At 33.5% G+C, this 138,112-nt stretch overlaps 1 protein-coding gene across 2 annotated transcripts; it reads left to right on the forward strand.

The window, feature by feature from the left end:
* Window positions 1–61,512: 61,512 nt before the first annotated feature.
* On the forward strand, window positions 61,513–121,520 carry LOC149796912 (protocadherin-11 X-linked-like). Of its 2 annotated transcripts, none has more exons than XM_089961561.1 (5): window positions 61,513–61,752; window positions 101,225–104,186; window positions 109,425–109,613; window positions 113,006–113,075; window positions 116,015–121,520. In XM_089961561.1, exons 2-5 carry the CDS (start codon window positions 101,430–101,432, stop codon window positions 116,572–116,574), a joined length of 3,576 nt encoding a protein of 1,191 aa, XP_089817687.1. In that variant the 5' UTR covers window positions 61,513–61,752; window positions 101,225–101,429; the 3' UTR covers window positions 116,575–121,520. The 2 variants fall into 2 exon arrangements, with proteins under 2 accessions (XP_089817687.1, XP_089817686.1); XM_089961560.1 differs by lacking the exon at window positions 113,006–113,075 and adding an exon at window positions 113,874–114,039.
* The last annotated feature ends 16,592 nt before the right edge of the window (window positions 121,521–138,112 follow it).

Here is a 138,112-nt window from a genome sequence, read left to right on the forward strand (position 1 = left end):
TATACCCAGCTTAATGTCATCTATACCCAGCTAAATATCATCTATACCCAGCTAAATGTCATCTTTTCCCAACTAAATGTCATCTATACCCAACTAAATCTCATCTATACCTAGCTTAATGTCATCTATACCAAGCTAAATGTTATCTATATCCAGCTAAATATCATCTATACCAAGCTAAATGTTATTTATACCCAGGCAAATGTCATCTTTACCCAACTAAATATTATCTATACCAAACAAAATGTTATCTATATCCAGCTAAATGTCATCTATACCCAACTAAATGTTATCTATATCCAGCTAAATGTTATCTATATCCAGCTAAATATCATCTATACCCAACTAAATGTTATCTATATCCAGCTAAATATCATCTATACCCAACTAAATGTTATCTATACCCAACTAAATGTTATCTATACCCAACTAAATGTCATCTATACCCAACTAAATATAATCTATACCAAGCTAAATGTCATCTATACCCAACTAAATGTTATCTATATCCAGCTAAATGTCATCTATACCCAATTAAATATCATCTATACCAAGCTAAATGTCATCTATACCCAACTAAATGGTATCTATACCCATCTTAATGTTATCTATATCCAGTTAAATATCATCTATACCCAATTAAATGTTATCTATATCCAGCTAGATGTCATCTATACCCAACTAAATGTTGTTAATAAGCAATATAGGTTTATCTTATTTTTCAGCAATATCATAATCCAAACAAGTAATGCTTATTAAATTGAATTAATTTAATTTAAATCTCAAGACTTTTGGAATAGGTATTTATGTAAACAAAAGGCCTACAACCTATTAATAAGTTGCAAGTAAGTGAACAAAATTAAAGCCATATGTTTGTCCCAAAGGCTGAATGATTTTCTCCTCTGAAACACTGTGTTGATGTATATTTCTAAATTAGATGGAGAAGATATTTAAATTGCTGTGGGAGTTATTCTTTGTTACAGCAGAAAAGTGGCCTGTGGCAAAATGTGGTATTTCAATGAATAATTGAACACATTAGCCCCAAAGACAGTACCACCGAAAATATGAAAATTAAATTAGCATATCCAACATCTGGTACGACCCTAATGTAACATTCATTTTTTGTCAATTTCCTCTTACCTTATATACTAACTTTAAATTCAAGTCCAACTGCAAAAAACATAGCTTCTGATCTGTGGGTGCCTAATGCACTGGCAGATCAGGGTCTTGCAAGTAACAAACTGCATAGAATCATATCTGTCCATGCATTATGCAATGCCAGATCTGGGTCTATTCAGTTTGCAAATGGATCTGATTTATAAGCAAGTATGTATGGTACTTTTGTAGTTGATTGATTGTTTCCAATACAATCAGTCACATGTAGGTTTTGTGTTCCCTCGTTTACACCTGTGAATTGTTTAATGTGTTTATAAAGCAGGCAATTGTGTTACCTAGGAGGAAGCTGCACATGACTGACATATAATGACAGTATCCTATTACTGTTCCTAAAATTTTCTAGATTACAAAGACAGCATCTATATCATTTTTTATGTGCTACGTTTGCTCAAAAACAAAAACAAGAAAAATCCTAAAATTCAGCAGCAAACATCACAAACATTTTTATCAGCAACCACTTTCATTACCCCAACCTCCCATTCAGATTACACACCTATAAGCTATGTAGTTGGGGAAAGGACCCTAAGTCTAAAAGTGCTGTGTATAGACCATTTATATTGTAGCTTTAAAATACATTTTTTTCTTAATCAGTTGAAGAGTTGTTGTGCAAATATTATTTAGACACATACACATATCCATGCAGGCACGATGATGTCATCTCAACCTGTTCTTCAAAAGACATGAGGATAAGAATATAAAACAACAAAGCCAAAAAGGAAGCAAATAGCAGCAACTAATTATGCATAGTACATAATGAGACATACATTTTTAGACCATCGGGCTGTTCTTAAAGTGGATAGTGCAAGAATTACTTATTTGTTTCTATGGAGAACAAATATAAACTTCAATTCTTTTTAGGATTCACTATCAAAGTAAACACAATATATGTTTATAGTTGTGATTTTGTGTAAGCAATACCTTTAGCAGCATTTACTAAAATCCCTACATGTTTTGGGCAGTAATCTGTGATTTTATTATAAAAATTTGTCTAGAATAGTTCCATTGGTTAGTAATTTAACATGTTGCTTGTGCAAAAGACAATCAAAATAACTTTTTGTAACTTTCAGTTGTTATAAGTAGAGCCAAAGTGCAAACAACAAAGATCTACATCTGCTGCAACATAATGTGCTTGCAGATCAGGGTCTGTATTGTTTGTTCTACTGAATACTGCTAACAAACTGCACAGACCCGGATCTACCAGAACACTATGCAATGACAGATCTGGGTCTGTGAGGTTTGCTGTTGACCTCATCCTATAAGCAAGTACATATGGTACTTTGCAAGATAGCTTTGAGTACATACATAACTAATCCCAACAACTGAATTCATTTATTTTCAGGAAACCACAGTATATCATTGCTAGAACATGGGACTCCAAATGGTCATGGGTTCAATACCTGCTTAGGCCAGTCTTAGTCAGCTGTCTATGTGTTTTTGGGGAGAGAGACTTGGCTCCTATTTCCACAACATAATAGAGCCATTAATATATTTAAAATACCAATAAAAAACCCAAAAGTCATTTATTTTCATGGGTAATCATCCTATGAGATAAAAGCTTTCTGAAGTGAACTCAAACACCTTTATCATCATGAACTGCCAGAGAAAATATCGTGTTTTTTGAGGGAACGCAATGTGTGTGTGTGTGTGTGTGTGTGCGTGTGTGTGTGTGTGTGTGTGTGTGTGTGTGTGTGTGTGTGTGTGTGTGTGTGTGTGTGTGTGTGTTTGTATGTGTGTGTGTGTGTGTGTGTGTGTGTTTGTGTGTGTGTGTGTGTGTGTATTGACCATGACTTATTAGCATTGTATATTTTTTACCTTTATATTTTATTTTACATACATGAATATTTGACATATGTTTGGCACTATATTACTTTGCAATACCCGTATTTGGAAGGGTCCATTTACTTAAAGTGTTTTGTATAATTCTTTATATTTGCATTTGTAGAAATTAACCTTTAATTGGCACCATATAGCCATTGTTGTGATTATATTCTGTTAAATACTAATACATACACACAATTCATGGGTATCAGTATACATAGATATGAAAAGTAAACGTTTTGTGGGTACCTAAATTTATTGACTGAAATTATTGTCCTATTCTCTTTATATATTGATCACTGTGTGTCAAGTCATGAATCAGCAAAGTTATTATAATATAGATAATGGTAAAATGACAGTATATGTTCTTGTTCATTGATTTTAAGTATTATTTCTAATGTCATTGATTACCAGTATTATCGCTAAATTTTGTCATTGATTACCAGTATTATTGCCAATGTCAATGATTACCAGTCAATGATTGCCAGAATTATTGCTTAAGTCATTTATTGCTAGTGTTATTGCTAAGGTCATTTATTGATATTATTATTGCCAATTCCATTGATTTCTAGCATTATTGCTAATTCCATTGATTTCTAGTAGTATTGCTAATTCCACAGAATTCTAGTATTATTGCTAATTACATGAATTTCTAGTGTTATTTCTAATTCCTTTGATTTTTAGCATTATTGCTAATTCCATTGATTTCTAATATTTTGCTAATTCCATTGATTTCTAGCATTATTGCTAATTCCATTGATTTCTAGTATTTTTGCTAATTCCATTGATTTCTAGCATTATTTCTAATTCCATTCATTTCTGGTATTATTGCTAATTCCATAGAATTCTAGGATTATAGCTAATTCCATTTATTTCCATCATTATTGCTCATTCCATAGAATTCTAGTATTATTCCTAATTCCATTCATTTCTAGTATTATTGTGACTTCTTCAAGGTTTATTGCTAATTCAATTGACGTCTAGTATTATTGCCAATTCCATGAAATTCTAGCATTATTGCTCATTCCATAGAATTCTAGTATTGTTGCTAATTCCATTGAGTTCTATTATTATTACTAATTCCCTTAGATTTCTAGTACTATAGCTAATTCTGTGGAATTCAAGTATTATTGCTAATTCCATAGAATTCTAGTATTATTGCTAATTCCATTGATGTCTAGTATTATTGCTAATTCCATAGAATTCTCGTATTATTGTTAATTCCATTGATGTCTAGTATTATTGCTAATTCCATAGAATTCTGGTATTATTGCTAATTCCATAGAATTTGGGTATTATTGCTAATGCCTTAGAATTCTAGCATTATTGATACATCCATTGATTTCTAGTATTATTGCTAATTCCATATAATTCTAGTATTTTTGCTAATTCCATATAATTCTAGTATTTTTTGCTAATATCAATTAAAGATTATAGAGATTCTGATGGTCAAAGACCTTGACAAAGGAGAGATCACATAGCAGAATGTTATTTGGACTGAATTTCATTTATACTTCATCCTTTTGGGTGCCCCATGTGGCTGAGTGGTCTAAGGTGCTCTGTGACAGATCTCTCACATATGTCACCTCTGCCGATGTGAGTTCAGGACCCCTCTTAACCAATGTGGGTATATGAGAAAGCTTGCCAGTAGCATCATTTGGGTTGCTGGTTCATTCCTGGGTTCTTCATCCACCAAATACACTGGCCACCATGTATAAATAAATAGTCTATCATGTGCTGAAAAATGGCATTAAACCCCACAAAACCAAACCAGACTTAATTTTTGCAGGATGTTTGTTTCTTAGAGTGCCAGAGAAAGGCATTGACGGTGATATTGCTTTTTTGCCTGACAAATACTTTGCCTAGTCTTCAGTGATTGTTTTCCTTAACAAGACTTGACTGGTTATTTGGAGTTGTAGGGTATTTAAGGGCCTGGACTGGAGTAGGAAAACCCTGAAAAGAATAGACAGTGAGATCAGATTACTAGATCCACAGACGGTTTTTGTTTTATCACAGACAATGTTTACTCAGCCATGTAACAGTCAATTATCTCTATTAAATTGTACTATCATGAACTGTCTCTATCCATTTTCTGTGTATTAGCATGTCTTAAGTTCTTTTCTTTTTGGTCTCAAGCAAAACATTTACTTAGTCATTCTTAACAACAGATTTAAAAATAAATGGAGAAAATATGGGGCCTAAGACAAAATTTTATACTGTTTCTTATGCATGCATATGTTTGTTACATTGTTGTTTCAACTACAGTCCAGATTAGGTAATATAAAAATCAGTGAATGTGTGTGTGTGTGTGTGAGATTATGATTTTTAATGTAGCTTTAACAATTTTGCAGTCATATTGCTACGATGTCTGCAGTGTGGCAGTTTATAGTGATGTCTAGCACTGAGGCATGATATGCTGCAGACATGTGAATGTGGAAAATGATTTTGCATTATTCAGACTTTGTGAAAAACATGTTTTGTATTTTTGTGAGACAGAAGTCCAAATACAATAAAGTCAAATGTTATCTCTTGAAAACATAAGGTATAGCAAATTTTAATAAATATCAATGAATATATCTCTAGCCAAGAAACTGCAATATAAAAATTAAATTGATGCTTATTAAATGCTGTAAGACTTCCAACTAGATATAATGATTTATTGCTCTTAACATGTACAACAGGAACAAAACTAATGCTAATACTGTATCTGGTACCTATGGAAGTTATTTGAACTTTTAATAGTGTAAAAGGATAAAGGCCAAACTCTTTTGTGATAACAAATTTGCATTTTTCCATTTGTAGTTTGCTTTCTTATCATTTCACTTCTGTCCTTCCACAAAGAATGAAAAACTTAAACTGAGAGCTCTATTTGTTTGCTTATTGCAAAAATAAAACGTTTATAGACAGTAGAGGCATTATTAGAGATGATTTCTTACCTTATTTAAGAGGTATCCTAGACTGCCTGCATATATTCACTTATAAGTCAAATCCCACTGCAGACAATCAAAACCAGATAAATCATTACATAATGTGCCAGCAGAGCTGAGTCAGTGCAGTTTGCTAGGAATAATCAAACAAACAACATTGACCCTGATCTCCTGGCACATAATGCACTGGCAGATCAGGGTCTATGTTGTTTGCAGTTTGACTCGACTTATAAGTGAGTATATTAGGTAGTTATTGAATACAGCTGTTCTCTTTTAGCCAGAATGAGCAATGGGGCAGTTGTTAATAGTTGTGGACTTAAGACCATTTTTCAGCACATGATAGGATACACATAACAGCCAGTATATCTGACAGAAGAAGAACCTAGGAAAACCTCATTAAAAATCAACCACCCATAGAAAGCTACTGCCAAGCTTTCTCACATACCCAAATTGGATGAGCCCAAGACTTGAACCCATGTGGACAGATGTGACATGCCAGTGATCTGCAAAGGCAGGCACCTTAGACCACTATGTCACATTGGGTCATGGCAGTTGTATACAGATATTCTTGGCAGCCACTGCATTTCTTTTATATTATCCAGGGGACCTTTTACTTAATTAGTAACTAACTAGTAGACCTGAAATCTTTTTCATTTTGACAAGCAGAGAAATTAAGGAGGCTAGATATTTGGATGTTGTGGCCATCTTTGTGTCACATGGAAATAATGTGTGGCCAAACTAAAGCTCACACTCATGTCCTTCATGAACCCAGAATAGTGCTCTACCATCTGAGCTGACTGAAAGGATGCAATAACCATAACACATTCTTCCTGCCATACATGGACACATCCCCACATCTCTATCAACCACAATTACCCTTTTTTAAACTTGGAGTGAAGATGATCACACCTAAAAGGTCTTTGAGGGATTGATCCCACTGCTGCCACCAAATGCCACAGGAGTTGGCTGTCCAGACTGGGGCGTGAATTTATTTTTCACCCATACTGATATTGAGACTGGTGCTTTTCCATCTGAGCTATCTGAACTGTTACTTTATCAGTTCCTGTGACAGTATTGAAAACTTTGATTAAACAAATGTCACTTCACTGAATTTTATGATCTTACAGGCCAGTATTGTCCCTCAACCACCTACACACCCCACCCAATCCCCACCCTGCCACCATTCCACTGCATGATACAAGATTTTTACAGTTGTCCAGACAACCAGACAAAACTCATATTTTCTGATAAGTCTGGATAATTTAAGTTTTACTGTTGTAAACATCTCTCATAATGTGGAATTTTGAGGTCAATTTCGGATTTGAAACATACAGTGACCTTTGAATTTTTAGCAATAATTTATTCTCTAGAAGAAACAAATTGAATATGACATTCTAATATTACTGGAAATGATAACCATCAGGAAATTAAGTAATCAGTAAATTAAGTTGATTCTGATCAAAGTTTTAACTCAGCTGATCATAAAAACCAATTGAGCTAAACAAAAAAGCAGTTGTGCATTATCAGTGGTCCAAAATATTCTCATCTCATAGCTCAAAGCTTGTTATAAATATGCCCCCTTTACCACTTGTAGGATGGTAATGAAACTTGACACATATTGTTATGTACATTTGATTTAATATATATTTATTTCAATTTAATTGTTTGTTAGTCAGCTTTATTTTTTTTTATTTTTCATTACATGCTATTGTAATGTAAATTTATTCACTAGAGATGATAACTTTTCCAGAAAATAGTTTGACCATGGCTGTTCATTTAGTAAACACCATGTGTTGACCTAGATTCTGACCTTTATTCAAAATTAATAACGACCACATAAATAAGTTATATTTTTATTTTAAAATGATTGGTTATTGACGAGGTCATGATGGGACTACTGATTTAAGATGCAAACAATTTTTTATTTTATTTCTTGGAGTAAAATGATTGGTTTTCATCAGGGCCATACTGGGTGTATGTGATCATTAACAAGTAAATAATTTTGACAAGGTTCTGAAACAATACAATATAACCTTTGTTTTGGAGAGATATTCTTAGTAGTTGGGCTTTTTCTTTACACTAGAAGGTGTATGTTGTGCTGTTTGGAGTTACTTCAGATTACTTGGATTCAAAAGGATCAATTCTTTTTTCCTGGAAAATACATGTGCTCACATGAAAATATCAAACAAGGACAGCTTTTATAAAAATTTATTCAGATTTCCAAAACCAGAGTGATATTTCTTGTTTCTACAAGGAACTGAAGACTTCAAAACTACAGATTACAGCATACATCATCGTCTTTCATCTTGGATTCTTTGTCAGTACTCGAACTTGAAATCAGTAGAACATTTTGTTGTTAGGACTTCTTAAATTCTATTCATGGATTATTTTTGGATTATATTCTATAAAATCGTAAGTTCATATTTTTTAATTTTTGCAGAATTTTGCCAGGGAAATAAATTATTATATTTTTTAAAGCTTGTTGTTTTCACTCTTTCTTGTGTCACTGTTTATTTGAGCTTAACTCATAACATAAGAAGTCAGTTGTAGGTTTGGCTGTGTTTAAATAAAAGTGGTGCCAGGTCCTTCAAAATTCATTATAGCCATGCTGTAATGGATGGAGCTTCAACAGCATTTTGCTGCTTCTTAGGATTTGGCTTGTGTATAGATAATAATCTTGTTGGAGAAATTCTGTCTGCATTTTTATCTTGTCAAGTGGGCTTATGGGCATAGTGCCTGTTGTCCACCTGTCAACATTTGTGTCTTACCACTCCAGAGGCCATGTTTCTGATCTAAATTTGATTAAACTTGGAATTTTGGTTTATATCATCAAGATCTCAAATGAGTTCTGTAATGAGCAATATTGATGCATATTAATGAGATGATCTTGCATCTGATTTGTTGAACTTTTTACATCTCTGTAGACTATATTTCAGATCGGATTTTCAGCAAACTTGATGTATATGCTTGAATCATCAAGATCTAAGATGAGTTTGATAATGAGTGAGATTTATGTATATTAATGAGATGATCTTGCATCTAATTTGCTGAGCTCTGGAACCCATATTTCTGATCTAATTTTTATCAGATTTAGAATATGACTGATCAAACTCAAATTGCTGGCATGTCAGCATCACCCAGTGCTTCTGGTTTTTCCCAAATCAATGTTGCTGATGGATCGGTGTTTCTTTATTTCTTTCTTTCTTTCTTTCTCTCTCTCTCTCTCTTTTTAGCCTCTTCAGGTCATCAACCTCTTGGTTGCAAACTGTGCTCTCTATTCCACTGTGCAATCAGATATGGAGCTATTCCTTGTAAATAAAAATATGGTATCCAACCTAAATACATGTCAGTTTTTTTCTTCTCATGGGATCAAGCAATATTCACACTCTTCTGATTTAGATATCCTCTGTTGAAAGTCAGCAGAAGTAGCTATGAACATTTCACACCTAATACACTCTCACAACATTATTAATCATGAATTTTTGTCTTTCTTGCTGCTGTCACATTTTTACTGAGGCCATGACATAATTAGACCTCTTTAAATAAACCATCACACCCCACCGTGGCAATAAATTACCAGCTGAGCTATTCTAGCCAGTACCCTCCTCACTTTTCAGTTGAACAGAATTCACAACTTAATTACACATGAATCAATGGGTTTCACTCTTTGTCCTAACTGTTACTTTGCTAATTAGTGATTTACTGACATACATTTCCAGGCATAGAAAAATCAATCCTCAGCATAAATGATACAAATCATTTAAGACAGATAACTTACACTCTGATTCACACAATTTGTATCAGAAGAAATGCACAAAATCTTACATTACTCGATTTCTATTACAAAACAAATGAATCCAAGCTCATTCATATAAAATGTTGTATGACATTCTTAAAATACATGAATAACATGTTTGATTATTTTTGAACTCAAGTAAAAATTGAAGTATGAATTTAAAATGCATGAATTCAACAAATAATTGCAAACTTACATCATTAAATACATGTATGTAACTGAGACTAACCTTGTGCTGTCCTGGGCCCTCACTTATCGTGAGAGAATTCCTGCTGTCACTTATATTGCTCCAGGTCTCTAAAAATTCTAGACCCCAGTCTATTTAGTGAGAGAAATTACTTATTAATTTCCATGGAGTCCCTCAGACTATCCCCATCAGCAGGAAAACTTGGACTACCTAATATCACGAGGGAAATTGTTTTAAAACCCCGAATTTCATCTTGGAACACACACAGCCTTGTTTAGCTTAGCCAGTCAGGATTACTACTTTTACCACCAAATTTCTCAGTCCCACTGAAGTTAGAATAATCCACTCTAGTCTGCTTTTATTAATAACTATCCTGGAAAATATAATTTTATTTATGACACCTGTTTCAAATGCCCCATGACTTCTCTGGTTCATCTCAACTTGTGTCATTTTACCACTAGTGACCTAATTGTGTTAACATTGCACTCTTATCTGGCCTAACCATTAGCCAAGCAAGTCCTATTTAAAATTCAATTCATGCTTCAAGCATAACAGATTCTGTTCCCTGCAGTCAACAAATTATGGCAAGTCTAGCCCATATGTCAAACTTATTGTTTACATGTCATGCAGACTGCAACAGAATCTACAGCAAAATTAACTCTAAAAAATTTTGCATAATTTTGTACTTGATGGCTTTTATTGACATCAATATAAGAGGGAGTACTGTATCATGTACTTCATTAAAAGGTAGTCTTACTATAAAGCAGTGTACTCTCTGGCTCCATTAACAGCATTATAAGAGAGAGTACTGTATCATGTACTTCATTGAAAGGTGTTCTTACTATAAAGTAGTATACTATCTGGCTCCATTAACAGCATTATAAGAGAGACTACTCTATCATGTACTTCATTGAAAGGTGGTCTTACTATAAAGTAGTATACTATCTGGCTCCATTAACAGCATTATAAGAGAGAGCACCATATCATGTACTTCATTGAAAGGTGTTCTTACTATAAAGCAGTATATTATCTGGCTTCATTAACAGCATTATAAGAGGGAGAACCATATCATGTACTTCATTGAAAGGTGTTCTTACTATAAAGAAGTATACTATCTGGCTCCATTAACAGCATTATAAGAGAGAGTACTGTATCATGTACTTCATTAAAAGGTGTTCTTACTATATGTCCTTAAACTCTATGGCTACCATTAGCAGCATTATAAGAGGGAGTACTGTATCATGTACTTCATTATAAGGTGGTCTTACTATATGTCTTTAAACTCTATGGCTACCATTAGCTGCATTATAAGAGGGAGTACCCTATCATGTACTTCATTATAAGGTGGTCTTACTATATGTCTTTAAACTCTATGGCTACCATTAGCAGCATTATAAGAGGGAGTACCCTATCATGTACTTCATTAAAAGGTGTTCTTACTATATGTCCTTAAACTCTATGGCTCCCATTAGCAGCATTATAAGAGGGAGTACTGTATCATGTACTTCATTATAAGGTGGTCTTACTATATGTCTTTAAACTCTATGGCTACCATTAGCTGCATTATAAGAGGGAGTACCATATCATGTACTTCATTAAAAGGTGTTCTTACTATATGTCTTTAAACTCTATGGCTACCATTAGCAGCATTATAAGAGGGAGTACCATATAATGTACTTCATTAAAAGGCATTCTTACTATATGTCTTTAAACTCTATGGCTCCCATTAGCAGCATTATAAGAGGGAGTACTGTATCATGTACTTCATTATAAGGTGGTCTTACTATATGTCTTTAAACTCTATGGCTACCATTAGCAGCATTATAAGAGGGAGTACCCTATCATGTACTTCATTAAAAGGTGTTCTTACTATATGTCCTTAAACTCTATGGCTCCCATTAGCAGCATTATAAGAGGGAGTACTGTATAATGTACTTCATTATAAGGTGTTCTTACTATATGTCTTTAAACTCTATGGCTACCATTAGCTGCATTATAAGAGGGAGTACCATATCATGTACTTCATTAAAAGGTGTTCTTACTATATGTCTTTAAACTCTATGGCTACCATTAGCAGCATTATAAGAGGGAGTACCATATCATGTACTTCATTAAAAGGTGTTCTTACTATATGTCTTTAAACTCTATGGCTCCCATTAGCAGCATTATAAGAGGGAGTACTGTATCATGTACTTCATTATAAGGTGGTCTTACTATATGTCTTTAAACTCTATGGCTACCATTAGCTGCATTATAAGAGGGAGTACCATATCATGTACTTCATTAAAAGGTGTTCTTACTATATGTCTTTAAACTCTATGGCTACCATTAGCAGCATTATAAGAGGGAGTACCATATCATGTACTTCATTAAAAGGTGTTCTTACTATATGTCTTTAAACTCTATGGCTACCATTAGCAGCATTATAAGAGGGAGTACCCTATCATGTACTTCATTAAAAGGTGTTCTTACTATATGTCCTTAAACTCTATGGCTCCCATTAGCAGCATTATAAGAGGGAGTACTGTATCATGTACTTCATTATAAGGTGGTCTTACTATATGTCTTTAAACTCTATGGCTACCATTAGCTGCATTATAAGAGGGAGTACCATATCATGTACTTCATTATAAGGTGGTCTTACTATATGTCTTTAAACTCTATGGCTACCATTAACAGCATTATAATGAGGGATTGCAATATCTGTGTCTCATATGAATTGGATAATAAGCAAAATATTAGTGAGATGATCATGCATCTCATCAGCTGAGCTTTTTACCACTTTTTTACAAACTGTATTTCTGATCCAATTTTGATTACCTTGTTAACTAAAATAGAAGTTTAATCCATTAGAAATAAGCTTGACTACACAATTTCAACTGACTGATTGTTACCTTACAGTTTTGATACAGAATATACATGGCAACCTTTAATGAACCTGTCTCTGTGGATTTGGTACATATAATTGTGATGGAGAGCACTGACATCAGTGCTACTTGAGTGCTTAGATTCAATATTTTCTTCACTAACCAATGTTAACAATACTTTTCTCTCATCAGGGAAATTCCCATCATTTTTCAAAACTGCCATTTTAAAGCCTCTGTTGTAGAAACTGATGCCTTGACTCTAACGATTTAAAGAACTACGGCCCTGTTTCCAACCTTCCATTCATGTAAAAAATCTTACAGAAGTTGTTCTATCCCAACTTGCATCGCATCTGAATTCAAATAGTCTTTCTACCAATGTACTGTCTGCATATCACCCTCAGCATAGTAGAGTAACTCCCCTTTAATGACCTTCACTTTGCTTTGCCTTGACTTGTCAGTGGCATTTGACACTACAGACCAGGATATATTGCATCACTGTCACCAGCATGTATCTAGTATTCATGATACAGTCTTCCTATGGTTCATGTCTGACTTAGTCTACAGGATGCAAATTGTGTCCTAAATGAAAAACATTCCAGCCCAGTTGATCTGGTCAAACTTTTCATCCAATGTCAATAAAACTTGGAAAATAGTTTTATGTCATCAAGAACTTGGTTGAATTCAATTATGAGCTAGAAAATATGCATATTCATTATGCCTTTAATTTGTCAAAGAATGTTTTTTTGCAAACTATAGTAAAATAGGTGAAGTAGATAATGTAGGTATGGGAAATAGTTTCCATGGGATTATGCTCATAAAAGTAATACATAATCCAGCTTAGTGATATGGTCTACTCTAAGGTGATGTAACACAGTTCCATCGTTTACTTTTATCAAATCTTTGCTGCATTTTTAGATGTACTGGTCATAAATCAGAAAACTTATTGGATGGCAAGTTCACCATTGTTTTTTTTTGTCGTCACTATTTCTCCTAAACTATTTGGAGGATTGTCATGAAACTTTACACACATGTTCTTACTGAGGTCTACAATTCATTAACTTAGAATTGTGAATGAATTCTGCATGGGTAGGTTAGTGAATTTGTATGTGAGCATATCAAAATTTAACTAGAATTATTTAATTCATTTCATGCACAAATGATTTCAAGACCATTTATATCATGATAATGAACAACAACACTCAATCAATACATACTGAAAAAGTGGTATCTTATACATGTAATCTGCTATATTTGGCCTGGAGTTATGGAAGAGTCCAGTTTCAGTTACAGAGCAGTTATTGAAGCTGATGCATTCCACAGGTAAACAAACATCATCTGTATCTAATTTTCTTTAAATTATTTTGAAGTTTTTACTCAATATGTGTTTGTGATCAGATTTGTCTGGTGAGTACATGATGTTCTTTTTTACCTTTTTAACCTGTGGCATGTGATAGCTCCCATAAAAGCTCACCCCCTTAACAAAAAAGAACTCTTTCATAACCCAAGACCAATATGGCAGATTACATAAGGGCAGACACTCATTTTCAGCATCTGTTGAAATAGTGGTGTTACTCCATATGTTGATATAAATGATGTTCATTCATTTGTAGAACAAATTTGGTTGTTTTAGTTGTATTTCGAGATGGTCATATGAAAATCCTATGAGGTATAGACATGGATATCATTTATGATGCATTGCTGAAGTAAATAAAAATGGTCCTAAATGAAAATGGTGCTGATCAGACATTCAGTATGGCCACCATGACAACCATCTTAAAAATCTTTGTCACAGCATATCTACATGGGTTTATGATGTCTAGTTGGTCCTTACTTAAAATGGTGCTGATCAGACATTCAGTATGGCCACTATGACAACCATCTTAAAAATATCTTTGTCACAGCATGGGTGTATGATGTCTAATTGGTCCTAAATGAAAATGGTGCTGATCAGACATTCAGTATGGCTGTCATGGCAGCCTTCATCAAAATCTTGCTACATCTCCTGAACGTAAAGTCATATTGACAATGGGTTTTACCTGGAGTCTTCTAGTGATATTTAGTTTTGTCTGAATGAAAATCTGAGGCTTTTTGAAAATCTTGATATTGTTACTTCTCTTGAATGGACAATCATCTCAACATGGAGTTTGTAATGAAAGACTTCTTGTGTAGTTGGTGTTAATGAACATGGTACGGACCTGACATTGAATATGGCCATCTTGAAAATCTGTTTATAGCTGCACCTCCCAAAAAAACATTATTATCTTTGGGTTTCCACCAGACTTCGTATAGTGTATAGTCTGATATGATCCACATAGTGGCAATCTAAAAATTCTTTTTGCTCAAGAATATCAGAGATGGTGTTGGCACTCAGCAGTTATAAAAAAGAAATCATCTGATCTTGGATTCCTGGAAATTCTTTTCTGCTAGTAGAACATCAGGTATTCTTGCTTATTGTTTTATACCATTTATATCCTGTAACAATGGGGTGGGGGTGGAGATTTAATGGTCTGTTGCAACATTGCATATAGATTTTTAATGGCTTATGATAGGCATCCATAGTGCATGGGGAAAATATTTGTAACAACACTTTGATAGCTTTTGCATTTTACTAAGAAAGAGACTCATTTAGAAGTAGAACAGCTAGCAGTAATAACAAAATCTAGAAAGAAGCGTTGCACTTTGCTTATAGCTCTATTTCATCAATGATTGCTCATTGGAAAAAATTGTTGTAGTACTAATATTGTTTTTGTGATTTTTGTAGCATATATTGTGTGAAATTGATGGTTTTATTTTCTATGGAATTAAGTCTGAAATATTATTATTATTATTATTATTATTATTATTATTATTATTATTATTATTATTATTTATATCATGCCAATTGAAGGATTAGTTCTATAAAAGTAAAGATAAAATAAAGTTAAACAAAATTTAGAAGTAAATGAAATCAACATTTTTGCAAGATCACTTTTGTCTGAATTTATTTCTGCATAATAATTAAATATTTACATTGACTTACAGGGAATACCAAAGGCTTTGCAGATGTGAGCCTCGTAATTGTTGATTGCACTCTGGTTTTTCATTGAGACAACCATTCTTATGATAATAAACCTGACCTTGTTTAAGATTTATTTATGAATTGAAATCATGATTTCACCCATGTTGTTATGATAAAACTCAGTCAGTAAAGCTATAAAATGATTTAGCAAAAGTTAACATTGTAGTTGAGTAACAAATAATTAGTTTAACCTCACTTTGACTCTGTGTATTTTATGATAATTTTTGCTAGAATACATGGGTGATTTGAATAAATAGATATATAAAGATTTGAATTTAACTCAGAGTTGTTATTGCCATTGCTGATATCAATGTTGGTTAATTCATTCTTTATTTCAGATGTTTGTTTGGTCATGATCCAATACTTTTATTCAGTCTTTATCTTGCTTCCAAGCGCCATACTGAATTCTATCACCTCACTTCCAAGCACCATACTGAATTTTATCATTTCACTTTCATGAACCATACTGAATTCTATCAGCTAACTTCTAAAGTCTATACTGAATTCTATCAATTCATTTTCATGATAAATGTATACTCCATTATGCTTGTAAGGTAATGGAGAAACCTTATTTAGAAGTTTACTGTCTCTCTTTATCTTTGGTAAGTATTGTAAGTGATGACGCAAAATTAATTTGTCTTCATGTGACATGAGTGTGTGTGTGTGTGTGTGTGTGTGTGTGTGTGTGTGTGTGTGTGTGTGTGTGTGTGTGTGTGTGTGTGTGTGTGTGTGTGTGTGTGTGTGTGTGTGTGTGTGTGTGTGTGTGTGTGTGTGTGTGTGTGTGTGTGTGTGTGTGTGTATCTGATGGTGCATTAAGTGACAGCAGTTCTGGGTCTGTGCTGTTTGCAGTTGGACTCAACTTATTAGCAAGTACGTATGGTATTCACATTTTCTTATCTGAGAAAAATGTTTCAGACTGTGTCCTTGACCTTCAGTCTTTTGAACCACCCAGATCTGGATATCTTGTACTTCCTAATTAATGACTATGTATGAGTGAATCAAGTGAAAATAACCCTTAAAAATAAACAAGAGGTAATGAAAACCTTCAGAAAACAACAAATTAATGAGGGTTTAATACAAAATACTTTATGAGTAATATACAGATGATGAATAATAAGCTTACTTTATATGCTCACAAAAAGTCAAGTCAAACTGAAACTAAACAGTCCCAGATTTTACTGTATATACTCACCAAAAGTCAAGTCAAACTGAAACTAAACAGTCCCAGATTTTACTGTATATACTCACAAAAAGTCAAGTCAAACTGAAACTAAACAGTCCCAGATTTTACTGTATATACTCACCAAAAGTCAAGTCAAACTGAAACTACACAGTCCCAGATTTTACTGTAAATACTCACAAAAAGCCTAGTCAAACTGAAACTGCAGTCTCAGATTTTACTTTATATGCTCACAAAAAGTGTAGCCAAACTGAAACTAAACAGTCCCAGATTTTAGTGTATATACTCACCAAAAGTCTAGTCAAACTGAAACTACACAGTCCCAGATTTTACTGTAAATATTCACAAAAGTCTAATCAAACCAAAACTACACAGTCCCATATTTTACTTTATTTACTCACCAAAAGTCTAGTCAAACTGAAACTACACAGTCCCAGGTTTTACTGTAAATACTCACAAAAGTCTAATCAAACTGAAACTAAACAGTCCCAGATTTTACTGTAAATACTCACCAAAAGTCTAGTCAAACTGAGTACTGAAGTCTCAGATTTTACTATATATACTCACTAAAAGTCTAGTCAAACTGAAATGGCACAGTCCCAGATTTTACTTTATATACTCACCAAAAGTCAAGTCAGACTGAAACTACACAGTCCCAGATTTTACTGTATATACTCACCAAAAGTCTAGTCAAACTGAAACTGCATGGTCCCAGATTTTACTTTATATACTCACCAAAAGTCTAGTCAAACTGAAACTACACAGTCCCAGATTTTAGTGTATATACTCACCAAAAGTCTAGTCAGACTGAAACTGCACAGTCCCAGATTTTACTGTAAATACTCACCAAAAGTCTAGTCAAACTGAAACTACACAATCCCAGATTTTACTGTATATACTCACCAAAAGTCTAGTCAAACTGAAACTGCACGGTCCCAGATTTTACTATAAATGCTCACCAAAAGTCTAGTCAAACTGAAACTACAGTCCCAGATTTTACTGTAAATACTCACAAAAGTCTAGTCAAACTGAAACTGCACAGTCCCAGATTTTACCGTATATACTCACCAAAAGTCTAGTCAAACTGAAACTGCATGGTCCCAGATTTTACTATAAATACTCACCAAAAGTCTAGTCAAACTGAAACTGCACAGTCACAGATTTACTGTATATACTCACCAAAAGTCTAGTCAAATTGAAACTGCCAAGTTCCAGATTTTACTGTATTATTCTCACTTAAAATCTGAGTAAAACTGAAAACTGCACAGTCCCAGATTTGACTGTAAATACTTGCTTAAAAGTCAAGTAAAACTGAAAACAGCACAGTCCCATATCTGCTGTTGCATTATGTGCCAGCAGATCTTAATCTCTGCAGTTTGTTAGGAGTAATCAGAACAATCAGCATAGATCTTGAATTCTAGTACATCATGCAGTCGCTATTGTTTGCAGTTGGAATCAACTTAGCAGGTATACATTACTAATGATTGTGTCTTCTGTTTTTAGCATCTGATTTATGAAGTTAAAATTAAATTTCTTTGTCACCATTTAGGGAAGCCCATCAAGGATATGCAAAAAGAAGTCTCCATGAGGATATTCTTGTGCAATTGCATATGTAAATAATTAGTCTTACTTGATATCTGTCATATATTTTGATTATATCTTTCATTATTTGTACCCAGTACTAGCATTTATGTTTTTTTTTATCTTGTGACAGTTTACCATACCATACCTTACTTTACCTTGCAACAGTTTTCTGGTTTCAGGTCACTAAATTTGTATTAGTCTTTAAGGAAGGAAGAAAAAAAAATGAAGTGTAGACTGAAAGTTGTTTTTTTAATTTTTCAAGGTTTTCTTAAGATATTGATAAAATTAAGGGTATTATATGAATGAGTGTCACAGTATAATATGGTATTTAAAATCTAAACTGTGATGCACCATTACCTTTTGGGGAACCCATATGTTCAGTACGGTTTTACTGTCACTGCGACATAGATTTATCTTAAGACTTGGGTAAATAATTAGTAAAATAGTATTGCATTCTGGTCTTTTAACAGGTCCTTAAGATTTGGGTAAATAATTAGTATGATAATATTGTATTCAAGCCTTGTAACATGGTCTTAAACTAGGCATGACATGCCATTGATTCATTGTACATTTTGTACTGATGATCTTGTACATCGGACGTTTTCAAGAATGGTTATCTGACAGGATGATACCCATGATGTTTAAACAAGTACAGAGGACAACTTCATCAGGCACTTAAAATTGCTGTTTTATTACCATTTGTTAAATTTCTTGCTTGTTGTTTATGTTTGGCCTGTTAAAAATCATCAGCCAGGTTCTTGAACTAATGACCAGACTTGTTAAGTAGCGTACATTTAAGGCTAGAAAAACATCTATTGATTTGGGCACACAAGGTCAAGGCCATAGGGATTGAAAGACGAACTGTTTCCACACATAACTTGATTTATATTAGAGACACCTTCACAAAAATTAGTGAATTGCTTGGATTTAGGTAATAAAGACATCAATTGATTTGGATGTCAAAAGTCAATGTCACTGACTCTTACGAAGAAAAATGTTTTCCACATGATATTATGAGTTGTTTTCACCTGATCTAACCAAACATTTGGACTGGCTTGTGTTTGAGAGAAGAAAGACACCTATTCGTTTGGGATAAAATAGGTCAAAGGAAAATGTCACAAGTACTGAAAGAAAGAAAAACAATTTCCACATAACTAATTAAGTCCTGTATGATCTGTTTTGACTAAATTTGCAGATGGCTTGTATTTGAAACAAGGAAAACAGGTATTGATTTTGGTATAAAGGTTCAAAGGTCAAGGTCAAGGTCAAAAAGACTCCAAGAAGGAAAACAGTTTTGTACAAAATAAGTCAAGTCCAGTGCCTCAAACCATGATCAAACTTTGGTAACTAGAAAGACACCTATTGATGTTGGAATCAATGAGCCATGGTTCAGGATCACCAAGACTGATAGAAGAAAAATGGTTTCATCAAAATAACTTCAGTTCTTTCTTTTTTATCTTGATCAGTGAGATAACTTGTTTCATTTAGAATTTTACTAGGCAGTATTACTTGGTGACAGCTGCATGATACATGAAGTAAAAGTACACTATGCAGTTTAGTACCAGAGTATCATACCAATGATTACACGTTTTTACATTAAGAAATATAATAATACTTTTTAACACATCATGGGTGTCTATGCATGATGTACCATTTATGGTGCTCTTGTTTTCCAAGGTCATATGTGTGAAAAGGTGACAAATGTTCTTTAGATTCACTTTTCCATTTCTTAATACCATCTGTACTTACTTAAAAGTCAAGTCCAACTGTAAACAAGAAAGATCTTGATCTTCCATAGCATGATCTACCTGCAGATCAGGGTCTGTGTTTTTTGTTCTACTGATTACTCTTAACAAACTGCACAGACCCAGATCTGCAGGTATATTATGTATTGACAGATTTAGGTCTGTGCAGTTTGCAGTGGGACTCATCTTATAAATGAGTATATGCAGTAAGTTGTGTGGAATATACATTGTCATGAATCAAATCATTGTTGCTGCATTTACAGGCTTACTTATTATACGTGCAACTTATAGAAATACAAAGTATGGTCTCTTTGGGCCCAAATATCTCTGGAAAAAATGCTTAGCTCAAGTACTATAGTACTCTTTGAGAAATGGAATTCAGGGTGTGAGAAAGAGAAATGAAACTTGGGGACTGAGACAGAGAAATGAAACTCGGGGACTGAGACAGAGAAATGAAACTCAGGGACTGAGACAGAGAAATGGAACTCTGGGAATTAGACAGAGAAATGGAACTCTGGAAATGAGACAGAGAAATGGAACTCTGGAAATGAGACAGAGAAATGGAACTCTGGGACTGAGACAGAGAAATGAAACTCGGGGACTGAGACAGAGAAATGGAACTCTGGGAATGAGACAGAGAAATGGAAATCGGGGAGTGAGACTGGAAAATGGAACTCAGGGAGTGAGACAGTAACAGTAAGTTTGATCCAGATTCTGTGAGATTTTTCTTTGCAATGCGAGTCATCATAGTTATGAATAGGAGTAAATTTAAGATTTTTGTTTTGTGAAAATAAATTGAGCTGAAATTAAAATGATTTTGATAATATCCATTGTTGTGATTGAATCCAAGAGTGAATATCAAGCTCTTTTGTTTGTGACATATGACTTTATAAACTTGTGAGGTATGCAGGTCTTTAAAATGGTTGTTAAATTCAAATAAGTGATTTATGCAAGTCACTTATGCAGTTGACATCATTTGTGTATTTGGTTAAATGAAGTTGATATTTGAAATTTAAACACAATTTCTATCACTTTTATTTCAGAAGTTTTTCTTTATTCATCAATGATATTCTGTTCTACTTGCCGATGGTTAGATGATTTGTTCAAATTTCAGGAATCATTAATAATTATAATATAAAAACAGAAACATAAGGCACCTTTATTTTCATCTTGATTTATTTTTCAACACTGGAAAGAAGCCCAGAAGAAAATGGTAGCAATATATTGCAGTAATTATATTAGTTTTTATTTCTATAAAGTTGATTTATTTTACACAATTTAAAGTATTACTTTGGTAGTGGTATTTATCATAACCAGTAAAAATAGAAAACTTGTTCTTATTTGTGAAATTATTCTTTAAATTTGTCTTATTTGCTGACAACAATATTTTCTTTGTCCAAGAGGGACAAGATTGTTATAAATAACAAATAGGGGATAAAGTAATAAAATGGCAAATTGTGGGGTTTTTCTTCTTCTTTCTAAAGTGGCCAGTTTAAACATTTTACAAGGACTTTCTCTGGGTCACAAACTTTTTGCATTAAATTCAATTCAGTGACCACTTCAAACAGACTGACCACTTGAATGCCAAAGGTCATTTCTTAACACTGAAATATGGATTATTCTGCTCTTTGTATGATGACCATTTTACTCATTCTATATATAACAGGTGAAGAATATTGCAGCTCTGAAACAAATTACAGAACTTTGTTTTTAAAAATAGGGAGGGTTGCCACTTTAGGACTTATTACAATTCATGTCATCATGGGGCAGTAATGTATTCAGATTTATGGCAGACTTTAGTAACTCAGTGATTCATGTTTTGCAAATGGTAGAGAAAGGGTTGAATTTTATGTATTGACAAGTTCAGCAAAGGTCGTCATTTTGTGAGTAATAAAAATTCTGCATAAAGGGGTCTGAATATCTAAATCCCTGAGACGTGAGGCAACATACAAATTTTTACCTAAACTTCTCAAATTGAACCACAGAATTGTATGAAATAGAGTGCATCAGGCATTTAATAGACTTTGGATATTTAGATGAAGAGGGTACACATCAATTTACTTGCTTCATCTCAAATAGTCTGAATAATTTTTTTTAATTTGAGAAATATTTTGTATTAATGATCAAATATTTAAATAAACAAGGTAGTTGTTGTTTTTCTGAAGCTTTCATTATGTAGATTTTTGAACCAGATGTTCCTATGCTTTAGAATGAGGTATTGAAGAAAGAAGCACAGGTGAAACCAATGAAACTCGCATTATCTTTGAAAAGAATTTCATGCACACCAGTATTCTGAGTTTTTCATGTTCTGGCACATCTGTCAATCAAATGAGCTGTATATGTTTAATAATTTTTTAATGTGACAAAGATCAGGATACAGAGGGTACTATAAGCCTCTCGTCATCATATGTACCCAAGGCTCGGATCATTTTTTTACTAAAGTGCACTTTTGTACCAGCTTTCAAAATTTTGGGTAACAGTGAGTGCCAAAATGTATTACCAGTATTCATATTGTAAGTCATGCTGTGGCACTGAGTATCCAAATTGCGGTCTACAGCAGGACTGTCTCAAACCAGGTCTGATAACATGCCTGTCAACCCACCCATCCCTATTCAGACAGTTTATCTGAGGCAAAATATTATAAACTTTTTTATTGCTGAAAAGTAAAAGTGTGCTCATAAAATTTTAAATATCTGCATAGAAAAAAAAACATTAATTAAAACAATTAAAGTAAAAAGATTCCAATTGTCTTAATATTGGTTGAGCAGTCAAAAATGCAGTATCAAATTCAGCACAAAAATGCAGTTGCAGTATTAAATTCAGCACAAAAATGCAGTTGCAGTATTAAATTCAGCACAAAAATGTAGTATTAAATTCATCACAAAAATGCAGTATTAAATTCAGCACAAAAATGCAGTATTAAAATACATAACAAAAATGCAGTATTAAATTCAGCACAAAAATGCAGTATTAAATTCAGCACAAAAATTCAGTATTAAATACATAACAAAAATGCAGTATTAAATACATAACAAAAATGCAGTATTAAATTCAGCACAAAAATGCAGTATTAAGCACAAAAATGCAGTATTAAATTCAGCACAAAAATGCAGTATTAAATACATAACAAAAATGCAGTATTAAATACATAACAAAAATGCAGTATTAAATACATAACAAAAATGCAGTATTAAATTCAGCACATAGTATTATCTTGACTAGCCTTCTGTGGCCATGTTTTGTACATCTCTGGAATGAAGGAATTGAAAGATATAAAGGTAATGTTGGATTTTTTCATTAAACATCATTAAAGCTTTCATTGGGCCAGACACAGTATAGCTTGTAAATTCATTAGTTTAAAAGCAGGTCAGGAGGAAGTATACTCAGTTGTGTTTTTAAAACAAAATTTTATATAGATCCCATGTGTACAAGAGATACAAGAAACAATAAGAGCTGCTGTGATTGCATTAGGTCAGATTTAACTTAAATAAGAAGAAAAAATAAGTACCATATTTTCTGCATGTTTTCTGACATCATTTTGTTTGACAATAATGTTTTCATTCCTTGTCATTTTAGGACAAGGCTTTACTAAAAAACAATTCTCAAACTTATGTTTTCAGAGATAGTCTAAGAAGAACTGATGTCTCATTTTTAAGTAAAAGTCTTGGTTTGTTTGCCAGTACTTCAGCACAGATGAACTTCACTTTAGTCAGTCCACAATAATTATTTAAATATAATCATAAACTTACCAATAACTTTAAAAATTTTTAATCATGTGTCATTTTTTTTTCTTTACTTATTTGATACTTGGCCATAGTTGATGCTCCAGGAGTAAAACTTATAGTTCCACTTATTCACATGAAAACTTATATATATATATATATATATATATATATATATATATATATATATATATATATATATATATATATATATATATATATAAAGTAAAATTTTACATTTCAAATAATATAAATCCACTGAGATTTAACTGATAGCTTTTCATTTTTGCCTTATATGATTTCATATGACAGTAATCCATTGATAAAAATACAAAATATTGAATAAATCACATACTAATAATAATTTTTAAAAATTAGGAAGAATGATTGTGAAATTTCTAATTTTTTAATACACTTTCTATGGAAAGCAAGTCATGTACATATCAATCAGAATTTATAAACTTTAACTTGTTTGAAAATTTATTTCTAGACATTTATTGGAAGCTCTGAAAATCTGTTGTTTTTGAACAGTTAAGCTGTTTGCCCAGTCTGTGACTGAGGGCAATATCTTGATTTACCCAGTGTATGACTGAGGGCAATACCTTGGTTTACCCAGTCTGTGATTGAGGGCAATAGCTTGGTTTGCCCAGTCTGTGATTGAGGGCAATAGTTTGGTTTACCAGTGTGTGACGGAGGGCAATAGCTTGGTTTACCCAGTCTGTGACTGAGGACAACAGCTTGGTTTAGCAATGTGTGACTGAGGGCAATAGCTTGGTTTACCCAGTCTGTGACTGAGGACAATAGTATGTGATACCCAATGTATAACTGAGGGCAATAGTTTGGTTTGCCCAGTGTGTGACTGATTTCAATAGTTTTTTCGTTTCCATTTGTGAATAATTGACCTACAACTTAAGCCAGGCATGTCAAAATCATATTTCATTAGATCTTTTTCAAATGACCTGTTTAAAATTCAGCTGATTTTTTCATTCAAAAGTTTTATAAGGCCAGGAAAATTGCATTTTATGTGACTTCTTGAGCACCATTAAAAAAGGTCTTAACAATTAGTTATGAGGATAACATTTGACACCATGCTGAAACAAGAACCATTACATTCCCATAGAGAACATTACACATGCTTTAGTGTTCCCTTTGGTCATAAAATTTAGTAGAGGCATTGGAACCTAATTTGAGAAAGCCTTATTTTAGTGCTTTGAGCTGCTTCTGTTTGGACAGCAGGGCATTCATCTCACTTTGGTTGTGTGCACAAGTAGAAAATAAACCACTTTCAAATAGTTGACCTCTTGGGGGACGTATTGTGATGGGTCATACAAATTTCTAACATTCGGGCTCAACATAAAAGTGTTATAGACTGGTGTTGCTGTCATATCATTTGCTATAAACACTCACATTACCTGTCCAACTGCAAATGCACACACCTAGATCTATCCCATAATGCACTGACTGATCTTGGCATATGCTATTTGTTAGGAGTGATCAATAGGACAAGCAAAATAGATCCTGATCTGCTAGTGTATTATGTGATGGTGGATCAGGTTCTTTGTTGATACGGTTGGACTTAACCTGTATGCAAGTATATATATGGTACATATTGATGGTCATGGTGTAATGTGGGCCTTGTCTATGTTTGGTTGTAATGAAACATATTTGACTAGTGTTGTGCAGTTCAAATTCAAATTAAACCAGATGAATTTGCAGTTCATTAACAATATGTGAACAACATTACCCAACTTTCTTAAAGAACTTTTAAATTATAATACATATGGCCTATATTGTAAATATTTTAGATAAACTTTCTAACAAACTTTGCTGCAATTTTAAAGCATTAATTTTTTTATTATTTTTAAGTAATCTGTCTTCAATGGGCTCTTCAGAATATAAATTATTAAGCAAAAACATATCTTCCTTTTACCCTTAGATTCAAAATGCGAGAGCTGTATATATTTTCAAAAATTCTTACTTCATGACCAGCATTGTTTAAAATAATGATTCTTCTTTTAAAATCATATTTTTATTGTTATCAAAGCTTTGTGTTGAAAACACCATTGCTTAATGCTATTTTTTTACTTGGCAAAATTAAAATTCTTGAAAGCGATTGGCTAAAATATAATTTATAACAGATTTTTGTTATTTCTTGATAACGTTATCAAACAGTTGTTGTTGTTGTGGGGTTTAATGCCATTTTTCAGCACACGATAGACTATGCATGGTAGCCAGTATTAATGGTGGAGGAAGAACCCGGCAAGAACCACCGACCCACGAGAAGCTACTGGCAAGCTTTCTCACATACCCACATTGGCTGAATCCTAGACTCGAACCCACGCAGACAGAGGTGAGATGGCAGTGATCCATAATGGAAAGCACTTTAGACCACTCGGCCACTCGGGGCCCCTTATCAAACAGTTATTCTGCATAAAATCATTGCATTTAGATGATAAAGAATTATTGCTTAGGAACACTGACAGTGTTAAAGATTTTGTTTAAATTAATTATATTTTAGCCCCATGTTAAAGTCCTGTATATACAGTCAATTCTCCTTGCAACAACCAGCTTCACTGCATGCAATTTTGTTTTGAGTTTGTCATTGCATTGATTTAGGTGATTGTTTGCCAGGCTGTGCACAACACATTCACTGACACAAAAAAGATCACTGAGTTGATCTGCTTTTTTCCACTGTATATAAAGATGCTAGTGATTTCATGATGAGTGTATTCTGAATGATCATCCTGGCAATAATTCTTTTTCTTCTGGGTTTGAAAACTGGTTCATGTTGTTTTCACTGGGGTTCTGACATGGTTTTAAACTTAGAAGCAGTCTCATGTCACTTGTTTTACACAAACATTCTTAATAATTTATCCTGGCAAATTTACTCAAATCACCAACTTAAAGAGAGTTAACTTTAACTGTTTTATTTAAAAAACATTTATTTAAACAACAGACTAATGAAACAAATGCATAACCTTATTTAAACAATTATATTAACCCACCTGACTCTCACACCCATCCCTCTAATTATTAATGTGAGTATCCCTTATGTGTTGCTCATAAATAGCTGTCAGGGAGTTACAGGTACAGCTGCTACCTTGATCTGATACCTGGTCTCCTTAAAAAAAGGATCAGCATATTTCATACCTTGAGACAGTGTCAATGTAATGGTAATTTTTTATAGGTAATTTGCATGCCACAAAAAATTCATTTGCAATCAGAACTCAGATATTCCACTGTAATGGTCAAATTCAAATGAGTTCATTCCATCAGATGTTTCATTGCTTGGTGAATATTCTGTTATAATGAATGTCATTGTAGCAAGGGTTGACTGCACCTTTATTCTGAATGCAAGTGCTGTGGAAAGACGTTTTTTTTTTCGGTGCAAGTTTTTCATGATAAATATCTTTGCTGTCCTGTTACAGTCTGTGATAGAAAGTACTTGTCTCAAATGTTTTTACTGCTCTGGTGACCTAGTGGCTAGAGTGTCTGCCTCGGATGCAGGAGGTTGTGGGGGTCGATCCCTGGCTGAGTCATACCAAAAACTGATAAAAATGGTACTAAAGGTTGCCTCACTTGGCACTCAGCATTTAGAGGTTAGTGTTAGGACTGGTTGGCCTGGTGTCGGGATAATGTGACTGGGTGGGACATCATGCTACATGTCTGCATCATGATGCCCCAGTGCTAGACATCACTATAAACTGCCACACTGCAGACATCATAGTGATATGACTGAATTTGTTTTTAAAGCTATGTTAAAAATTGAAATTAAACACACACACAAACACACACACACACACACACACACACACACACACACATGTTTAAAATCGAAATGAAATTAATGTCAAAGAAAGCTTCACAGTTGATGGATGTTCTGTAATTGTTTGATGAGAAAATATGCATCAAAGAGCAGTCTGAAAAGTAGAGCCAGAAAGAAATTTTTTTATAAAATTCAATCACTTCACTACAATTATTTCTGTATCATGATTTCATCTGCAAGATACTTAAGTTTGATAATGTATAAAAGCTTTAACAGGTCAATAATAAAAGCAAATTTTTCCTTGCAAAGGAATAAATTGTCCAGGTAACTGATCTAAAGGAATTTAGATTGCAAAATATTCTTATGAACAATATATTATCCACAGGTGAATGCTCATGATTGACACTGTTTGTTTAGGTTTGAACGGCAGACCTTTTACCACATCTGTCACAGTTAATGCTTAACTTAATTCAGGATGTCTTTGCAGCGTTACTTACTTTTCCATGCAGAAAATTGGCTAACTTGTATCTGAAAACTTAAGCAGGGAAGTTGAAATCACTTTTTTAAAGTGTGGAAGACAGTTTGAATCTACCATAATCACTTATTTGAACTAGTGAAGTGGCAAGATTCTGTTGTGCTTTGATAAGGAATTCCATTTGTGGTAATGCCTGGAGGTTTTCTTTGGTTTAATTGTGTCACTGCTACCATCAGTTACAAAATGGAAAATTAAACAAACTAATGTACCTTAAAGACAACCCATGGGGCAGAACTAAAACCAGCCTCATTAGGATTGTATGAGGGAGTAAAACTAACATCAAACCTAATCTCTTCTTTTTCACTAGGCTTTGGTTTGGTCCTTGGGGGCCTAATTGACTCATTTATCCAGAGTTGTGTCATTGACTTTTGGGGAAGCTGACTTTAAATTTCATTCACTGCTACCCTACCATACCATGATGGATCAATCTTTGTTTGGAGGACAATTATTTTGCAGGTAATTAAAACAGAGGGCAGCATTTTTCACCCCATCAAACTGACCAGAAATTGTGAAAAGCTGCTAGTATGTGTGTTATTTTGGAATACTTTTTATCTGTATACTGATGAAACAAAATGAAATTTGGGGGGGGGGGTGGTTGAACCCTGTTTCTACTATTGGAAGAGATCAAATTGAGCATAACTGCTATATTGAAATTTTGAAATTCAATAAATCTTAGGTTCAGACATCCCTTAATTGGCTCAACGCTTGATGTTAAAAGGTGCAAATTATCACCTGAAAGGCACCTGTGTATTTTACAAATATTTCATTTTCTCTTAACATCAATTGAGGTGGAAGAATTTTATTTCAGGTGTCCTAGGATAATATAAAAACCAAGTCAATGGGGGTGTCGTGGTGACTGTAGACAAGAGAAAGGTGATCATTAAATGCCGATTTGTTATCCAGGAGTTTGGCTTTGTCTCCCTCTGCTTTTGAAACCATGATGGATCAATCTTTGTTTGGATGACAGGAGGTTGACAAGTTTTTTGCAGGTAATTAAAACAGAGGGCAGCATTTTATCACTCCGTCAAACTGACCAGAAATTGTGAATAGCTGCTAGTATGTGTGATATTTTGGAATACTTTTTATCTGTCGTGTCAAGTTAAGTTTAGCCTTGTCTAAAGGTCATCAGAAATTATGGGTACTAAAAAGAATATAAATCAGAACAGTTTACAACAGAAATGGAAAAGTTGCAATTCATTATAATTTTTTGATGGATTGAATTTGTTGTAAGAAGATTAGTCTTTCATAAATCTGCATCAAATTAAATAGTAAACTTATCATTTATGTCATTCTGAAGGCCCGCAAGAGAGGGAGGCATTGCCTTGTGCTGTCTCTCCATCCATCCATTTTATAATCTTGTAAGCAGAATAGCCTTTTTTCAAAAACTATTTCACCAAGTCGACCAGTTGGGAAATTTAGAGACAATGATTGATTTGAATAGGTGCCAGTGGCTGTGCCTTAAATTTTCTAATCCTTTTAGAATTTTTTAAAACATTTTAGACTTGAATGTTTTCTTAGAAAAACCATATGAGCTCATTTGAGCAAAAATCACTGAGGTAAATAAATCAAATTTTTAATTGTATACATGTATATGTACTGACATGTAGATGACCTGATTTGATTTTCATTCCATTCTAGAAATTTTTTAATTTAAAAAAAAAAATTGAACTTTTTGGATTTCAGACAAATCGTGTAAGCAAGATAAGCAAAAATCATTAGAGGTTCACAAATGAATTCTAGCAGGATTATTGTCATTAATATGTAGATGACCTAATTATGATTATTGTCATTAATATTTAGATGACCTAATTAGGATTATTGTCATTAATATTTAGATGACCTAATTAGGATTATTGTCATTAATCTGTAGATGACCTGATTAGGATTATTGTCATTAATATGTAGAAGACCTAATTAGGATTATTGTCATTAATATTTAGATGAACTAATTAGATTTTACAGAACATTTTAGCAATTTCTTCATTTTTTGTACAAATGGTTAAAATTATTTGACTGGCCCTTATTTATCATGAACATTGTAAACATAGTTCAGCAAAAGGCACTTGAGGTAGACAAGTGATATTTGATAAACATAATTGTATTAATCTGTATATATATGTTCATTAGATTTTAAACCACTACTGAATTGTTTTGTACACATTGTTTTGTACACATTGTTTCAACTGTTGTCTTCACTTTTTCTGATAGAAACATTACAAGTGCAATTTATCAGAAAACACTCTAGGTAATCAACTCAGATTTGGCATGCATATTTGTATGCACTCATAGATGACTTGATTATCTTTTCAGACAATCATAGACATTTTAAAATAAGTTCTACATTGTTCAGTTTTGTCAACTTGGATTTTTTGGTCTGGAATGTTTTACAAACACAAATCTAGTTTTAGGTGGGCTTTTTTAACCAAGATTTTGAGTTCCTGACATCTCTTTTGGACAAATGTCAAACTTATCCTAGGTTTCATAATAATGTGTGCCATCAAAAATCAACCAAACAACCTAATGTTTGGAAAGCTGAAGCTTCCAATTTACTTTGTAATCCAATGGAACTATCTTCATCTTATGAGAAAAGATTAAAATCTGGCCCCAGTTTCATTAAATTTCTGAAGCATTTTCTTCCAATTAAGATTTTGCATTTTCTTCCTTATATGTCTGACAATGCAGTGATTTTCATGAGAGATAGATATAATGCAAGGAATGAAAAATAACCCATTAGTTTAAGAACTGTACACCTAGGTGTCATTTTATTCTTTGATAAACAAGTTAAAGAATTCATTGAATTTGAAATATTTCAAGTTTTTTTCTCCAAGATAAAACAAGACTAATTTCAGGAAAGTGTTGAATAGTATCACTGCATTGTAATATGTAATGCCTGCTTAATAATCAGTGTTAACTCACCATTCGAAGCCAACCAATAAGAAAAATATATATATAAATCTCAATTTGTGGAAGAAAATGGGAAATAATTAGTGAGACCTGGGCCTGGGCTTTATATATCAATAGGAAACAATTAGTGAAACCAGGGCCTGGGCTTTATATATCAATGGGAAATAATTATTGAAAATAGGGCCTGGGCTTTATATATCAATAGGAAACAATTAGTGAAACCAGGGCCTGGGCTTTATATATCAGTGGCAAATAATTAGTGAAAATAGGGCCTGGGCTTTACATATCAATAGGAAACAATTAGTGAAACCAGGGCCTGGGCTTTATATATCAATGGGAAATAATTAGTGAAAATAGGGCCTGGGCTTTATATATCAATAGGAAACAATTAGTGAAACCAGGGCCTGGGCTTTATTATATCAATGGGAAATAATTAGTGAAACCAGGGCCTGGGCTTTATGTATCAATAGGAAACAATTAGTGAAACCAGGGCCTGGACATTATATATCAGTCAAAGATATATAGTGAAACTAGGGCCTGGGGCTTACATATCAGGGCTTAGATATATATATATATATCGCAACCACCTTGCTAGATTTTTCCTTTCCTTCTGTTCACAGAGACATTAATTGTCATGGCAGCAGAATTTGATTGCTTGAAAACATGTCTGCTTTCATAGACAACAAATTTTCAAGCCCGGGATTATCCTATACAATAACTACAGCCTTCTTGATGGACACTTAAACCCATCTCAAGAAGCCATGGGCAGAAAGGGTGAAATGGATACCTCATAAGGCAGGTTGTTTCATAATAGAGGTTTATTGTTATAGTATTTTGAGTAGAATGGACTTTTGGGGGAAATAAAAAAAACAGCTTTTCAAGCTTAAAGGTGGTGACCTTTAATATAGCTTTTAATGTGATAATATGGCTTGGGTAAACACAATACAATAAAGCTGCTTAAAACAATGTTGATTGATCATACTGGCTTTGTTTTGTTTGGTGTGTTTTGATTTGTTGATAATTTGCCCAAAATGCAGTCAAGTGATAGAACATGGACACTTGGAACAGTTATCAATGACCACTGGTAGGCGTGATCCACTATGTAAATGTATACATGGAAAGGGGTAGAATGAAGGGTTGATTACGCTCTGAGGGCATGAAAAGCCAGATAAAGGTAGATACTGTGATTAAAAAACAAAATGATGGCCTTGACAAACCTTTTAAAAGTAGAAAAAACCAATTGTTCCGGACTTGAAAATTGGAAAATTGTACTTGATGACTTCAAAAATAAATAGTCTGTGGCATCAGGCTGTGGGATTTAATCAGCCTTGACCATGTGTGCCACCCAGTTTAGCTCATCTGCACTGCATTATTACCTTGCCTACATTATTACCATGCATACATTATTACTATGCCTACATTATTACCATGCCTACATTATTAGCATGCCTACATTATTACTATGCCTACATTTTTACCATGCCTACATTATTACTATGCCTACATTATTACCATGCCTACATTATTAGCATGCCTACATTATTACCATGCCTACATTATTGCTATGCCTACATTTTTACCATGCCTACATTATTACTATGCCTACATTTTTACCATGCCTACATTATTACCATGCCTACATTATCACCATGCCTACATTATTTCCTTGCCTACATTATTACCATGCCTACATTATTAATATGTCTACATTATTACCATGCCTACATTATTACTATGCCTACATTATTACCATGCCTACATTATTACCATGCCTACATTATTACCATACCTACATTTTTACCATGCCTACATTATTACCATGCCTACATTATTACTATGCCTACATTATTACCATGCCTACATTATTACTATGCCTACATTATTACCATGCCTACATTATTACCATGCCTACATTTTTACCACGCCTACATTATTACTATGCCTACATTATTACCATGCCTACATTATTACTATGCCTACATTTTTACCATGCCTACATTATTACTATGCCTACATTATTACCATGCCTACATTATTAGCATGCCTACATTATTACCATGCCTACATTATTGCTATGCCTACATTTTTACCATGCCTACATTATTACTATGCCTACATTTTTACCATGCCTACATTATTACCATGCCTACATTATCACCATGCCTACATTATTACCTTGCCTACATTATTACCATGCCTACATTATTAATATGTCTACATTATTACCATGCCTACATTATTACTATGCCTACATTATTACCATGCCTACATTATTACCATGCCTACATTATTACTATACCTACATTTTTACCATGCCTACATTATTACCATGCCTACATTATTACTATGCCTACATTATTACCATGCCTACATTATTACTATGCCTACATTATTACCATGCCTACATTATTACCAATTGCCTACATTATTACCTTGCCTACATTATTACCATGCCTACATTACCTACAGTATTACCATAACTACAGTATTACCATACTAAATATAATAATCTTTTTGCTTAACTGGTCACACATTTGTTAGGCATGAGCTAAAATATTAACCAATGTTTTTAATTTCTGTCCAATTTTTTGCTTTAAGGCAATTTCAGTGATAGAGAATCAACTTACTTGCTTTCACTTTGGTCAGAAATCCTCAGAAACATAAGTCCTTAATGGCCAAAACTTGCTTGGTTAAATTAAAATTAAACATAACTTAAGTACAGATAAATTTTTATTTTATACAAATATTTAATTTGATCAACATCTTTAGCTTTAATTAATATAGCAATGCAGTGAACACAAAGTCACTTCATAATTAAATAAATAATTTGGAGATCCTCGGCTGCTTTCATATCATTTCATGCATTTTAGATTGTTAAATTTTTTTACATAAATATTTCTAAAACTTCTGAACTTGTTTACAATTTCTGTATTGATAAAGTTTAAATGTCTTATAAATAAATAGGTAAAAATTTTGATTGAGATCTTCAATGCATGTCTTTTATGTATAAAGATTAACATGTGGTGAGATGCATATCTCTTTATTTAAGAGATTTTACAGAGCTCAAAATATTGGATAACCCAAATGTAGGTCACTTTTACCTAGATTTCCTGTATCAGTGACTTTTCATAAGGTATGAGCATCAATGGTTGGGCCATGTGAAAAGAGAAAGGAATCTTGTATAATTTTTGTCTTTTTAAGCTAAATAAATGCCCTCATAATTGATACAGAGCAAACCATGACCAGCTTCTTGTATCTCAATTGATTTTACCAATTTTTTTAAATCCCACTTTAGTAGAAAATCAACATATCAATCACTTTCTGTGTGTCTGCATACCCATCCACACTGCCCATTAAGGTCGGTGTTGTATCTCAATTGATTTTATCTTGTAGCTCAATTGATTTTAGCAATTTTTTAAAATCCCACTTTAGTAGAAAATCAACACATCAATCACTTTCTGCATGTCTGCATGCCCATCCACACTGCCCATTAAGGTTTGTTGTTTGCTTTTTAATTAAATGGAAGGCAGTATTGACAAAAAGGAATGCACATTTTTTTCTTTCAACTGCTGATTTGCTAAACATGATGCATACATGCATACGGTAGATACATACATACATACATACATACATACATACATACATACATACATACATACATACATACAACATACATACATACATACATACATACATACATACATACATACATACATACACAGTACATACATACATACATACATACATACATACATACATACATACATACATACATACATACATACATAGTACATACAGACATACATACATACATACTCCTTTTGATGTTGGCTAGACAGGTTTTGCAACATGATATTTTTTCTTGTGACAATGACATACAGTAGTTATATATATTAACAGTTAAATTCACTGTTACATGTTCAGAGGTTTGTACTAAGCCAATATCTCTGGATAAACCCATATTATTAGTAATGCAGTAAAATGCTGATTTTCCAGACCCATTGGGGGAAATGACGATTTGTCCATACAACTTGTCACATGGATATTTCATTTTAATCAATTTGGAAACTGAATTTTTCTTCTGAAATGATGGAAACTCATACAAGTGATAAATCTAAATAAATGACATTCTGCTTTATAATATTTTAGAGAAAATATCTTCATCTATTTGGTCATGGCATTATTCTGGCATTGGAACAGATTTTGTGTAATTTAATATTGAATTAGGGAACTTTAATTTCACATTTATTTCGGGTCAGAAAAATTGTCCCTTAAATAAACAATGTGGACTGATGTCTTCTTCACATAATTACAAAATCATAAAAGCCAGTCCTTAAACCGGACTTTCTGATTGCACGTGGTCTTTCTTTTCCTCATTGCTAAATTTGTATTTGTTCAGTCTCCAGTGAACAATCTGTCTTGGTGAGTGTTTGTAGATTCACTATGTAAACAATGTTATTGAGAAGCTGTCCATTTTTTGGAGATGATTATCTGCCTTATTGATGATACTTTTAGAGATGTACATGTTCCTGATGGTCATTTAACCAGACCATATTGTGACCAACCGTGGATTTGTTGACTTTGGCCAGGTTCAGACAGATGACAGATTGGACAGGTAGTTGATGCTGAGTGTGACACCTGAGCCACCAGGGTTGGCAGGTGAATCACAGGTAAACTGTCAACAGGTAGGACAAGAGTGGTGCAGTGTTACAGGTATCAGACAGTCAAATGAAAGAGTAATACTAGCAGATTAAACCTTATCACATTGTAGTTTCATTTTATTCACAAAAAGATGGCATGATAGTATTAAATGCTTACAAAGATTTGTAGTGACATGAAGCCAGAAGTACTTTAATTTCTTAACATACAGATAGGGATATAGTTTAATTTATAGTGATTACTGTATCATCTTTCCTGCTTGTAGTTTATGGCTAATCAAAATATTTGCTTATAAAATGAATTTGGACATGGTGCCTTGGTTAACTTATTATGTACTGGCAGATCAGGTTCTACGGTATTTGATCTACTAATTAGTCCTTGCAGACTGCCAGCATATTATGCAACAGTGAATCCTGTCTATGCAGTTTGCACTTGGATCCAGTTTATATTCAACTGCTCTGTTGGGCTAAGTGGTTAGAGTGTCCACCTCAGATGCAGGTCATGGGTTCAAACCCTGGCCAAGTCATACCAAAGACTTTTAAAATGATACTAGCAGCTAGTGGAACTCAGCATTAAGAGGTTAGTTATATTGGAGTATAATATACTATGACTGGATTTACAAAGGTTTGTCCAGCTATTTCTAGCAGATTGTGAGAAAGCTTGCCAGTAGCTTCTCGTGGGTCGGTGGTTCTTTCCAGGGTTTCCCGGGTTCTTCCTCCACCATTAATACTGGCCGCCATGTATAGCCTATTGTGTGCTGAAAAATGGTGTTAAACCCCACAACAACAACAACAACATTTCTAGCAGATTGCATAAAGATAAACTGAACCAAGCTATTTGATTTATGAAATGGCTTTATCCAATATGGTTAATCAATATTAGAGTTTAATTACTAATTACTTCAAATGTGACTGAAATAACACCCAGCTTTTGTCCAAATTTTTTAAATTCCTGGTGCATAAACATTTGGACAATCTTGGGACTGAATGACTGATGCTACGACTAGCCGAATGGGAACACTGTTATTAGCATTATTGGGTTGATACAATTAGCATTATAATGATACTACAATTAGCATTATACTATACAACAGTTAGCATTATATTAATAATGTAACTGGCATTATATTGATGATAGAGTTAGCATCATGTAAATACTGTAATGTGCATTATATTGATACTGTTAGCATCATAATGCTGATACAGTTAGCATTATAATGATGCTACAATTAGCATTATACTGATGGTACAGTTAGCATCATAGTATAAATACTGTAATGGGTATTATATTGATGATACAGTTAGCATCATATAAATACTGTAATGGGCATTACATTGATGATACAGTTAGCATCATACTGACAGTACTGTTAGCATTATACTGATGATAGAGTTAGTGTCATACTGATGGTACAGGTAGCATTATATTCATGATAGATTTAGCATCATACTGATGATACAGTTAGGATTTTAATGATGATACTATTAGCATTATACTGATGATACTGTTAGCATTATCCTGATGATACTGTTAGCATTATACTGATGATACAGTTAGCATCGTACTGATGATATTATTGGCATCATACTGATGATACAGTTAGCATTATACTGATGATATAGTTAGCATCATACTGATGATAATGTTAGCATCATACTGATGATACTGTTAGCATTATACTGATGATACAGTTAGCATCATACTGATGATACAGTTAGCATCATCCTGATGATACAGTTAGCATCATCCTGATGATACAGTTAGCATTATACTGATGATACTGTTAGCATTATACTGATGATACAGTTAGCATCATCCTGATGATACAGTTAGCATCATCCTGATGATACAGTTAGTATTATACTGATGATACAGTTAGCATTATACTGATGATACAGTTAGCATTATAATGATGATACTATTAGCATTATCCTGATGATACTGTTAGCATTATACTGATGATACAGTTAGCATCATGCTGATGATATTATTGGCATCATACTGATGATACAGTTAGCATTATACTGATGATACAGTTAGCATCATACTGATGATACAGTTAGCATCATACTGATGATACAGTTAGCATTATCCTGATGATACAGTTAGCATTATACTGAGGATACAGTTAGCATCATACTGATGATACATTTAGCATTATACTAATGATACAGTTAGCATCATGCTGATGATACAGTTAGCATTATACTGATGATACAGTTAGCATCATACTGATGATACAGTTAGCATTATACTGATGATGCTATTAGCATCATACTGATGATGCTATTAGCATTATACTGATGATACTATTAGCATTATCCTGATGATACAGTTAGCATTATACTGATGATACAGTTAGCATTATAATGATGATACTGTTAGCATTATAATGATAATAGAATAAGCAGTTAGAATGACTGATGCCACATTTAGCATTACACTAATGCTGTGGTTACTGATGCTACAGTTAGCATTACACTAATGCTATGGTACAATTAGCATATAAGCATATACTGCTGTGGTTATTGATGCTACAGTTAGCACTATTTTGCTGTTATAATTATAATATGGTGACCATTGCACCCATGCTGTGATTGCATGATATTTTAGAATCATTATTCTTTTCAAATTTGGTTCCTTAAAGTATTTATTCCTTTTTTCTAGCATTTGTTGCAAGTTAGATGTATATGTTCACAGCACATTGTTTACATAGCTGACTGACATGTATACATGCCTTGTAGATACTATCTCTGCTTTTATAATAGAGGTATTAAAACTAGTTCATTTAGTCATGGTTTGCATAATAATCTCTTGTGTATGGCTTTTCAGCTATTTTAACATAAACAACAATTATTTTGATGTGAACTGTGGCAAACTACCTTGTTGAGGGGTACTTAAAACAGCACATCAGCACTGAGGTTCAAACTTGCACCCCACCAGTATCCAGTCAGATGCTGTACCAACTAGGCCATGCTGTCTGATACAGTATGTGTAGTCCAGTCAGGTTTTAGCATTAATCTGATATTCCTACATTTACTTCTCTCATAACTCATTAGATTTAAAGAAATGCTGGGGACTCAAAAATCATGCCTACAAAAACAGCAGTGGTCTTGTCTCTATAGCAGGAGTCATATGCTTGGAAGTAACAATTTTGCTTAAGAGAGAAGTGTATTCACTGTAAAGAAAATTTCTTAATTTGAACAATTTAAGAAAAATTGTAAATGTAAGTTTTGGATGCTACTTTTTAGGATTCAAGTAATGATGAGTGCAATAAGCAAATCAGATGAAAATTTAGAATTAATCTCCTTGCATGTGAACATACATTTGGGAGGGGGTGAGATTCAGTGTTTTTGGCCACAATGTGGGTTAGTACATTTGGGAGGGGACAATATTCAGTGTATTTGGCCTCAGTATGGGTTAGTACATTTGATGCAAATGAAGCAACATCATAAGTCATGTACTCATATGATCTGTTAGAAAATGACTGGAACTTCAAATCTGAAAGAGAGGAAATAAAGTATCTGATTTCTTTAAAGAATTTAATACATATTTGAACAAAAGAATATTTGGTATTCTTAGTGTTGGTTATACATCATATACATCATCTTTGCACACAAACACACACACACATACACACACACACACACACACACACACACACACACACACACACACACACACACTAACACACACACAATTATAATATATTTTCAGTCTTTAAAATCCATTGTACAGTGTAATACAGCCTTAACTAGGTGCAGTCATTTCTGCTGTAATATGTTCACTACAGGGTTTGAAGTAGATGCAAATTGTGTTATTAATGGTCATCTTTGCACTCATTTGAGACTGGATGGTACTGTTGTTAGTGTTCATCTTTGCACTCAGTAGAGACTGGATGGGACAGTTGTTATTGTTCATATGTGTGTTCATCAGAGACTGGGTGGGACAGTTGTTAGTGTTCATCTTTGCACTCATTAGAGACTGGATGGGACAATTGTTGAAACTGTCCCAAGGATCTTTCTTTAGCTTCATTACAGCAAGGGAGTGTGTCAAACACAATGACTACACTAGACTAGTTAGAATGTCACAATTTTGGTTTTCCTGACAGAAGAGTCATTTATCCATATCAATATATGCAGTATGTGCTTAGAAAAGATGTATCCCCTTGCTACTGAAATTCACAAAATCAAACTTATGAACCATGGTTTCTGAAATTTTGTTTTGCTGGGCTTTGCTCACAGATTGCTCATCCTTCTTAGAATCACAGCTGCATTTTGACATTTGGCCTTAAAATGAATCACACTTCAACACTGTACCAGCTACTGAAATAATCATGTCTGTCAGTTTATGTACTGAATAAAATCCAATTTGAAAGAAACATAGCTGCTGAGAGTAATCTTTAATAAAGATGGCTTAAATATTTTCAGTCATGTCAAAGAAGAGCAATAATTTATAATTGTTAAAAATGCATCTCTTTAAGTTACTTCAAATGAATTCCACATCACATGATTTACCTGCCATATGTACTCGCTTATAAGTTGAGTCAAACTGCAAACAACAACAATCCTGATTTGCCATAGCATAATGTGCCTGCAGATCATGGTCTGTGTTGCTTGTTCTACTGATTACTCCTAATAAACTGGAAAGACCCAGATTAGTGGGTGCATTATGCGATGGCAGATCTAGGTCTGTGCAGTTTGCAGTTGGACTTGGCTTATAAGTGAGTATATAGGGTATACAGATTTGTGTAATGAACTCTGAGCTGCACTATTGCCAAAAGGACTAGTATCACAAAAATCACCGAATTTATCGTCAGTCAGTTATGTAATTTGTGCAATGGTGGTTGTTTATTATGACTGACTTTATCTTTCAATTGCTTCTATGACAATGACCTAATTAAATTGGCCATTGGTAATAGTTTTTTTATGAGCATTAGGTGGAACTATTATTGTTTATTATTATTTGTTATGGTCATATATTATTGTTAACAAAAGTCTTGCTCTCTTAATTTTTTGTTATTGATAAGATGTACTGGAAATCATGTTTTTTTAAAAGCATGACTGTGTTTTGGGGGGTTGTGTGTCAAAAATCACATTTTTCATGTGTCGCGTAGTGTTCTGGCAGGTATGGTGAGTTCTTCATAAATATTAGCAAGAAATAGAAGTATAGTACATGTTGCACATTTCAAGGAGAAATGACCTTGTGCAGCTGTTTTGACTGAGATAACATTGTACAACACATTTATTTCTTGTCTGATAATCTCATTGCTCACCTTTCAACAGTTATTGACTTAATTGACATTGCCCTTACATTCTATTAATTAGATGACTATTTGTTACCAATATGGTTATCTTGTAGGGCCTTTATCTTAAAATGAAGGGTTTTATTGACAACTTTGATAATTAATTTACCCCTTAGAATTAGTGCCTGACAAAGCCAATCAATAGCAAGATTTATAGAGGTCTCAAAGTCACCTGTTTTCATACACAGAATGACCCTAGATTGTCATGCCACTTTTCCTGCTTTAAGTGTCTGGTGAATAAAAGTATTTTGTTGCACCAAGAGTTTTACCCTCTCATATTTTAGCTCAATTATCAATAATTGAACCATATTATTACCATATTTTGTTAGCATGGACAAGGAATTCACATGAAATAACAGTGATTCTAAGAGGAATAAATTGGTGGATAGTTTTAATCAGTTGAAAAAGTACTCACCTATAAATTAACTACCTAAAACATTAGTCTGTCATTAGTCATACAAGGAGTGCTAGATGATAAAATTGCTGTGATAAATCTTCCCTCACTATAAGAACTTTCAATATGGTATGGTTCCTATTATAAGGCAGGTGTATCATGGATTCCATTTGTTTAACTGTGCTAAAATTTTATAGATCATACACTTCATTATAAGACACTCTCACTATAAGGCATTGTACTCCATTATAAGCACCAATGGACAACATCAGAATGAAGGAATACTGTATCATGTATTTCATTACAAGGTGGTTGAACTTAAAAGGCATTATACTCTATGGCTGCCATGGGCTGTGCTATAATGAGTGAGTACTGTAAATGTACTTCATTATAAGGTGGTCTTACTCTAAGGTGGTATACTCTGTGGCAGCCATGTACAACATTATAATGAAGAGCTACTTTATAATGTAATCCCAGATAAGGTGGTTTCACTTAATATATGATATAATATGGCCTCCAATGACAGCATTATAATGAGAGAGTATTGTACAGTTATCTCATTATAAATCGATATACTGTATGTATGTATGTATGTATGTATGTACGTATGTATGTATGTATGTATGTATGTATGTATGTATGTATGTATGTATGTATGTATGTATGTATGTATGTATGTATGTATGTATGTATGTATACTGAATGATTCCCATGGAAAGCATTATAATCAGGCAGTATTTTACTATTATCATAATACATATCAATGTCCCACATTGTAGAAGACATCAAGAGTGGATACCATAGTTATTTTAATAGATGTACCAAGGGCAAATATTGAACACTTGTATACCTTAGGGGTGAGAGTGAGCAGCAAAAGTAAAATGGTACAGCCATTTGTGATAGATTCCATCTCTTGTTTTTCTTTGCCAGGTTCATCCCTCTACTTTTTCTTAAGGTCTTTAAAGCATAGGAATGTGCAAAAATTGGCCAGATTTTTGTACTACGAATGATAACAAGTTACGGTTCAGGCAGATGACCATGGTGTATGTAATGTTGCCAGCAATTTCATACAGTAGGAGTCAATAAAGACTTTGCAAAGACTGATCCAAACTCCTGGCTCCACTTTCATAAGAGGCCCTGGGTGGCCAAGTGGTCTAAAGCACTCTCCTTTATAAATCACTGCTATGTCATCTCTCTGTGTGTGGGTCCAAATCTCAGGCTCAGCCAATGTGGGTATATGAGAAAGCCAGTGGGTATATGAGAAAGCCAGTGGGTTGGTGTTCCTTACCAGGGTTTTACACGATTCTTCCTCTACCACTTATATTGGCCTCCATGTGTAGCCTAATATGTGCTGAAAAATGGTGTTAAACCCATGACAGCAACAACAACCACTTGCAGAAAACAAATAAACCTTAAACTGAGCGTGTACCTATTTCTGATCTTTTTCCTCCAAGAAATTGTTGTACAGTCATATTCAAAGGAAATTTCTTAAAGCACTCACCATCTGTAATTAGCTTCTGCTAGAGATGGTTTACAGCAGCATTCTTTTTTGATGCTGGTTATAATCTACTTTGCTAGAACACTAGGTTATTTAATTCTTACTCATGTTCATTACAATTTGGTTTATTTGAATACAGTTCGATTACATTCTTATTGATTTTTGTTACAGTTTGGTTTGCTTGAACACTAGTTTTCTGAATTATCATTGATTTTTTTACAAATTTGTTTACTAGCACACATTTTGTATTCTTACTGATTTTCTTTACAGCTTGGTTTACTAGTATACAGGTTTATTGCCTTTTGTTTTCAATGTTCATTGCAGTTGGAGATGAAACTTCTATACAGAGGCCTACAAAATTACATGGTTTATGGAAGTGGGGTCACAGAGCTCTGATTATTGTACATCTGGCACCCTCAGAACCCTGACTTTCTGTCAGATATTGGGGTAATGTAAATGAACCCAATCCCATTACAGGTCACAATGGTGGATGGCTTTGCTCGGATGTATAATATTTATTCCTAGATGAGACCTAGAATATATAGACAGTAGTAATATGTCATATCATTAGAATCAACAATCTTGCAATATCAGTGAGAAATCTGTTTGCTCTCTTTCTCACTGGAGCCAAGGAAATTGTGCTGTAAGAGTAAAGTAAACACCATGAAGAGTGTCATGGTTGTTTGTATTTTTGTGTCGGCTGAATAGGGAGAGGATATGAACAGAGACAAATATTTGCTATGGAAAGAATATATTAAGGCTTCCATTAATCATTCAAGAGTTTCTAAGTCGCGTGCATATTGCCACACCAACAAAGTTGAAGACTTTGCTTCAAACTCCATTTGCATATGATGTGCTAGTTTGTTGAACACACCATGACCTGCCATTTTCTTGCCAGAATGATTATATTAACACTCTTTGGTCTGCTTTAGTCTGCTTTTAGATAGTCTGCTTTTTTTTCAAATTAATTCCTACTGCACAGCTTCAAATGACATAATCATTACATTATGATGTCAACAATATGACATGTCATTTTAACATTGTTGTGTTGTGGCACTATGAACTCCGCCAGTTGGAGCATGCTAGGCTTTTCCAAGGAAATCGTTGGATGTGTCACAGAGGCAGTCCTTTTGAATTTTGTTCCCTGATAATGTATGTCACATGATGGGATCAGGTGACAAAATACAATATCACTGTGTTTATGAAAACTAAAGTATTGATGTTTTTAAAAAAAGATTCAATATAAATTGAATTTGTGAATATATTTCTTAGAGTTAATATATTTAACAGACCTGTTATTAAGTCCATATATGTTAAGAGAAGCACATTGTAGGTTACTAATTTATGTTGCAAGAATTTTGAGCTGTTTTGTTTGTCTGTTTTCAATCCACCTTATAAATCTGAGGATTTTTTTAAAGTTTAACATAAAAGGCTGAAATTTGTTCAGTTGGGAAATGCTGCTCAGAGAAATGTTGGATATTAAATGATACAGTTCTGTCTTATTATCTCTCCTGGTCAAGGGCCAGATGAACTTATGTGATGGACTTTTATGTGATGGACTTTTGTGTGATGGACTTTTATGTGATGGACTTTTGTGTGATGGACTTTTATGTGATAGACTTTTATGTGATGAACTTTTGTGATGGACTTTTATGTGATGGACTTTTGTGTGATGGACTTTTGTGTGATGGACTTTTATGTGATGGACTTTTATGTGATGAACTTTTGTGATGGACTTTTATGTGATGGACTTTTGTGTGATGGACTTTTGTGTGATGGACTTTTATGTGATGGACTTTTGTCTGCAATACATTAACATTTGTTTATTATCACTACATCTCCAGAACTACTTGGAGGATAAGCTTGGTATGTCATCAGGTGTAGCTAGTACTCCTCAAACAACCAGTACTTATGATTACCCAAATGGTCATCTTTAAAATCTTGTGGCTTCTCTGGAATAGTTGATTGTATAAACATGGGGTTTTCAGTCAAAAGGCTTTGTCTGATGTCTAATTGGTATACAGTTGTGCCAATGTGACCACCAACATCACTGCCATGGTGGTCATTTTGAAAATCGTTATCAACAGCTTCCCTCAGTTGATTACTTAGCAGCATGAGGTTTTCACTGAAAGACTTGTTATGATGTCTAGTTGGTCCTAGATGAAATTGACATCATTATGGTTGCCATGGTGGCCATCTTCAAATCTTCTGAACACATGATCATGCCAACATGAGGCTTTAACTTACAGATTTCTTATGATATGTAGTTGATAAACATGATAGTGATGAGATTTGCTGCCATGGAGACCATCTTGAAAATATTGTTATTGTTGCTTCTCTTGACTACAATGTGTAGTTGGTTTTAACCCACAACAATGGTGTCAATTAACCCACAACAATGATGTCAAGTAAACCACAACAATGGTGTCAATTAAACCACAACAATTGTGCCATTTGAACTTCCAACAGTACCAGCATGGGAGAAATTGGTAACTCTTTTTATGACTTTTCCTGAAAAGATAGTCATATAGATATGGGATTTTCACTAAAAGACTTCTTATAATATATAGTTGGTCCTAAATAAAAATGGTACTAATGAGGTTGCCAATGTGATGGCCATGGCATCCATCTTAAATATATTGAAGGTATAGTTCTATCAGCTGCTGGTTTTCCCTAAAACACTTCTCATTATATGCAGCTGGTCCTAAATGAATTTGATGCCAGACACTGTGAACCAAAATGTGAAAAGTCTCATTATGGATTATATATACCTGTACTTCTGGAATGGATGACTATACTGACATTTCTTTTTAAATAAAAAAGACTCTCCTTTTATGTAATTGTTCCTTTTTTAAATTAATGCCAATCTGGTCTCCAAAATGGCTGCATTGACAGCATCCTAACAATCTTTTTATTGCTATTTTTTCAAATTAAATGGTCATATCAACACATGACTCACAAAAACACTATAGCAATATGTAACGAATGAAAATGGTAATGGTCTCATTGCCATCATTACTCATTTGTGGTCATTTTAAAAATCTTGTTACAGATCTATCCCTTTACCTCATAGAGCATAGTGACAAAGTGCAGCGCGCTATAAATAGAACACCTGTTACCTAGTCGACCGCATACGTATAGGCCTGCCTGTGAACTGTTAAGCAATGTAGTGTATGTTACGTTTAACAGCAATTTTATCCATTTTACATTTTTGTACACATCTATTATATGTAGAAAAATTTAAGAGTAAAGTCCAATTGTTATTGCTGTGTAATTATTTTTCATGGAAGAATTTTTTATGTGCTTTAAAATCTTGAGAGAACTCATTCACCGTCATGTCAGTGAGGCCATGTGACCAACCATAGCTGCCATTTCCCATACTCGAAATTTACAAGTTTTTCATCTGCGTCTACATCACTAAGTCATCTGAATTTGATAATTTATAAAAACTAATTGCTGCCTACATCAATATCAGAGCCTTTACCTAAGTTATTGAATCTTTCATAGTTGTGATTCTAATCGTGAAAACGTCGTAAGTACTGAATGAAATCTGCGACTGCCATTTTGAAGAGTGGAGATTATGACCAAGTAACTTTAAATAGCAGATATCGACCAGTCCATAAACAGTGACCACGTGATCTGACGTAATTGTCATTTGCAGAAATGAATGTAGTATCTAATAGGGGGGTTTTCCCCAAAGGTGGCACTATGTAAACCAGCTCAAAATGGCTGATGTTTACAGCAGGCATCAAAAGGCGGTTCCATGCAAATGGAGTAGAGGCATCAAAAGGCGCTTCCATGTGAATGGAGTAGAGGTGTCCAAAGGCGCTTGCATGAGGTAAAGGGCTATTCCACATGCTTGAATAATTGCAATGGAGTTTTCACTCAACACTTGTTTCAATATGTAAGTTTTTCTGAATAAGAAGGGTGCAGTTATGACAACCAACTTATCCACACTTTTATGAACAAGCTTGAAAACAAGAATCTGTTGGCCATTTCATCAAGTCAAAGCCATTGCTTGCATTTTTTTTCTTCATTAAGCTTATAAAGATTTACAAATGAATTTTGTACAGCATTTAACAGTAATCCAATAAACATTTTGGAAGTCCACACTCTGACATTGATTATTAAGTCAGAGGTTTTGAGTCAGGATTACAGTGTCTTTAAAGTACAATAACACAAACAAGTATGAATGGATTTATATCAAATTCTGTTGTTGGATAACTACATATGAAGAATATCTTGAGTAATGTCAGCTTAATAGCTTTTGCATTTTTTCTACAAAATATAAAATATTAATAACTCTAGATTTAACTGAATTTGGAATGTTGGTTTGATCCATGATGTCAGATTCAAGGTCAAAGGTCATGGCAGAAGTTTGTACTGCACTGAACATGTAGCTTGTGAACATGTTAAATTGAACAAGTAAGAAAATATTTTTCTTTTGAAATTTGGTATGTTGGAGTTTCTCAAGAATGTAATAAAAGGTTTCAATGCTCACTAGTTTAAAGTACAAAAGAAACAGACTTACTGGTTACTATAAATTGTTTTGGGTCAGTATAGTATATTTTTGGAAAATGGAATTGCAATACAGCTAAACTTAGACAACACAACAACAATTTACAGGAGAGCAGGCTTAAATAACATATATGTAGAGTGTTGATGCATACCATGTCTCAGAAATTGCTTATTGTTATCAAATAATTTTGGAAGTGAAATACTGATGCCCAGCCTGACTCGCATTGAGGCACTGACATTGAGTTTTTACTTCAGAATGTTTTGCAATACATAACTGGTTCTGAATAAAATTGGTTCACATCTGACCACCAATGCAATTGCATGATTTTTGAAGGAGCTTGAAAAGCAGACCCATTGACATTGGGCTCATTAAATGGGCCATTACTTGCATTTTTGTACTTCATTGAGCACATCAACACAGTGACTTTTAGATATATAACAAAAAAAGTGACCAGACTTTGTATGGTGCTTGGTATCATTCTTTTTTAGTCATGCCAATATTTAGCATTCTGATCTTGATTTCAAGGTCACAAGTACTGACCCATGTTTTTAGCTGTGCTGATCCAGGTGAGCATGACAACACAAAGTCTGAACATATTTTTTTTATCAGCCCCAGTTTTTGGATACATCTAAAGAATGCGATAAATAATGCCAGATCTGCCAGTAGCTTCAAGTGTCTGCTTAAAAATGTAAATTATAGATTTGACCAAACTTAGCATGTGGGTATATTTTGACATTGTCTGAGACATGTTCACTAATCTTCTATCCATGATATCAGGTTCAAGTTAAAAGACCATGAAAAAATTATTTTTATTATATGCTTATATTTTTCTCCATTAATCTTACATTGTCAGAATCTTGCAGTATTTTTCATAGTGCATGGCTTCATCATCTGCATGACATGTGTGTCTATAAATAGTATAGTGTATTAGGAACTGCTTTGTAAACAAACCATGTACACTCATGCCAGGCTTTCTGGTATTGAAAATGTATGGGATTTTAACAGTTTTCTCACACTGAAAAGATTCACCCACCCAAAAATTTCACCAATCAAACTATCCTTTTCTTTGTGTTTTTTTATAATAGAGGTCTGTGATCCTCAACTAATGTAAATTTGATGCATTTTCAAATATTCATTCAGAAGTTATTTTATGGATAATTAGTGACATAAAGACAAGGAGTCAGAGAGAATCCTACAGAATCTATGTCTATAAAGTTTTGAAACAGGTGAGAGTACTTTTCCCACATACATACATACATACATACATACATACATATATATATATATATATATATATATATATATATATATATATATATATATATATATATATATATATATATATATATATATATATATATATATATATATATATATATATATATATATATATATATATATATATATATATATATATATATATATATATATATATTCATCAAGAGTAGCACAAGAAAATGTAAACCTACCTATAAAGTTTTCAGTTACTCTTGAATAGACCATCATCAATGTAAAAATATAATTTTTTCAAAACATTCCATAAGCATTTATCCTTAAAGTGTATTATTAAACATGCTTTTTGCATTCATTGATAATACCCTAGACAGTTTTTTGGACAAAATTGTATTCAACTGGCAGTCCTCAATCACTTGCCACATGTATTTAGTTATAAGTCAATCCAAACTGGAAATGGCACAGATCCTGGTCTACTGTTTCATAATGATAAGGCAGATCAGAGTCTATGCAGTTTGTTAGCAGTAATTAGTTGAACAATTAAAATATACCCTGATCTGCTAATGCATTATTTGATAGCAGATCCTTGTCAATGTTGTTTGTGTGTGTGTGATTCGGATTTTTAACACTTTAACAATTTTTCAGTCATATCGCTATGATGTTTGCCATATGGCAGTTTATAGTGATGCCTAGCACATCGGCATAATGCCACAGACATGTAGCATGATGCTTCACCCAGTCACATTATTCTGACACCAGGCTGACCAGTCCAAATACTAACCTCATAATTCTGAGTGTCAAGTGAAGCAACTGTTAGTACCAGTTTTGCAAGTTTTTGGTCTGAATCAGCCAGGGTTTGAACCCATAATCTGCTGCATCTGAGGTAAATGCTCTAACCACTAGGTCACTGGAGTGGTCTCAATATTGTTTGTAGCTGGACTCAATTTATAAGTGAGTACATGGTAGTTGGTATCAACTAACAGGTTTACTGCGTAAAGTAATTTGTAGGATTAATCCATACTTAATTTTTTGTTTGTTTTGCTACATTAAAATCAGAAGAGAAGAATTAATATAATAACATATTCAGATACCATATTTACTTGCTTATAAGATGTGTCCAAGTGCACAATGCACAATGCACTCGCAGATCTGGGTCTGTGCAGTTTGTTAGGAGTAATCATTAGAGCAAACATCATAGACCCTGATCTGCAGGCTTGTTATGGCAGATCAGGACCTATGTTGTTTGCAGTTGGGCTTGACTTTTAGGCAAGTATATACAGTAGCTATAATTGGTGTAGAAAGGGCAGCTCCATAGTTTCTCACCAGTGATATGCTACCTCAGAAGTATGGATCATAAATTAAAGATAATCAGGATTAAAGAGAAACTTGAAAATTCACATTAAATTTGCAGAAAACTCTGTTATTGCTAGTTTTCTGAATCATAACATTACTGGGCAGGAGCCATGATAACTCATTTGGTAGAGCATCAGACTTGCAATCCAAGGGTTGTAGGTTTGATACCTCTCCAGACCAGCCTGGTTCGGCTTTCTTTGTATGTCAGTGAGAAAGGCATTTAGCTTCCATTTCCTCGCCATGATATAGTCATTAAATATGTTAAAATTACTATTAAAAACCAATCATCAAGGAACTTTACTGGCCAAGAAAAAGAATTTAATAAAGATGTGATTATTTATGTATATATATTTATAACAGATTTATATAACGACCCTTATGACAACACTGTGGAATATTTCGCCTTAATTTCAAGACAAAGTGTTATATTTCAACCAGGTCATTGAAAGTTTTGTGGATGAAATCAAATGATGTTTTTCTCCCACATTGCTATAGTCATCTTCAGAATGTTTCAATAGGAAGGCTCTTTACATTGGTTCCTTGCACAATACCCGATTATTGAATGTCTTTTAAATTCCAAAATCCCTCTTTTTAAATTCCAAACAATGTCAAACAGTGGTTAGCCCTAGACATTTTGTTTATTCTGGATTTTTAGGCAAAAAAGAGAATCCCACTTTCTTGCAATGAGTTTTTTTCTTTTCATTTCAGCTCAACATCTTACAGTTGTTTGCTATCTTTTGAAGTCCTTTGACTTTCACTGAGGGGGACAAAATTCCTCCAGCAGATACCTTTAGTACTGTCATTTTGTTGAAAGGGCTGTATCTGAGATGTTCAAAACCATCACACACTACAGAGCTGTTAAAACTCTTTGGGGCATATGTAAACATTTCTGTTCCATCACAGGCACCTGCAGGGTTACTGCTATGCATTCACCTGATAAGAATTAAGGCAGAAAATGACATACCTTGATTCTCACCTGCAGTACTCATATCTGAACTTATTAGCTCAAGAACTGTCTGAAACAATTGTGTTGATGTCACTATTGATTGATACAGATAATTGTTTATAATTAAATTTCTGTTCCATTTACCATTGCTGCCAGTTATATCAATTGGTTTTATTTCCTAGAGGTGAAGTTACTGTTTCTGGTTAAAACTTTTCACGCTTGGTTAATTACAGAAAAAGATTTGAAGGAAAATTGTAAGAAATCATGCAAGTAGATATGAGTGCTATCCATTCAGATAAATCAATGACCTAACAGTGAGCAATTTAGCAAGATCTTAAAGGTGATGGATATTATTTGCATAGAGGACCAGATGAAAACCTCCTTTCTGGTTTTCTTTGTCTGGCTTCTGTAATGATTTGCTATGTATTGTACTAAATAATATAATTTTAGAACTAAGAACTCAAAGAAGGCAAACAAAAATAAAGTTTCCTAATACAAATTCATAACTTTAAATATCTGTTCAATATTCATCAAAAAAATTAATATTCCATGCATCAAAGAAAAGAACATGCAGAGGACTCTGTAAAACATTCCTTGACTTAATGAAATGTTGTTGTTGCATACAAGATATATTTATGTCAGTACACATCCAAAGCTGCACTCATTTGACCATGGTTTTGCTTTTTCATATTAGAAGCATAATTTAATCCAGACACTTTCAAGTAAAATTCCTTCTTCCATTAACCTTGCATCTGTTACACAATTGACATATGATTAACTTTTGAGGTTGTTTAAAATCATAATTACTTTTCTCTGCAGTGATGAAGCAATGATAGAATAACATATTTACCTCTAATAAGGGATATATTACCTTTGTGCCTAGATATGGACATCTCTCTTAAAACTGAAACTTAATGCTTTAAGGTCACTGTTACTTATGGAAAAAAAATGGTTTCATCATAATATCTTGTGGATAGTCAGCGGTTGAAAATTCACTTTCCGAATTTCAAAGATTTCTGTCACTTAAGAGATTTTTCTAATTATTCAGTTCACATAATTAAATTGGGCAGGTACTGATTTGGGTCTGACCAGAGTCATATTTGTAAATCACAAGGGTGTTCTTTTAAGAATATTTCCAACTTTCTTTGTTGAAAGTCCATAATTTCTTCAACAAGTTTATTTTCTATTTCTTTTCATCCAATTCCTATAAGCTTGTTTTCCTCTGATCAAAGACTTCAATACTAATAAATGCTTACAAGAGGAAAAACAGACTGGTCTCAGTTTGTAATTACTTACAGGCAGTGTTAGAAGGTTCTAGAAAGGAACCATTCACATGATCAATTAATGTCATTAACTTCATCAACTTTTATATTTCTATCAAGACTGGTTGAATTTATTCTGAGCATTCAAAAATATATGAACAGGTATTACCCAACTTTTGTCATTTTGGCTTATCAAATTTCATGTTAATGTGATTTCATGTGGATAGTTTTTTAATTATTTAGTGAAGACTAATAAATAATGAAATTATATGTCTAAAACAAAAGAATAGGAATTGTAAATGGCTAAAATGAATGGTGTGTGTGTGTGTGTGTGTGTGTGTTTGCTTGCATATGTGATTTGGATTTTTAACATAACTTTAAAATTTTGTTAGTCATGTCATTATGATGTCTGCAGTGGGACAGTTTTTATTGTGATGTCTAGCACCTGGGCATCACGTCGCAGATATGTAGCAACCTGTTCCACCCAGTCACATTATCCTGACACCAGGCCGACCAGTCCTAACACCAACCTCTAAATGCTGAGTGCTTAGTGAGGCAGCTGTTAGTACCATTTATTAAAATTAATTAAATTACATATCTCTGAATGAAAATTAAAGGCAGTGAAGCCAAAACTTTTGAGTTACTCAATTTTGAGTTATGCAATCACTCCTGGGAATGCAACTATCATGTAAGTCAGGGGTTAACTGTACTTGTCTGATTGGGCATATGAAATGAAAGACATATTTCAAAGCCTGCCTCTACTTTTTATTGTTTTAGCGAGTACACTTTGGCCTATCTCAGAGTTAACTCCTTTTAGCAATAGAAACAAATTTCATTATTATTGGCCCCAGAGCTCATAATAGGAGCTATGTGTTTTGTTTCGCTAATCAATTTATGTCATGTGTGAAAATATTCATGACTGGAACCTGGGGTTTTCCTAAGTCTAGATTGATGCTATATGACTTGAGCTGTCTGAGATGATGCATCTGATCTGTCCCTACAACAGTCCTGTGCTTTTCAAAGATATCATTGTATCTTCAATTCGGTCACCATGCAGACTTGCCTTATAGGGCTGAACGTCAAACTCTTTTTGAGTGTCAAAGGCCTTTATGGCATGATTCCAAGACTGCCACCAAATGCCACAGGGGTAAATATCTGCATCTTGACCAAGTCTCAAATCCAGGACATACATAACTCTTTATGGGCACCGCACTACTTGAGCTATCCCAACTGATGCACTGACCCTAACATTCCTGTGGATACTGAGATTTGATCAATGGTATCAGTTAAGATTGATTAAATGTAAACAAGTAAAAGGGTTTTATAATTAGCAGTGTCCTGCCAAACACTTGATGACATTGGAACAACTGCCTCAGGTGTGGCCAGGTAAATCAAGGTAAAATGCAGGTAAATCAGATAAGATGATAGGTTCTGGTACTCTGTAATTTTGGTCATCATGCAAGGGATATCACCAGCCATCTATGGGAGCATCCTGCATTGTACCCATTTTTTGACCTAACCCTGGAATTCACACATGAAAGAACAGACCATCAGTATCTAGTTACAGACAGTGTTCTTGTGTTGGACAATTTGCCAGATTAGTTTTGATTCATTGGAGTTTGCTACTCCTCACTGTGTAACCCAAGAAATAACACCTTGATAAGTAGACCATTTTTTTCCATGATTTAATGTTGTTTTATACAAGGTGTAAGGCACTGAAATAGCAAGAGAAGGACTCACAGTACTAATTCAGGTCCCATAGTAAACCTATGCAAACACCATGATATTAAAAATTCAATAACTTTAAATTTCCTAGTGCAAATGATCAAACCTGTATTAATCAGTATAGATGAAATCTGGGTGACAGCTTCCATGTAGAGAAAGAATATGAGCCATGGCATTTTCTGGACCTGCATGTTTTTGAAACATGTGCTTTCAATTCTGCACCAAAGTCAGGTCCTAATTTCAGTAATGAGTGTTCCAAATTCAAGACTTATAAAGGACTGAAATTCCATCACTGAAACAATGTCTATATTTTTTTCAGTTACAACTTGGAAAAGCTCTCAAAAGATTCTTTTTACTAGATTCTATCTTTCATTATCACCCATCCCTGGCCAGCCAAACTCATTTATACTCTATTTAAGGATGACCCATTTCCAGACTGGTTCAAATTTTTCCATATAGTTACTAATGTATGTCCAGAAAGAGACAGTCAAGTCTGAAAATTCTTCCTATGTATTGTTTTTTTTTTTATACCTTTAAAGACATATTCAATCTGAAAGAGTTTGATGTTGGATATTTGCATAAAAAAATGGAGGCTCATTTTCAGAGCATGAAAGTCTCAGTAACTGTGAACCCTAGAATATGATCCTACAGCAGAACACAAACTGTACAACAAGTACTGTTTGGTATGATATAAATTTGCTTATAAGTTTAGAAGATCTGCAGAAAACATAGACCCTGATCTGCCACAGCAAAATTAGCCAGCAGATCAGGGTCTATCTTGTTTAGTCTATTGATTAACTCTAACAAGCTGCACAGACCCATATCTGCTGGTGCATTACGTGACAGCAGATCTGGGTCTGTGCAGCTTACAACTGGACTCGACTTATAAGTGAGTATATACTGTATGTTTCTGAATTCAAATTCTACTTTTAGTAATGATGCTGATATGCCTCTGATGCAATAATAAGCATAGAGCATTTCAAATGACACATGATGCAATAATTAGCATATAGCATTTCAAATGACACATGATGCAATAATAAGCATACAGCATTTCAAATGACATGTGATGCAATAATAAGCATACAGCATTTCAAATGACACAGACTGCTCCAGTGGCCTAGTGGTTAGAGCATCTGCCTCGGAAGCAAAAGGTCGTGGGTTCGATCCCCGGGCCAAGTAATACCAAAGACTTACAAAAATGGTACTAACAGCGGCCTCGCTTGGCGCTCAGCATTAAGAGGTTAGTGTTAGGGTTGGTCGGCCTGGTGTCAGGATAATGTGACTGGTTTTGACATCATGCTAAATGTAAGCGGCATGATGCCCCAGTGCTAGACATCACTATAAACTGTCACACTGCAGACATCGTAGCAATATGACTGAAATTATTTTAAAGCTATGTTAAAAATTCCAAATCACACACACACACAAACACTCAAATGACACATGAGACTATTGGTTATGGAGTTAAGAAGTTGGTGGCAGAGTGGAGTAAGGTGCTCACCTTTACTGATCACTCTCAAACTGTATAGTCCCAGACCTACTGGTACATTATGTGATGGCAGATCAGGGTCTATGTTGTTCTACTGATTTCTCCTAACAAACTGCACAGACCCAGATCTACCAGCGCATTCTGTGCAGTTGGTCTCAACTTATAAGTGAGTATATACTGTACTTAGTAGTATATTAGAAAAAGATCTATATGATTTCTACGACATTTTTTTGTTGCTTTTTTCTTGACTTCACCAGTTAGTTTTTTAATGAAATTTGTTACTGTATTAAATGTTGCTAAAAGATAATATCCAACATCTTTCAATACATTATGAATTATAAAGGTGATGTGTTTCATTATTCTCTGATTCTTCCAAGACATGGAAATGTTTCTTCCAAACACATATTGTTGAGTAACTTTCAGAAAAATGATTGTCTTTCATTAAGAAAGAAAAACAATGGACCTGACATCAGGTACCCTCAGGGATACTCTCACCAATAGTCTATTTGGATTTTCTTTAATCATGTTACAGGCATTGTTGTTTACTCATGTTACAGGCATTGTTGGGGGGCACTTTTCTTTTTATTTCCTTAAATGAATATGAAAACATTTTGATTTCTTGCAATTCTCAAGACTGTATCAACAGGCAAGATCACATGCCTGGAGCAATAACAATCGTAATGCATCTTGATAATCCATTAGAAGTCTTTGATCAAATGGTCCATCAGACATCAGCTTTAAGACAGTGATACACCTGTATAATTTTACCTGGATCCTTTTATATATATGCTTCACATCCTTTTAACACTTTAACGAATTCTGTTTAGAATGGCATTCCGAGAAATCAAAGCAAAATTATGAGCTTTGTTGAAAATGTAACATTTAAATGTCAGTTCTTTGTTGCTTTAATAGGTTATGGTTCCAAAAGCAGAAAGTTAAACTATTTTACATAATTTTGATTTATCGCAAAGTTAAACTATCAATTTTTTGCAGTTGTTTAATTTCATAAAATAATCTGATGCTACTGTAACTTCAGACTGAGTCTGAAAAATTTTATAGGTTAGTTTAAATGCTTTGAGACAGAATTCAGACTGGTTTTTACACATTTAGATATCTTTATTGAGATGAAGATGAAGTTTTTATAAACCAGTCCACTTCATACTAGCAAACATTGAGCAAAGTTTAAGATGATGGAGTTTCTGGTTCATCAAACTTCATGTTCACCAAAGCAAACATCACAAACCATGGATGATAATCTGCAATGGCAGCTTGTGCTGAGATTTCCTCATTTTTCGATGTTATTTAAATCCATATTGTCTGCTTAACTGTTTTTAATGATTGTAGATTGTACTTTATGATAATAGTGTTTTGTTAACAGGATGCTTAAATGACTTACTTTAGGTGCATGATTTTAAGCTGTAAATAGATGTTGACACAACATTTTAGTTCATAACTTTGTAGAAACAGAATTATTAACATGTCAAGAGTTGAAGGTCAGTCTTGTTTACAGTTAGATTAGTTTTTTCCATCAGAAATCTTCACATTCTTTTATAAATATAGGTCAAGTGAAAATATGTGTAAATAGGGATTTTATAAACAAATAATTCATCCTGTTTTAAGATCAGTAAGTGTGAATCCTTAATAGATATCTTAAGATATAATTTGAGAGGAATTATTTATTTAAATTATTCATTGGAATTATTAAGTGCTCATTGACTTTAGATCAGAGGTGGCCAAACTTTCAAGTGCAAGTGCTGCATACACAAATTTACACCTTGTTACGGGCCACATAGTTCATTAAGTAAAATAATTAATATTTGAAATAGCAAAAACAAAAGGTTTTTATAAATAACATTATAATTAGTTTTCAATTTTTAATATGTTGTTAATATTTGAAACTTAAACTTAAACTTCAAAAGAAGCACATTTATTTGATAAACAGAGTAACATAAACAGAGTCAGTGCGAATGATGATTTGTTCCTAGGCCACATGAAAACCCTTGGCAGGCTGTTTGAAAGCCCTTGGTGGGCTGCATGCGGCCCGTGGGCCATAGTTTGCCCACCCATGCTTTGGATGAACATATTATTTTGGAATTATTGTGAATTTATTCAAAGACATTGTGGATTGCATTATTATGGTACATCAGAATATTCAATATGATTGGAATCATTTAGAACATTCTTTACTTTTGGACTTGTTGTTTTGGGTTTAATGTCATTTTTCAGCACACAATATACTTGACATTGTGGTCAGTATATCTGGTAAAGGAAGAACCCAGAAAAATCCTGGGAAGAGCTGCCGACCCATAGAATTTAAGACTGGAACTTCAATTTCTTCCACTGACCTCTATGCAGAAGATACTATACTGTCTGAGATTGCTAAAACCAAAATGGTACTTGAAAATAACTTACAAGATGCTCTCAACAGACTTCAAGTATGGTGCAAGGAAAACAGTATGATCATAAATACAGAAAAAATGATAGCCCTACTAGTTACAACACAACAAAAACGAGCAAGGCTAGATTATAGTGACAAACTCCAGGTTCTGTTTGACAATGTGAGCCTCAATATGACCTCTCATGATAAAATTCTTGGTTTATTCATAGATAACAATCTTACTTGGTCTATTCACATTAAACATGTTTCCCAAAAAGTTACTTCTTATCTTTGAACTGGGGAAAATAAAAACATACATTCCTCTTCAGTATAGGGTCATCTTTTATAAAAGTTATATTCAGCCATATCTGGACAATTGTAATGTAATTTGGGGTAATACCTCTAATTCAAGCATAACAATACTTTTAAGACTCCAAAAGAGGGCTTGCCATTTAATTCTAGATCAATGTATTGACAGTTTCCAGGATGCAATGAATAATATAAAGATTTTAAGAATACATGAAAGAATATTTCTTAGAAAGGCCAAATTGATGAATAAAGTGTCCAGAAAAGCCATTCCTGTCTATCTAAGCAATATCTTTCACCAAAGAGATGCTGATGGTACTCCAAATTTAAGGTCCATAAGAAGAAAAAATTACATTATACCAAGGCCAAACAAGGAATTGTTTAAAAAAGGTTTTCAACATGCTGGTCCACTGGTATGGAACAACATTCCCAGGGACATAAGGCTGCAGGCTTCTAGCATTTCATCTTTTTACAATAAATGTCTTAAATGGATGAAATCTTTAGTAAATTGAACAGTTCTAGCACAAAACAATACTGCCCACTTTTCTGTAACTTTGCATCATTTTCATAGCTGAATTTTTCAATCCAGGATGATATTTTGTGTTTTATATATGTTTGTGTTTTCACTGATGCCTGTGCATGTGTTCCAGTCTTGATACTTTGAATTTTAAAATTATTTAATTATTTAGTGTCAAGCCAGACTCTTCACATCATGTATATACTGTATATATTGTACATAACAGATAGAAGGCCTCAAGGTAGATTAGTTCTGTAACTAATTGAGTTAACTTTTCTAAATAGAGTCTTTATTATTATTATCATTATTATTATTATTATTATAGAAAGCTACTTGCAAGCCTTATCGCATACCAGGCTTGCTGAGTCTAAGACTTGAACTCATGTTGATAGAGTTAGGGTTGAGATGTTGGTGATCTGTAACTTGGGTGAGCATCTTAGACCACTCGTGCTCCACCCCCCACTTCCCCAAGGTACTTTTTTGGACTTGTTATTGGACATTTAGGATTATTTGGCATTTAATTCAAAATACTGTAAGTGTCTCTTAAAATTATGTTTTGTAACTTAGAGAAATGAATTGTTTTTATTAAATATGTTTTTTTTCTTCTTTCTTTTTGTTACTCTAAGGTTCTAGAGTCGTAGCAACTTCAGCATGCTTAAACAAAAATAGATCCTCAATAATACAATTTAGCAATCTGCTACACATTACGGCAAGTATACTTTTGATCAACTGGTAAGTGACTGTACATGGAAGATAAACTTTGATTGGCTCATTAAAACAACATGAAAGGTCATGTTGGGTCACAGTGGTGAGAAAAATTACTCATACACATAGCGATTGGGTTAAGCGGGTTTATGCACTTTCATGAGAAATGAGGAAATCACGCATGTGGCCACAATCATATGAGATTATCATCCATGACCTGTGAATTGATACAAACCAAAGGCCTATAATTGTTTTATTACACGATTCAGGGCAAAACTTTGAAGTGAAAATTGTTTCAGACTTATTAAAATGCAATTTCAGCTGCATGCTGCAGCAAGAGTTTGATCAATACATCACATAAAGTCTTCAGTGAAAATACTGCAGTATGCAGTATGAGGAATTATCACAATTAACATGGTCCTCAGTTGTAATGGATAGGACTGGGCATGTTGACTCAAATGGTAAAGCATCCATCTACAGTTAGGGAGGTCCCAGGTTTGAGCCTCTGTCCAGCTGTGCATTTTTCCACATATGCATCTCCAGCCAGCAATGATGGACCTTGAGACACAGGAAGTGTCTCAAAATACAGGGAGAAAGTGTAAGGGGTAGGACTGGGCCTGTTGGCTTTGATGGCTCAAATGATAGAGCACCCTCTAGACCAAGGGACGTCCTGGGTTCAAGCCCTGGTCTGGCCATGCATTTCTCCCTGTTACACAATTTTAAACTCCTTACAGGAACCTAGAGACTGGAAATCCAACTCATTCTATGTCTCATCAGCATAAGGCTGTATACCATATATGGTTACCTCCAATAGTAAAGTTATTCTGCAGAAACCAAATTGTTAATGGAAGACAGAATGAACAATGCGGCCAATACAGGAGTCAACCAGCTTGATTTAGCATGCCCAAATTATTATTTGTGGGGCAAAAGTTATTCTGTAATTCATTATTTGTGAGGCCAAAGTTACTTATAAAAAAATTCACAATCTTTGAAGGCTTAAATTTTGTTTTGGGACAATATTATGTAAATACCTGCTTGATGTGTATTGGAACTCATTTCAGGTGTCATTTATTATTACAGTATCTAAATATTTGACCCTGCTTATTGGAAGTAATTGACTGGATATTAATTGGACTCAGACTGTTCTATTTCTTTGACTACCACAGCCTTCTTATAAAGTATATTTCTGTTATTGCATTATCGCTTTATACACTGTTGTTGTTATGCTTATTTAATAATGATGATAACATAATTCACAATGAATGATGATAATGATGTTGACAAAATTCTCAATTGATAATGATGATAAAACATAACAGCTGTAACCATTATATTCAGAGGGTGGAGTTTATTCTGGATTTTTAAAAAATAAGGTTGACGGAAGTTCACAAAAGTCATCTTTATTTTGATATATGATACATCTGACAGAATTTTTAAATTCTGTACTATTTTGCATATTTTTTTTAATAATTTTGTTTCAACAAAATATAAATTCTTGTCATAGTTGTTTTATTTATCAGTGTTGAAAAGGCTTCACTGATTTTCATTGAACTGGCTGACATAGTTTGATATCGATCTAATTTTCCTCTTTGTTACTGACTTGAATCATTTCCTAGTTTATTAAACCCCATAATGTATATTGGTCTTCTACCTACAGACATTGTACAGAGCTATTTACCTGTATACCATCCTTAGCACACTTTCAGTTTATCTACCCAACATTGAGTTTGTGGTCACATGACTGTGCACCCAGTCATGCATGACCAAGAAGTGTGGAGCCAACAGTAGGAGGAGTCTTGGTGATTAAAGTGTTGGAGTGAAACCCAATACAGTGGCCAATGGGGTAGGATCTCTATCTCACACCTACACTCACACTGAAAAGCCAGTTTAGAGTTCCCTTCTGATTGTCTCATCACCCCACAGGCTTCTTGGGCTAGCTACTTCACTGACTAATATAACTGAGTGGTCTCTTTTCAAGGCATCTTGTACAATAATTCTCTCATAGTTCAATGCTTACATACTGTGGGGAAGGTTTAGGATGCTGAATACTGTGTTTTAAATTTAGTATTTTCCAATTTATCCAGACAACTGGGAGAGGACATCTTATTCATTCTGGAGTCAATATGTTACAGTTTAATTAGTGGACTGTGCAGTTTCAGAGGAGATTTATTTATTGAGGAAGCTTCAGTCTTAAAGGTATTGTATCTGATTTATTAGTGTCATTTCTTTTTAAATATGTGGCACTTTATACAAATGTGAACTAACATTTATGAAATTTCCAATTTATTTCATTTTAACTTTTGGAAATATTTTTTCTGGCTGGCAAATAATTACATGTAACCCTAAAAATGAAGAGTCCTACAAATTTTTTATAATGTTTGTCACTGTACCTAAAATGTGATTTTAAATCCCCCATAGTATTCCACCTCCACTGTTATAATTACAGTTCAGCATTCATATATTAATGAAATATGCTTTTTATAGTCACCGTTATGGGTCATGATGTTAGAATGTATGTTGTTGATATCTGTAGTTATAGCAGATGAATGATATAACCAATTATTATGTCTGTCAGTTTCATATCACAATGCCAACAATATTAATGACAGTTTTCAGAGTTTTTCAGTTTTATATAACAATGTGAACAATACATATTTGTGAGTTTTCAAAATTTTCCAGTTTTATATTGAATTTTATTATGCTTATTATGTTTATTACAAATATCAACCACCATTAATACTGGCTGCCATGTATAGCCTCTCTTGTGCTGAAAAATGGCATTACACCCAGCTATAACAACAACAACAACAAATATCAAATTTGTGGATATTATTTACAATGGTTTGTTCATGTTATTGCAGAGTATGCCAGTATTTATATTTTTGTTGTTGAACTAAAGATATTATTGCTTAAATAATATAACATACTCACTACTCATAAGCTGAGTCAAACAGCAAACTGCACAGACCCAGATTTGCTAAGGTACAACGTGCTGGCAGATCTGAGTCAATGCAGTTTATTAGACCAGTGTCTGAGTCAATGCAGTTTATTCGACCAGGGTCTATGTTGTTTGCAGTTGAACTTGACTTATGAGAGAGTATTATGTACAGTAAATAGTCAGAAAGTTATATTCAGATAGAATTTCAAAGAAACAATGAAGGACTCCTTGCTATTATTAGTTGCAGTTACATAATGTCGTGTTTGTTTTTCAATGTTTTTATCTTCTTCACTATATGATAAAATGGAATCATAATTTATTGTATATAAGGTATTCATCTTTATTTTTGTTGTTGTTGATAAATTGGATTGATGATATTATCTTTTCATCTGTCGGTTTGTACCTTGCTGAGCACTAATCTAGCATAATGCAAATTTCATTTTGGTAGCAAGTCAAAATAGGATCTGTTAATGATTACAGTACTTCTGGTTGAGTACACGAATTAGGGTGGGTAGAGACTGTTTAGTTCCAGGCTGGTTCCTTAGTAAATTTCTCAGTAATTAAAGAATGTTACAATCTATACCATGATATGCCTCCCACATGTTCACACTGGAACAAATAAAATACCTATCCTATATGCACAATTAAGACAGTTTAGAATGGTGCAGTTTTATAGGTTTTTTAAATAACACTGATGCTTAAAAGAGACTTTTACATGCAACAGTCTGCCTATTGCACACCTCCGGGCAACCACAATTGAATGATAGTCAGTTTGGGACTCATTGCCCCTCTTCCATCTCTATGCATGATAGACAGTCAGCTATGGCCTACATTTCCCATATATCTTGGTATACCTTGGATTGAAATTTAATGGGACCTTCAACATTGAATAAGGCTTTCTAAGTTAAAGTTTTATCTCTGTCTTCATATGAATGTGGATCCACTCTTACAGTATTATTTGTTTTGTAGAGAAGGAAGTGATTAAAGACAAATTAGAGAACTAAGGAACTGACACTATTTCTTATCTGGCCCTTGTAAATATAAATCTATGAAAAAGAAATCACAAACATATTAAGAAAGCACATGACCAAATGGAAATAAATAATTATTAGAAGTGTGACAGTTTCATCAGAAGTTTGCTTACATTTCTGGATGGATCCAGTGCATGATTGATATTATTTCTGGTTTCTTGTTGAATGTTATTTTTTGCATTTACTGATGTATTAAAAAATGAACTTGTATTTTAAACAAATAAAGACAAACTGTTATTGATAACTGCATAGAAATACTTCAGAATTACATATTTGCATTTATGGTGTGCTTCAAAGATATCCCTGTATATTGTTTTGTTCATTTGCTGTGGACACTGTACAACAAAACGAAAAGCTTTTGTATCAACTTTCAAAATGAATCTAACTTGAGAAAAACAGAAGACAAATATACCTTATTTTCATACAATTTTGAGTTGAATTAAAAGTGCCCAAGGCTTAAAATAACTATGTGGAAGAGCTTCTATTTTTATGCCTAACTGTGATAATACATGAACAATACTTCTTCTAAAGATACATTTTTTGCATTTATTATTTTGTAATTGATGAAAAGACTATTTACAGACTGCAAATACTAAGGATAACAAAATCGGATGGAGTATAAATCTTCATGGGTCACCACTAAGGTTTCATCTTTATATAGAAGATATATGGAAATTTAAGTAGAGAATAAGTCATCTGTAACTATCCTTCTCTGTTACTGTTTAAGTCATGAGTAAATAAAATAGTGAATTTGTCTTGATTTAATCAAAGGTCTAGCCCCTCTATCAAGATTCTAAATAATGTTGTAACTTGAGATAGGTATTCCCATCTTTATATTGCTATCTAGGGGGACACTAATGAGACTGTGTACCCTTCTTTTATGGCATATTTATTAGATGATTCTTAAATCTATCTTTAATACTGAACCAGTCCATTTAACATCCTTGGTCAATTGAATCTGTTTACTTAGATTCCATCAGGTATTGCCAAGTTCAGAAAGTTTAAAGAAAGTAATCTTTCAAGTAAAAAGACTGTAATGGTGGGTAAAATTACACTTCCTACAGAAAAAAATGCTTTTGATGAGTCAAACAAATCTAGTCAAACTAGCAGGTGAGAGTAAATTTAATCAATAAGGCAGATAATTATTTCATTTCATTTTTCTAAAAATTTACCTAAGCTGCAACTGGAAGTGAAAATATTTACAAGGCATGGTTATCAGGTTTGGAATTTGATTTTGTGTTGCTTTAATACTGCAGTCTGTGTATATAAGGCACATAGTATACCATGGTCCCTTTTGTAAGGCACCTCAGTATAATACGGTCTCTTTTATATGACACCATAGTATATCATGGTCCCTTTTGTAAGGCACATTAGTATAACATGGTCTGTTTTATATAACACCATAGTATAACATGGTCTGTTTTATATAACAGCATAGTATAACATGGTACTTTTTATAAGAGATCATAGTCAAAAATGGTTCCTTTTACTATGAGGCACCTTAGTATAACATGGTCCCTTTTTTATGGTACCTTATTATATCAGTATCCCTTTGTACAGCACCTTACTATATCAATGTCCCTTTTATAAGACTCCTTAGGGTAACATGATTATTTTTTCTGTAAGGTACTTTAATATAACATGGTCCCATTTACTATAAGGCACTTTAGTATAATAAAGCACCTAAGAATAACATGGTCACTTTATAAGGCAATTTAGTATAAAATTTGTCCCATTTACTATAATGTACCTTAGTATAACATGGTCCCATTTACTGTAAAACACCTTAGTATAACATGGTCCCATTTACCGTAAAGCACCTTAGTATAACATGGTCCCCTTTATAAGGTGGATAAAGTCATAAATCACATGATTGTCAAGCTGGACATGACAGTCACTTTTTCATCATTCTTTGTGCATGTCTATATGTATGTACATACGCACCTTAGATTAATCTTGATGTTAAAATTTAGATCAACATCTATGGCAAATTTTTGCTGAGCAAAGAAAAAGGGGTTTTATTTCATGTACCCCAGTGTATGTTATACTCACTGATACCATGATACACTTTTGCAGTGTTATAGTGAAGTATCACTGCATATAGTTGTTTGTAGTCAGTATTGTTAGGATCATGTTGATTCTTTCTCTTGCCTTCATTTGGTATAGTCTCATTAGTCATGAGTATGATATGGTCAGAAAATATAGGAAAATTGAAGTGATACAATCTACAATCTATTACAGCATTCCCTCATTATAATGCTGTCCATGGGAACAACATTACAGTGAGACTGCCTTATAATGAAGTACATGTTACAGTACTCCTTCATTATAATGCTCTGGTGGCCTAGTGGTTAGAGTGTCTGCCTCATATGCGAGAGGTCATGGGTTTGATCCCTGGCCGAGTGATACCAAAGACTTACAAAAATGGTACTAACAGCTGCCTCGCTTGGCGCTCAGCATTATGAGGTTAGTGTTAGGACTGGTTGGCCTGGTGTCAGGATAATGTGTCTGGGTGGGACATCATGCTACATGTCTGCGACATGATGCCCCAGTGCTAGACATCACTATAAACTACCATACTGCAGACAATATGACTGAAAAATTGTTAAAGCTACATTAAAAATCCAAATCACACACACACACACACAGACATTATAATGCTGTGTTTAGGAGCCATAAAGTATATTGAATTATACCATCTAGTAGTTAAGTACCATCTATACTTGCTTGATTCAATATTCCCTCATTATAATGTTGTCTACAACTGCAAACTGCACAGACCCAGATCTGCCATCACAAAATGCAATGGCAGATCTGTGTCTGCGCAGTTTGTTAAGAGTAATCAGTAGAACAAACAACATAGATGCTGATTGGCAGGTGCATTATACTACTGCAGATCAGGATATTCTTTTTGTTTGTGGTTTGACTGGACTTGTATGCAAGTAACTACAATACATAATATATATAATTTTACTACCACTTAATTAAAAGGGATCCAACTCACCTTATTACATAAACCATGTGATAATGAGGGTCCTTCTGGCGAGGGAGTGTTGTATTATTATCAGATCTCAAACCTCTTCTCCATATCTTGATTTCAGTGTACTATGTCAAATGTTGTTATCTTTGATACATTTCTAGATTTATTCATTCAAATTTGAATATATTTAGTTTCTTTTCAAACCATGAATTATAGTTTAAAGTTGCATTTTGATAATGACATATATTGTAAACATGATCTTGAAAGAAACTTCAATATGTTTTGAAATAGGCACAAAAATAAAAACCATAGAACTTAAAAGGTCTAGTTTTCATAAATCAGTTTCAAGGTAAAAGAAGAAAACTCAGGTCTTCTTACGGAGAAGGAATGATTTATTTTTTAATATTACAGTATCAGTTGTTCACTTTTTGTCCATAAAGAATTTGATAATGAATTTTATTGAATATCATTTTATGAGTTGAAGAAGAAATGGAAGAATGCATGCTAAAGCAAATATGAGGAATAAGTTTGCAAAGATGTTTTTAATCATTGTTGATGTATCAAATTTATGTTTGCCAATGGACAAACATATTAGTATTTCTTGCCATTTTCAAAAGACGTCACCCTGTTATGAATGTTTACCCTGGGGTTAGAGCAGACACTTTGGTGTTTTGTTATAAAAGTGTAAGATTTTAATGCAAATATAATATTCCGTAGAAAGTCTTACAGAACAGTGGAGTTCTTCATTCGGTACAAAAAATCATATTATTCTGAAAATAAAGGTAAGGTGGTTCAGATTTTTCAACAATGATTTTGATACAAGAAATACAAGAAAATAATGTGTGCAATTGTCAGTGGATAGCACAAAAGATACAGATCATTGTGTGTTTGAACAAATACTAAATAAAAAACATTTAAGGGCGCTTCAGATCTTGTTTGTAGTGATAGATACCTGCAGATCATCACCTGTATTTTCACCTGTAATTAATTGTTTCACCATTATATGTAAGGGTATAGATTGACTGAAACTTCAACTTAAGCCAGGAATCAAGTGATCAGATTGGATGAAATTTATGTCTGATTTAAAATGAATCAATCAGAGATTGTCATATGAAATTTAATTTTAAGACTAAAGTTGATAAAATTCGGTCCAGGTCTTAATTTTGCCATCACAAGCCTTAAATTTTAGCCAATCTGCATTCAAAACTGATGGAGAAATTGAGGTTTGCACCTGAACTGTTATCTTTACTGTGTAACCTTGACAATAGCAATCTGTAATGAATTATGATTTGCCATACATACATTGTATCAGTCTTCAGGATAGCAAGAGCTACAGTCTCAATCAGGTAATAATTAGGAAAATAAAATTCAGGGTACTTTCATATGTATGTATTTGCAGACAAATGGCTGATGTCTAAGGTGTGTGTGTGTGCGTGTGTTCTGTTGACATGCACTGATATGCTCCTGGTTTTCTCTAATTGTTATTTGTTTGGATAAAGTGAATTTATGAAGAATAGGAGTTTCAAGATTATCTTTCAATGGCAGTCAGAAAAGTTAAATTTATGGTAAACTTTTATCCCATGGAATGTATAGCCAATTAAATTTACATTTGTTAGTGTTCAATTATTCTGACTGATTATGTTTCATCCCAGCAGGTGCTCTGGCTACAAAATTAGTCATGGGCAAGGGTCATCTCTAATAGGGTAACCTTACTCTGATCTGGGTTCAAGAGATGGAATATAAAAGCCTATGGTTCATAAAGTCAGGTTATTCTTTGAATACAGTAACTCTCCAAGTGTCCAGACTATTTTAATTGTTGGTGTTATTTCCATGTTGATATCTATTAAATACTGAGGTAATTTTTTTGACTTTTCTGGCAATAAAAATTTACAAGATCATTATATTGAGAATATGATATTTAGTCACTTATAAGTCAAGTCAGACTGTAAAACATAGATCTTGATCTTCTGGAGAATAATGCACCTGCAGATCAGGATCTGTGTTGTTTGTTCTACTGATTAATCCTAACAAACTGCTCAGACTCAGATATGCTGGTGCATTATGCAATGGCAGATCTATGTCTGTGCAATTTGCAGATGGGCTTGATTTATAAGAAATTATATACAGTATATACTTTTATGGGTAATAAGGCTTGTTTACTAAATATTTAATTTAGATTTGATTCAGATGAATACAAGTACTTCACTCAGCCCTCCCAATGGTTGCCACGGAAACTGATTGATTTGGTGGTAGATTGATAGATTGATTCATGTTTAACTAAGACCTGAAACATTAGACAGAACATAAATTGAAATGAATTTATCTCATTATAACACAACATTTGTAGACATGGCATGGTAATGAATTTTTGGGTGTTATTATCAGATGACAAATAGGCCTGAGTCATCATTAACAACATCTAGAAATAGATGGATGCATAATGATAATGTATGGCCATTTTGTATTAAATAGACTGGTTCAATTTCTTCTACTCATCTTGCAGTAAATATAATATTAGGGATGCATACTTGTTGCTTATTATACTCCATGTTGGACTTGTTAAATATGATGATATCTTAAAATATATAGTAAAAACAATGTATATGACATGTCTAAATATAAATCGTTTGCCATTTATCTTTTCAAAAATTAAAAGTGGAAATATCTGCATGTTGTAATTTTTACAATTTTCTGAGGGAAGAAGGAATTATGCATTGAACTAAAGAACTTGCAGTTTCATTCACAGAAATAAAATAATGATTCAGACTGATTGTGCATTAGATTCCTCACATATGTGAACAGTTTCAGTTTTTTTGAATTTCCTGACAAGGTGTCAAAAGTTATAATACACATGCCACAAAGAAATGTACTGCAAATCATACAAATCTGTCGCTATTTTGCCTTGCATTCGTATTAGCTTTTTCAGTGAAAGAATGAATGGATTCTGATAAATGTTTATGATTGCATTATTTACCCATGATTAGTTTTGCAGTAGTTTGCATTTGTTTGCATTAATTAGCATTCAAGTTATATAAATGATATGAAATTGATTATGTAAAATTATTTTCATTCAAGTTATATAAATAATATGAAACTAGTATAATAATCAATGAGATTTTCCATAATATGATAAAATGTCATGAAAATTGCTTTGATTATGTTTTTATTAATTGCAAAATTGTGACTAATATCAATTACATTCTCTAAGCATATACATTCGCTTTTGTCAGAGTTTTGATATCAACACAGTTTTGTAATGTCAGCATGTAGTAGTGATTTTTGACAGCGGCTGTTTATCTGTAAGTTTGGGCAGAAAGTTCAATAGGCCATCAAGATCATCTAAACTCCCAGAGAGCTGTCAATAGAGTTATCTCAGCTCCTTGAGATAACCCATGATTGCCTTGTTTACATTGACACCCTTAAAAGACTGCAATTAGATCAGGGGTAGATATCACCTGAAATAGACATAGTTTTTGTAATGGAATTACATTAGCAGAATATGGTGTCGTAAAACAACTAATGTTTTTGTCTTCATAAAATTAGTTTATTCGTGATGATTCTTCCAGCAAGAAGACTAAATAATTGACCAGAACAAAATTAAACAGTGAACACACATATAAACAAATACATGTTTGAAGTGACCTACTTGTTTAGCAGATTAAAACCTTTATGTGTAATCAGATTATTATTAATCTCATTTCCTTGTATGGCATAGACTTCTTTAAATTTTGGATGGATTAATTAAGTTCAATGTTAAATTATTCCAAGCTTATTCTTCAAATATCAAAACTAATTGAAAAGAACTACTATTTAAAGAATTAAAGCTAAAGAAATATTTGTTATATAAATGGTCAATTACATTACAATTAGATTTTAAAATGAAAACGTAATTTCATTTTAATTACTTTTTATAAGTAACCTTGCACTTTGACTCAAGCAAAATGGTATCACACTTACCTTTCCTTCACTATCAATTACAATTATAATTTGGATAAATCATGAAAGAATATTTCAGTCTAAAGCTAGAATGCAGTTGTTGTACAGTGTTCCCTGTTTGTTTATAGAGGCCATAAAAGTGATCCACATTATAAGTGTGGATCCATATACTGAAGGCTTTTATAATAAGGTTGTGTCATGCAAATGAACAGAAGAGCAATGATACATCACAATGCAATTGGTTCTTATAAGCTAAGGAGTTAAACAAAGTGAAATGGTTTAAGTAGAAATGATAAACACAGATGCATGGCATATGAGAGGCAGTAGTACAATGAGGGGCTTTATTGTGAGGGACCAATGTAATTTAATTGAGCAGTTTCATAATTTTTTATTGGAAAAATCATTCATTCAATTTGCAAGTTTTTATTTTTGTTAGAAGTATTTTTTCTGGATGATGTTCACTGAAAAATATTCTAAGGCTTTGACTGCATCAAAATTTCAGATGAAACCCAAATGTTTTCACAAACTAGTTTGGAGTGATTTTAAGTCAGGCACACTATTTTTGTACTGATTGATTTTTTAGAAGCCTTCTTAAGCTGATTTATAGAACAATTACTTATCAAGATTAATGAGTTTATTGTCTTAATATTAATCCTGTGTATCTAATATCAAAGAACAGATATTACATTATGAAAACAGACAATCCAATTCAGAATTAACTGTGCATTGATACCGACTAATGCCATGTTTGTATGAGAGGAATCCAATGCTTGGATAAATAGTACTGTGTACTTGTAAGCATGCTTTATTGTGACATGTATTTGGATTTAAGCTGTTTCAAGGTAAGAATTTCTAATTGCCATAATACTTTGTTGTTAAATTTGAAAACTTGATGACAAAACACCATATTTCTGTTGTGAGGTACGACAGTTATTTTTGTTTTTGTGAGAGTGATATTGAGAAATAAATAAAATTTAGGACAAAATTAATAAGCCTGGATCAGTGTAAAGTGTTACAATGTACAGGGCATATTACAAGGGACTCTACAGTAGAAACTGAATTGTCTCATAAAATTTGGGATCTCAAGTACACAAAATTTAGGCCTGTGATGAAGTGTGACTTGGAATTGGAGGTACCATATATAGTCACTTATAACAATCAAACTGTATAGATCCATATCTGTCATTGCATAATGCACCAGAGATATGGGTCTATACATTTTTGTTAGTAATCAGTAAAATAAATAACACAGGTCCTCATCTGCCATCGCATAATGCACAGGGTGGTTAGGGTCTACATTGTCTGTAGTTGGACTCTACTTATAAGCAAGTATACTTGGTATTTTTTCATATGGTGCATTAAAATGTTATTTGCTTTTCAATTTGAAAAAGATACACATATATATATATATATATATATATATATATATATATATATATATATATATATATATATATATATATATATATATATATATATATATATATATATGGAATTCTTTATGCATATCATTATAGTATACTTTGGGGCTCAAGAGGGGGTAGTTACTTGAGCTGGCACAGTCAAGAGCTCAGTCACACATTGCATTACTAATGTTTATGTTTAATCTCATTGTGAGAATTCATTAAAACATGCAATACCCCCAGGTCTTCACACTTATGATTACTGTTAATGAATAAATTCTCTTTGTTGTAGCATTGTCTTAAAGCATAATGTCGCTATACTTTTTGTATTATTGATCGAGTTTTACTTTCACATATCAAGATTAAAATGATTGTGAAATATGGCGACAGTCTGTCAGATCTCCATCAAATCAAAACAAAACAATTCATGTGAAAGACCTTTATTTCCCCCCACCCTTTATAAGGTCCATTGTTTCAGAAACCTTTAGATATCTGAAACATTTGGAAATAAGTGGCTCCCAAAACAAAGTCATTCTTCCATTTAATTCATCTATTGTATAGTGTTCTGAGTTTTAATTTATTTTGTTTTGAATGGAATGGTTCTGTTTTTAGCTTTGTAAACCACAAGTACATTCTATGTAAATGCTTTTATTGTCTTAAGTGGTGGGTTTGTTATGGCTTGTAGTGAAGGTGTTATGGCTTGTAATAAATATGTTATGGGTTGTAGTGAAGGCTAATTCTTCAGTTTGTAATTTTCGTAGAGTGTAGTCTAATCTTGAATACAAGAAACTCATGTTCTGCTTAAAGAATTTTAAAAAAGAATTCATTGATTTTAACTCATTTCTGGATATATAATTTCAAATACTTTGACATGTGCTTATTGTTTATTTATATTTAAAAAATATTGAAATGCATACGATTTTTACATTTACATTTGCTAAAGTTAATTTTATATCCACCTGAACTACTTGATATGTATACCATATGTAAAGAATGAACTTTTTCTAAGGTTATTTATTAGAACATGGTTCCTGTGTTATATGGCAAGTGTGGTCATTCATGAATCCCATTTTGTGGTTGTATTAGTGGCTATGGGTTTAACACCATTTTTCAGCACATGATAGTCTATACATGGTAGCCAGTATATTTGGTGAAGGAAGGAGTTGGGAAAACACCAAAAAGAACTACCAACCCATCGGAAGCTAATGGCATGTTTTCTGACATGCCCACATTGGCTGACCTTGAGACTCGAACCGATGCAGATTGAGGTGAGATGTCACTAGTCTGTAAGGCCTTAGACTACTTGGCCCGTTGATCCCATTGGTTAAGTGTTGGCATAATTATATGTATCTTGTACTTTATTATGAGATGGCATCACTAGTAGGTGGTACAAACAATGGCTCCTGTAGACAACATCATAATGAGGGAATATTGAATCAAACTTCATTATAAGTTGGTATCAAAGGCAGAATGCTCTGTGGTTCCTGTAGACAACATTATAATGAGGGAATCCTGAATCAAACTTCATTATAAGTTGGTCTCTAAGACAGAATGCTCTGTGGCTCCTGTAGACAACATCATAATGAGGGAATCCTGAATCAAACTTCATTATAAGTTGGTCTCTAAGACAGAATGCTCTGTGGCTCCTGTAGACAACATTAAAACAAGGGAATACTGAATCAGACTTCATTATAATGTGGTTTCTAAGGTGGTATATTCTGTGGCCTCTGTAGGCAGCATTATAATGAGGATTCTGTACATCCTTAATGTAGGAAAATGGGTTGGCAGCACACAATACTAGAAAAGTTATGAGTCTGTGTAATTGAAAACATGAAATCTTGAATATCTGAGCTTAACATCAATACAGTCATTTTTAAACTACATGTAGAAATGCTTACGAAATCACTCTATTAAAAGTATGCTGTGTGAAAGCATCAACAATTTTGTTTCTAAAATAGTATTGTATATACTATAGGCTTCAAATATACATGATATACAAGAGTATATGTGTGATTTGGATTTTCAACTTCTTGAACAATTCTCCAGTCATATCGCTATGATGTCTGCAGTGTGGCAGTCCATCATGATGTCTAGCACTGGAGCATCATGCTGCAGACATGTAGCATTATCTCCCACCCAGTCACATTATCTTGACACCAGGCTGATCAGTCCTAACACTAACCTCTAATGCTTAGAACCAAGTGAGGCAGCTGCTTTTAAGTACCATTTTTACAAGTCTTTGGAATGATTCAACTGGGGTTAGAACCCTCAACCTCCCACATCCAAGTTGGATGCTCTAACCACTTCGGCCACTCAAGTAATCCAGATATACAAGAACTGTGGAAATTCACATAGGCCTGATGTACAAAAACCTCAGTTATTGCCATATGGCAAATTTAATGAGGAAACAGTTCAGAAATAACATATCTTCTAAATTTAGAATAGGAGTCGTTTGTTCATTCCTTTGAGGACTTGGGTCCCAAATGTGGAATTTGAAATGTACCTTACTCATACTCAGGTACTTAAGTGGTCAATGGAGCACTCATGGAGCGAGATGTAAGCTCATATACATGTTTTATCCTTCAATTCTATATAGATTCTAAGGAAGTTTATGATTAAAAAGAATTAGCTGTGAATAGAAATTGGGCAGGATAAAAATTCTCATAAATATACCATAATTTGTCTGTGTTAATGAATCTGGGCCATTTGTCCTAAGTGAGATAACCGGTGTCAAATCAAATCCTGTAAAGTTTGTAGGCTATGGTGTTTTATGGGCTATCAAAATGCCAGAAACTGCCCTGGTGTTTTTCATGCCCTTTGTGCCTCCATCCCTCCCAAATGGGTTCAGTATGGCCCTTGTTAGCCCAATCAGTTTCATCAGATTCATGGGTTATTTCAGACACTTTCCCAACCAGTGAGATTCTCTCCTGAACCCCACTTTACTGATACCACTTTTATTGCCCAATAAAACCTTATCTTGGACTGATTCACTTGTTCTCAAATAAGACAAGGCTGGATAGACTGGAATTGGTAATTCTCATTTAGGGAGCCCAGTCTATAATTTCTGTCTTTGCTCTTTCATTGGTCAGTTGTGAAATTTTATCAAACATGTTTACTGCCCTCTTTGATAGATATGTTTTGAAGGCAAAGGAAAGTAAAACCTGAAAGAGAATCCCTTCAGACAATTTAAATTATTGAAAATAGAATTCATTATGTTTGTTAAGGAGTGGGGACTTTACAAGCCACTTCTGGCCCTGAATAAAAACTGTTGATATTTTGCATAGCAGATGTTTTCTTTTTCTTTTTTATTTCAAAATTTAGTCAGGGAGACACAGGGTTTTAAATGTAATGTGAGTGAGTGAAAAATGTTGTATCTGACGCTTTCACTCAAAAAATGACAATGATAGTCTATTGTTTTTTTGGGGGGATGGGTGGGTGGGTACAATTTTCAGCAGAAATAACTATCCCTGCAGTGGTGAAAGAATTTCATGTAAATGTGTGCTAGCAAAAAGTACATTATAACAAAAATAAAATTATCAGTCATAACATATGCACAGAACATTCACATCACAAATGAGCCTCATGAGTGTACATTACAGAGGAATTAACTCTAACACACTCATTTGTCCATTGTATATGTTGAGGTTATTGGCCCAGCACTTTCATACTGATGGTATTCATTAACAGTTTGTTGAATCTGGCAATCATGCTAGTTACATTGAATATTAAATCATTTATTTACTTGAATTTTTAACAAATTTATATATATATGTGTATATATATATATATATGTATATATATATGTGTGTGTGTGTATATATATATATATATATATATATATATATATATATATATATATATATATATATATATATATATATATATATATATATATATATATATATATATATATATATATATATATATATATATATATATATATATATATATATATATATCATGAAGGAGAGGTTATATATTTAGAATTCTAACAATTACACAGTTATTAAATTTTAAAATTTGTGGTTTTAAATATGGTGTTTTTTTAACCCTGTAATCAAACTGCAATGCAATTCATATATGATGTATTGTATTGACTTTCATTGAAAAAATCAATAGTTTGGAAGAAAAATCAAATAGACTGAACAACATAAAGAACTTTCCCTGTTCAATACTGCACAAGTGTTGTCTAAAACATTTCCTTTTTTGTGCAAGTTAAACAGAAAGACAAATAAATATTGTTTGTTCAGACTTTGTCACTGGCATGAGAGTGAATTAATTTGATTTGAATTCTGCCCAGATGGAGGGGTGGTTTGCAGGGCACTCACAAATAAAGACAATGTACAGATAAGACAGGACCTTTTGGAAAACCAGAGACACATTGACGCAAGCTTTTAAAAAAGGTTAAAGGTGCCAGTAAAAAAGAAGTAGATTCTGATCTTGATTTAGGGGCTGATAAAGACGGACAAATGAGTAAAACAATGGAGTCATAGCACCATTCCCTGTTGATTATATTTGTAGGGTTAGGAAACTAACAGTTTTAAAGACCACTAGCAGAGAGACTTGCAAATTATGACAATTGGATTTATACTAAACCTGCTTACAAGTCAAGTCCAACTGCAAACAACATAGATCCCGATCTGCCATATCATAATGCATCTGCAGATCAGGATCTATATTGTTTGTTCTACTGATTACTTTTAACAAACTGCATAGATCCAGATCTGCCAGCACGTTATGTGACAGCATATCTGGGTCTGTGCTGTTTGCAGTTGGACACATCTTATAAGCAAGTATATATAATAATACCAACAAAACATTGAACTAATTTTGTTTAGATCAAGGTCAACCAACAGTTATATTTTCCTGGTTTTATTCCTGTGTTTGATTACATACCTATACAATTTTGATATTCAAGCTTGATATTCATGTCAGTTTTCCTATTTATGTGTGTCCTGTATTACTTCAGAATTAGTTTTTGCAATTAATAGATTGCTTTCATGCTGCAAAAAGAGAACAATACCTAGATAACTATGGAAAAATTGCATAGATACATTATCCTTTATTGCCATGTTGTTTAATGTGTGTGAATTTACTAGACTGCAAATAGTGATTTTTTTCTTGCAAGTATTTTATAGAGTCCATGTGAGTGGGAAGCAGGATATAGTAGCCATTGTCATAAACAGTTTGTTATGGTTTTGGTTCCAGTTTTTCATTTGTATATATAGTTCCTTAACTCCTTGACAGATTCTCATGGCACGTTACACGGCTTGAATCATTAGCTCAAACTAGGGCATATTCGCTTGCTCCTATTAAACTGGGACATATTTGATTGCCAATTTTACATTAAGGTCATGGTTTATGTCATCAGTAATTTGCATTAAAAGACTTTGGTACAAATTTTTGATTTGTTTATATTTCCTATACCTCTTTATACATTTTCATCTTGCATGGGATGAAAATTTATGAATTTAAGGCAATTCATCATGTAACGTGCACTTGCCATTGTGATCTTGGGGTTAATATAACAGTTTTAGAAAATTTACATAAAGGTTTTGGTTGTTAAAGTATTTTCATTTGCTTATATGTCCAAAACCCCTTGAATTTCAATGAGATGAGATATATATTTCCAGTTTGTGATCAAGTATCAAAATTCGTGAAAATTAATAAAACCCCATTGAAATTTTCCTGCATATCATATATCAAAGTTTACTTAGATTGAATCAAAGAAATACAGCTGTTTCAAACTCACAGCTCTATTAAATCCAAGTTACAGAACATCAATACGTGTTATTTTAAAAATTGTTAAAGTACTTCTCTTTCTTTTGTTCTTAGATAGAGTCATTGCCTGTCAGCATTACAAGTGATGATGTTATCATGACATCTAAGTATACTCCTGAAAAATTTAAGGAGTAGTTTGAAAGTAGCCACAGGACACAAAACTTGTTCACAGCAGTATATGTTATGCATATTTGAAAGCCACCCAATCGCTACTATCTTGAGATTTGAAATGACTCAGATCTGTTTTCACAGCATTATCCCAAGCAAGTCAACTGAAAAGAATTATGAAAAGAAAACACTTATGCCTCATACTTTCTTGTTGAATTTGTAAGGCACAAGTCACATTATCTCAGGTAAAAACTGTCGTTGAATGGAATATTTGTTGTAATTAAATGGGTTATGAGCAAGTATTTACTTGAGACAGGGTAGTTGAAAAGTTTAGCATTCATTCCTTAAATGGATAACAGCAAATTTGTAGATAATCATCAAAAATATTGCTTTTGTCATTTGAAAAATGTTCTTATCATCACATGATTAATGCCATAATTTTGAAACAAGGTTTGAATCCAGCTGGCAAAAAAGGCTAGGGTTATATTGAAGCTTTCAAGTAGGTGAAAACATACATAGTTAATTTAAATGAACTATATTTTTATTTGATGCCTTGAGAAATCTGAATACATATATATAATACTGTGGTTAGAAATATTAAACTGGCAAATTGCTTGTGTTGAATCAAACAGAATGTTGATTACGGATCATTTCAAGTCAACAAGATTGATTTCATAATTATAATATATATATATATATATATATATATATATATATATATATATATATATATATATATATATATATATATATATATATATATATATATATATATATATATATATATATATATATATATATATATATATATATAAAATGGTTTAGATCAGCACTGTGCAATACTGGCTATGGTGCTGATTAAAAGTTAAATTTAAAATCTGCATTAACCTGTATGAAGATGATGATACGTTCTAAATAAATGTAAATGTAAAACATGGTAAAAGGTAAAGATGTAACAATTCTGCAGAATGTATATAAAATTAACAGTGATAATTTGTGAACATTTATTTGTAATATTAGAGTCTGTAGTGATAGACTACCATTTGACAAAAATCACCTCATATGTGCTATAAAGTCATTCCCATGTGCTATAAAATTGATTCCCCATGTGATATATAATTGATTCCCCATTTGATATACAACTGATTCCCCATGTGCTATAAAATTGATTCCCCATGTGATCTACAATCATCTCCCAAGTGTTAGAGAATCATGAGTTATAAAATTGACTCCCATGTTATAAAATCAACTTCCATTTACTATAAAATAAATTCTCAATGCCAAAAGTTAACTATTCTTATAAAAATCAACTCCTGTGTGCAATAAGATCAACTCATGTACTATAAAATAACTCCCATGTGCTAAAAATTAACTCCCAAATACTATCAAATTGACTCCCAATATGTGTGATCAAACAACTCTCATACGCTGAAAATCAACACCCATGTGCTATAAAATCAACATTGATAAATGTCAATAAAGTTTGTTTGTTTGCTGAACAGCATCCCATGATCGGCCAATGTCTGTTTTAGATTGATCATAATACTGCTCCGGAGGCCTAGTGGTTAGAGCATCTGCCTCAGCTGCAGGAGTCGTGGATTCGATCCCTGTCCAAGTCATACCAGAGACTTACAAAAATGGTACTAACATCTGCCTTGCTTGGTGCTCAGCATTAAGAGGTTGGTGTTAGGACTGGTTGGCCTGGTGTCAGGATAATGTGACTGGGTGGGACATCATGCTACATGTCCGCAGCATGATGTCCCAGTGCTAGACATCAATATAAACTGCCACACTGCAGAGAAAATAGTGATATGAATGAAAAATTGTTAAAAGTTACATTAAAAATCCAAATCATACACACAGATTGATCATATAACAAAAGCATAAACAGAGACATCACTCATTTTATTTATTTATTTATTTATTGAATTTATTTATTTATTTATTTATTTATTTAAATTTACTTAATTTTTTATGGATGGATAGATATGTGGATAAATAATGTAATGCTGATTATGCTAAGAGCATGGTTTATTTAAGAAGGCGTTTTCAAATTGGATCACACCAAAAATGAAAGTTTGCATTTTTCATTTAAATGGAATATTTTGATTTTTTTGAGGATAACAGTTTAAGTTATCACCAGTTAAAAGTAACAGAACTCATTCTTTCATCAATGTTGCTTTCATATCATTAAGCTATTTGGTACAAAAGTTGCATGTGAACAATCATTTACTTGAATAATATGTCATGTTTAGAAGTGCTTCATATGATTGTTTTAAATTATTGTACATTTGTCATCTTGTCTAAGATGTTTTTTTTTTGACAATTCCTATCTTTCTACCTCTATCTGGCATGTCAAATGTAAGGCTTAGATCTTATCAGCTATCACCCTTCCAAGTTCTCCCTTGCATAACTACATACACCCCAGTGAGAGAAGTAACAACCAAAACATTATTTTGCTTTTTAATGGACTTCTCACTGCAAACATGTCATCAATTCAAATTACAAAAACATTACATAGTGGGTTAATGGGAAATGTATTAGGGGAGTGTGTTTGGCCTAAAATACCTATTGATGTTAATAAGTACAAATCAGATAATAAAAATCAATTTATTTCTTACCTTGGTTATTTGACTGGGGATGTTATTGGCTGTTATTTAAGAGGGCTATTAATATATCAGTGGGAGACATCAAATGTAGGAGCCATTATTACCCTAGTGGGATGTGGCCCTTTATCATTATAGAGATGATTGGTTACCCAACACTTTAGCTACACAAGCACATCACTCCCCAAAACACCTAGGTATGTAGCAACCAAAATCAGTTGCTAATATTCCCTTAATTGGAGTCACATGCTTTGTTTTAACGGAAAAAATGGATCTGCTTGAGAACTAAAAAGATAACTCAAGTGGTTAATTTTTATTGTTACCTTTTGGGAGAGTATATTATCAACATGTATAAACTATGGTAATTCATTGACCTGAACTGTGGCCGTATAAGGTGGGAAGAGAGGCTAGTTTATGATATAACACTGTAAGTCATAATGCTGTTGGGATAGCCTCAGGTTCTTGCTTTATTCCTGGTCATTTCATGGATGATCACCCTGGTTTCAAAGGTTTTAATTTAACTAAGGGTTTGACTGACTTCTTATCCAATAGATTATATAGTGTTTGGGACTGTTCTTTTATTGATCATTCCATGGTATTATCCATTGTCAGTTTTTCTCATTTACTCTGTATGTTGATAGATTGGAGGAAATTAAACGTTATGCTGTTTTGGAAAGTAAAATTGAAACTGATACTTGGTATTATGTCAGTCAATTCAAGTTATCTTAGAGGTAACTACATTTTGTAATAGTTTCCTTCTTAAGGTTTTTTTTATAAAAGAATTCCCAGATCAACAGTTTGTGCTAAAAGCTTCTTTAGAAATGAAGAAAAGATGAAAAAGAGATCAAACCTTTGTATCAGAAGAGTAGATACAAGGCTTCCATATGCTTTAGTGGTGAACCCAATGCACAATATTAAAAAATTGTGGCCTAGTGCTTAGAGCATCTGCCTTGGATGTGGGAGGTTGTGGGTTCGAAATGCAGCTGAGTTGTAACAAACAATTATAAAAAAAGTACTAACAGCTGCCTTGCTAGGTGCTCAACATTAAGAAGTTAGTATTAGGATTGGTGGGCCTGGTGTCAGCAGAGCTGACAAGAGGAGGGGGCAACTGGGGATATATCCCTGTGGCCTGGAAGGAGGTCTGGGATGAACAACACTTTTTAATTTCATAAAAGAAAAATTTTGTTCGAACAAGAACTATGAGAGGCCTGGGTGTTTCTTACCCCAAAACCCGTGATCACTCCCTAAGGCCCTGGGTGTCAGGATAATGTGACTGAGTGGGGACATTAATCATGCTACCTGTCTGTGACATGATTCCCTTGTGCCAGACATCCCAGTATAAACTGTCAACTGCAGACATTATAGTGATATGACTGAATTTTTTTTAAGCTATGCTTAAAGTCCAAATCACACACACACATAAAAATTCCCAGGTTGGACCCCAAACATGGATGCACATATAATAACAATTAATATTATTATTATTATTATTATTATTATTATTATTATTATTATTATTATTATTATTATTATTATTATTATTATTATCATTATTATTATTATCATTATTAATTGATTGATTGATGATGATGATGATGATGATGATCATCATCATCATCATCATCATCATGATATTCATGATATACTAAGATCTTTATGTTACAATGTGATTTTAGTGCAATTTGTAAAGATAAAATGGTGAATATAAAACCATTTTGATGATTGTTGCTTTTTTCAGTCCAGTTAAAAAAATTTGCAATACAAACATCAAACAATTTGAACTGCAGATCTAAAAGCTTTTGCTTGAAGTGTCCTTGTATTGGATTATGTCTTGTCTTTATCTCAGATGACAAATCTGTCTTGTGGTACCTGTATTAACTGTATTAATGGATACTCTCTGTCAGAAATGTAAATGTCAGCAAATCTTATTGGGGGGATTGGTGACACTTTTATCAATATTGATCAAAACCATCCAGGAGGAATTGTTGATTTTAACTAGACAGATGAATGGATGTGAGGATTAGGGTTTGTTAATCTAATTACTTGAGAATTAAGCTCTTACTGTCATTTGAAATTTGCCAACCTTGATAAGATTCCATATTCTCTGATTGTACCCAACATTAATAATCAAACCACATCAAAGGTTCTTTACGCATTACCTGAACTTTCTTCAAAGTTAAACTTTTCTCATCTGTGGGTGGCATGTCTTCCTAACCAGGTTGTTTTAGAAGGCCTTTTACACTACCTCATTCAAATAAAATTCAAATGCTTTTTACCAGATGTATAGTGTAACTATAAAACATTTTGCAGAAGAAATTAGCACAGTTAACAGAATTTTAACAGAATTTTATTTAAAAAATTTCACTGTAAAGAATCATTTTGTTACATTTGATTTTGCCATTAGCATTGATTTTACATGCTGATTCTATTAAATTCCACCTGATCCACTACTACTCTTTTGTTAATAAACCAAATGACATTATTTAGCTGACATTTGTTAAATTTATCTTAACTGTTATTACATGTTCATAGGGGCCCCGAGTGGCCGAGTGGTCTAAAGCACTGTCCGTTACGGATCACTGCCATCTCACCTCTGTCTGCATGGGTTCGAGTCTTGGATTCGGCTAATGTGGGTATGTGAGAAAACTTGCCAGTAGCTTCTCATGGGTCGGTGGTTCTTTCCGGGGTTTTCCTGGGTTCTTCCTCCACCATTAATACTGGCCGCCATGTATAGCCTATTGTGTGCTGAAATATGGCGTTAAACCCCACAACAACAACAACATTACATGTTCATAATTTTATGTATAATTGATGAATCGTCAAGCTCCACCTACCCACCCATAATTGTCAGTCAAGTGTTGTTTATGCAGCATTCCATTGGACTGATCTCCACTTTTAATCTGGGCTCTGTTTGATTTGTCCACTCTCACCTGAACCATGGTTGGTTTACTATGTAATAAGATCAGTGTACTTAAAGCTTGACAGACAATAAAGTGGCCTTGTTAAGTGACCAGTCACTCACCTAGACTAATTCCATTATAGAACATGTACAACTTTACACTTTCATAACGTCAATGTATTTCAACTAGTTTTCCTGAAATTTTCACCATTAACAACAATTATTTTCTAATAAAGTGGTTGGTTAAATTTCAAGTCAGATCCCTAATTTTGAGACATCACTATGCTAACTGGTGGGCTTAATTACATGTGATTTGGCAATTCATAAGTTTAACTTTGCAGCATATTTTTAGTCACACTGTTAATCGATGTATCCCCACTAAAACACCTAGTTATACTGAGAGCATAAAATCCTTGGATGACATCATGAAATCAGTTGTATTTTGTTTGGTATTTTCTTTAATGATTTGGCAAAATAACCAATCATAATTTGTTTTAAAAAGGCAATAACTAAACAGATTTGTAAATGTCTACTCTAAACAATGGTTCATTTCTTATTGTTCTGAACCTTCTGTAGAAGACAATAGACAACTTGCACTGCTTTAGTGTGTATTTGGAAATTCAGATCTTTGAAAGTTCACAGCCATTTCAGTTGACCAGGTTTCTATTAGTGCTTTGTCTTTGTTTATCGGTATGACTGGTTTCCAATCACTAAATGTACTTGTTATGGAACCTGCTAAACACATTCATTTCTTGTTAAATTTAGGTAGGCAGTTTGGATCATTCTTAGTGACGGGTAAGAATTATTATTATTATTATACTACTACTATTATTATTATTATTATTATTATTATTATTATTATTATTATTTTTTTTTTTTTTTTTTTTTTAATTATATTCTGTATAAGAAATGACCACAGGCTTGAATCATGAATGACAAAGTAGTTTTACATGCATTATTTGTTTCTTTTTTGGTCTAATTAGGTTCTACTACATGCCTACATAAGTGTGTTGCATATTTCTACATATAAGAGAAAGAATAAATTAAAGAAAATTTTTTTAAAAAACTTTCTTAGATTTGACAGTATTTGTTCCATGTACCATATATATTCACTTGCAATTTGAGTCCAATTGCAAACAACATAGAACCTGGTTTGCCATCACATAATAGGACAGCAGATTAGGGTCTATGTTGTTTGTTCTAAAGATTACTCCTGACAATTATGAATGGCAGATTTGGGTTCATGCAGTTTGCAATTTGACTTGACTTTTATGGGAGTATATATGGTAGCACAAATTTCCTAACTGAATCTTTTGGAATCATTTTGGTCCCACTTCCAATTATACATAATAATTACTTTATTATTATTATTATTATTATTATTATTATTATTATTATTATGTTTATTATTATTCCTTGTCATTCCTTCAACAATTGCTACATACAGCTAAAAAATGACATGTATTGCAGTAGAATACTGTTTATCAGGATACCAGCATTCTATTATTGCCTTCTCAGTAGGAAACGGTTCTCCTATAATCTTGTTTTTGGTGTATAGTATCCAAGATGAAGGGGAAGTCACTATACCCCACTGACCACTACTGTAGGACAGTGTCCAAAGGAATGGGTAATAATATGTCTTGTTATATTCACAGCTACACTTAAATGGCATGGCTAATTACTAATTATGTTATTAACAGACTTCTTATGCAGCAATCTGATTAAAATAAAATCTCCACTGTCCTACATGAAGATCTGACAGCAACTGCTAAGGTGTCATGTTCTGGCAACATTTGAAGGCAATGGAAATGCAGCTTTCAGAAAATCTGAAAGTGAATCAAATCAATCAGCACACATTCAACCATACATGAATAGGACTTCATCTGATTGGCTGATAAAATTAGCAAATATGGTAATAACATAAGTCACCAGAACATGACCTCTACATGGTTGCTGTTAGATCTTCACATAGGACAACAGGGATCTGATTTTGAGTAGATTGTCTTTGCAGATACATTATGATGTGTTGATTCAGTAAATATTCCACTTAAAGGCTATGTCCAGTCACTTATTAGGTAATTAACACACAGGACCCAGTAGATATGTTACTGTATAGCCAGTCACTTATTGGGTAATTAACACACAAGACCCAGTAGATATGTTAATGTATGGCCAGTCACTTATTGGGTAATTAACACCCAGGACCCAGTAGATATGTTACTGTGTGGCCAGTCACTTATTGGGTAATTAACACACAGGACCTGGTAGATATGTTACTGCATGGCCAGTCACTTATAGGGTAATTAACACACAGGACCCAGTAGATATGTTACTGTATGGCCAGTGACTTATTGGGTAATTAATACTTATGACCCAATATGTTTATTACTTTAAAACATATGAATCCATATAACGTCAGCACATTGTAATATTGCTTTCTGGAATAGAAATAATTCCCAAAGTCGCATACATCATTTTGTTGTTAGAGGGAAATGTTTACTGTCTTAAAATATATCCATGTGGTCAGCCAATCAGAAAACAAGAATTTATCATGTGATGTGCCAATTGTCTAGATTGTTCAGTTGTTCCAACCCCCACCATGTATCTGATTAAAATCTCCAAGTGAGCACAGTTGATTATCCTAACAACCATAATGTGCCAACAGATCTGGCTCTATGCAATTTATTAGGAGGGATTGGTAGAACAAGTAGCATCAACCCTGATCTGCTGGTACATTATGTGATGGCAGGTCAGGGTCTCTATTGTTTTGCAGATTGTCTCAAGTTATAAGTGAGTATGTATGGTGAATTCTTACTAATTTCTGATTAGATTGCCTTTCATGCACTGAAAATGGAGTTAAACCCCAAAACAACAACATCAAGACAAGGATTTTAGTTCTCATGCCAGGCAACATTTTGTCACCTAAGTGATAAATGGATGCTGTGTGAGTTTCTCATTATTGATGCATTGGTTATTGGTGTGTTGCAATGCATATTGAGAAGCAGATGTAACATTTAATAAGGCTAAGTCAGATATATCGTAAACTGTAATATCATTACATGACCATGAAACAAATTTAATTTCACTTTATAGTCAGCATGAATGATTCTTTTGTAACCAATAGCAAGATCACTGCCTGTCCTGAAAAGGATGTCTAATTTTCATTGTAAAGAATTGATAATTTCCGCTTGGTTTCATACACAGTCTGAAGGTTGAATCATTGTATGTGTATACTTCAGTAAGCCAAATTTCCTATCCAAGTACAAGTTACCGAAATGTTTAAATGCATTTCATTGTAGGATGTGATTGATAATACCTGTTTCCGTGTGTACTGAATAAATTTAATATATCCTATACCAGTTCTTGTGCCCAGGTGTGACCACTAGAGTCTCAGAATTCAAATTTTCACTTCACCTGTGAAAAATCCATGGAAAATATATGTTGCCTTTCTTTGTTGAGTTTTGATGTTGAGCAGTTTTATGTGCTGAATGGGTCCATATGTATATTTTTTTTCTTCAATTAGTAGTACATGTACAAAATTGTTAAAGTCAATGACCATTTTGATTGCAAGATGGTTGCAGCTGCTACCTTAATGGTGATATACAATGGGATTATGCTTGTCAGATTGGGCATGATTTAAAACACTTTACAGTGGTCCACAGATAAAGAGTTCAGATAAAAATGTCTTCATGGGGAAAAAAAATATACCTTTTTTTAGATTTTAATTTGCCTTCATTGAGTTCATATTATTTACAATATACTGAAGTGAAACACCTTCTGTGGCTGAAGTAATGAATTACTAGGAAGTATATGTAGTAGCAAATTTGGCTGTTGCTCATAACCGAAAACAGGATAATAATGCTCATTAATAAATATTAACAATAATAATAATAATAATAATAGTAAAATATAACAATCATATATACACAGCTGAATTATCTGGGACAATATTTTACATTTTCAGTCATATAAATAAATGTAAACATATACTTTTAAATAAAAAATTGTTAAGTTCATTTGGGAGAGATTGAATTATTAAAAATCCACCTACAGCTTTTGGGCCTGTTGACATTTGACTGTTTTCCAATCACTAAATGTAAACTTTTGGGGCTGTCCACTGTAAATTGGCCAAGACACTAGTCTAGGCTTATATTTGAAATTACACCACCTTGCTAAAAGGACCAACAAGCAAGATCAATGGGGATTAACTTGACTGAGTAAAAAGGAAAGTTGAATGTAAATAAAACAATTGCATGTCCCAGTAATAAATACCATCTGATTGTGATTGTAGCTGTTGACAAGTTTAAATACATCACACCAAAATATCCTTACCTTCTGTTATTGTCTTTTGTTGGATTTTCCCACTGAAGTACTTGGTAATGTTTGACCATAGCCAGGCTTATGTAACACAGTAATCACAAAACAACAGTGAATCAGTGGGTGCTGATCAATTATTTAGAATATGAAAGAAGTCAAACATTATTCTCCTAACCATTGGGGAAACTTCTATGAGACTATAGAATGTTCTTTGAAGCCTATCAGATGCACACAGGTCTCTGTAAATTTGTGCTTTACAGTTATGAGAGATGACTCCTACTACTGCAATGATAGACTGGAAATATATATTACGGGATTTAAAGGTGAATATTGGAGTATATTTCATTGCAATTACATCGTGGTAAATTTATTTATTTATTTTTATATTTACAAGACTTTTTAATTTTTTCAATTTTTATTGTCTTAGCTTTATTCCCATTTATTTTAAATGAATATTCTTACATTTTTTAATTTTACTGATATATTTGATTTATTAATTGACTGTAATTAGTTCAGTAATTGACACATCTGAGTGATCAGCTAATTAGCTGATTTATTAATGGATCTCTCTCTCTCTCTCTCTCTCTCTCTCTCTCTCTCTCTCTCTCTCTCTCATCACACAGTCTGATAACATTAGCATGGTTATTTGATTGAATTCCAACACCTATCTAATTATGTATCTAGACAGTTGAGAAGATATTTCTACACCTGCCTGACCAAAGACTGGGGTCATTTAAGCAAATATATGCATACCTATGTGTGAATCTGTACCCCTCGTCCTGGGTAGACTGGATCTGTGTGCTCCATTCCTTCATCTGAAAATGTTTGAAGACTCATCTTGTTTGTGACTTTGCATCCTAATTACTAGCCAGTCACTCAGGCGAGGCATGGGCTTAAATGGTCAGTGTGGTCCAACTATGGGACATGAGCTGACCCTGCACACACCTGATGGTCAGTTTGGTCATGGAATTCATTATTGTCAGGTATTGTACTTAGTTTTGCATCTTTTAAATTTGGACTGCTCTACAGGTATACATTTTCAGAGGCAAGTTTATCACTTGACTTAAACTAGTGTAAAAGTTCTATTTTTAAATTTCATTTTATTTCAATACTAGTTTTAACTGACCCATTTTGGAGTTGAGCAGACTGTAGATGCAGCAGTGGTCAGTTTTTTGTTTTCAATGTATAAAAGAATCATTCATTTTTGATTTTTGTTCTTTTGACAACTGAGTTGTCATCAAATTTATTTTTTTGGTATGAATTGGATAAATTAATAAGCTTGAAACTGTAGATTTCACTTTTTAACTGTTTTATATATATATATATATATATATATATATATATATATATATATATATATATATATATATATATATATATATATATATATATATATATATATATATATATATATATATATATATATATATATATATATATATATATATATATATATATATATATATATAATATTGTTTTGTAATATTACTGACAAGCTCTGTCTGCATAGTCAGTTTCAGACCATATTTGTTTCTTGGTATTTTAATAGAGGGACTAATTTACAAAGTCCTCATGATATTCAAGAAATGCATGCAATTTTAGTCCTTACAGATATAGATGCTATTTCCATTAATGCATTATGTTTCATTTCATTGATTGACTGAACCCTAAGTGATCTGGAAAATAAATAAGATACTGTTCAGTGTATTGAGAATATAAAAGAAAGAAATTTATTTCTCAATTTTAAGAACTAAATATATGTATGACATGAAAAATAATATTTAAGGATTGCTAGCAAAATTCATGGCTAGCATAAAGGAATTATTAAAGAACATTGTCAAGCTATTTTTTTTTCTTCAGTCAACTATGTTAATATAAAAAATAATGGTTTATTGTCAGTGGACATTTAGGTTTTAAACATCAAGTGGACATGTTGCACTCAAATAATGAAAATCTTAATTTGTAAACTGACTCTATTTCATATCTGTATATTGGACCTTGGTTGTAATTTTCTTTCAATTATAATTAATTATCATTGTACACTCTTGATGGTTGGAGACAAGGTTTGCAGCCCAAAAGATCTGTTCTATTTTACTTTTTTTTGCAAACTTTAAAGCAGATATCAGGCATTGCAGTAGGACTTTCTGAATCTAAAGAAAATGGTAAATATAATAAGAAAATCTTAATAAAGCATTTTGCAAGAGTGAAACTGAATTTTTATGTTGAATTTATAGGGGATCTTGGTCTGTATGGATGTATATTCCCCCATAAGGATAAATTGTATCAGTTTGATATCAGTTGGTGAATCTAAAGTAGCAGAGTGTGTGTGTGTGTGTGTGTGTGTGTGTGTGTGTGTGTGCATGCATGTGTGTGTGTGCATGCATGTGTGTGTGCATGTGTGTGTGTGTGTGTGTTTGTGTATGTGTGCATGTGTGTGTGTGTGTGTGTGCACATGCATACATGTTAGCCCATGGTGGTTGTTACTCCTTTGTAAGCATGTTGAGATATAGACCAACAATGCTTGAAGATTAGCATTTAAGTTATCTGTAAGCCAAATAGAAGGGAAAGAGAATATACACGCATCAGTATATGGATGCAAGCCAGAAACGGAATTCTCAGAACACGTTAAATAAGTCATACACTCCTATTTTCAGAAAATAAACTGTAGATGTAAAATAGCCAATGGGAAACACATGGGGAGGTGGAGCTTGTAGAAAATTTTAATATTCCATACACAGTTCCACAAGAAAACATCCATAGCATGCTGTAGCAGGGTCACAAAGAGTTCCTTCAAGGAAGGGAACTCATCATCATATTGTTGCACACTATGTCATGTCAGCTGGTACTTGGGATGGACACACTCTTTATTGTACCTGTATATTTCTACCTGATTAGAGTTGAGGAGAGTGCATGATAATTACTAATGTTCACCAAGGTTAAAAACTGACACCTTTCAATTAATGTAATTAACCTGACCAAACTGATGGTCACTTTAGCCATCATTGATTTCGTCGGAAATGTTTTTAAATACCATTCAATTTCTAGATGTGTAATTTTCTTCTTTAGACATTGAAAGAGGTCAGATTATAAAGAAGTCATTTGGATATGTTTACAAGCTGAGTGCATGGCAGACATTACCTGAAACAAACCCTTATTCTGTGTAATGAGTTTAATACATCCAGGTTGTAACAGAGACTTAAATCATTGGTTAGCGGCTAGCCTCAACTTAAAAGCCTAGAGGGTGCTATTTTGAAGGATATAATTATCTAAATGCACATCTCCACTTATCTGTAATGTTTTCTTTTGAAGGAAAATAATTGTTAATTAGACCACCACCACCCTCCAAAAAAGGCATTTCTATGGTCAATATGTTCATTTTTTTTCCATCTTTGAATGGCATGACATAGATGTCACTTTTCTTGTGATAAAGATGGTGGATGTATCATCAAAGACATTATTGGTAATTGGTTTGGTTTGTTGTTTTACACCTTTGGTGTTGAAGCAATTAAACTAAAGTGCATTACCCAAGGACACTCAATAGGCAGTTAACATGGGCTGATCCAATTTTAGGATTTGAACTGACACCCACTTGGTTGCAAGTGCATCATGATAATCACTGAACTACCATGTCTCTTGCCTTCATTATTCACATCTTTTGACATGCAGAAAAGTGCATTTGGCCTATTTTTCAACACTGAGCTTGCAAAGGGTGACGTGTTGAGGTCTGTGTTAAAGGTCTTGTGTTAATTGTCGGGTTCCTATTTTAAAGGTCCTGTGTTAAAGTTTTAAAATGTAAAATATGTTTCACATAAATTGCTGTATTCTACTGTTACTTTTGGTATAATTTTATTATATATGTAAAAGTTGTGACCTGATGTGCAAAGAGTTTCTCTGTTACTTTGTTAATCAAAATCATAACACCATTCAGAGTTTGGAAACTAAATTCTATGAAACAGTTATTGATATTATTAAAATAAATTAAAATTTATTCACAATCCTTTTGGTATATGTATGGCAGATATCTTGGCTAATAGCTGGGTAAAGCAGTTGAAATAGCGAGACTTCGATTGTACCTGGAATATTTAAAACAGACCAGAGCTTTATTGATAACAGATTTCTCTGGCCACAGCAGGGGGCAATGTTACAAGAGAACCAAAATGGCTTAAATAATTTAAATGTGACATTACATGAAACAAAGTTGATTACAGTTTAATATGTTGCTGTTGATCTGTATAAGAGCTATACAAATAATGTTTCAAATATTATAATTGGTTAAAAAAAAATGTATGACAATGTATGCACAAGTGGCTACGAAACAAATCTGAAAAATATAAAAAACACTGACTGTGCATAATCAAGTTTCAAATTGATATGATTAGTGTACAGTAGTAATGACTATACAATGTACAGTACTAATGACTATACAGTGTACATCAGTAATTATTATACAGTGTACAGTAGTAATGACTATAGTGTACAGCAGTACTGACTATACAGTGTACAGCAATAATGACTATACAGTGTACAGCAGTAATGACTGTACAGTGAACATCAGTAATTATTATACAGTGTACAGCAATAATGACTATACAATGTACAGCAGTAATGAATATACAGTGTACAGTAGTAATTATTATACAGTGTACAGTAGTAATGAATATACAGTGTACAGTAGTAATGACCATACAGTGTACAGCAGTAATGAATATAGAGTGTACAGCAGTAATGACTACAATGTACAGCAGTAATGATTATACAGTGTACAGCAATAATGACTATACAGTGTACAGCAGCAATGACTATACAGTGTACAGCAGTAATTATTATACAGCATACAGCTCTATTTATTATAGAGTGTACAGCAGTAATGACTATACAGTGTACTGCACTAATGGTTATAAAGTGTACAGCAGTAATGATCATAGTGTACAACAGTAGTGACTATACAGTTTACAGTAGTAGTGACTATAGTGTACAGTAGTAGTGACCATATAGTGTACAGTGTAATGATTATAGTGTACATCAGTGATGACTACACACTATACAGCAGTAATGATTATCCAGTGTACAGCATTAGTGACTGTAATTTACAGCAGTAATGACTATATAGTGTACAAAAGTATTTGAAAAGCATTGGTAATGTATAATGTAAACACAAATTTTTAATTAGATAAAATAGAACTTAAAATATTGTTTTATTTTTAAAATTGACAAATTTAATCATATTTTAATGTGTACATATATGTGAAGAAATAGCATTTACTGCTTTACAGTCTTAGTGCTACACTAAAAGAAGGGCTTCAGAAGTCCTACTCTTTCTTGCGACAAGGGAGGAAAAATAAATGAAATTGACATGCATGAAGCTTTCTATATTTGTTCAACTTTATATTTGCAGGACACTTACAGTATGACTGTTAGCCATAAATTAGATAATTACCAGATCCCATTATAGATGATCAATATATTATTCTCAATTGTTAGATCAACATTTTGCATCCTCCCCATTTTTATTTGGCCCTTAATTAAACACAAAAATTTAAATGTACTGTCTGTATGTAAACCAACATGTTATTTTTCTTGTTGGAGTATTCATATTGGCAATCTTATCCAAATTATCCAAACTTTTAATTGGACATGTTAATCTTGCCCTAAGTTTTGATTGGACAACAGTTGATGTGCACCATCTGTCTTGTGCCTATGTACTTCATATTGATTACCTGGCACAACATGGCCACAAAACCAACCCACTACATAGCAACATCATTATTTACATTTATGGAAGTATAGATGTTTGCCCAAAGTAAAATTCACATTTATTGCAGGTTTCAAAGTTCTTATAACTGTTAATGATTTCTGAAAAATACCAATAAAAAGATTCCAGCCCACTCAAGTTACTTACATTTGTTGAACATAATGATCAGAAAGGAAAATGATGTAGACAAAAAATATACCCACTGACCCACTTTGATAAAAGCATTTTGTATTCATTGCAAAAGTTCTTCCTATAATAAACTTTGTATGACATTTATTAATTTTTCTGATGTTACATTTGCACTCCGACCTGTCTCAGCAGACACCTCTGTAGAACCATATTTTCTGATGACAGGCCCATGCTTCATGATAAGCTGACCCTTAGTTTTACACAATTTGAGTCAATATTTACTCGAGTATCTTCATTGGATAATAAAACTCTACCCCAATTTCTTTTGACAAATTGATGAGGTTGTTCCCTTGGTTGTGATATGGGGAAACAAAGTAAGGGCACTTTCTTATAAAAAGAAACCCTTTCTGAATTTCACTTTGATATTGAACATCTATGTTAATAGTATATTTGTCCACAACGGAAATTTTGTGCTCCTTTGAATATCCTTCATAAAATAGTTTTCATTTCCTTCAGGGAAGCAAACTTTAGCTTGATTAAGTTTTAATATAGTCTTTTTCAAGTGCTTTGCCATAGATGTGCCTCAATTCTCACCTGAGAATTCCCTGAAGAGTCCTCAGAACAGTGGCAATATATTTTGGGGGTGACATTAGACACTCTATCATTTCATTTTCTTCACCATGATTTGCAAATTTGTCAATATCCTTCCTTACTAGATAGTCAGCCGTTGCAAATGATTTATTGATCACAGAATGAGGAGAATCAGTACATGTGTATTTTATGAAAGAGGTCTCAATCGACTCTCTTTAGAACTCCAGATCAAACACCTATAGGGGTACCAGTCTCTTTACTCAGGGCCTAGCGTGGCCATTAATTCTCACTTGTCACACTAAAATACATGGATCAGTTATCGGCTTGCCAGGATTTGTGAGGTTGTCAAGAAGAATACAGAATGTTTCACCTTTCTTTTTACCAAGCAAGACCCCCACTACGTGTAGTTATCAGAGTTTAAGGCCAAGAGAAGTGTTCCTTTGATAGCATGGAGGGCTCCAATACATTGTAACAATGCAGACAAATTCAGAAGTGATAAAAAGAAGAAATCGATTTAAGTGTTGCTTCTATAGATTCCTGACTGGGTCAAATGTATGATGCTTGGACAGTTTGACACTTTTTAATGATCATCTTGCCTGAGGATGGTGTTTGAGATTTTATCTTTGTATCAGATCTATGCATTATCAGAGTGTGCATGTATTATTATAGGTTCTCTCTTAAAATCCACCATACCCTTAAGGGAACAGGTATGTCAAATTCTCTGAGTTTTCCATCTGCTATTCTTTGATTAATATGAAAGATATAACATTACTTTCAGGTACATTGCTTATAATTTCCATTGATTTTATAAATGTTAATTAACTTAATATTTGCAAATAATAATAATAATAATAATAATAATAATAATAATAATAATAACAACAACAACAACAACAATAATAATAATAATGATGATAATAACAATAATAATAGCTTTAAATAGGGTTTATTAAAATGATTAGCATAATATAGACAGCTGAGTACCAGAGCTAATAATCTCAAGGTTACTTATTATTATTATTATTATTATTATTATTATTATTATTATTATTATTATTATCCATGATTTTTAATATTAATAGTGTTATAGTTATTACTTTTAATATGCATCAAAATATTTTTTGTTTTTTTAAATTATTTTTTTAATGGTGCTTTTAACATTTTATTGGCTTATCACACTAAAATAAACTAAAAACTAATATATCATGCCAAGAAAATGGGAGCAAAGTACCTTTTCCAAGGGCACAAAAAGGCAGTCAACCTAGTCTGGTCTGGGCAGATATAAAATGTGCTACCCTAACAAGTCAGGAACTCCACTAATTGGCCCAGAGTGACTCCTGCAACCACAAATAGAATGGTTTAAATAATTTGAAAGCAATATTTAACAATTTCATAAAAGTGTCATTGTATAATTGATGATTTTTTTTAACAATTTTAAAGGAAGTATTACATATTTCAGATGAGACATACTGCAACAGCAGATGTGTAAATTTTATTGAGTTTCTGCTTGAATGGGATTTACTTGCATGGGGATTAAGGTGATGACATAAACACCATCTTTTAAATGACAGCTTCAAAATTCCAGCTAGTTTGCCCAATACCTTCTCAGCTCATTTGTAATTTGATTTTGATCTATCAAATAGAAATTTTGACACTGTCATCTGATAGGTTCCTTCTGTCCTTCCCTTGTAGTGCCAATTTGTCATTACAGTGCAGCCATGCAGCTGCAGAAGATCTCATTTGTTATGCTTGCACAGCACAAATGTTTATTAAATGGGGATGAAATTTTCATTTTATACCTGATTTAGTCTTTTTGTTATTGATTCTATACCAGGATGTTGAAACTGATTTTTGACTTGCATACTTACATTATGTTACATGTTATCTTCCTATCCACAAATTTTTATTTATAGCTAGATTTATGCCTGTCTTTCTCCTCATCCCAGATCTGGATTTTGAGCATCATAGTTTAGATGAGACAGTTTTTCACAATTCCAGAGCAGATCATTTTAAACAGGACATGGACTGGTATTCTTGAGATTTTTTATATATAAAAAGTTGAGCACATGCTCAGAATACTCAAAATATTCAGAATACTCAAACTTCCACAGTTTACACCTTTAGTTATAACAAAGTTAAAATTACAGAACTTAGAAGGATAGTTTCTTGAATTCAGACTCACTGACATATAACCTAAGTAGTGCATCTAATTTTGATGTTTCAAACATCCATTTCTTTGCTCAAAATAAGTTTTAGAATATGGGCCTGGCCTTTTTCATGTTAGAAATTAACTTAGTCCATTATTTCTGACAATAAACAAATAAAACTGAATGTAGACTGTAGCCAGGAGAAATAATATTCTGTTAAAACAATTCAAATTTCTGACCTTTTTGGTTCTTTATTACATTTTAAATTTTACGTAAAGAAATATCAGCTAATTTTTGTGATTTGTGACCCCCAAAGTGACTGAAAACTATTTTCTGCACGATTCTTCCTATCCACTTTGTTTGAGAACAAAATTAGTGAGAAAAATTGGAAACTTTTATGTAGAAAAACTCAATAGGATTCGTTTATTTTTCCATACTGAATTATGAATTTCTTGTCATTCACATTAACTACCATACTCTGATGGAAACAATTGTGCACAACTTTTTGAGAAGAAATTTAGTACCGGTATTTATCTATTTATTAATATATGCTTTACTTAATCATATAAAATATAAATTTAATGTGCATGCGTGTGTGTATAAATATTAACAGGTTCTGTTGTAGAACCGATAATGTAGGTGGGAAACCACCTGAATAAATTCAGAATATTCTAAATTAGGGATTGAAAAAGGTAGGGCTTGCAAATTTGGTTAAAACATTTTATGAAATCCATAAACATTTCAATGTAATGTTTCAGAGACCTTGATTCCTACAATCACACATTCCACCATTTCTCTCTCTCTTGATCAATCAATCAATCAATCAATCAATCAATCAATCAATCAATCAATCAATCAATCAATCAATCAATCGAGAGAGAGAGAGAGAGAGAGAGAGTGAGAGAGAGAGAAGGAAAAGCTAATACTATTCGAGTAGCTAATGGTGTGATATGTAACACTATGTTCAGTTAATTTTAATTTTAATGACCTCACAGTAATATTTATTAAAATCCACATGTCATGTTTTCATTTAATTTTTTGACATACTACTTTTACTGACCAATGTCTGCTACTTTGACAATGCCACTGAGTCAGAATATCTTTGGCTGACTATTAGTAAGTACTAAAAGGTGTTGCAAAGGACTATAATGGTCATTTAATAAGAGTGAGAGTTTAACTGGGTTGTGTGCTGATGTCAGAAAAATGGTGCTAGACATATGTAGGGTAATAAATAGGAAATATACCATTGACTTTATAAAGGTTAGTGATTATTTTCATTCATTTCCTCAACGCATGTAGATAACTGGGTAGCTAAGTAACATGATTACAGATTACCAACTCAACATGGTACCCATGTTTCTCTAATGCCCAGGTAAGAAAAGCAATGTTTGGCATCACCTTTAACCAAAATAACACCTCTTGCTTTGTTGATAGATGGTCAGAAGAAAACAGATCCATTTAATTAGAGCAGGGTTTTAACTCTTGGCCCCAAGTGATGGTATTGTTGGATGAGGACATTTTTGTCACCACTTATGTGTTTTCTATTACATTACATACCTAAAAGGGATTTGAGTCACAGCTGTGTGTGAAAAAAGTAAATGTGATTTTAAACTAGATTGTTTTTTGCTGAGTGTTTTGACAAGGCAGGGTAAGTGAAGAATATTGCTCTTGGACATTTCACCTTGAGACATTCTTTTCTCTGTAAAAATATTATGATGGTATTCTTTCATGCTGGTTGCATTCTTAAGTGGAATTTACATGGAAATTCATTGCTGTATGTAACCATTAAGTCCTATATTTTGCATTTGTTTACAGTATCTTTAAGTCCAATATTTTGCATTGATTTATGTTACCTTTAAGTCCATGATTTTTCATTAATTTATGTTATCTTTAAGTCCAATAATTTGCATTGATTAATGGGATCTTTATGTCCAATTGTATTTCCATAGATTTATGAGACCTTTAAGTCCAATATTTTGCATTGATTATTGGGACCTTTAAGTCCAATATTTTGCATTGTTTTATGGGACCTTAAAGTCCAGTATTTTGCTTTGATTTACATTATCTTCAAGTCCATAATTTTGCAACAATTTATGGGATCATTAATTCCAATATTTTGCTTTGATTTTTGGTACATATCAGATATTTGTTTGAGATACACCATTTTATAGCTGTTAGTAACATTCTAAATATTTTGGTTTTATAGGATATACATTTATGAACAAAAATGCTGTTAGAGCAAATACATTTGGTTTAATGTATAATCACAGGCTGAAAACTCCAAGACCAAGGTGGAGGCCATAAATTTTACATTTGGTCCTCACTGAAAACCATGTAGATGTTGACAGAAATGAGCAATGTAAAGTTTGACATGACATGAACATACATAGATGCATTTACCAAGTATAGTACATAATAATATATGCTGTTTTAAATGCTTGGAATGACTTTAGTTAGATATTGGGATCCAGGTGTCCTAGGACTGTACCCAGCCAAAGTTGGAATAAAAAGGTCATGGGCATGGGGATAAAGAAAAATATGTCAGCCCCTATAACAGGCATTGGCAACTTCCTCCAGTACATGGGCCATATATATGATTTTTAAAGCCATACCCTATGATGTAAATTAACAGATAAAACCAGGTGTTGGGCCAGATCCAACCCACTGTCCATATTTGGCCCATCCCAGACCTGTATAATGAATTCCTTCTTGTCATCATTATATATTACTTATGTATATTTATTACTTATTGACAGTATCACTACAGTTCCTTTGTTACATATTGACAATAACTTTACAGTTTCTTCATTCTTAAATTGCTGTTTTCATCACATAATATTTCATTAGAAAATTTTCAAGACATTGCTATTAGTACAGTAATAGACTGTTAGATTAGTGTCAGATAGGAATGGGGGTGAGGTGCCTTAGATACAGAAAAGCTGAGACTAAACACTTCTTGATATATCTGATCAATTTTTGATTTCACAAAGGTTCAGTGCTGGCTGCTATATCTTTGCAACTTATTAGCTGCATTGCAGTGGTATATGTTGTTAAATACATGGTGCATTACAGTGGTATATATGGTTTAATACAAGGTACATTGCAGTGGCATATTTTGTTAATACATGGTACATTGCAGTGGTATATGTTCTTAAATGCATGGTACATTGCAGTGGCATATGTTGCTGAATATGTGGCATATTGCGCTGGTACATGTTGTCAAATACATGGTACATTAGAGTGGTATATGTTGTTAAATACATGGTACATTGTAGTGGTATATGATGTTAAATACATGGCACATTGCAGTGATGTATGTTGTTAAAATAACATACTGGTAGTGACAATGACTTGTACATGTACTCTTGAATACTGAGTACCTTAAATTGATTATAATTCTAATGCCATATACAATATTATATGTGCATAAACCCTACCACATTGACCACAGAAGCTTGACCAAGGCAAATTATGTTTGCTTTGAATTTTCTTTACAGACTCCATGGGGTAGGGAAGTCAATAATAAATATTTAATGACAGGGTTTTACAACTAAACATTTTTAACAGTTACTGTTTTTACACACTTATAAATCAAGTCCATCTGCAGACAACATAGACCCAGATCTTCTGGTGCATAGTGTGGATTATTCCTAACAAACCGCACAGACCCAGATCTTCTGGTGCATAGTGTGGATTATTCCTAACAAACTGCACAGACCCAGATCTTCTGGTGCATAGTGTGGATTATTCCTAACAAACTGCACAGACCCAGATCTTCTGGTGCATAGTGTGGATTATTCCTAACAAACTGCACAGACCCAGATCTAATGCTGCATCATATGAGAGCAGACCTAGGTCTATGTAGTTTGCAGTTTGATTTGACTTATAAGTAAGTATAAATGGCTCTATGACCTTGATGAATATGACAGATATTAAACATGAATATCTATGAATTCATTTATATTCGCATTCATTTATAACATTCAAATATTTCATGTAAGAAGACATTTTCTCATTTTGTGAATTAAAATCTATGCTTGCTTGTGAGTTGAGTGCAACTGCAAACTGCATAGATCTAGATCTGCCATTACATGATGCAGTAGTATATCTGGGTCTATGAAGTTTTGTTATGAGTAATCAGTAGAACAGACAACAAAGATCCTGACTTGATGGTACATTATGTGACAGTAGATCAGGGTCGATATAGTTAGCAGTTGGTCTCAACTTATATGCATCTGCATACTGTATATTAAAAGCATGTGTTTTAAGTGTCCATCAGTAAAATTAAAAATGGTTGTCAGTTTCTACCTTGTCACTGATATTTGCATTTGGAAAAGGAGCTTAATTTATTGGTGAATATTGAACTAAATCAATAAAATTGGCAAAATTTATGGATGAAAAGCATTTTGAAGTGTTTTACATCAATGAAATACAGCTTAACAAGGCACTTGGCAGAGATGTGGCTGAAATGCTCACACTCAGTGTGTACTTCACAATCATAAATTATGAAATTACATGCATTCAAAATGCACAGGTGAGAAGATTCTGGTTATAATGGTACAGGAATAGGGCCTCTTACAGCTCTGGAACAGATCCCAGGAAAATCAAAGTGGTGAAGGTCTGATTGGTTTACAGATAGAAGGGATTGTTGGGCTTATAGTGCAAACCTCTTCAAAGAGGAATATTTTACCTGTAGAGTAGTTGACTGTATCATAGAGCCGTTAGTTGACATTGTTAAATATGAAACAGTGACAGCTAAGACAGAATGAACAAGAACCGTAAAGCTGGGTGCTTATCCCCAGATATAAATTTTCATGTTCCAGCTCAAAATATGAGCTTACTATACATATTCGCATCCAAATCAGGTCTAACTTCGAACAACATAGACCTTGATCTGTCATCACATGTTCTGGCATATCAATGTCTATGTTGTTTGTTCTTTTGATTAATCCTAACAAGTTGCATGGATTTATGTTTGATGATGAAAATTAGCTAGTCTGTTTGAGAACTTAATACGAAACTTACACCAGCTATTTTGATTCTTCTTCAGTTGGCAAGCTTGGAAAGGGAGGCTGCAAATTCCAGAAGGCAAACAAGGATGGTTTAATTATTTCTGTCTTTTAATAAGATACAACCTGCTGGATGACTGATGAGATTGAAAAATTGAAGACATGCACACTGAAAACTGGTGGATTTTGATGGAGACCTGTTTTTCCTTATCTTCATGACATGTTATACGTGACTGAAAGAACAAAATGTTTATCATGATGATTCTCAGAAGATTGGTGCTCTCGAGTGCATTTGCATTTTTATTTGTAAAATCTGTTCATGGAAATTTAGTGTACACTCTGCAAGAGGAGCTATCAGGGTCTACCTTTCTTGGAAATGTAGCAAGTGATTCAGGTCTTCGAAATCAGACAGGGGTTACCGAAAGCATTTTCCAGAGTCTTCAGTACAGTCTGATCACTTCTGGACACTTGGATATGTCTAAAATTTTTGAAGTTGAACTGTTTACATCAAACTTGAGGGCCAAAGGGGCTGTAGATCGTGAGGTGCTGTGTCCAAATAAAGATATTTGTCTTCTTTCGTTCCAAGTTGGAGCAAACTCGGTTACATTTGGTTTCTATAGAGCCATAAATGTTACCATTAATGTGACTGATATTAACGATAATGCACCTACCTTTCCTGTCAGTTTAGTGCCACTCATAATTCCAGAGAACACACCAATAAATGAGTCCTTTCCATTGGATGTTGTGGCAACTGATCCTGATGCTGGAATTAACTCGATCAAGAGCTACCAAATCCTTCCAGATACAGGAACTTTTGGATTGAAAGTTAATGACGAAGTAGGCGGGACACATTCTCTTAGCTTGATAATCAAACAGAATCTCGATAGGGAGACACAGGAATTTTACCAAATTTATGTCGTTGTTCTTGATGGAGGAATGCCCCCAAAGAGTGGTATGTTAACAGTAAACATAACAGTCACTGATGTCAATGACAACCGCCCCAATTTTTCCCAAGACCCTTATAATATCACAATTGATGAAAAAGTGGCAATCAATTCTGTTATTTTACGAGTGAGTGCTACAGATCGGGATAAAGGTGAGAATGGTAGGGTTTCATATTCCCTTATATCAACAGATCCAGCATCTCTTACATCCAGTATTGCACTTAATATCTCCACAGGGGAGATAACTTTGTTAGATGCACTTATTTATAATCCTGCTATTGCATCCAAAGCATATATTCGTGCACAGGACAATGGTTCACCAGTCAGAAGTGCTCAGACAACTGTGTTTATATATGTAAAAGATAGTAACAATAATGCACCAGTCATTAACGTAAACTTTTTGTTCTCTGGACAGCTTTCAGAAAATGCCTTGGTCAACGCAACAGTGGCTCATATAGATGTATCAGATGCTGACTGGGGCATGAATGCACAAGTGACTTGTTATTGTGATCCTTGTGGCAATTTTAGGATTAGACAATTTGGAACAAATGCCTATACGCTGAATGTGGTCAGAGAGTTGGATCGAGAAACAGTGCCATTGTACAATGTGACAATCACATGCTCCGACAGTGGCACACCTCCGCTGAGTACCACCAATAGCTTCATTATTGAGATAAAAGATGAGAATGACAATGCACCTGTGTTTGAGCAGGCAGCTTACATAATAAATGTTACGGAAAACAATGCTCCTGGGGCAACACTGCTCAAGGTTAAAGCCACAGATGCTGATATAGGTGCAAATGGAGAAGTTCAATACACATTCGCATCTGGTTTGGAAAACAACGGCTTCTCAATCGGACCAACAGATGGTGTGATTCGTGTAAAATTCCAGTTGGATAGAGAGAGTCAGGCTCATTACTCTTTCTACGTTTTTGCAGATGACAATGGCCAAGACAAACAGCTGACATCCTCGACTCTTGTTACAATAAATGTTTTGGACCTCAATGACATGTACCCAACATTCAATCAAAGCAGCTATATAATGTCTCTTATGGAAAACCAAAACTCTTCTGAATCAGTCTATGTTGGACAAGTGTTTGCAGTGGACAATGATGAGGGAGAGAATGGAAGGCTTTCATATTTAATACCAACAGAAAATAAATCTCTTCCTTTCCAAATCCTACAAAATGGCAAAATCATTGCGACAGAGTCACTTGACAGAGAAAATATTAGTACCTATACATTTGAAGTCATAGCTTACGACCATGGAAATGTCCCAAAGAGTGGTACAGTTTCAGTGACAGTAAACATTGGTGATATAAATGATAATGAACCAATATTTATATTTCCAACCTATGACAATAACACTGTTAGAGTGGAAATGGCCACTATGCCGAACACAGTAATAGCTACAATCATTGCCAGGGACAGTGATAGTGGAAACAATAAAAGACTGTCATATGCTATTGAGGCTGGCAATACAAATCAGATTTTCCAGGTAGATAATGATACTGGAGACATTGTGCTTAGTAAAATTGTCCAAGAGTCCTACCTGGGATCTCATGATTTGACAGTTTCTGCAAAGGACCATGGTGATCCTGAACGTTCTAACCGGACAGTATTGAAGGTGATATTTTTTAAGTCAAATGTTACTGCACCATCGTCAAGTTATAACCTTCCTACAACAGGACAAAATATAATGATTGCCATATCGATCTCCTGTGTAACTTTTGTTCTATCAGTCACCATTATTATAATAATTTGCCTGATCAGAAGGAGCGATAAGGACAAACATCTGTACCATTCCAAAGTTTGCGAAGAACAGAAGATCATCCATTCATCGACTCGTGACAGTACAAGGTCCAGTGTATCACAAGGATCTGGAGAAAAAATGATTCCTGTGGAGAATGGCTTCCCAAATAAAAGCAAGAAAAAGGAAGTCAGTTTTCTTGGGGATGAGATGGATGGCTTTAATTCTTCCTCATCAGCTCATACATCATTTGAAAACACAGCCATGTCCACCTTCAAGTCCTCTCAGACACAACTTACACAACCCCAGGTACACTCATATGTGGGAATTCACTCCTATGGTTTACTAACTCAAACATTATATTTTTTTTGCATTTTAATGTTTTTTAAAATTTGAGTACGTTTCAAGAAGTGCATTTCAAATATATTACTGTATATACTTGCTTATAAGACATGCCCAAATGCAAACTGCACAGACCCAGATCTGCTGGCACATAATGTGCTGTCAGATCTGGCTCTGTGCTGCTTGTTAAGAGTAATCAGTAGAACAAACAACATAGACCCTGATCTGCAGGTGCATTATACTGTGGCACACCAGAATCTATGCTGTTTACAGTTTGACTCAACTTACAAGCATGTATATATGGTACCATATCAAACTTATAAGCATGTATATACAGTACCATATCCCAACTTCTAATTTGCAGCTACTAAATTTGTGGTTTTTCCCTTACATCAGAATATTTTGCTTGCTTGTGATTTGTAAATCTGCCTGTAGTTCCAGGTTTTCAACGGCTGACTGCTTTGTTTTCTAACAAAAATATTATAAGCAGCACATGAAATAATGTATTTGTTCAGTACATGTATCTGCATGCACTAATATTTTTAAAAATAATCAAAATAGAAAAATTATGAATATTTTCCCTTAAAAATAGTACAGATGTGTTTTTGATACTTATGAATGCAAACTTAGATATAAGTGTTAGTCAACAAACCAATGAACACTTTATTATATAAGATTTTAAAAAATATTTGTAAAAATTAATGAACAAAAATGATATAAATTTTAATACTAATCTAAGTCCACAGTTTGGTTCTTTACATTAAAATAAAACATTAAAATCATGAAAATTTGCAGGGAGCTTCATTAAATCATTGATATTACATGGCAAAATGGTAGTGATTCAAACCAATTTCACAAAATGCTTGTAAAGAAAATGTTTCATTCCATTTTCCAATTTAAGAAGAGACCTTCAAATATTTTATATGATACACATTAACATTCCCTCATCCCAGCAATATCGTTTGAACATGACATCCATATATGATGTGTGAGAATGGCAGACCATTTAATGTTAACAAAGAACAAATTTCCTTGCAGTTTGTACTTTTGTCATTTGTCAGCTATAATTGATTTCATCCCAATGCCCACATTGAGTTGTCATTTCTTACAAGGTTCTCCCAACCGTTTATCATTCTGTAATACAAAACTTCAAGGGCTTAATATATTCATACACCCCTATGAATGCCATGGAAACAGATTTTTTATCTCCATAATCTGATATTTTTTATTTTTTATTTACTGTGAGCCAATGAGGAAACACATTTTGGTTACTGCTTCTGCTACAGTAAAATCTCTCTTGATAGTCTACTGCTATGAGAGACTACCTGTTTTAAGAGTCCAGGATCTCCATGCACTGATTATTAATTATATAGTGATATGACCTGTTATGAGAGACCACCTGTCTTGTGAGGCCATTATTTTTTGGCAGAAGAGGTGGTCTTTCAAGACAGCTCCTACTGTAATAATAATAATAATAATAATAATAACAGAAACACTATACCTGCCTTTCAGTAAATCTGACCACTAATGCTTCTATTATACTGGCCTGTTATTTACAAAGGCAAATTTGTTTTGTCATACCTGAACCTACCTGTATGTTTTGGGACGTTAATTAAAATCATGACTGTCACTGTAGTACTATATGTAGCCCTTTATGGGTAAATATTTTAGGCACATTTTTGTTGTGGATTTTTGTAAATTGTAAATTGAAATAGCAGCTTTTTATTTGCTCCAGATATACCAAACTACATCAGTTATATCTTTAACAGAAAATCAAACAGTGAAACAATTATGCACTAAAAATTAGTCTGAACTTTATGTCCAAAGTTAGTTACTGGTCATCAAGATGTACTGTATTATTTGATTTTGGGAAGTTTATTTGTTGATTCCACTTTGGTGGAATTCAACATAATGATAAATTCAGTACATGTGTGTTAATTTTTACTGCCCATTTGTACATCCATCCACATCCCATATGAACTGCAGTGTTAAAGTTGTTTATTTTCTTTCTTCAACACTATTTTATATCCCACCTTCTTTTGATGTGAACATGACTACATTGTGGTTTTAGCTCACAATGTTGAAACTCAAGGATGGGATCAAAATGCAGAATATTGTCAGCTTATTTTTATTTTTAATATTAATTTATTCGTTCTAACTTTATAGTTTCAACATTTTAAAATTTGCATAGACAATCTTTAAAATGAAAAATGACTTTAAAACATATATGAAGTTTTATAAGATTAATTCTAAAAACAATATTCTGATTGCATGAAGTAATGTGATTACAAATTCATTTCTTTTTATAGCACTGAAAACTTCATGACTTAACTAGCTTATTCCCATATTGTAATACCATTTATGCTTCTTTAGACACAGAAAAGTTCATCGATATCCCTAAACAAGGACTTTTTATCAAGAGATTTTTCTACCATATGTGCCCTAATTTTGAAACGAGTTCTGTAAGAGTAGCAGTTTCTGACTCGTTTATCAAATTTACAGTTTGGAACACTTTCTTACATAAACATTTGCCGACCATTGTAAAGTTGTCTGTACTTATCACCACTATCAACATATAACCAGACAAGGCAAATAGATCAGTATTGGATGCAATATCCTGTTGTCAGCAATTAAATGAAAGGATTTCCTTGCTGTCTATAGAGGGCATCGTGGAACAGGCATCCATAACAACGAGTCATCAAACCCAAGTGTACATGTCCGGAGCTGTCAGATCAGTCATAAGCAAACATTAGTTGAATGCTAACAGCTTGTTAAATGCAGGAGATCTATAAATATAGTTACCCATATACTGTGAAGTATAATATCTGTATTCTTTTAAAGCCCAAAATTTGTGAAAAATTATTTTTACAAACAATGATTTTCTGAATTACAATAAAAGTTGGTGGGAGTAGGAAATATAAAAATCATTGCTTATGTAGTGATGTCTTATGGAATGTTTTCTGCTTCTACTGTTATTGGCAATTTAAAATAGGACTGTTATTGTATTGGTAATTTAAAATAGGGCTTTATAAGTAGTTTAAGATAGTAGTTATTGGTAGATTAAATAGGACAGTTATTGGTAATTTAAAATAGGACTGTTATTGGTAATTTAACTAGGACTGTTATTGGTAATTTAAAATAGGAGTTATTAGTAATTTACAATAGGACTGTTATTAGTAGTTTAAGATAGTAGTTACTGGTAATTTACAATAGGACTGTTATTGGTAATTTACAATAGGACTGTTATTAGTAGTTTAAGATAGTAATGCTGTTGGTAATTTAAGAGTCTGTTAGTGGCAATTAAGACAGTACCATTGGTAGAAGTTTAAGACAGTACCATTGGTAGTAGTTTAAGACAATACCATTGTTTGTAATGTATAATAGTAATGTTGGTGGCAATTTAAGACATTACCATTGGTAGTAGCTTAAGATGGTACTGTTGGTGGTAACTTAAGATAGTACCATTAATTGTAGTTTAAGACAGTACCATTGGTAGCAGTTTAATACAGTACCATTGGTAGTTGTTTAAGACAAAACCATTGGTTGTAGTTTAGAACAATACCATTGATAGTAGTTTAAGATAGTACTGTTGGCGGTAATTTAAGATAGTACTGTTGGTGGTAATTTAAGACAGTACCTTTGGTGTTAATGTGAGATAGTACCTTTTGGTGTTAATGTAATTTAATAGTTCTGGTGTTAAAAATATCACTTTTTGTGTAATTACAAGCAGTACTTTGGTAATACTTAACAATAGTACCATTGGTGTTGATTTAAGATGCTTATGTATGAAACCTCTTTTGGTCTAAGTCTTATGTTGTAATGTTGGTATTAATTTATGATAATACATAGTACTTTGGCCATGATTTAAGATGGTACTATTCATGTTACTTTAAAATGGTATATTTGTTGATTATTTAAGATATTTCCATAAAATAAAACTGAAAGTGGCTTTTCTTCAGAATGTGCTGTTTGATTACAAATGTTACAAAATATTTGACTGTAAAATTTCGACTGAAAATTTGTTGGTTAATGTATTATTTATATGCCATGTGTACTTGTTTATAAGTTGAGTCCAACTACAAACTGCACAGCTCCAGATCTGCTATCACATAATGTGCCGGCGGGTCTGGGTCTGTGCAGTTTGCTAGGGTAATCAGTAGAACAAGCAGCATAGACCCTGATCTGCAGGAGCAATATGCTAGAGCAGGATCTTTGTTGTTTGCAATTTGACTCGAATTTTAAGCAAATGAATGTTGTATATATGAAACAAATTGGAATAGAATAGACCATACTTGTTTGTGGTGATAGACTAGGAAAGAAATGACCAATAGTAAGTATTGAATTCAGTAGTAATAGTCTTTGAAGTCATATTTAAATACTTTTGCTTTTTTCAGCACTTTACAAATGAAATAGACTATAACTGGTTTTAACTGCAAGAAAATCAAAACGTGATTTGAATTTATCATACGTACTTGCTTATTATAGGTCGAGTCATACTGCAAACAACAAAGATACTGATCTGCCATAGCAGTATGCTGTTGCAGATCAGGGTCTGTGTTGTTTGTTCTACTGATTACTCATTACAAACTGCACAGACCCAGATCTGACTGCGCATTATGCAACAGCAGATCTGTGACTGTGCAGTTTGCAGTTAGTTTTGACTTATAAGTGAGTATATATGGCAATATCTGCTGCTTAGGTATAGTATCAATGGAGGCATGCTAATGTGATGTCCGTGAAATCTTTACAAATTATTGTTTACTTTTCATATCAGAGCAATATTTGACCATTGTACAATCAGCAGACATACACTAAACTCCTGGAGAAAGTGATTGCTATGAATAAGACAGGGTTTGACAGATCCATGCAAATGGTAATATAATAGACAACTAACAAAAGGGAGCAGGGAACAGAATAAATATCATTAATATCATTATCACACCCATTGTTTGACAGGATATTTGTCTGAATATTCTAATGTTCCTGTGATGAAAAGAAAAGTGAATTTTTTTATCTCACACACACACACACACACATATACACACATGGGTTTTGTATATATTCGGGTGACATGTGTAGTTATGTGTGTGCATGTGAAACTGCTGAAGTAAGCAAGTGAATTTACTTGTATTTTATTAAATGACAATCTGATTTTTAAAAGAATTAAATTCATGAAAAACATTTAATATTCTTTTTTTGGAACAGGATGCAAAATTACATCATTTTAGTAAAGATGTCCGAGCCAATTCTCCAAGAAATGTAGAAAAGATGTACTCAGCAGATGATCGCAAGCAGCGTGACATTCATCGAATGACATCATTGAGGGTGCACCAAGCCCTGATGCAAACCCAAAACAACAACAACAGTGACAAACCCTGGCCAGAACCTGAGGAGGTAAATGTCATGGCAATAGTTTGTTATAACCAACATGGATATGCCTAATTTACTTTCTCACAGCCAGCTTTTATCAGCATCAGTTTTGTCAAACCCATCTTGGCAGAAGTTTGACAAGGTGCTCATTTGGCATCCTTTTGTGTCCATCCATATTTCTCTCCCTATGCCATATTAACTCTAGAGTTTAAGATTTTACTTAACAAACTAATAACCAGCCTAAAACATGAATTGGTAATTTTAGTTTGAAAACTATACATATGTTATAAAACCACTTCCTACATTTTCTTGTTTAAATGAACATTATTGGGTTATTGTAGCAAATTGAAAAATGATTACCAAAAATATCTTAGATAAAATAATTTGTGGTCTCTGCATTGTTATTTTTTGAAAGCCATTTGAATGTGAATTTCTTCTTGATTCAAATAAAAAAAATCAAAATATGCAGTTTAAAAAAATAACAACAGAATGTAATGATTAGTGTCCTTTCTGGATGGTTATAAATGATGATGCTTTTATTTCTTAATCTTATGCTTGATTACTCATTGTCTCAATTAGATTAGGGGCCCCGAGTGGCCGAGTGGTCTAAAGCGCTCTCCGTTATGGATCACTGCCATCTCACCTCTGTCTGCGTGGGTTCGAGTCTCAGATTCAGCCAATGTGGGTATGTGAGAAAGCTTGCCAGTAGCTTCTCGTGGGTCGGTGGTTCTTTCCGAGGTTTTCCTGGGTTCTTCCTCCACCATTAATACTGGCCGCCATGTATAGCCTATCTTATGCTGAAAAATGGCGTTAAACAATGCTTTGGTCATTAGGGATATCTAATTGTACCTGTATTTATTTTCAAAGCCATTTGAAAGGGGAGCCTCACCTCAATTTTAACACATCAAAATGTGTAATTAACAAATAATTGTGTATAATTTTAATGATTTACATTTTTTTTTAAATGACATTATTTTCAATTTTTTTTTCATAAATGAAAATCTTCAAAGTTGAACTCTTTTGAATAAAATTTTAAAGGATTTGGTGACAATGTCCGCAGCATGAAAGAATATTTTCATATAATTTAGTAGTGTATGTATAGCTGGATTGTTGTTGTTGTTGTTGTTTAGGGTTTAACGCCATTTTTCAGCACTCGATAGGCTATACATGGCGGCCAGTATTAATGGTGGAGGAAGAACCCGGGAAAACACCGGAAAGAACCACTGACCCTCGAAGCTGGATTGTACATAAAAATTTAAAGGAAATGAAAAAATTACATGAAAATATTAAATGCTAATAATAGAGATAACACATGATTATAAATAATACCTTTTTTCTCCCACACATCACATGCCCATACTAAAATAAAAAACATAAATTTGATTAAATCCAGCATTTAGAACATAATAAACGCATCCTTCCTTTTGAGGTATGCAGATGAATTATAGAACTGGTACAACAATGTCACAGCTTTAACGATGTTTAACCAGTTACCATTATAAATACCTGTGAAATCTGACAGGTGTGAGCAGATATAATTGGATCACTGAGATGCGTGTAAACAGTGAATGGTCACTCTCAGACTTTCTGTAGGAATTGTCCATTCTTACCTAACTAATCTGGCAATAAGTAGGTGTGATTTTCAGAGAATTTTGAGCTGGTTAGAAATAGTGATATAAAATTCGCTTCATACTTCTCCAATCAGACATCAAACATGGGATAAAAAGAATGAAAAGATTATTTATCTCATTTTTGTACCTATGTATAGATTACGGATGCAATTTCAACAAAATTGTCATAAGAAATAATGACTGTCTCTGGATTTCAATCTTTGTTCAAATTTGCCTACCTTACACTAAGATTTTAAAACATTCATTCAATCATTCTGCAATGTAAAATAAAGCTGTACTTGCAGGGGGAAAGTCAAATTTCCTAATTTTCATCAAATTTCATGGGTAGATCATACTTAGGTAGGGTCACCTACCTTTTGATTCTGAGGTCCAGATTTCATAGATAAAGATTACAGGAACTAAAATTGTCATTTTAAGTATCACGTGACAAGTCTTCATTCCTCAAGATTCCTGCAACCATTTTATATCAATTTCATGATTTTGCGTTACATGTTGGAAATGCATTTCCCTGTTCAGACTGCAAGTGATGAAGGTCAAGATCATTAGACATAATTGCAAAATAATGTTAACTTATATTTATAATAGCTAAGGCCAGATTGTGGGGAATGGGATTTGCCATTCTTCTGATGGCTATTTTTATCATAAACTGAAAGAGCAAAACTTGTTGACTTAAACTCAGTTGCCAAGTGATAGTCATGTGATAGGGTAGAAAACTGAGGTACGATGGTTTGGAAAGTATATATATATATTAAGTAGGACTCTACTTGTTGTAGTAATTCAATTTGCTATGATATTTGTATACACTGACCAGTCCCTGATATTCCCATGCTTGTTGTCCATGTTAACTCAGAAAATATTGCTGCAGATCATGCATGTTGGTAATTTTGCAAAGATACTGTCAAAAATATTCAAAAAGAAGGAAAGATTCTGTTTCACTGTAACATATGGTAACCTACCGTATATACTTGCTTATAAGACAAATCCAACTGCAAACTACACAGACTTAGATCTGTCATTGCATAATGTGCCAGCAGATCTGGCTCTGTTTTTTTTAGGAGTAATCAGTAGAACAAAAAAAGAGACCAAGATTTTTAGGTGAATTATTTTATGGCAGATCAGGATCTTTCTTGCTTGCAGTTTGACTTGACTGATAATCAAGTATATACAGTAATATTTACACATTTTAATGTTTCCCTAATTCAGTATCAAAGTATATATATATATATATATATATATATATATATATATATATATATATATATATATATATATATATATATATATATATATATATATATATATATATATATATATATATATATATATATATATATATATATATATATATATATATATATATATAGTTATCATTAATTTTCTGATATAAAATTGGCATTGGTACATCTAGAATGCCAATAACTAGAATTTCCCATTTATACTGCATGTGATAATTTTTTTTTTCTTTAAGGTTTGTTTTCTCAGTTTCTAAACACTGACAGTTGGACAAAACTTTAATACAGTGTAAGAAGCTGTGATAGTTCAGTTGGTAGATCATTAGACTTGCAATCCAACACTTGTAGGTTTAATCCCAGGCCAGCCTGGGTTGTCTGCCTTGGTGTGGCCTTGGGGGAAAGGCACTTAGCTCACATTTCCTCAGCATGACATAACCAGTAATGTTTTGAAAGTGCCATTAAAACCAATAAAAACAAAAGAACCAAGTAATATTGTGTAAGCATTTAATGTAAATTTGACATGTATGTTCATTATAAACTCTGTTATGTATAGGAGCCAGTTTACTGGACATATCCCCGTCGTGGGACCTCCAAAGCAACCAATTTACAGTTACCCAAACCAGGTTGGTTTTCAGCAATGTAGTGGTGTTTGCTGTGAATTTGTATTGTTGTTGCATTTGCACTTTTGCACATCTTGAGGTCTATATTTATTGTTGTATGTGGTGTTTGTGCACAAATCATTAATTTTTTGCAAAAACAAATATGCCCCATCTGGTCTGATGCCCCTTTCTGTATGCTGTACAAGACAACTAATGGAGGCAGAAGCCAGGGTAACCTAGTGGTTAGCATTCCAGACTCAGGACCAAAAGGGCATGGGATCAGATCTCAACATTGTATCGCTCTTGGTCAGCTGCAGTGTTGTATCCTTGGGCAAAGTACTTTAATCCAATTGCTTTGGCATTAAGTACTCTACCTGTGTAGCTGTGGAACAAAACACTAAAACAACCAAATCTAACCTCTAATGCAACCTACCCTCCTCCCCCTGCATTTTTAAAGCCTTTATGTCATAAATCACGCCTCAAGAGTTATCATAGACATTGGCAATTAAATTTTTCACAAAATACTTTAAAAATTTTGATTTTTAAAAGCTCAGTGTTTTCATTTTTTAATGTGCAATTATTTCTACAGAAATTCTTGATCCAGATTTTGTTTCTTCTATAGACTTCCATTATTTCTTGCACTTTTATTAAATTTTTACTTCTAAGTATACTTGGTTAGAGAACTGAGAATTTTAAATGGACTCAAAGGGGAAAGAGGTTTAAAAGCATTTTGCAACTTCCAGGGTGCACACATTAAAAAACTAACAAGAATTTTCATACTGCTTGTCCACATCTTCATAAGGTGTTTGTGTGTTTTACCAGGGTCAGGCACAGCACAGCACCAGCAAACCTTTTTCAGGCAAACACAGCACTAAGGGAGTGGAAGATTCGCACAGTGAGAGTTCAGGGGAGACAACTACAAGTGATAGTGGTCGTGGTGGAAGCGATGAAGATGTTAGAAGTAGCACGACAAATTCAAATGAAGCAGGTATATTACTAAGGAATCAATAGAGATACCACTATGCAAGAGCCCATGGTAGAACAACCCAGTACATCTATCTTTAGAAAAGAATGTAATGATGTGGTGTTTTTTTTAATGTCTAAATGAATTGATCAAAGTTTGCATTTAAACTTATTAGCACAATCTAAGAAAGGTTGATTTCTATTTAAATTTTGATGTAAGTCTCATCAGTAACAAAGTTTTGCAAGGAATGCTTTGCTGTTTATCTTTGTTCTGCACCATTTCCTAAGGTCTCCATTGTTAAACAGGATACCATTGGTATTTAATGGTACTGAAATGCCCAGAAATTAACTTTTACATGTGTGTCATATTTTTTTAAGTTTTGTTGAAAAGTTTACAAAAAGTACTTTTTTGCAAGACCAAATAAAGAGCAGTAATTTATGTTTCTAATTAGCATTGCTAATGGCTTTGGTTTGCACTTGTTTTGTTGTTGTTTCTGTACATTTTCAATTACACTATTCAATGAGATTTGTTAAATATTTCTTTGCTCCACAATTGTATCAATCATTTACTTTATTTAAGCTTGTTGAATGGTATCAAATAATGGTCTCTTCAATGGAATAATCATTTCATTCATTTATTATTGAATGCTCTTTTAACTGAATTTTTCTTATCAGTGCTATAAAATCATAACTCTGCATGGCTTTGTGTGGTTTGGAATCTTTGTCTTCAAACATACCTGTGGTATCTGATATTATGAGAAAAAGGTTCCTAATATTTTGATGATATTAATTTTACTCCTTAAGAGTTGTTTCTCATAGCAACCAATTAATTATACAAAAAGATTTCTCCTCGTGATATTTTCTAAAATCAAAACCATACCTTGCAACATTGTACATAGTAAGATTCAAGTTCAACTAAACCAATCATGATTGTATTTGACACTGTCAACAATATACAGAACTCCCTCATTATAATGCCAAAGTGGTCCCTCATTATAATGCCAAAGTGGTCCTTCATTATAATGCTGCAGTCCTACCTCTTTAATATTCTCTCCATGTGAGCGATTGAGCATACCACCTTACAATGAAGTATTACCACTATATAATGATACGGGAGCAATGATAATACTTACCTTATAATAATAATTGTGTTGTAATGAAGGGCCATATAGTCATCGTGTGTTGTAATAACTTAACACAAAAGTGGCTTTTAAATGTGCATTTCTCATCAAATGAAATGGATGGCCTTAGAACATATCAGAGATGACGGAATGTACTCAAATCACAGAAAATTTATTGTCAAATCTCACTCTGGTGCTGGTGAAAGTATCACTGGTATGCTTACACAAATATTCATCATTACAACATAAAACAAATATCAACAGAAAAGATCCAAACATAGCAATGTACTGAAAACATATAGCTGCTAAGGTTTCTTAGATGCTTTTGAACAACTGAAAGTTATTTTAGTTCAATGAATTCTGAAATTTTAAAGACTTCTTGATATTATTGAAAATATTGAAAACAATGAAAAATGTCTTATTAAATATTTCATTTAATTATTTTCCGTTGCCACTCATTTGACAATTCATTCATTTATGAAAGGAGAACATTACCTCTAGGTGTCATTAACTTTTGCAAATTGTTCATGCTAGTGTTCATTACAAACTTGTAACTGTCTATACTCACTTATAAGACAAGTCCATCTGCAAACTGCACAACCTAGATCTGCTGTTGCATAATGCACCAGCAGTTCTGGGTCTGTACAGTTTGTTAAAAATAATCAGTACAAACAACAATATAGACCATGATCTACAGGTGAATTATACAACAGCAGATCAGGATGTATGTTGTTTGCAGTTTGACTCGACTTATAAGTAAGTATGTATCATTATGAAAGCTTCATCATATACACAAATCAATGGAATTAAGTATCCATAAAAATGGAGGTTTTTTCCTATTGTTTTTAATGCATGCTTAACTCATTCCGTTTATTTCAGATGACCCGAAAAGTCCTGCATCACCCAGTTATCCATTCTATACCACTGAAAGTGGACAATCAACATTTTCATCATTTCGAGGGCCAGATGACATTCATCGTGGTCAAAATGTGCATAGACATAATTCAAAACCCTCTTCAACAGACTTGCAAAGTAAGATCCCTGTGGCTCAGACGGACAGAAATCGTGCCCAGAATAGGACCCCACAAGGGCAAAGGTACATTGATTCCAGGAATTCTCCCACTGTACGATATACAAACAATTCAGGGAGAAATACGCCTTCCCAACATTCACAAAGTTCTGTATCTAAGTTGCCCTCAACGTTCAAATCCAGGCCTACATCACCAACAAATAGGTTGGATATAGATTCTTCTCCAAAGACTCATAGCAAGCCTGTGTTAAATCTTCCTGTGGAGGACTCTATTTTAGACAGCAATCCCACCACATATCGATCACAAGACGATGACGAAACAACAACATCAGGGAGCTATGTTCTCAATGGCGATGACCTGTTTACAGATGTCAATGACATGTTTTACAAACCTGACACTTTTGTGTGATACCGTGTGATATTTCATATTATGCAAAAATCATTGTCTTCATAGAACAAAGGAATTGAAATATGACTTATTGTCTTTTGCATGAAGATTTAGAAAAGTGTGTACCTCAATGCCAAATAATTACATATATTGATGTTCATCAACAATAGATCAATGCATAATGCTGTTACTTCTTGATATATTTTCTGAACCCATGGTGGTTCAGTGGTTAGTGGCAGAAATGGTGCATTTTTTAATTCTATTGTCAGATCAGTTCAGATCTCTTGTGTGACCTTGGACAGGGCACTTCCTTCCAGTGCTTTAGCACTAAATAACCTACTTGTGTTGCTGTAAAACACCAAGCAAAACCAAGAATATTTTAGGTGCAAGTGTCCTCACGACATGCATCCAGCGGCAGCCATCATAGGTCTAGGTCTACTATTACATAATTTTCAACAGACGAGGAGTTAAGCTGTTCCTTTAAAATGGTGTGTAAAATTAAAATGGTGTGTAAAATTAAAATGGTGTGTAAAATGAAACTCACAGACCCTGGTCTACTTGTGTGTTATGTAGTGTCAAATCTAGTCCCATTTTCACTAAATATTTCAAATTTGTTCTCCTCCAATTAAGATTTATAAATATCTTTCTTATTGTTTGGTTTGTAATAGTGCATTTTAATGGAACATTCCGCAGGCAGTAGGGATTAAAATACATTTATAATTAAATTCTCCTGATATGAATATTTGCTTTATTGGTAAGTAAATTTGTAAGGATTTCCTAAAATTTTAATTATTCCTCTAACCTTATATCAAAATAAAAATTGTTTTCACATGTTCAATATTAAACTAAAAATGGTTTGCTATCTCAATTTCAAAAAAATTATTAATATTGTTTGAAGTATGATAAACATGACAACATGCAGTGTCAATTCACAAAGAAATTTAGCTTAAATGAGGACAGGTTTGTACCATTTTTAGTTGGATGGGGTTTAATGCATAAATAAATACAATAGATTTTGGTTTCTATTTTGATTCTCAATTGAAAGAATCAGCCTCCAATGTACTTTCAATTTCAGATAAAGTTTGATACACTATGTTATATTATCATGAACCTTTTTATTTCAAATTTAACAAAGATTATAAAATTATTTAAATTTTCTGCATTTTTAAAATTAAAGGAAAAGATAAAATGCTGATAAAAATTATTGCATATCAATGGTCAATATCAGAAGACTGAATAGTAAAATTGGAATCAACATTTTAGTACATCACATGGTCACTTTTCAAGTCATGTTTGGCTAATTACAGAGATTTATTCTTGGGACCCTATCCATTTCCCTTCTACTCTGAGATGCTGTACCTTGTAATGGTCATGTGATGGAATAAATTTTGTCTTGCCTTCTTCCTTGGGAACTGTTTTCCGACAGTATTGTCAGATGGGGTTTACTGCTTGACCTTTGACTTGGGCACTATACCAACCATAAAACACTACAGAAGAATAGTTCACTCTAATAGAATATTATTGTCACTGCCATGATAATGTTAAAATATTTTTTGAAGTTTTTAGAAGTTTTGAGTAAATGCTATGTTTTAGTGTGGTGGATATGGGTGTGTGAATGGGGATGCGTTTGTACGGTCACATACCATCTTTGCTCACTTATAAGTCATGTCAAACTGCATGCAACAAAGATCCTGATCTGCCAACGCATAATGCACTTGCAGCTCAGGGTCTATCCATGTTTGTTCTTCTAATTATTCCTAACAAACTGCACAGACCCAGATCTGCTGGTGCATAACATGCTTCAGATCTGGATATGTGCAGTTTGCAGTTGGACTGGTCTTATAAGCAAGTAACGATGGTAAATATTGGTTTAAAGAAGACTTGAAATGTCATAATACATTAGTACGGCTAGTCAGAATTTCATTCAAATCTTCATGTATTATCATCATTTTCATCATCAAAGTTACGAATGTATTGATCTCTAATTTAAAATAATTCAACAGATGTAGATCATTATGTGCAGTGCCATGTTATACAGAACATTACTGTTTTATTTATATTTGGATCATATAAACTTGTATGTACAATGACAAATATGGACATGATCGTCTAGTGCATTCTGCAGTTGCACATTCGAATTTATACTGTTGGTTGTGCAAATTGCATGAGTGATGTGATTTTGAGCTTATTTTTAGTAATGAGGTACCTAAAGTAAGCTGTTTATCTTCCATATTACTACAATAAAACAAATAAGGTCGCATTACATTTAAGTAGGATCTATTTGTATTTAAAACTAAACAGTCCGAAAGAGCATTTGTATACATTTAAATACATCATATGGATCTCAAAGTATTGTTAATTGTTGAGGGAGGGGAGGGGGTGCATTTTCTTTAAAAGTTATATTTATTTTCCTGTTCAGTGAAATGATGTATTGTGTAGGGGGTTAGGTGGAGTAATTTCATCAAGGATACTATAGATATATGTCAGATTTCACTAGTGTATTACATATACTCTAAAGTAAATAATGTATGAAAGGAAACATTATGTCTATTGTTCACTCTGTTGAGAACAAAATTGTCCAAAACTTTGCAGTGTTAGTGTTGTTTTATTTTCTGTGATATTTCTGTTTTCACATTTTTCCTATTTACTTGATTACACTTCTCTAAACATTTGAAATCCAGAAAACTGTGTATATTTACATCCAAAAAGTCTACACTGCAATAATACGATTTGTAGATTACAGGCAAAAGTGCCCTTTTTAATGCAAGAAATTCTTTATATGCACTTGAATCTTTTACTTGAAAATTTCAGCAAGATTTCTTTGATTAATTTACACATCTTGCCTGAAGGAGCATTTTGTGTCCCAGCCCACCTTGTCAGAAATGCAGTGCAGTGATTACCTAGGCATCTGTGTGCATGTTCAAATGTTTGTCTCTAGCTTAGATTGAGGTCCATGTTAAAAATGTTTGGGCAGGTTTGTCCATCTAAAGAGTCCCTTGTTCAAGAATTATAATTAAAAACAAAAATATTGGAATTAAATTATCTAATATTGTTCCATTGTGTACTTTTAAAATTAAGTTTACATGATTTTGAAGGTCAGAAAGTATTTATTACAGATGAATGCTTTTATATTGTCAAAGATTAACATGAGGTAATGTGTTCTGTGTCACTGAACATCCATATAATATTGCATGTTCATTGATCATGATTGCAAGTGAAGTATTGCCATGGAAACATTATAAAACCAGAATAATAGTTTTCAAAATACCATCTCTTTATGCAGCAGATGGGTTCAGAGTTTCTCTTTGATCCCATAGAGATAGTACCTGTCACTCAGAAATGTGTGAAAACCAGGTTGGGAATCTCTGGTTTTTCAAAACTGCTAATATAAATAGTATTGAGACTCTTGATGGGACCCCTAAGAAAAAACATGAAGTTAATTTAATAATTTAAATTATTACAGTTTGCATATGATTAATTGTATAGGATTGGATATCATTCATGGAATTGAATTGATTAATACAACAGGATTGGATATCATTCATGGAATTGAATTGATTAATAAAACAGGATTTTATATTTATGGAATTGAATTAATACCATATGTGATACATTTTAAGACCAGTGTCATAGTTTGATTTGTAAGAATGTAAGCATCTTCTTGTAGTGAGCTGGAATCACTCAGGTCAAATGTGAGAATAAGCAAGGAAAGGTTTTGTATTGTGTATTTATTTTTTATACAGATCTTGTATATAAATTTGCAAATGAATGTTTTTGCAACATGCTTTGAGAACTTTATTGTTTTGTAATCCATTTAATACTCTGCACTAAATTAAAGTTGAAGTAATTATGCAAGTGTCTTAACTGAATCAGGCTTTACTGATTAAAGTCTTAGATAAAACCAAAGTTATATGTGTTAAAATGTAAATATAGGAATTGTGTTCAATCATGACCAAAGCTGTGTATTTGTACCATATGCTAATTGTATAATGTGTAACATATTTGTACAGACTTTTATAGTACTATGATTGTAAAGAGAATCTGCCGTCACATAACGTGCTGGCAGATCTGGATCTATGCAGTTTGTTAGGAGTAATCAGTAAAATGAACAATATAGACCTGATCTGTCACTGCTTTATGCAAGTGCAGATCAGGATCTTTGTTGTTTGCAGTTGGACTTGACTTCTAGATGAATATATAAATGGTGAAAGTAATGACATATTAAATGATAAATGGAATTATTAAAGGCATAATCCTGAGCAGTATATTTGTTTTGATCCTCATAAAATTTCCAACTGAAAAAATTTAAATTGAGTGTCAATATTGCATTTTATCTTTTGGCATGCAAGTTCCTGATATGAAATGTTAGTAATGAAGACTTTAAAAGATAACCAGGCAACATGCTTTATCATAAAATCTAAAACCTTTAAATATGAAGGATTTATAAGCTTTTGTTCCCATTTCCACATTTCCACTGTTGTGGCATTATTGTGATATGCCTTGGGAAGTCTGTTATAATTCACATTTCCACTGTTGTGGCATTATTGTGACATGCCATGGGAAGCCTGTTATAATTCACATTTCCACTGTCATGGCATTATTGTGACATGCCTTGGGAAGCCTGTTATAATGCACATTTCCACTGTTGCAGGATTATTGTGACAGGCCTTGGGAAGCCTGTTATAATGCACATTTCCACTGTCACAGCATTATTGTGACAGGCCTTGGGAAGCCTGTTATAATGCACATTTCCACTGTCAAAGCATTATTGTGACATGCCTCGGGAAGCCTGTTAAAATGCACATTTCCACTGTCACAGAAATATGCTTTGTTAAGAGTCACTGTGATCTTGTATTTAATTTGCACCCTATTGCCTGTAGTCTTTTTTATCAGTTTTATATGGAATGTATGGAATATTGATTCTAAAGAAAACTTTGATAACAATCAAAATTAAAAAAATAAGAGAATTATTGGTGTTTTCATTCTTTCCTTAATTAGTATTTCAAACACTTCACATATCTGAGGAGAAATGTCTGAATATTCATTATGGGTCTATCCCAGTTGCTTACTCTCATAGCATTTACTCCCTTGTCATCCACACACAAATGGTCCATTCTCAGCCCCTCTAATGAGCCAAGTTCATCTATTCCCAATGTCTAACTTGAAACTGCCTTCCATAACTTGTCCGCTTTATTATGATTTCTTTACAAAAGGTTCACTCTTTACTTTTTATGTAAAGTTAACATATTTTAAAGTAAAATTACAGTAAAATCTGTACAATTTCGACTCTCAGTGTCCACATAATAAGTCTCAAAAAAGAAATTGATTCTCAGTTTCAGTTTCCTATAACAGAATGTTCTTTCAGGTAAACAAGTTTCCAGTCCATTTTTTTGTAGACACACATACCAAGTGGTAAACAACATATCAAACTCTGACATATTTTCCTTCCAAATTTTTAGTTTTACACTATCTGTTTGGTGTGTAGTTGAGACCACAGAAGATGCAGGTATCCCCTCCCCTCTTTGTATTGCATAATTTTATGTGTCTGTAACTGTAAGTAATCCAGCATTTTTAGGTTCTGTTCTGTAAGAAAAAGTAGATGTAACTGTAGCTATTTGTAAAAAAAACCACTGTATGAGTAGCTAAGTCATGAGTAGACACACTGATACTGTAGACAAGTCATGAGTAGACACACTGATACTGTAGACAAGTCATGAGTAGACACATTGATATAGTAGACAAGTCATGAGTAGACACATTGATACTGTAGACAAGTCATGAGTAGACACATTGATATAGTAGACAAGTCATGAGTAGACACATTGATACTGTAGACAAGTCATGAGTAGACACATTCATACTGCAGACAAGTCATGAGTAGACACATTCATACTGTAGACAAGTCATGAATAGACACATTGATAATGCAGACAAGTCATGAGTAGACACATTGATACTGTAGACAAGTCATGAGTAGACACATTGATACAGTAGACAAGTCATGAGTAGACACATTGATACTGTAGAAAAGTCATGAATAGACACATTGATACAGTAGACAAGTCATGAATAGACATATTGATACTGTAGACAAGTCATGAATAGACACATTGATACTGTAGACAAGTCATGAGTAGACACATTGATACAGTAGACAAGTCATGAGTAGACACATTGATACTGTAGACAAGTCATGAACAGACACATTGATACTGTAGAAAAGTCATGAGTAGACACATTGATATTGTAGACAAGTCATAAATAGACACATTGATCCTGCAGACAAGTCATGAACAGACACATTGATACTGTAGACAAGTTATGAGTAGACACATTGATAATGCAGACAAGTCATGAGTAGACACATTGATACGGTAGACAAGTCATGAGTAGACACATTGATACAGTAGACAAGTCATGAATAGACACATTGATACTGTAGACAAGTCATGAGTAGACATATTTATACTGTAGACAAGTCATGAGTAGACACATTGATACAGTAGACAAGTCATGAATAGACACATTGATACTGCAGACAAGTCATGAAAAGACACATTGATACTGTAGACAAGTCATGAGTAGACAAATTGATACAGTAGACAAGTCACAAGTAGATACATTGATACTGTAGACAAGTCATGAATAGACACATTGATACTGTAGACAAGTCATTAGTAGACACATTGATATAGTAGACAAGTCATAAATAGCCAACATCGATCCTGCAGACAAGTCATGAACAGACACATTGATACTGTAGACAAGTCATGAGTAGACACATTGATACAGTAGACAAGTCATGAGTAGACACATTGATATGGTAGACAAGTCATGAGTAGACACATTGATACTGTAGACAAGTCATGAATAGACACATCAATCCTGCAGACAAGTAATGAATATACACATTGATACTGTAGACAAGTCATGAGTAGACATATTTATACTGTAGACAAGCCATGAGTAGACACATTGATACAGTAGACAAGTCATGAATAGACACATTGATACTGTAGACAAGTCATGAATAGACACATTGATACTGTAGACAAGTCATTAGTAGACACACTGATACTTTAGACAAGTCATGAATAGACACATTGATACTTTTTACAAGTCATGAATAGGCACATTGATCCTGTAGACAATCATGGGGTAGATGAAATGGTATGTACCCATTTTTTTATTCCACACATCACACATGTGTTGAAAATTACTTTATAGACTAGTAAGGAGTAGCCAAATTGATTCAATAGACAATGGAGGTAGGGGAGACATGGAGGTGGGGGAGACATGAAATGGGATGTCCCCATTTATTATAAACATACACTGCAAGATTGTGGTATAGACAAGTCATGAGTAGACACATTGATACTGTAGACAAATCATGAGTAGACACATTGATATTGTTGACATCCTAGAGGTAGATGAAATGGGATATAGTAATTTATTACACATATGTATTTCAAGGTTAGTCTTCAAGTAGACAAGTTGGAAGCAGACAAACTGATCCAGTAGACAACCCTGGGGTGGGAGGTGGCTAAATGAAGTGGGATGTAGCCATTTATGACACACATCACACATGATTTGCAAGATCACTATATAAGTAGAAATGACAGGAGAAGACATATTGACAAACTTATTGATACTGTAGACATTCTAGGGGTTGATCACTGTATAAGTGTACAAGTTGGGAAGAGACAAATTGATAGAGTAGACATCCTGGCGGTAGATAAAAAGTGATGTACCCATTTATTACACACGTCACACATCATTGCAAGAGAAATATAAAATACACTAAAACTGAATCGAGGTTACAAAGCCCTAGTTAGCAATTTAATGCTGATGTTTGGGACTATACTAAAATGCCCAGCCTCAGTAACACAGCAAGACAAATTTGCATAGCTAAAGTGACCATTCCTAACTAGTCAAACTCAGTCCCAATATATGATTATTAGTATTCTGGATGAGTTTCTTGCATTTCTGTTCTCAGCTTGAATAAACATTTGATCAGGTGAGTTAAGACTTCCATATTCTTCAGTCTAACCTTAAAATTCTGTTATGATACACAAGCCATTATTTTCTTTTTTGTTTTCATTTAACCATTTAATCTTTTTCAGTTTATTTTCTTTTCTTCTTATGCATGTTTTGCTCAAACAGCTGCCTTTTTGATGAAATCATGAGTAAATCAATTGGGTTAAAATAAAGAGGTGATCTTCTAGTCCCATGCATCTCTATAGCTACTTTTCACTGGGACTATCTTTCAGTCAGACAATAATAATAAAAGGAATATTAGTTACTTTTAAAAAGTTGATGTGATGTAGCACAAAACATGGCCTACTGAATATTTTGTTTATCTTATTTGGCTTGCATTTCATCAGCTGAGATTGTTACCACTCTAGAAGCCATATTTATGATTAGGTTTGTGATCAAGCTTGAAATATTGGCTTATCTGATAAAAGTCTCTCATGAATTCAACAATGAGCAAGATACACACATGTTAAAGGGGTGATCTTGCATTTGATTGGCTGAGCAAGATACATGCATATTAATGGTATTATCTTGCATTTGATTGGATCAGTCATATGCATGCATATTAATGAAGTGATCTTGTATTTAATTGGCTGAGTCAGGTACATGCATATTAATCAGATGATCTTGCATTTGATTCGCTGAACAAGATACATGCTTATTAATCAGATGATCTATTTAAACATTTTTGGTTGCTTTTATTTTATTAACCCTTGAAAAATTTGCTCATTTTTCAGATGACTCATTTTCAATCAAGGTTAATCCAACTGCATCATGTTTGCTCATCCTTCTGAACTTTGACCCAAAGCAACACTTTGATCTGTTTCTCTTTGTGTCTCTCTGTATGCAGAAATACAATCCTTATGACATTAGGTAATAGGTAAGAAATGCCGGAAAACCCCACTCAAAGTATGACATCAAGTATTATGTAGGTAACAATTATGAGGAAGTCATTTGTGATTTTCAAGAGTAGACAATAACTGGTTTAGAGGGGAACTCTAAGCAACTTTTTAATTGATTTAAAAGGTGACAGTGGATATAAGGTATGTTAATCCATAATACCAAATAACTGTTTTTAAAACAAGGACAAAATGACAAAAATGATCTTATTAGTATATTTATTTATGTATTTACTGTAATTTATTGATCTTTGCTGATCAATGAGTCAGTCTGAACCTTACAGAATATATGAATGTATTTAATATTTTGTGAGAAATGTCCCAACTTGTAAAGTATGAAATAGGTTAATTATTTCATACATTTGTTATCACTTATACTTTCTGTACCTATGGAGAGAAGAAAAATAACAACCTAAGGAAACGTTTAATTACTCAAAATAGTGTACAGTGGGTAGAAGTGGTTAGAAAAGTTATGTGGGAGAACACAGATGATAAGACATTGTGGGTTCTCTGGCTCATGTAATGTAACTAAGCACATTTATAATAATTTTACATGATTTTCTTAATAAATCTTAAGATAAATCCCATTATTACTTGTTCCTTAAACACAATTTTATGTTTAGGAAATTTGTAATTAAAAAAGTAGAAGATGATAAAAATTAACATATTTATATTCTTAGTTATAATCAGGCCTTCTTTCCAATGAAAGTTTGTGGAGGTTCATTGAATTTAAAACAATTAGAACGTTTAATTATACAAATAAGAAGAAGCAGAAAGACATACATTCAGAATATATTTTACTATAGCAAACTGAATTAACTTTGTAATGCAGCGCAAAGTATTTCATGACCACTGAGTATAAACTTTTGTGACTTTGTTTCAGTATTTATGATAGTATTTACAGTACGTCAATTAGTAATAACTTGTTTTATCCAATGAGAAGCAGTCAAAATTATGATATAGCTATTTACAATAACAACATTTTGTCCAGAGTTTTGGGAAAATATCCACGACCACAGATTCAATATAAAGCGAAAGAATTCATTAACTGTACAGTAAACGATGAGGGCTTTATGGGGGATAAAAAAGTAACATTAATTATTTGTTCAAATCTTTAGTGTATTAAGTGTGAATTGCATTTAGTATTTTAATAGAAATTGGAAGATGTATGTATGGGACACTTTGGTAGGATTCCTGCGTACACACCCCTAGCTAGTATCGGTCTATGAAATTGTCTTATATAATGTGATAGGTCTACAGGAAAGAGCAAGACGACTTCTTGATAATGTGCAAAATTTGAACGCATAGAACAAAACAATCCAAAACTGAGGAAGAAGCCATTGACGAAAGGGTTGCGGTAACCAAGAAAATTTTATTGCCAGTCAAAATCAAAATGTTAATAACCATGTTATATATGAGATTAATGCTAAAAGATGGGAAAGAATCAGTATTCTGTCGCCGAGCAGATGGAGATAATATCTGGCATGGAGAGACTGGAAGGAATGTATTGCCATTTCTTGAAGAGAGTCATATGTTGTTCTGTTTATCAAGGTTTATGTCATCTTTGTGAAGAACACGTTGGACCAGGAGGAGATCCCAATTAACATCATGGAGATCCGATGATCGAGATCAACAAGCGTCAAGACCTGATACAGTGTACAGGACTCAGTAGACATCGTCCAGGGTGCTTGTTTAAGAATGTGAAGGGATTTGTTAGTTCCATGTATCAGGACAGTGCATGTCCAAGAACTTCAGCGGAGTGATTAGCTTCATGTTATTCTATAGCATACGTTCAGTGAGAATATGTCGTATTAATGAAATATAATTTTGGTATCACCATACGTTATTGTCGTTATTTGATTATGTTAATTTGAAAACAAATCCATTTTCACAGAAAAATATGGCATAACTCCAATATCATGTCCGTTCCCGGTATTATACAGTTAATATATATACTTGCCTCTAATAAAAACTGCATCATAAATATTGACCCTAGTTAACTAAATTTATTCATTATGAAATAAATAAACATAATTTCACATGTTTGTGTAATGGTATCTCAACGTCATGACGTTGCATTGTGAAAGCTCTCTCTCTCTGTGTGTGTGTACGTGTGCCAGCGAGAGAGAGAGAGAGAGAGAGAGAAAGAGAGAGACAGAGACAGAGACAGAGAGAGAGAGACTAATGTGGATTTTTAAATTTATGGAAAGAGTTATATCAATCAACAATACTGACATTCTGATGGAGGAGAAAAATTACACAAACTGAAACTTTAAATATGTGGTTAAGAATAAAGGGTTTTCAGAATTAAATACTGACCCCAAGAATTGGTTGTAGCAAGAAACAAGATGACGTTACGTTTACGCATTGCCAAAATATGTAAACTTGTCCCAATTGTTGACCATTTTTTGGTAATCAAAACCTCGGTATACAGTTCAACCAACTATTTACCATTGTTTGCAAGTCTTTGTTACTGATATAGAAAGGGTTTGACGTACACTGTTATGGTTTTGCATCTATTTACTTCACGTCTAAACAGAAAATCCAAAACCAGGCAAGCATAAACAGCATCACGTGAATCCCATTGTTTTTCCCTCAGTGGCATGCAGGTTGTTCTCCCCCGGGTTGTCCAGGTATGCATGCTGCGGATATAGGGTCACATTCCAAAGATGTTAGGAAAGTTAACAAGTTTGGAAGTTCGTCAATATAAGGAATTGTCAATGGGAAGGACAAATGGTCATCATCGTCATAGCACAGAGATTATACCCTGCCAGCTTTTGGTATTTGATGGTAAACACTATGCAACAACGGTCTCTAACTTTTAAAGCACTGCTCTGCAAGGGAATGTACGAGTCGTGAAGTACAAAGTCGTGCTTATGAAATTAACAAACCGTAATTTGGAGTAGGTAGATGCGTATTGTCTCATTACATTCATCGTCCAGAACCACAAAACACGTACATATGTAACGGATTCACCAGTTCAATGTACGACAATGTAAGAAAACAGCCTTACACTGGAAAGATAGATTCAAATTGACGACTTCACACTGAATAATGTCAAAAGTACAATGCAAGGATGAGAAACATTTTTATGTTCGCTATCATATCGTATTTGCAAGTGAATGTTGATCGCTTTGCGCCATAAACACCTGGTTTAAATTCCAGATATTGTTTACAAAGCCAGTCTAGGAATCCACCATGCAAGATTCAGTTTGTTGTCCCACAGATCTCTTCTTTGCACGAAAGGTCTCCATTAAAAGTTCCGTTGCGCTAAATTTGTCATCAGAATTTACCCACATGACGATCTGAACACAACATTTTGATGTTTGTATTGCTAAAATAATTTGCTAATTTGCGGAATATTATGGACTGATATGACAGCGTGTAGGATCCAATGGTATCCTGTCTCTCAGACCAAGTTTGAATCTAGGAAGTTGGTACCTGTGCCGCTAGGTTTTCACAGAATAACGATAATTCTTTTTTCTTCTTCTATCACTTACTTTCCCTAATTATTAATCTTGATCTCAAGTCATCATGTCACGCAGTCATTTCATTAGAATTTGCCTCATGGTAGTGTATCTTCATCTTCTGAACTAATGTTAATGTCAAAAGTAATCAGCTTTAAGCAAAACTCATCGAGACTTTGAAATGTTCGGCTTAATTTTTTGTAGTCCGTGTAAAACATATCAAATGGCTGTTTGACACGTATTCATCGTGAAACAAAAAAATTTTACAGATTTTTTTTTAGTGACTATTCTTGAACATTCCCGGATTATGGGCACTTTTGACCTTGAAAACGAGCAGTGTACATGAATCTTAATTCAGTCTCAGATAATTAATTATCTTTGTTATTTATAGATGATATATAACTTACATGAAGACATGGCGGGTCCTGACGAACCGAATTTTAAATATTCAGTTTGCTGTGAACCGTATGTCCAGACAAACGGCATTAAGACGGTTGCTCTAGAGCTGAAACTCTTTGAGCACAAACATATGTGTGGTCTTAAACTAAGTAACAGAAAACAAAGAAAACCAAAAAGTTTTGTACAATTCAACAAATAATTTATTTCCCTAGAATACAAAGTGAAAATTTAACAAGAGCTTAGAATATTGCGAAGCAAATCCCAAATAGTTGAACAATTTCTATCAGCAGTGCGAATGAATAAGTTCTAATTAAATTCCAGTGATGTTAGAGATAAGATCCAGTAATGAAAGTGTTGATGAGCATGTAGTGGTCTGTAATGTAGAGATGTGCCAACGGTCTTTTGATGAATCACAATAGTATAATCCAAGATAACCTTGTCTGAATTCGCTATAGTTCCAAATTAATGTTTCAATCCAAGAATATTACTGAGCATTTTGTTAATTCCGAGAATAATAAGTTGGATAAATAATTCAGTCAAATCTCATACTGAAAACAATACAAGTCATTCTACTCCTGATATAATCGCGAGAATGACTAATTTTTCAAGTAAACAAGATTATGAACCCTGCTTCCTGACATTGATCGCAATTACCACTTTCTGCAATTACTCTGTCACTTAATGGAATTTTCCATTCTAGAATATTCTAAGCTGTTAACAAGATAAAATCTGTTACTAAAATTGTAATAAAGAATGCGATAAACATCGTGTAGACCCAGTTGATAATGGATGAATTCCAATATCCTAGACCCAGACGCAAATAAACGTTTATCTCTATTGATAATGATCCTAATATGTAACACACTCTCAACGAGATATAATAACGGTGCATTATTTGTTTACCAAAATCAAAACAACATCATCGTCCATAGTTAAGTACACATTGAACTTGATTTTGGACAAGCTCAAGTCCAAAGTACAATTATACAGAACATATAATCATGGCGAAAAAACACTAACACACAATACAAATTAAATATACTTAACAACCCCCAATGTAAGGTTTCGTTCATTATATTCACAGTCAATAGTGAAAATTGTATTCACCGCAAAAGATAGACAGAGGACATATTGCTTTAGTCATTATCAAAATTGCTTTAAAACATGTTTCATTATGATTGTTAAATGCAATGATTAAGAGAAGAAATAGGACAGATTACTCAGCTGGAAAAAAAAAACAAATTAAATATGCAGTTAACGTATCTGGATCTGGACATGGCGATTCCAGGGTCTAAACATTTTGTATTGGTCAAGTATCATCCGTCTCAGACCATATCTTTAATCTATAACGGAAGTGTGAAAAAGACATACTCTAATTTAAATTTGAATACTGAATAATTAAATGTTAAAGGGTAATATCTTGTTATCTATATTTAATTTAATTATTTGTATGTTAGTTTTTAATTTTGTTATTCCATTACATGTTATTGTAATGTAATATTGTTTGCTGGACTTGATTTGCTCCAAAATTGAGTTCAGTTCAGTTTGACCTGATTGACTTTTTGTTTTCTTTCATTTATGTAAACAACTAATAATAGCTTCGTTATTCTCTATGGGTATGAGCTCATTAACCAATTTATTGTCCAGGTAAACATGTTGATTTGGGATAGGGTTTTGCAGATTCTAAAGTGAATGTAATAGGGTATTACGTTTTAAATATAAAAGGCTCATTAAATCATGCTAGAAGTTTATTTTCCGTTGGGTAATGGTTGTTTTTTAAAAAAATACTAATTGTGACCTTGAGGTCAAACAGAGGACTATATTATCTTTTGACTGTAGGGATTTTTACCAGTTATGCTTTAAGATCTGGCAGTTTAAGTTCTATTATGTTGTGTCCAGTTTGGGTTGAATTTTATTTTCTTGAAGTTATTGAATGCACGTGATTATTTTATCTGGAAATACAAAAGTGCTCTGACAAAATTCTTGGATAAAGACATTCATTGGAATTTATACTTAATTCAAGCCTGGAATAAGATTTCTGTGATTCAACAAGAGACTCTTGACACATCAACACTTCGCTGACCATAACGGGTACGTCTTCGCCTTCAATTTTGGATCTCTTCGGAACTTGAGCTGTATTCAGGATTTTTATTGCTAGGACTTGTGTCTTTAATTCTTGGATTAAAAATACGTTTGAATTCAATTCGCAATACCGTAAGTTCTTTTTCCGAATTTTTTAGTCTGTATTCTGGAGAAATAAATTATTAGTTAAATTTCATAAAGCTTGTTGTCTTCACTCTTTTCTGGTACTATTTTAAGAGCATAGACTCGTAACAATCTTATATTTTGCATTCTTCTAAACATCGTTTGTAACTAAGGGTCCTTCACATATCGAAAGCCCATCATGAGTGCACTGTTGATCGTGTTTTGTAATTCGTAGAAAAGACTCAGTCCCCCGACATTTAAAACTAACAACAACAACAAATATTATTGCGCAATGCATAGGTTGTTCGAAGCAAAATCACTTAGGCTTTACTGTTAAATGGAATGAACAAAATAACTTCGTTGTGTGGGCGATACATTTGTGCCATATCGGCAAGTGAAGGAGTAAATATGTTTGAGCGTGATAACTGTCAATTTAGTTTTGGTGCAAAAGTTATTTGAACGACATTTTACAATTTCGATGTATTTATCAATAACATAATGCATGCACTTTATTCCTTTTTTTTTAGTGTTTTTATAAGCGCGTACAATTCGGAGTTCCACGGCTATTTCTGCGAAACAATAATAAGCGTCGGATGTATGTTGGCGTTATAATTTGCAGAAACAGCATACATTATGTTCGCCGGAAATTTCTTCTAAAAAGTAAACGACAGAGGAAGATCAAAAAGTAAAAAGGAAGGACAATATCTTCGAACCACCTCAGCTATTTCTATGACTTGATTCACTAATTTTGATTCTCATCGCCAGTCCTTGATTCGTAAACAGTCATGGTGGTAGTTGATGTAGGGTGTAACGCCATTTCTCAGCACAAGATAGGCTATACATGGCGGCCAGTATAATTGGTGGAGGGAGAACCATGGAAAACCCCGGGAAGAACCACCGACCCTCGAGAAGCTAATGGCAAGCTTTCTCACGTACCCACGTTAGCCGAGCCTGAGACTCGAACCCACGCAAACATAGGTGAGATGGCAGTGATTTGGAACCACTCTGACAATCGGGGCCCCGCCATGGTGGTATGACCAACCAAATGACATCTCATATTAATTAGAAAGCTTCTCCCTTTCAAAAGTCAGCTAGTAAAGCAAAAGGTCACCCCTTTTTCATTTGATTCAGGTAGGATGTACATTTTATTATTGCCCATTCGCCCGAGTTTGCTTAAGCGAAGATCTAACCGGTGTGTGAACCTAATCTTTGCAAACTTTTTGTAGTCATCATCGCCAAGAGCTAACTTACATGCCTAAATGCAAATTGATGAAAAGCAGTGTTTACTCAACAGGATTTTTCTTTAACAAAGCCATTGAAGTTTGAGCTAGATATTTGCTAGATAAACTAAATTGCCAACCGTTTGATTGAAGAGGTTGTCAGATTGGTTTCTTGATGCATAGGCGAGGTAGGCACTGAAGTGATCCAAATGAATGCCGTACAGTAACGAACTCCTTGCTTTGTGACAATGGACGGCAACTCATGATTCAACAGTCTCCCTTCATTCTGCAATACTATGTTGTGTCGTATAAATAAAAACTGAAACGATCGCTGGTATAAATTTCTTGACTAGCCTGTCCCAAAATTTCACACAAATGAGCAGTTATATTTTTTGTTTAAAAAAAACACACGAAACACGTTAACCATGTTAGGAAATGCACGGTTCCTTGAATGTACACGTATATGCGTACTTTGCGTGTGTTCGATTTTAATCACTTTTATAACGAATACAGCAATTCAGTGTTTTAATTAACGCCACAGCTTCTGTGCATTCTATCTTGCCATCACTTAGGCTTTCCCGTTCTTTACCTATTTCTACGTCGTGTCATCCTTAATGTCTGGAATCTTTACATGAAAAGGCATAAAAAGTGAATGCATCAGAGTCTACGCGTTAAAAGCTACAAGATACTCGTATTTCTCGAGTGGTAAAAGCACAAATGCATACAGTTACATCAAAGAATAATGCTTAATGTACATCTATAATTCGACACCAATCATGGAAAAACAATGATGGGGTAATTAATAGTTACAATTGTTAGAGTTCTATCGAAATCTGGATCGATGACGTAGGCTACCCGTGATGCAATAAATTACTCTCTTTCCCGATGAAATGAATGCTATATCAGGCTGGTACACCCTCATGGTATCGTGATAAAGGATCTATCAGAGGAATTGTGTTAGGACCGTCATCACCAAATGGCCATTGGAAGAGCGCACATGCTATTCAGAGGAAGAAATATTTGCAGGAGACAGACCTGTAATTACTTTTATTAGGTGATTGATAGCTCAGGTACTTTATCTTAAAGAAGAGTGTTTTCAATTTCGAATAATTACTTTTCGAAATCTGACAATGACCAATTTGGAGAAGTTTACATTTGTCATCGGAAAACGCAGACATCGTTACGAAATAAGTCTGGAAAAGTTTTCTAATTCGGAAGGATTACAATGTATAAATTCCCTTTTGCAGTGTAATAGTCGCTAAACAAAGTGACTACGGGTATGTACCTGTACGTACCAGCCTTCTTTGTAATTGTCGTAATCACCATGAAAGTTATTTTCCTTTTCATAATTACTAGGTGACGCGCATTAAGGTATGACTAATGGTGATACCGCTGATTTTAATGGTGGCTGTGATTCTGTTTCAAAAGTTTTGTAATTTGGAGATAATAAATGAATTGTTGTCTTGAACCGTAAGTGATTTGTGTTTGAATGAATTCAGAAACCCCACGTTATCACGGTGTGACTTTTGCTTATGAAAATGTATCCCTAAGGTCTCGCTTTGAAGAAATTGTTTCTGTTTTCTCCCCATGTATTGTTTAAACTGTTAATCTCGTCAAGACAGAATTACCTTTTCTCATGAACTATAGAAGTTTTTGCGCTAATTAAGAGACACGCTTTATGTACCTCACATCCCTCGCAGATCAGACTCTTTTATGATATAATGTTGCTGTTTTGATCTCTGTACCATATAACTCATACGGACGTTCTGATCTCTAGACCATTGGACAGATACGTCTGTTTTGATCCCTGGACCATATAACCCATACCGCTTTTTTTAATCCCTGGACCATATAACCCATACCGCTGTTTTAATCGCTGGACCATATAACCCATACGGCTGTTTTTATCCCTGGACCATATAACCCATACTGCTGTTTTAATCGCTGGACCATATAACCCATACGGGTGTTTTGATCCCGGGTCACTGAAATCTTAGTCCATCGTCTCGTCGTTATTAGACCACGAGCATATTATCTGGACCCCATTCAATTTTTCTGATGATATATTGAAATAAAAAAAAGCGAGGGTTAAATAACCATACTATATATCGTGGCTCAAATACGTTTCATTGTGACATGAATGGAATGTTGCGAGTGTCTACTGTGTGTTACTTGTAACGTTCTAAGCCCTGTTCTCCATAACTGCAAGTTAGGAATTCCTAACCCTTTTCTCATATTTGATTAAAATCAGATATCCACTATCCCACGTGAAGATCTGACAGCGGCCGCTTAGGGGTCATGTTTTGGTGACCTATGTTATTACCATAGTAACTAATCGAATCAGCCAATCAGATGAAGTCGTATATCATCCCTTTTGGGAGACTTAGTTGTGCGCAGAACAACTTGATTTACTCTCAGGTTTTTGAAAGCTGCAGGTCCATTGGCTAATTCAAAGGTCACCAGAAGCGCTTTGGGGTTGCTGTCAGATCTTCACGTAGGACAGTGGAGATCTGATTTTTAATCAGATTATCTTTTATTCCTACGTATTTTGTCGTTTATTTCTACGTATTAGACACTGAGTGGCCGAGTGGTCTAAGGAGTTCGCCTTTACAGATCGCTGACATCTATCTTCTGACCGCGTGGGTTCAAGTCTCGACTCAGGGAATGTGGTTATGTGTGAAAGATTGCCAGTAGCTTACCATGGGTCGATGGTTCTTCCCGGTTTTTCTTCCGGGTTCTTTCTCCACCAAATATACTGGCCGCCCTGTATTTCCCATCATGTGCTAAAATGGCGTCAAAATCATTGTGGAGAAAAGCATTCTGGAAGTGGTATTATCCTTCCATAGGAAGGTACCCAGCTGTGATGAGTATGCAATTGGTATCCTCAGCCTTTTTCGTGGTATGCTAGAAGTTACTAGACTCGAATCGGAAAGAGACGATGATGCCCAGAATGAAGATTTTTCCTCTGCCTTTCAGTGAAGTCGTAAAAGAAACCTCTGATATAATTCGCAGACATTAAATTAGATTCGGAACTACGTTTATTCATATGTCACTGAGACAAAGTCACAATCAGAACACTGTCGGCTTTTATAGTGTCGCAATATATATAGTGCACTTCAACTGGAATCATCAAAATCCCATCAAATTTATGTTTATTCCTACAACTACATCAGAGATTGTTTATCGGCTTGACGGAAATGGTACATCGATGTTCCTATTGCAGATATCCAAGTAGATTTATTTTATTGAAAACAACGAAGAGTAGCTATCCGGAAAAACCATATCAGACATGTTCAAGATCATGCCTAGGATTTTAGAAAATACATTTTCTTGATAATGTTTCTTTCGTTGGGAGATAAGTTGGGATTGAAAGAGGAGGTTGGGTGTATGAGACAATTTACTAAAATCTATTTGAAGGGAAAAAAAAGAACAAAAACAAAACAAAAATAGCACAACCATAGCGAAAGACGCTAAGTGACAAGAGTGGTTTAAAGGAAAATAGGGAGTCATGCAATAGACTTGATATAGTCCAGCAGCTATTCATTTACGCCAGGATCGGTTATGGACGCTTGTAGGTCTGTGTTCAATTTAGTGTTGTGCTGGATGTTCAACAGGATATTTTTCACTTTTGTAACTTTTATGTGCACGTGTTCAAATCGACTTAAAAATCGCCAATACTCCGAAAAAGGATGTTAAAACATAAACTGAGTGAAATAAGCAATATCTCTGTAAATAAATTATAAATGGACCTTCCTACAAATAGTTTGAAGTTCAATCATCGGTTGAGTGGAATCAGAATTTCTTATGGGATATAAATTTCATCTGTACATTTAAAATCTTACATAGCTGCATGGCCAGTAAGTGTATCGACCTCATACCTGTACACCTATAAAGTTCTCCTTTACTTTGTTGTGTCCATACTAAACCTTCAGAAGAAACGATATTCTTGCGTAATCTTGCCTATTCAGATTGAAGTATCTGTGTGGCTTGCTGTTCATATTTAATAGGTTAGTACTGAAAGAGCAAAAGAAATGAATAAAATTAAAAAGCAGTCTTAAAAACTAGGAAAGGCACAGAGGACAGTCCGAATATATACTGGACATAACAATAACCCATTTGAGATCTTTTCTAACACGGACGCAAATTACATCAGTGAAGGAGTGCTTTCTTTTAAAACGTGGTGCGGAGAACTTAGTTGTTGAGTCACGTTTTTTCACCACTGATGAATCACCATGTTCTGACTTTCAGCATTATAATCAAACTAGCTGGTACCATGGTATTTCACAACCCTTTATTTTGTCTTAGACTCCTCTTTTAAGGAGATGCCGTTTAATGATAACCCCTAAAAGCGATGACAGTTATCGGAATCATTGTTTTCGCTCTTTTTTCCCTTCAGAAGAATGGCTTTAGAGAAGGATATTGTTTTCCATGTCACATTGAACAGACCCTGTCTCCATAAACACCGAGATAGAATCTAGTACCTTTCTTCCTAATTAGGCGCCATTCTACCTGTTACTTCAGGACAAAAGTGTCAAATGGAACGGAACGCACGGGTCGTGTGCGATGGGAGGGTGATACAGGGGCAGATCACTAGGTACAGGGATATCAGTACTGCACAGATCAGAGGTCACCTACTTTTCTTTTTCAAACCGTTACAGCACTTACCCTCAAATGCATGTTTTACAACGAGAGGATCAAATGGTACTTCGACGTTCGCTGAGCACTGCAAATAAAGTGCAGGATGTCATTGGAAGGATTTTAATTTTCTAGTATGAATACATCAAGTTCGTAATGCAATTATTAAATATTCGAATTATATTCATCAACTTTAGCAACGTGGAATTTCGATTTAAAATCCTAAGTTATTGATTTGTCACCAGAAATAAGGACTATGGGCATCAGGAAGATCAAGGATATCAAGCTAGATCCCTTCTTATGAATTTAATATATATTTTGAATTTAATACAGTAATTTGAATTTAATACACTATTTTTAATTTAATATGTAGTTGGAATGTAATACAGTATTTTGAATTGTATACACTAATTTGAATTTAATACAGTAATTTGAATTTAACACACTATTTTGAATTTAATACAGTAATTTGAATTTAATACAGTATTTTGAATTAAATACACTAATTTGAATTTAATACAGTAATTTAAATTGTATCCACAAATTTGAATTTAATATGTACTTTGAATTTAATACAGTAATTTGAATTGTATACACTATTTTTAATTTAATATGTATTTTGAATTTAATAGAGAATTTTGAATTTAATACACTAGTTTGAATTTAATACAATAGAGAATTTTGAATTTAATACACTAGT

Source organism: Sinohyriopsis cumingii, chromosome 6, assembly GCF_028554795.1.
Source record: "Sinohyriopsis cumingii isolate HCF-2022 chromosome 6, ASM2855479v2, whole genome shotgun sequence".
In the NCBI taxonomy this organism is placed as follows: domain Eukaryota; kingdom Metazoa; phylum Mollusca; class Bivalvia; order Unionida; family Unionidae; genus Sinohyriopsis; species Sinohyriopsis cumingii.

What these genes read in the sequence shown, in the direction of transcription:
- LOC149796912 (XM_089961560.1), top strand. Translation starts at nt 101,430, where the DNA reads ATGTTTATCATGATGATTCTCAGAAGATTGGTGCTCTCGAGTGCATTT. An exon ending in CCTGGCCAGAACCTGAGGAG is followed by an intron (nt 109,614 to 113,873) that starts GTAAATGTCATG and finishes GTGTTTTACCAG; the next exon opens with GGTCAGGCACAGCACAGCAC. An exon ending in GACAAATTCAAATGAAGCAG is followed by an intron (nt 114,040 to 116,014) that starts GTATATTACTAA and finishes CGTTTATTTCAG; the next exon opens with ATGACCCGAAAAGTCCTGCA.